Source organism: Ovis aries, chromosome 1 (genome assembly GCF_016772045.2).
Source record: "Ovis aries strain OAR_USU_Benz2616 breed Rambouillet chromosome 1, ARS-UI_Ramb_v3.0, whole genome shotgun sequence".
Taxonomy (NCBI): Eukaryota; Metazoa; Chordata; class Mammalia; order Artiodactyla; family Bovidae; genus Ovis; species Ovis aries.
In genome coordinates, this window is record NC_056054.1 from 110,765,516 (window position 1) to 110,887,411 (window position 121,896).

The 121,896-nt window shown below is 48.3% G+C and overlaps 4 protein-coding genes and 1 pseudogene across 4 annotated transcripts; 3 read left to right on the forward strand and 2 right to left on the reverse strand.

Moving 5' to 3' along the window:
* Positions 1 to 29,251: 29,251 nt before the first annotated feature.
* DUSP23 (dual specificity phosphatase 23) lies at positions 29,252 to 35,439 on the forward strand. Its single transcript, XM_027976885.3, has 3 exons — positions 29,252 to 29,286; positions 29,381 to 29,649; positions 30,255 to 35,439. Exons 2-3 carry the CDS (start codon positions 29,383 to 29,385, stop codon positions 30,438 to 30,440), a joined length of 453 nt encoding a protein of 150 aa, XP_027832686.2. The 5' UTR covers positions 29,252 to 29,286; positions 29,381 to 29,382; the 3' UTR covers positions 30,441 to 35,439.
* A 14,464-nt stretch (positions 35,440 to 49,903) lies between these two features.
* On the forward strand, positions 49,904 to 70,242 carry FCRL6 (Fc receptor like 6). The gene is made up of 10 exons (XM_015092325.4): positions 49,904 to 49,993; positions 56,270 to 56,290; positions 58,419 to 58,685; positions 59,198 to 59,482; positions 59,613 to 59,888; positions 60,277 to 60,402; positions 64,756 to 64,821; positions 65,447 to 65,518; positions 69,790 to 69,821; positions 69,898 to 70,242. Exons 1-10 carry the CDS (start codon positions 49,963 to 49,965, stop codon positions 69,985 to 69,987), a joined length of 1,266 nt encoding a protein of 421 aa, XP_014947811.3. The 5' UTR covers positions 49,904 to 49,962; the 3' UTR covers positions 69,988 to 70,242.
* Positions 70,243 to 80,019: 9,777 nt separating this feature from the next.
* SLAMF8 (SLAM family member 8) lies at positions 80,020 to 89,060 on the forward strand. The gene is made up of 5 exons (XM_004002653.5): positions 80,020 to 80,119; positions 82,612 to 82,938; positions 86,090 to 86,395; positions 86,477 to 86,581; positions 88,339 to 89,060. Exons 1-5 carry the CDS (start codon positions 80,080 to 80,082, stop codon positions 88,401 to 88,403), a joined length of 843 nt encoding a protein of 280 aa, XP_004002702.1. The 5' UTR covers positions 80,020 to 80,079; the 3' UTR covers positions 88,404 to 89,060.
* A 9,678-nt stretch (positions 89,061 to 98,738) lies between these two features.
* VSIG8 (V-set and immunoglobulin domain containing 8) lies at positions 98,739 to 113,440 on the reverse strand. The gene is made up of 7 exons (XM_027976905.3): positions 113,260 to 113,440; positions 109,559 to 109,734; positions 108,830 to 109,031; positions 108,485 to 108,706; positions 107,633 to 107,758; positions 107,108 to 107,306; positions 98,739 to 106,197 (listed from the first exon to the last, which is right to left on the reverse strand). The coding sequence occupies exons 1-7, from the start codon at positions 113,306 to 113,308 to the stop codon at positions 105,915 to 105,917; spliced, it is 1,257 nt and encodes a 418-aa protein (XP_027832706.2). The 5' UTR covers positions 113,309 to 113,440; the 3' UTR covers positions 98,739 to 105,914.
* On the reverse strand, positions 103,772 to 103,925 carry LOC114110865 (U1 spliceosomal RNA; annotated as a pseudogene).
* Positions 113,441 to 121,896: the final 8,456 nt, after the last annotated feature.

The following is a 121,896-nucleotide window of genomic DNA, read 5'->3' on the forward strand; positions in this document are numbered from 1 at the left end:
ACACCTCGACCCAGAGCCAGGACTGCTAACAAATTACCTTGACATGTTGATTGCTTGCCTTATCTCACCCCGAAGGCCTCCAGAGCCCTGCTTCACATCGTCAGAAACACTTCCAATTACTGCACTGGTTTATCAGGGACTGTTTCTTGGTGTTCCTATTCCGCTCCCTATGACCTTGGTTGTCTGAGTGATGGATCCTTTGAGTTGTGGCTTCATCCCTCTTAGAAGGGCCTCTACTTATCTCTGCCTCTGTTCCTTTAGGATGTGTTTTATTGCCACATGGACTTGGCTTATAGCCTCTATTGCATCATCCAGCAGTAACTGTCATTCAAGTAACTCTAGAACGCCCATAGGTGGCCTCTGTACAGAGTTCCAGAAACAGAATGCCAAACATAATACTTTATCAAACTTCTTGAGTTACACAATAGGAGGAAATCTCTACTTGGAATTTCAAAGGACAACAGAGAATTTCAACATAAACCGGGAATAGTGCTCTGTTTTTGATCCAGTCAATGCCAGAGAGGTGACGGGAAAGGACAATTCCATGTGTCATGGAATTGCCAAGCACTGTCTCAAATCCTTCCTGAGCTCAGAATTCCTGGCCCCACCAAACCCTACAGCTCAGAAAGCAGCTACAAGTACGGGGTAAAGTGTGACACTGTGGAAAACTAAGAGCCACACCTAAGATTGCCTGATTTTGGCTAGAAATGTGGTTGCTAACATGCCCTTAAAACTATAATGAACTTTAAGAGATGATGTTGACTCATCAACTTATCTGTCATGGTCAGTTTTAATTTCAGAAATAAGCTTACTGTGAGTTCTTAAGAACAATGGTCTAAAAGAATTGATATTGGCGAGCCCATCCTACCCTTCACTTGCAAAAGCTTCTATATATTTCCAGGAAATTGTGAGAAATTAATCTTGGGTTTGTTTGCCCAAAAAATTACCCAAGGTTATGTATACTTTCAACAACCCTGCAAGACAAAATACCAGAGCTTTGTGGGGATCAGATAGTAAGTTTTGTTTCCCAATCAAGGACCTTGACTTGGGTTAGTTATTTTGGATGGTAAATTGTCCTTTCTTTAATAGTAGCCTATTGAGGTAAATTGGGATTTTACACAGTAAAGTTATTTCAAAAATCTAGGCTCTGTGGGGAAACTGAATTTTGTTCACTTTTAGAATGAGGAAGGAGCAGTAGAAATTATCACCCATGAACTCTATCAAATATTGTGCAACACAGGAACATGTCTGGTCTTTGGAGAGGTGGTCTGACCCCAATTTCAGGACACTGCAGGAATGCAATAGAACTTGAAACACTATCTTACAATTTATAGAGGCATAGCTAACTCAACAACTGGAAAGAAGAACAACTATTGCCCCCTTGATTATAAAAGATTTCTTCGGTTTAAGCATCCTTTGAACCCTTATAACATGTAAAAGCAACTCCATGATCAAAAAGGCCTTGAAATCTATGCCAGGTGCTAAATGATGATGTAAGGCTGTCAACTCCTTCCACAGTCCTTGGGTTGACCTGGCTGCTCAATGGGACTGAATCTCCCTATTGAGTCAGGACTGATGCTGATGAGAATCGTCGGATCCCAGATCCAGGGTGGGAAGCCAGGGAGAAAACCAATCTAAGAATCACAGGTAGGGGCTGGGGACGGGACAAGTTAAAAGGGCTCAAGCCAAATGAACAGTCAGCAATCAGATACATATCCGGAGTCAAGATTAAGTATGAAGGCTAAAAACCAAGCCAGCAGTTAGGAATCAGGAAACCCCCCAGGCACTGGAGTCAGGCAATACAAGTCAAAGGACCAGAAACCAAGTTAAATTTATGACGTTGGACTAAAAAGCATCATCACAATGACCTTGAAGCTGCAGTACTGGCTGTTCTGGGGAAGACTCTTCCAGTTTTGTGAGAGCAATCTAAGATGTGACCATTCTCAGTTGTAGAGATGGAAGCAGAGAGTCCATGTGAAAAGGAATGAAGTCAAATGACAGAAGTATAGTTTTGGAGTCAGACTTAAAGACACTTCGTGACACCTCTGTGCACTGCCTGATGAAGGTCAGAACTTGAAGCCAGTAATTAGCCACCCATGTTGTTTCAGGATTTGGCAGCATACTGGCCAGCAATAGCCATTAGGGGTCGGGGGGTGGGGGTGGGGAATGGGAATTAAGGAATTTCACATTGACACTTTCCCAGCTCCCTGTCAGTTCTATTTTCCCATTTTCTGGCAACCCTCCCTGCTGGTTTTAAGTAACAAGCAATTCCAAGCTCCCCATCTGTGTTCCAAACCCTTCCTTGGATGGATGATACTTAAATTTCTCCATTTCCTCAAAGCTTTCCAAGTTTAAAAAAAATACTCTTTTAAGGTATAGATGATCTTATTTGCAAAACAGAAATAGAGACACAGACATAGAGAATAAATGTAAAGACACCAAAGGGGGAAGGGGAGATGGGATAAATTAGGAGATTGTGATTGGCATATACACACTATTGAAAATATGCATAAAATTGATAACTGCTGGGTAGCTCAGGAAACCCTACTCAGTATTCCGTGATGACCTAAATGGGAAGCAAATCCAAAAAGGAGGGGATATATATGTATATATATGGCTGATTCATTTGTTGTACAGTAGAAACGAATACAACATTGTAAAGCAAATACACTCCAACAAAACTTTATTTAAAAAAAAATACATGGTGAGATTTCACCTCACATTTGTCAGGATGGCTACCATAAAAACAAAAAAGAAGACAGGGCCTGGGATGGGCAAGGAGAAACTGGAATCCTTATACACTGCTGGTAGTAATAAAAGACTGCCTGCCTGCTATGGAAAACAGCATGGTGATTTCTCAGAAAATTAATAAATTTCATTAAAAATGCTCTTTTAAAACAAGATTTGGAAGGCATATCACAGATGCTAAGAGGAAAGCAGGTGTGTCAAAGTACTCCGACTGAAATATAAATGATGAATTTGCTCAGTGCTCCTAAAGGTACGATAATTTGAGAGAAGAATAATTAATACAAAAGAACCTCTAGAGCTCTGTCCCTAGCACTCTAGATGGATAGGGGTTTTAAAAAAAAATCCTGTCTCTCTTCTAAAGAAATTACTTAAGCATATGACTTGAATTACAGTCTTTTTTAAATGTTGGATTTGCTTCACTATTTAAAAAAAAAAATCCTTATTAATCAAGACTTCTAAGAACTGTTTAAAAGCGATAACTAATTCATCTCCCTTATCTCACTTTTTCATCAGATACATCCTAGGAATAAACACAGATAATTTTAATTTTAATGATTTTCCAAAAACGATACTTGACCATATAAAAAAAAAAAAAAGTTCAGACATTTCTGTTTTCCAGGACAAGACAGAAATTCTTATAGAGGCTGCACTGCACAGTGTAAAGAGTATAAACTCAGTATTGCCTCGGCAAATCCCTCCTGAACCCTGGTCTCCATCTCCTCACAGAGATAATAATACATACTTTGCAGAATTGTTGTGGAGATTCAAAATAATGTATGTGAAGGATCTAGCAGAGTACCTGGGATATCACAGGTGTTGCAGAAATAGTAGTGATTGGTAATATTAGCTCACTTATCTAAGAGTGCCCAATTATCTTTCATTGTAAACACATTTCTACCTGGTGAAAAGGAGAGAGCATGTAGCAGGAAGTGCATTTGGGTGTAGTAGCAGAAATTCCAGTAAAATACAGAAAACTAGATAACAATCCCAGCTTTGTCATCAGTTACCCGTGTAAATCTTTGCAAGACATTGAACTTATCTGGGCCTCAGATTCCACATCTGAAAAATGAAGGATTTGAACTCCATCATAGCTGTAGTCACTTCCAGATCTGAGGGGCCTCTGTCTGTAACTGATTACCTTCCCAGGCAGAGAGAAGGCTGGCAAAAACATATCCCTAGATGATCAAATGTTGGTCCAAGGGACCTCTGCATCCACTCTTCCACCTACAGTTCCCAACCTTGCCTCTCATCCTCAGACCTTGCTCAAACACACAAATGGACTTACATTCCAAAGACCAGATATAAACCTTTTCCACTGATACATGTTCACCCCAAGATTTAGGATAATTTGCTTAAATTCTCTGGGCCTCCATTTCCTCTTCTGCAAAAGTAAAAGAGTGATATAAACCTCATTGAGTTTGGGGGAGGATTACATGAGATACTATATATGAAAATGATTTATAGGCTGTATGTGCATGCTAAGTCACTTCAGTTGTGTCCGACTCTTTGCGACCCTATGGACTGTAGCCTGCCAGGCTCCTCTGTCTATGGGATTCTCCAGGTAAGAATAACTGGAGTGGGTTGGTATGCCCTCCTCCAGGGGATCTTCCCAACTCAGGGAAGATCTCTTACGTCTCCTACATTAGCAGATGGGTTCTTTACCACTAGCGCCACCTGGGAAGTCCTATAGGCTGTACAGTTTCATGCAAAGTTAATACAGCAGCTGTGATTGTTGGTGGTTTAGCACCTTTGGGGAAGCATCTCAAGAAGTTGGATTCTTATGAGTCATCCACCTATTCTGGTATCCTGTTGGGGTTTTACAGACCCAGAAGAATGTAACAGAATGGCCTTAAATTTTGCTGTAATCTGATATTGACTTTGGTTTTCCCAATCAACAAAGGAGGTTTGTTTAGACTTTCACTTACAGGCAAGTGGCAGGATCTTGTTTTAATTGTCTGGAAAGTTTTCAACCTATTAGCAATTTCCTACCCATGTGACCTGGGATTTCCCTATTTGCAGGGGCAATTGTGGAATTTCAGGAGAGCCACCTATTACCAATTGTAACAACTGGAAATCTAGAAATAAGAAGCTCTGTCCCTACAGAGTTGCACTCTCTAGCTTTGCTGGGCTTATTTCCATGGAATAACAGGCTCCTATGATCACAGGAGGCTGCAAGAAATGCAAGGCAGTCTAAGAAGAAGGCTGACCACGTTTGGGGGTTCCTCACAAGTGTCCTGAAATGTCCCTGCTTTCAGGGCTGAGCGGTACTGTAGAATCTCTTCCAGTCTTTTCTCTGTGATACCGAAGTCTAAAAGCAATTTGTTGCTAAAAGGTTTTAAGGAGTTTGCCTCAGAACATAGTCCCAAGTGTTAAGCTTTCTAAGCAATCAGCTACGTGGAACTTTAATCAGCATTTGTCTCTCTCCCTGGGTCAATCCGACCCACATGTGCAGGTCACACACCCCTGGACAAGGCTGGTCTCCTAAACAGAAGAGTAAGCAAGCACTCACACAGCATAATTTGAGACGTGTCACAGCCCCCTTCCAAAAATATCTTCCCCACCAAATGCCACAGAGCCTCGAATTCCCAGCATTGACCTCACTGCTGCTTGTCTGCTCCATCATCCGCCCCATCCTCGCTCCAGTGTCTGCACATGTGAATCCCATCTGTCCTTCGAGGACTAGCTCAGAATCACTCATGAAAACTTCCATGACCCTCCACTTGGAAGCAATCTCTCATTCCTCTGAAAGTTTAATTCTACTTTATTTATGATGTACAGTGGACCCTTGAACAACATGAGTTTGAACTGCACGTCCACTTGGACATGAATTTTTTTCAGTAGGAAATACTATAGTACTACATGACTCACGGTTGGTGAAATCCGTGATGGCAGAACCGCAGATAGAAGGAATGATGTACGTGGAGCACCGTGTATAAGGAGCCACGTGTATAAATTGCAAGTGGATTTTTTGACTGTGCAGAATCAGCAACCCCAATCCCCTGTTGTTCAAGGCTCAACTATATATGGCTTTATATTTTTTGGGGGGGGTTGTACTGTATGACTTGAGGGATCTTAGCTCCCCAGTCAGGGGTCAAACCTGTGCCCCCTGCAGTGAAAGTGTGCAGTCCTAACCACTGGACCACCAGGGAAATCTCCAACTGTGTACTCCTTTATGTTTAAAGACATGCATCAGCCCCACTAGGCATAATCTTGAGAGTCAATCCCTCGGCAAGGTCTTACTTATCTTTTACCACCATCCCACCCCCAGTGTAAAGAACAAACCTCTGACCAATGCGTGCCATGTGGGTGAATAGATGGTATGACACAGCTTCAACTGGGGTAAGATTTTGCTGCTCACTAGCTCTGTATCTCTCAGCAGTTACTTTACTTCTCAGGGCCTATTTCCTTCCTGTAAGATAAGGCCATTTGAGAGTCACAAAATTCCAGCATTCTACCAGCCATCATTATCAACCTACTGGATGATCTGTAGCTCTCACACTGGTTCAGCAATGGCCCAACATTACTTTCACTCAGTTTTTGAAGAGGCTGGGTAATTTATATACTGCATTGGGGGTTTTAAAAAGAAAAATTGGTACAGGAAATAATAAGGTAAGGCTAAAGGAAAAATACAATCCTTTTTTGTTACAAAAAGTGGGGCATGAATTCAACTTTGAGCTTCCTAGCAACCAAAGCAAAAAGTAAGAGATTGTAGTTGTTCAAGAAAGTGCAGCTCTCCCTGATACTAAGATCTATGAGAAACTGATGTCATAGACTTTGTCCTCAAAACAGCCCAACTACGAATACACAAGGGAGTTTAATAGAACTGCTTTCCGCTGCATCACTGCCTACAAGACTGTTCCCGTTATCTCACTGAGCAACAACCTTAAAATGATAGTGATCATTTATTACAGTCTCACTGGGGACTGACGAGTCAGCTAAGCAGTTGTCTAAGCTGGGGCTGGAACAGCTGGTCCTCTCCAGATATCTGTAGGTGGTCTCTCCACGTGACTTCAGGATGGCAGTGTGAGAGCAGCCGGAGTCCTTCTGTGGGAGCTCAGGCTGAGACGCAGAGAGCCAGGCAGGCTGTCTGTCATAAACTAGCCTCAGAAGTCACGCAGCATCACTTCCTCCACATTCTATTTGCCAGAAGCAAGTCACTAAAGCGGGCCCACAGTCAAAGGAAGGGTAATTTGTCTCCATACTTTGATGGACAAGTGTCCAAGAATATGAAAACATGTTTGAAAGCCACCTATATAAATGATAAAATAGAAATTTGCAATGCAACAAATGCTATTCTATTGAAAGCAAAAGGACAGTCAGATTTGATCCAGGGATAAAATCTAAGATATCTAGGATAACTGCCCAAGATGTTAGTCTCTAGCCTATGAGGCTATTTAAATTTATTTGCTTATTTTAGTAGGTCACTAAGTTTACTTTGAATTTTTTATTTTTCTCAAAAAAAAAAATATATGAAAGTTGAAATAGAAAGCAAAAGCTGAGGAACAATGCATCGAAGAAGTGCTAAATCATTTCTGAAATCAGTTACCCAAGACATTTGGTGTAATTTTACTCTTGTCAATTTCAGCTGTGATTAGTCAGAAACAAATTGTTTGTAAATGCTGATTGTAGTACTTCCTTCAGAGGATTATTATGAGGATTAGTTGAGATAGAGCAGAGCCTGGCACATAATAAATTATTTTGTTTCCCTCAGTTTTAATTTTTTTTTGTTCCTCTTAGGGTATTTTTTTTAATTGAAAGTGAAAGTGAAGTCGCTCAGTCGTGTCCGACTCTTTGCGACCCCATGGACCATAGCCTACCAGGCTCCTCCGTCCATGGGATTTTCCAGGCAAGAATGCTGGGATGGATTGCTATTTCCTTCTCCAGGGGATCTTCCCTGGCCAAGGAATCGAACCTGGGTCTCCCGCATTGCAGGCAGATGCTTTACCATCTGAGCCACCAGGGAAGCTTGGAAGTATGGTTGATTTTAACTTTTATTTGGCTGTGCCATGTGGCTTGTAGGATCTTAGTTCCCCAACAAGAGATTGAACCTGCACCCTCAGTGGCAGTAATCCAACCACTGGACCACCAGAGAATTCCTGAAGTATAGCTGATTTTAAATTTAAATTAATTGAAATTAAAATTGTGAATGCCTTTCTTCAGTCTCGACAATCATATTTTAAATGTTTAATAGCCACATGCCTCGTGACTATTATATTGTACAACACAATTATAGAGCTTTTCCATAATTGCAGAAAGTTCTATTGGACAGTATTGATTTAGAATAATGAAAGAAATGTGCATTCATTAGGTGTCAATCAGAATTGCTCACCCATCTTACTAAGCTCTTGGTAGGCTCTAGGCAGCAGACATGTCCAAATTTTAACATTTGACAAGAGTATGTGCTGCATGAAATCTGTAATGGTAATAAAGGAGAGTCCCATACACCTTAACAATACACAGGGCAGGAGACTGACTCAAGGAAGTCTCTCTTCCTTTACAGTAAATGAAGCCTCCTAACCAAGACTCAAGGGCTTGCCAAGTGACTCAGTGGTACAGAATCTGCCTGCCAATGCATGAGCCACAGGAACTTGGGTTCGATCCCTGGGTCAGGAAGATCCCATGGAGGAGAAAATGGCAGCCCACTGCAGTATTCTTGCCAGGATAATCCCATGGACAGGGGAGCCTGACTGATTACAGTCGTGGGGTATCAAAGAGTTGGACATGACAGAGTGACTGAACATACACGCACGCAATCAAGACCCAAATAGCCAGCCACCCCAACCTCCGTATGGGGATTTTCAGTGAAGGATCTACCACTGAATTTTAGCAAGACTAAAATTTCCTTCAAGATGGTTTGCAAAAACTGTTTTCTAAAAACAGCTGAAGGAAAGATAAAAATCAAAGTTACAAAGTAAATCCCTTCATTCTTTCAACCAAAATATATTGAACAGGCATGCATGTTACACTTTGTACCTGAAAACATTTTCAAAATAGATTTCACCAATCTCCTGGGCCTCAGCAACAAATATCAATAATGCACCCAAAAAATATCTGCTTTTAAGTAGCATAATTTTCTAGGGAAACCACCAGAGGAAAATGGTTGCGAGATGTCCCCTAAGTAGCTGAAAAAGTTGGCTGGCTATATATAAGCATTAGATATAAGGCAATTAGATTGAACATACTACCTGCCAAAAACGATGATTTGGGATTTAGAGAAGTTGAAATCAAGCCACTCTGTTTTCCAGTAAGACAGAGAGGCCATTTCTGGTTAGCAACAATAAAATTATATCACCAGCATAGAGAATAGTTATTTTTATACTTTTCATAACAGGGGTATATGCAGTTAGATCATGCACAAATTGTTTCAAATCGTTAAGAAACGAATTAGAAAGAAGAACTGGAGGAAGCAGAGGCAGAACACATTCCCATTTTTTGAAGACTGAAATTATTATCTGATCTATTAGACCGTTCTCATGAATGTTTGCTGTGGTCAAAAGCTCAGGTTGAACATAAACATTAGTTATCAGATCTTGCATCCCAGCTGTGTTGAATGTCTTCCATTTGGCCTTCTTCATCTCCCCTCCACACTTCTCCCCCGCTGCTTTGTGCCCCCAGAAGGCTGAACTGTCTGAGCTGCATCAATAAGCTCCCTTTCCCTCTGACTTCTGGAGGAGTTCAGCCAATGGGAGGCACTAGCAGGAAATGAGAGGATGAGAAGATAGAAAGGTTAGACTATCTGTCCCCCATTCCCTCCCTGCCTGGCCACTGGGGGTTGATTCCATTCCCTAAACAAAGGCTTTCTATGTCAGGCAGCCTTCTCTATATAGCTGTACTCTTCGAATTTCAGTAAACCCTCACTTTCTTTGATCATTCAGGCTTGTGAGTTGCAATGTACCCAAGGTACTACAACAACCCTTGTAGATTTTCATTAAACCTTGCCCATACCTTTGTATATAGTTGCTTTCTTAACTTCCCTTCTGTTATTCAGTTTGTATGGACTATCTCTTTACAAGCACTGACTGATATACTAGTCCATTACTAGCTTTTACGCACAAACACCAAATCAAGGTCAGTTATATCTATAAGCAATGTTAAAGCAATTCTTGACAGATTTTCCAACACATAATAGCAAGGTTAGTGATGGAATATTTTACCTAAGCCCAACCTTGTTCCTCATAGGAAATATTAGTCAGGGAAAAAAAAAAGAACTATAATTTATGAAAGACAAAACCAGCACAACATTTATATGCAAAGTCTACCAAAATAATGTCTTTATGACTTGATAGAGCAATAGTGTCCTTTTCTAAAAAGCAGGGGAAGGAAGGCTTCAACCGGGTAAAATTAATGAGAGTAAACCAATTAGCTCCCAATCCGGGCAGAATTTGAGCAGTTCTGATAGTGGTAAGTCTTCAGAAAGCACTTTGTAATCAAAGTACTACACGAGGAAGTAAAACCAGACTCTAATAACTGAAGATGAGACTCGTTCTCCCAAAGATTCGTGTAATTGTTCTTGACTTGAAGGCCTTGCAGCTGCCCTACCTACCACCATGCTGCAGGGAATGAACAAAATCCTCACAGCCAGGCAAACTTGCTTTCAAACCTTTCCAAGTCAAATCGTTTATAAAGTGGAAAACAATATCCCCAATGTAGAGCAGTTGTGAGGGTCAATCATGTTGATGTATGGCAAAACCAATACTGTATTGTAAAGTAATGAACCTCAAATTAAAATAAATAAATGTATATTTTAAAAATAAAAAATAAATAAAATAAAATACCTAGGACAGGGATGTCCCTTGTGGACCAGTGGTTAAGAATCCGATACCTTCCAATGCAGGGGACACAAGTTTGATCCCTGGTGGGGGAACTAGGATCCCACATGCTGTGGGGCAACTAAGCCCACACACCCCAACTAGAGACGCCAGTGCACCACAAGGAAAGATCCTGCATGCCACAGTGAAGATCCTGAGTGCCACAACTAAGACCCAGTGCAGCCAGATAAATAAATGCATACTTTAATTAATAAAATACCTAGCACAGCCTCTGATGCATTAAAAGTTGCTTAACAAATGGAAATTCGAAAACAAAATCAACAAAAGGAAACCAAAGACTTATAACTCAAGACCAGCCTGAAAATCAGCAAGTGGGTCAGGGGGAAAATAAAAGGTTGTTGATAAAGTATCCACTCTCCCCCTCCCAAGTCTCCCATGTGTCGTGAACATTATTTTGAGGAACTTTGTAATGGATGAACTTCCTTCACCAGGGGACTTAAGAATTACTCTAATTCCCTGCCCTGGAAGAGCTTCTACTTTTCTTCCACCATTTTATGTTTTGACAGTAATTAACTTTTTTTTCCCCAGTGCACCATAGGGATCATTTCTTGCTATCACAAACTACCCCGAAGGCCAACAGAGTTCAAGTAAGTACTAGACTGAAGTAGGCAACTCACTGGTAGCCTTGGTGCCCTCCCAACTGGCCAAGAATTCCCCTGGTACCTTGTTTTAGACTTGTCCTAAATGGGGGACTTCCTTAGCAGTCCAGTGGTTAAGACTCTGCATTTCCAATGCAGGGGACATAGCTTTGATCCCTGGTCAGGGAACTAAGATCCTACATGTGGTATGACCAAAAATGATAGGTAGATAGAGAGATAAATAGAAACGTCCTAAAGGTAGTGCCCAGCTGGGTCCTCTTCTACATTTTTTGAGACCATACCATCTGAGTAATTAAACATTGCCTTTGCCTGGGTTGATAACACTGACAGTCCAGAAGTAAGATCATCATTTTCTCACAAAAGAAGTCCTGGGTTGTGTCAGAGACAGCTTACTGACTCTACTTCTGAGTGGAATTCATATTTCAAGAACAATGGTAAGACAAAGAGGTACTTCACCAGAACCTTAAGGAAATGGGACTAAGAACAGGTTATTTTGACAAGTGAGAGAGGAAGAGTGTTCCAAAGACTCAGCTGGTACACAATGTGCTGCTAAAAAAAAAAAAAAAAATCAATGAAAGCACATATAAAAGAACCCTGAGGACAAATCAGCTCAGAAATTCTGCCCTATCCCTGGAGTTGGTTTATAGATCCCTAACCCTGCTATCATGGACCCAGTGTCCCCAGTCTTCCCAATCCTGAAATTGCTGTTCCACTATCCCATGGCCAAGGTCTCAACTATTTATTATATCTCATGACTTTGTGAATGTTAGGGCCATTCTTTATTGGCCTGGGCTCACTCATGAAGCCACATTTAGCTGATGGGTTGGTTGGGTTCAGGGTTCATCTGGGACAGTTTCAGGTGACTGGGTTGATCTCTCCTCATGGTCCTTCATTAGATTTCTTCACAGCATGGTGATCTCAAGACAGCTTCCAAGAAGACAAAGACCAGTGTAAAAGCACTTTCAAGCCTCTATTTGCATCACATGTGATGATGTTCCACTGACCAAAGTAAGTCTTACGGCTGAGTATAAAGTCATTGTGTACACAGGGGCATGGATACCATAGGGCGCAGTTTATTGCGGCCTATTACTATAATGAGGAACCACAGTCTTCCCCTCGGCCCTACTGATTCACATCTCTCTTATTTGAAAAATTGCCTACTCCTCCCAAAACTATCAAGATCTCCTCCAATCATGCATCAAACTATAGGTCCCGGATCTCCTGATCTGGTTCAGGTCTCGATGTGGTTAAGGCTTCCCAGGTACAGTCCCTCATGAAGCTTCTCAGGTGTGGCTTCATATCATTCAGAGACCCATGGACTGAAAAAATAACTTATCTTCTCCACACATACTCAGCGTGCAATTGTGACAATGGAACACCCAATAGGCACTTCCATTCACAAGGGGGAGGACCAGGGAGCCACATAGCAGTCACTGGTCCATTCAGTTCAGTTCAGTCGCTCAGTCATGTCTGACTCTTTGCGACCCCATGGACTGCAGCACACCAGGCCTCCCTGTCCATCACCAACTCCCGGAGTCCACCCAAAACCATGTCCATTGTGTCGGTGATGCCATCCAACCATCTCATCCTCTGTTGTCCCCTTCTCCTTCTGCCCTCAATCTTTCCCAGCACCAGGGTCTTTTCAAATCAGTCAGCTCTTCGCATCAGGTGGCCAAAATATTGGAGTTTCAGCTTCAACATCAGTCCCTCCAATGAACACCCAGGACTAATCTCCTTTAGTATGCACTGGTTGGATGTCCTTGCAGTCCAAAGGACTCTCAAGAGTCTTCTCCAACATCACAATTCAAAAGCATCAATTTTTCAGCACTCAGCTTTCTTCACAGTCCAACTCTCACATCCATACGTGACCACAGGAAAAATCATAGCCTTGACAAGATGGACCTTTGCTGGCAAAGTAATGTCTCTGCTTTTGAATATGTTGTCTAGGTTGGTCATAACTTTCCTTTCAAGGAGCAAGCATCTTTTAATTTCATGGCTGCAATCACCATCCGCAGTGATTTTGGAGCCCAGAAAAATAAAGTCTGACACTGTTTCCACTGTTTCCCCATCTATTTCCCATGAAGTGATGGGACCAGATGCCATGAGCTTCGTTTTCTGAATGTTGAGCTTTAAGCCAACTTTTTCACTCTCCTCTTTCACTTTCATCAAAAGGCTCTTTACTTCTTCTTCACTTTCTGCCATAAGGGTGGTGTCATCTGCATATCTGAGGTTATTGATATTTCTCCTGGCAATCTTGATTCCAGCTTATGCTTCCTCCAGCCCAGCATTTCTCATGATGTACTCTGCATAGAAGTTAAATAAGCAGGGTGACAATATACAGCGTTGATGTACTCTTTTTCCTATTGGAACTAGTCTGTTGTTCCATGTCCAATTCTAACTGTTGCTTCCTGACCTGCATACAGGTTTCTCAAGAAGCAGGTCACGTGGTCTGGTATGCCCATCTCTTTCAGGATTTTCCACAGTTTATTGTGATCCACACAGTCAAAGGCTTTGGCATAGTCAATAAGGCAGAAATAGATGTTTTTCTGGAACTCTCTTGCTTTTTTGATGATCCAGCAGATGTTGGCAATTTGATCTCTGGTTCCTCTGCCTTTTCTAAAATCAGCTTGAACATCTGGTTTATGGTTCACGTATTGCTGAAGCCTGGCTTGGAGAATTTTGAGCATTCCTTTACTAGCGTGTGAGATGAGTGCAATTGTGCAGTAATTTGAGCATTCTTTGGCATTGCCTTTCTTTGGGATTGGAATGAAAACTGACCTTTTCCAGTCCTGTGGCCACTGCTGAGTTTTCCAAATTTGCTGACATATTGAGTGCAACACTTTCACAGCATCATCTTTTAGAATTTGTAATAGCTCAACTGGAATTCCATCATCTCCATTAGCTTTGTTCATAGTGATGCTTCCTAAGGCCCACCTGACTTCACATTCCAGGATGTCCAGTTCTAGGTGAGTGTGAGTGATCACACCTTTGTGATTATCTTGGTTGTGAAGATCTTTTTTGTTCAGTTCTTCCGTATATTCTTGCCACCTCTTCTTAATATCTTCTGCTTCTGTTAGGTCCATACAATTTCTGCCCTTTATTGAGCCCATCTTTGCATGAAATATTCCCTTGGTATCTCTAATTTTCTTGAAGAGATCTCTAGTCTTTCCCATTCTGTTCTTTTCCTCTATTTCTTTGCATTGATCACTGAGGAAGGCTTTCTTATCTCTCCTTGCTATTCTTTGGAACTCTGCATTCAAATGGGTATATCTTCCCTTTTCTCCTTTGCTTTTGGCTTCTCTTCTTTTCACAGCTATTTGTAAGGCCTCCCCAGACAGCCATTTTGCTTTTTTGCATTTCTTTTTCTTGGGGATGGTCTTGCTCCCTGTCTCCTGTACAATGTCATGAACCTCCATCCATAGTTCATCAGGTACTCTATCTATCAGATCTAGTCCCTTAAATCTATTTCTCACTTCCACTGTATAGTCATAAGGGATTTGATTTAGGTCATACCTGAATGGTCTAGTGGTTTTCCCACTTTCTTCAACTTAAGCCTGAATTTGGCAATAAGGAATTCATGATCTGAGCCACAGTCCGCTCCCGGTCTTGTTTTTGCTGACTGTATAGAGCTTCTCCATCTTTGGCTGCAAAGGATATAATCAATACTGATTTCGGTGTTGACCATCTGGTGATGTCCATGTGTAGAGTTTCTCCTGTATTGTTGGAAGAGGGTGTTTGCTATGACCTGGTCCACAGCAATTCTGAAATCCAGGCAGGCAAATGTTGTAGAGCCTCCTACTCTGATTATGGGAAATAGTTTTTTGCTAGAACCTAGTTCTATTCCCTGAAAGCAGTTAGGTCTGCCCTCTGAAATGGTGTTCCTTTTCGATAAGAAATAGCATTGTTTGCAGCTGAGTAATTTTCTCAGCTTCCTTCCTGCACCAGTCTAAACTGGTTCAATTCCTTGAAAAACTTCATGGGCTTACCATGTACAAGGTTACAGTCCATTTCATTACAGAAAATCTATACTACCAATTATTTTTAAGACTTGCCTCTACTTTGGCCAGCATGTCAAGGTCCTATGGGGAAAATGCTCTTAAGATTCTTAGAAGTCCTTTTATCTGTCTAAGAGAGTATGAAAGTGAAAGTGAAATTGCTCAGTCGTGTCAGACTCTTTGCGACACCATGGGGTGTAGCTTATCAGGCTCCCCCGTCCATGGGATTCTCCAGGCAAGAGTACTGGAGTGGGTTGCCATTTCCTTCTCCAGGATATCTTCCCAACCCAGGGATCGAACCCGGATCTCCTGCGTTGCGGGCAGACGCTTTACCATCTGAAACATTTAAAATCTTACTGTGGTCTTCACAAAGTTTTACAGCCACATTCTTGATTGGATCTATATCCTCTGGTCATTTCTTACTTTGAGAATTTTTGGCCAGTTGCAAACACTGGACATGTGAAATTTTGCAACTTTATTTCCCAGCTCAGTGTATCCTGGTGCCCTCTATATGTGCTGTAAATTTGCTTACAATTATAGCAGTTCTTTCTTTAGCTCATCCCTCTCTTCTCATATCCCATTATATATAACATTTTAAAACTTTAATCGACCCCCCTCAACATTATAAATGGAAATCTTAAGCCAAATCCACAACTTCATGAGGTACATTTTCTATCCTCCAAATTATCGGTGGTGACAGTATTATCAGTTGGGTCACTACTATGTACTATGGGTGTCCTTTATCAGCTGCCAGCAGCAGCTTCCTCTCAGGTCTTCCAGATTCCACCAGCATTCTGCTTGCTGTCACCATAACCTCCCACCAGACACTCAGTCCCAAAGCCAATGCTACATAATTTAGGATTTTATTAGAGTAATGTGCAAATTCTGGATATCAATTTTTATATCAGCTTTCCATCTCTGTAACAAATGTATCCAAAATGTAGTAACCTCGTGATTATTATTATTCCATCAGTTAACTGGATTATTCTTCTGCAGGTCATGTCTTTGCTCACTGATGCAACTGAATTCAGCTAACAGGGGTTGCCCATGGGGACTAGAATCAAGCAGCCTCTCCTATCATATAGTATTTAATTCCAGGCTTCTTCACTGCATGGTGATCTCAGGGTTCCAGGAGGACAAGTCTCAATGTGCAAGTACTTAATCAAATCTCTGCTTCCATCACAGTTGTTTATATTCATTTGCCAAAGTAAGTCACGTGGATGAGGCCAATGTCAATGTAACAGGAGAATATATAAGGGTGTGGGTACTGGTAGGTATAAATCACCGGGGTCATGGCTATGATAATTGTCTATAGCAGTAAAATGTAAGTTTTGTGGGGTTTTTTTCTGTATCTTTATTCACGTGTATAGCCCAATATATTTCATTTACCTAGGCATATCTAGTATATATTTGCTTAATTGAATTGAAGAAGCACAGAGTTCTGGAAACAAAAGGATCAAAAACGATAAGACTACTATATCCTTGAAGATCCAAAATACTATAAAACAAAGCCAACCAGTAAAAAACCTTTCTTCCCACCATCTTTCCACATTCTTACGAATCAACTATATTTCTGGCCAAACATGGTCTTTAGAGTATCATGAATTTCATATGAATAATTCATTAATCCTATTTCTGTTATGGCTATAATCAATCTTAGAAATAAATTCCATATGTATATGAAATTTTTTCTGATCCTAAATAACTGTTTGAACATCAGAATAATCATATAATGTACATCATATTTGTATAAGAGGAAGAGAATTGAACAGAATTATTGGTATTTCAAACCCAGTATTTGAATTTTTGCTAAGATCAGACATGAAGCTTGATCTGTCTCTCTCATCTGGGGATATAGGTATATTTAGTTTTTCACTAAAATAAAGAGAATTAGGAATGTGTTTTAACGGCCTCTAAGGTCTTTCCATCAATCATTTTCTCCAGAAGAGGTTGGGATTTTTCATCAACAGTAGCGGGTAATGACGAACACATTTTGAGACTGGTTCTTGATTAATGATTTCTTGCCTTCAAGGACTGATAGACTATAAAATCTGTACTAAAAGACACATTCTTCCCTTGCTACCAATTGTGATTCTAAGACTCCAGACATGTTTGCGCTATTTTTCCCCGCATGAAGCAGAATATCCTATCAAAGTGTAACAAGAGGATTCACTGAGACTTTTTTTTGCATGAGGTAGTTTTCTGTTCAGTTTGTTTGCTTACTTGCTTGTTATACTATTAACCTTCTGCCTAAGTTTCCAGTCCTGGCGCTGCTTCCTAACCCAATCTATGGGGCCACAGAAAGAATTCGTGAGCCTATTCCTTGGGACCAGACGGGGTCACTAAAGAACTCCAAGCTGAGGGCAGAGAGGAAAAGGTATCCCTGTTGGTCTCTGATTGAAAGACCTAGGACCAATTAGTCCTGATAAGTACGTAGAACCTACTGCGATGATGATCCTGAGAGTCAGCGTTTATTGATCTCGCTGTGCCCTGCGTAGTTCAAAGCACTTTAGGTGGTGGTTCAAAGCACTTTACGTGGATTAACTCATTTAATCCTCACAAGCCTATGAGGTAGGTGTTATGATTATCTAGACTTTATAAAGGAGGGTACTGAGGTGTAAAGTAATCTATTCAGGGTTAGATAGCTTTAAGCGGCCAAATCCGATTTGAACCCACCACCAGCACTACTGCTTCAAAGACAATGGCCTCACGCCAAACTCAAAATTCCTTCCTACCTCTATGACCTTAAGATTGTACCTTCAGCACCAAGTCACTTGCATTTATATATGTATGAGGTAGGTTGATCCACTTTTCTGATGATTTACACAAGTTACTAACAGAAGGGCTATTACAGAAGCCTCTGGCAAGTCATATAAGGCCAGTGAATCTTAGACTAGGTTCTTTTATGCTTGACTGTCTGGACACCTACACTCTCCTGGAACTTGAACGGGATTGGTACCCAGACCCTTATCTACTAAAATACTCTCAGCCTCTAATCCTACAGAGACAGAGCTGGAACTCTCATGAGCCGTGCACCCTCCTCAGCCACCAACACTATGTCCTGCCCAACGGGCAGTCGGTTAAAATCTGTTTCCTGAAGATGTCAGGACCTGTGGTAGACATAGAATATATAGACCTGCATACAGGAAGCTTTCAGCCCCCACATCCCTGACTTCCAGTTTGAGAAACAGGATTAATTTGGGGGAAATACAAACCTGGAAGTAATTAGAGGGGGTGTTTTAGAAAAATTCTAACTAAACCACCTTTCTAGTCCCTTCCAATCCCATTCCCATCCTCTTAATTTCTCTCTAAGGAGAGCATTTATTAGTTTGATTTCAAAACACACACTTGTACCTGTAATTACTATATAATGTCTGTTTACTTTTTTAAACGAAAATGAATTTAAATTAATCTTGTTTTGTGAATTTCAAGGCACCCCCTGAGATAAATGAAGACACTCCAGGGTGTCATCAAACCAATGCTGGGAATCCTTGCTCTAAAAAGTAGAGAAACAAGCTCATTAAACCTTCAAGAAGCCAGAGGGGAGAAATGTATATAGATATAAAGATAGAGAGTGCACGTTAGAGAGAGATTTTATATGTGTGTTATTCACTTATATACACATACACACACACACACACACACAAATACCCATCAAAAGTGGTGCAACAAAATGCGGTTATCTTTAGGTGAACTGTTGCACACTTAGCATCAATGCCCCTCAGTATTAAGACCATTCTACCATAGAGGAGATGCTGGGAACAATCTTTCCAAAAGAGAGAAGAGGCCATTCTTTTCCAGAAATAGGCAGATGGGAAAGCAGATAAGAAGTTCAGAACAGCAAACAGGTGAATCTCTTGAGTTTCCCCACATTAGTGCCACAGACTGAGATAACTGGTGGGAATTTTCCAGAATTTCTTGAGCTTTGTAGTGGAGTGGCTTCCCGGCAAGGTCTCTGAGAGCCTCTCACTTAGACGTCACAGGCTAGGATCTCCGGAGACCTTTCCTACATTTTACCCCTCTGACAGGTGTGTAAACCTCTAATTTCTTGTATCACTTCCCTTCATACTTGGAAAACATAGTGTGTCTTCTCTTTGAACACTAATATAAATAGGTAATAATTAATCATTTTTTCTTTTTTTTGTGTATATATATATATATGTTAATGCTTTTTTAGTATTCAACTTTTTGTTTTATATGTTTTCTTGGCCACACTACAAGGTACGTGGGATCTTTGTTCCCCCACCAGGGACTGAACCAGCACTCCCTATATTGGAAGCACAGAGTCTTAACCACTAGACCACCAGGGAAGTCCCTATATGTTAGTGCTTTTAAAATAAAGATATGGCATTTATATACTAAGGGCTTCCCAGGTGGCCCTAGTGGTAAAGAACCCGCCAGCCAATGCAGGAGACCTAAGACACACGGGTTTGATCCTGGGTCAGGAAGATACTCCGGAGGAGGGCATGGCAACCCACTCCAGTATTCTTGCCTGGTGAATCCCATGGACAGAGGAGCCTGGAGGCCTACAGTCCAAAGGGTCACAGAGTCAGACACAACAGAACCAACTTAGCACAGCACAGCACACGGTTATATTATAAGCAATAAATGCTTTCAAATATTTTTGATATGTGATGTAATAAATGTTTTCATAGAGATGCTAAAGAAGATGGATACAAAACATAATTGTAAGGGCACAGGGAAGGCTTCCTAGAGAAAGTGGTGTGGTCCAAACTGAATCTTGAGGGAGGAGAGGAGCTGATGCAGGGTACAGGTAAGAACAGGACAAGTGAAGGAAACAGTGTGTGCAGAGGTACAGAGAGGGCTCTGCTCTGTACCATGTGTTGATGCCAAGAAATGAGGTAAGATGAGGCTAAAGAGAGAAGAAAAGGCCTCATTCCAGAGGGGTTTTTATGCCAGTCTACAAATGTCGGGATTTTTTTTTTTTTTTTGAAGGCAATAGGAGTTACTGAAGAGCTGGGCATGTCAGGGCTGTGTTCTGCAAAGAAGCACCCCAGCTACACAGAGGGAAAGTGTGAACAGGCAGTAATAGTGGAGGCCATGGGGGTGATGGTTCCTAAGGGGATTCCAGAAGGATGGGATGTGGATGGGAGGAAGTTCCACTGGAGGGATGAGGGGATGTTGAGGTGGTCCAGTGGTTTCTTCTCCTCTTCCCCAAATGGCAAGGAGGCTGGGACACTTAAACTGAAGGATGATAAATCAGGCAATTTCAGCCCTGCTTGGAACATACTTTAAAGGCAAAGACGGTAGAAAGTGATGTTTCAAGAATTTCTCCAGAAAGGAAATCAAGGAGCCAAGCCCTTCCTTGGAACAAAAACAGGAAATTCACAATGTACATCTAAGCATATTTTTCTTGGATAGCTCCCTAACCAGTGGAGAAAGCAATAGACTGTTCCAACCAGGGACGCTAAGTGTTTGGAATTGACCTCAGGCATTTACCCAGGCCACTTAGGTCTCTTTGAGGCCTTTCTCCCTGTGCTAAATGTGGGCTCCTCTGCCCACTGCCCAGCTCATCCAAAGACACCTGGAGATGTCAGGAACCACCTCTTATGACCAGGCTGTTTTAGGTGCTACTGATAACTGCCCCGCAGAAGGGAAGACAGAGCTGCAGGATGAAAGGTCTCTCAACAGGGCTTCCTTCTCAGGCAGAGGTGTGCATACAAGCCACCTGGGATCCCGCAGGTCTGGGAGGGGCCTGAGATCCTGCATTTCTCACAAGCTCCCAGGCCATGTGATACTGCTCAGCTGTGCATAACACTTGAAGAAGCACTGGTCTACAGATGGTCAGAGGATGAGCCAGGAGGGTGGGGAGGTGCGTAGTGGGAATGAGACAGTGATAATTCCTGTGCTCCACTGATTCACTGTATCTGTCACATCTGCCCTGGAAAACGGACCCATGTGATCTGAGACTTGAAGGGGAAAAGAGACGAGAAATAAGACCACACTTCAGAAATCTCAAAAGTCTAGTATTGCAACCAGCATATTAAAAATCAGAAAATAAAACAAGTAAATAAGGCATCTGTATTAGTTTTCTATTACTGTACGATCAATTGCCGCAAGCTTAGTGGCTAAAAAAAAATATCCATTTGTTAACTCACAGTTCTGAGATCAGAAGTCCAACTACAGGTTAGCCGGATCCTCCGCTCAGGGTCTCATCAGGCTGAAATGAAGAAGACAGCCAGGCTGTACCTCACAATAGAGGCCCAGGTCCTCTAAGCTCAACCGTTTGGCAGAATTCACTTCCTTGAAGTTGTAGGATGGAAGCCTCTGCTTTCTTAGTAGCTGTCAACTGGGAATCAGCTCCCAGAGCCACCTTGCTAAGTGGCCTCCTTTTGCCATGCTTTGTGACATAATCATGGGAATGCTATCCCCTCATCGAAGTGTATAGGTCATTTGGGGCCATCTTAGAATTCCACTAACCACAGCATTCTATGACCACACTTCACATTAGAAACATTAGAGATATTCCCATCGGTCTCTAAATCATGTTATGATGGCGGTGATGGCAGCAGCAACTTCCATTTGTGAACACCAATTGCGTGCCAGCATTTTGCCAGGTTATAACATGTTTCTACCTTATTTGAACCTATCAATAATCCTTAATAATCTATATCATTACAGACATCTGAAATGGAGACTTAGAAATGTAAAGTAATTTGGACCAGGTCACATAGTTTACTGACCCAGTGATGTTTGATAGCATGAGGATTTCATATGTATTTATTTAGATTCACCCATGTGTGTGTGCGTGTTAGCCTGTCAGTCATGTGACTCTTTGCGACCCCGTGGACTGTAGCTCACCAAGCTTCTCTGCCCATGGGATTTTCCAGGCAAGGATACTGGAGTGGGTTGCCATTTCCTTCTCCAGGGGATCTTCCTGACCCAGGGAACAAACACAGGTTTCCCGCATTCCAGGCAGATTCTTTGCTGTCTGAGCCACCAGGGAAGCCCACATACATATAATATATAATATACATATATAACTTAAAATATATATATGAAATATATATATCTGCATCATTTGCTGTACACCTGAAACATTATAAATCAACTGTATTTCAATGTTTTTAAGAAAAAAGATAATGATTCCATCACTGCTGAAAAGTTTTCTCATTCCCTTTCCAGCTTATTGTCCTTCCCACACAGAGGCAACCATTCTTCTGATTTCTATCACCACAGATTCATTTTGCCAGGCCTTGAACTTCACACCCAGAAGATCATACTTACGTTCTTGTTGTGTCTGACTCCTTTTGCTCAGCTTAATGTTTTTGAGATTCACGCGGTGTACTTTTATCGTGTTACTTGTTACGTTTATCAGTAGTTATTTCCTTTTACTGCTAAATAATATTCTATTTTATGGATATATATCACAGTTTGTTTATGGATGCTTTCCTGTTGGTGAATCTTGGTTTTCCTGACATTTTTTGGTTATTATGAATAAAGCTTCTAAGAATATTCTTCTACAAGTGTTTTAGTGGACAAATGATTTTGTTCTCTTGAGTAATTCTTAGGAACAGAATTACTGGATCATAGGGAGGTGTATATTTAACTTTATAAGCATCTGTCGAAAAGTTTTCCAAAAGAGTTGTACACTTTTACACTCCTATCACCAATGTATGAGAGCTCCAACAGTCCCTTATCTTTGCCATAATATTTGGCATTATCAGTCATTTTAATTTTAGCCACGCTGAAACTCCAATACTTTGGCCACCTGATGTGAAGAGCTGACTCATTGGAAAAGACCCTGATGTTGGGAAAGATTGAGGGCAGGAGAAGGGGACGACAGAGGATGAGATGGTTGGATGGCATCACCGACTCAATGGACATGGGTTTGGGTGGACTCCAGGAGTTGGTGATGGGCAGGGAGGCCTGGCGTGTGCGGTTCATGGGGTTGCAAAGAGTCGAATACGCCTGAGCAACTGAACTGAACTGAACTGAGTGGGTATACTCCTGTGGTTATAATTTGCACTTCTCTGACAACTACTGACATAGGGACCCTTTTCAGGTTAGTACTGGCCTATATAGTCTTTTAAGAAGCATCCAAGTCCCTTGCCCAGTTTTTATTGGGTTAGTTTCTACTTCTTAGTTATAGGGGATTGAGTACTAGTATAGACCAGCTGAGTGACTCAGTGAGCTGTTTCCTCACCTAAAAATAGTGAGGTTAAACCAGAAGATCTCTAAGATTCTTTCTGATTTTTACACTTATGCTATAAAAGTGCAATGCCAAGGTTTTCAGTAATTTCTTCCCTCTGGATCCAAGGGAAAGCAGTTTATAGAGCATTAATCCTAGAAGTAAGATAGTTTACCAAAACTATTCTCATCTCAAAGGTGTCTCTTACTGAGTGCTCCCTCTTCTCTGATTCTGCTCTCACTTGACTGTACTCAACAGCTTTGCAAAAACTAAAGCCCAGTCCCCAATTCCCTCTCTATCTCTAACCCCGCCTAATCATAGCTTCCAGGATAAGACCTCCCCCTAATATCCCAACATGGTCTCAAGTGTACTCCTAGAATGGTCTAAAGGAAAAACAGAATTTTAAGTGCCATGAAGGTGATAGAATTGTCAGAAAGCATATGAAATCAACTAGTAAGTTGTGCGCTATCTGTCACGGTATGTTCTGTAACAGTATACAAATCAAAATACAAAAAAAGACAGAGGGAGGAGTGAGAGAGAAAGAGAGAGAGAGAGAAACAGGGAAAAGCTGTCAGTGCCATCTTGTGGAAAGACCTATATTAAAATGTCCAAGGTAATCTGGCCACACCCCAGATTACATCAGAGCCTGTACACTCAATACCAATGTGCACCCAATAGACAGCAGGATAGCATCACCATTCATTTATAGGCAATGGTGATGGTTGATGGAGAGTCCATCCCAATTGCTTGCTTCCTGGGCCATGGCCCGTTATTAAATAATTTGTATATCATCCATAACTATATGAACACCACATAAAACCCACATACCTCCAATACCATATTTACAAAACTCACACCCAAACTATTCTATTTGGTTCCTGCATACAGTACAGTTCTCCAAATGTAGAAAATTTGCATGGACCTATCACAACAATCCATCCCCCAAACACACACACACACACACACACTTAGACTGCAGTTGCTTAGAGTATAACTTTTTTTTTTGAAAAATAAACTTGATTTTATTTCACTTCTTAAGTTTATCAGCAATTATTTCTCAGGACTTCCTTCATGATCCAGTGGTTAAAATTCTGTGCTTCTACTGCTGGGAGAGGGGGTGGTGGAGAGGGCATGGGTTAGATCCCTGGTCTGGGAACTAAGATCCCATGTGCTATTATGCATGGTAGAAAAGAAAAATTATTTCTCTTCTTTCCTTTTATTTGAATATTCCCATCTGTACTGGTTTCCTATTGCCACGTAAGAAATTATCCCAAAATTTGATGGTTTAAAATATTAAGTATTTATTATCTCAGAGTTTCTATGCATGAGAATTCAAGGGAGGCTTAGCTGGGTGATTCTGGCCCAGGGATCTGTGAGGCTATTGTCAAGATGTTGGGCAGGTAGTCTAAAGTCTTGATGGAGCCAGAAGATCCACTTCCAAAATAGCCAGACCCCTTCCACGAGGTTGATACGAAGCCTCCCGCATGGATCTCTCATGAGACTCCTCACAACACAGCAGCTGGCTTCTCCCACAAAAGAGCAAGTCAAAAACCATACCATCTTTTATGACTTTACCTAAGAAGTCACATAGATGGGTAAAGTTATAAAGGGCTTCCCTAGTGGCTGTGACAGTGACGATCTGCCTGCAATGCAGGAGACGCAGGTTCCATCCCTGGGTGGGGAAGATACCCTCGAGAAAGGAATGACTACCCACTGTAGTATTCTTGCCTGGAGAATTCCACGGAAAGAAGGGACTGGTGGACTACAGTCCATGGGGTCACAAAGAGTCAGTCATGACTGAGCGATTTTCAGTCACTGCAAACTTCCACTTCCACTTAAGTTTGCCTTCTCTCTTCCATTCAGAAGGGAATGTGGAATTCCATCATTTCCACAAAATCCTGTTGATGACACAAACCAGCCCTAACAATGTGGGAAAGGATTGCACAAGACAGGAGATGGTTCCCTACGTGGGGAGCATCTTTAAGGCTGGCTACCACACCATCCCTTCTTAAACTCAGTTTCCACATCATAGGGTCCCACGTCTGAACTGTGTTAAGACAAAAGGAGATCAGAACATTTAAGACACTGGGAGCTCTGGCTGCAGTCTAAGGGCCACAGGAACACAGATCCAAACAATCCTCTGCCTTGGTAAGACACAGGGACCGACTTGGAGGAAGGAATTCTCTGACTCTGGCTTCAGCTCCAGTTGCCGCTGGTATCAGGCCATCGGGGAACTGAGGCTTCGCCATCAAGGAGGACAAGGTCAAAACATTCTTACCAGCTGGGGAAGTGGGAGGTAGACAGCCCTAAAACCACTATATTGGACTTTCAAAGAATGTTATTTCCAGCATTTCACAACAGACAGTGAACAAAACAGAAGGAAGATCCTGTCCTCCTAAGACTGTGCTGGTGCTTCCAACCCAAGCTTACCTTTCCCCTACAGGCTTCTTTTGTGCTTGTTATTTTTACTGCACAATTAACTTTTCAATATACATGATCTGATTGTCTTTGATGAGTAGTTCAATACTTTATTATATGCTATGAGAACAATTACCAAATCTCCCCCCAGTATGTTGTAAATTCTTGAAGTCAGGGAAATTAAGCTTATTATTCAGCCTACCATCAGTGTCAACAGATAATTCTCCAGGAAAATGTCCCCCTCAACACACTCACAAATACACGTGATCAAACACGTGCACACAACAGGAGCAGAGCTCTGCAAAGAGCAAGGTTTATTCATCCCTTTTTACAAAACAGTAACTAGACTTAGCCAGGATCATATTGACATAGTCATTCTCTTCTTAAAAGCACAGACATGTAAAAAGCATATTTCAAGAAGATGCCAAACAGCACCTAAATAGTCCTCAAACTCATCCAATTAAAAAGGCTCACAAACACTCCAGCAGGAAGAAAGATTTCCTTCCGGCCCATCAACAACAAGTTGCCCACCAGTTGTAGCCAATGAAGAATCATCACTGCCCTCCTCATTTTTGTCCTTTCCTCTATAAAAGCAAGCCCCGCTCCTCTGTTCCCTGGACTTGCCTATAGTTTGTCAGAATTTTGTTGTTGCTGCTGTTCAGTCACTAAGTCATGTTCGACCCTTTGCAACCCCATGGACTACAGTCCACCAGGCTTCTCTGTCCGTGGAATTTCCCAGGCAAGGTTGCCATTTCCTTCTCCAGGGGATCATCCCAACTCAGGGATTGAACGCACGTCTCCTGCACCGCAGACAGATTCTTTAATGCTGAGCCACTGGGGAAGCGCTTGCCATAGTCTGCTTGTCTCAAATTGCAAGTCTTTACTATTCCTGAATAAACTCATTTTGCTGGTGAAAAAGAAAAAGACACAAACATCCATTGTCACAAAGTCCTGGAGACTTGCCTACACTCCCAGAAATGTACTTTCACAGTCTGGCATATACATATTTTTTCATTCATTTAACATTTTTGAGCACCGTGTATCAGGCTCTATATTAGATGTATGAAATTCAAAGATGGAATGACACAAACAGATAACCCCAATTCAATAAACTAACTGCTCTACCAGGAGTACATATTTATATAAAATGAGATGGGGATAGAGATTAAATTTTCCTGAAGGTCAGGTAACACTTTACAGAAGAGTAAAAAAAGAAGCTCAGTATTGCCTGGGACTGGGGCCTATGTGTAAGAAGCTGACATTATTTTAGTTGCAAGAATCCTAGCCAAGAAACCACCTTAAAGGAGTTTTTCTTTCAGTGTGAGGCCCTGGGCCCAAGACAGAAAATTAGATAGTATTCTCGACAAGGGGACATAGACCAAGGCAGAAACCCCTTTCACGCAGGGTCTGTTAAAAGCCAGAGGCAGAGCAATAGAAATGGAGGAGAAATTCCTACAAAGGAAGCCCAAAATGGGTTAATGGATGTACTTCGACCCCTGCAGAGACCCCATAGGAATCTCTGTCTCCCCTAGAAATGTCTTCTTTCTGGAAAAGATGGGCTTTGCCCTGGATCTCAAGGAGGCAAGGAATGGGCATAAGGAAGTGGGGAGAGATGTGAAAAATTCTTCCCTAATGAATGAGGGAGCGAAGAAAGGACAGCAAGGAAGAGGAACTAAGAAAAGTTCAATCTGAAAGGAGCAAGTGCCTCTTGTCACTGAGGGAGTGCAATCAGAAATGCTGAGCTAGGGGCTGACTGAAGCTGCTGGCAGGGGAGAAGGGGTAACTGGTGGCCAAGAGGCATAGTAGGAACACACTGGGATGGGCTAGAAAGAGCTGTGTTGAGTTGTGCAGGAAATGGGAGTGCAGATAGGAAGGACTTAATCAGGGCTGTGATTGTTCAGAAGAAAGGGAAAGGGTAGATCTGGACGCTCCTGGAACCTGAGGAGAGTAGGTGGAAGCAATGCTTCAGTTGCCAGGATAAATGGTTAAGTGTGCTTTCCACAGGGTCAGAGCAGGCTTTGATCTTTGGAAGAAGAAAAATTTCTTTTCATTTTGCTGGAACCAAGTGTGTGGGTGAGGGGTAGGTAGGGACAGGAGGGGGCATATGTCTTCATGGTTTCCTGGGCTTGGAATGAGACAGACCTTGGCTCAACCAGCCCAGCTACTTACTAGCTGTGTGTGCTTAGCTAAGTTAACCAACTTCTTTAAGCCTCATGTGCAGAAGGGATATAAAAATACCTTCCCCGTGCGGCTCTTCCAGAAAGCACCTGGCATGGGGCCTGGTACATAGGCAAATTCAATAACGGTTAACTATTTTCATAATTACAATTAGTCTGATTACTAGAAGCACATTGTTCAAATGAGGATATGAAACATTCAGATCACAATTAAGACACTGTGTTCAAATCTACTTCCCCACCTTCTATGAATGACACACAGAAACTCTAGCCTCTCCAGGGAAGGGTGACTCACAGAACCTGGGACTTAGGAAACATGAAGAGAAATTAAGAAATCCTGCAACTGTTTAAAATAAATTAATTAATTAATTAAAATAAAGAAATCGTGCAACTATTTAACCCACTGAGGGGCATGAGGATGGTTATGTAAAGAGGCAGTAACCTTCTGTTTAACTTTAGAATACAATACTGTTTTGTTAAAGATTCCGGAGCCAGAGTGCTAGGCTTCAAATCCCCTGCCACCAGTTATCTCTTGGTCAAGTTCCTGAACCTCTCCAGAGCTTTAGTGTTCTCATCTGTAAAACAGAGTTAATTAGATTACCTACCTCATAAGATTATTGTGGCAATTATATCAGTTAATACATGTAAAGCACTTAGGATAATACCTGACACATAGTAAATGGTCAATTTGTTAATCCTTTTAAGTTGTTGTCTTTGTTGTTGTTGTTGCTATATAATTACTACCCCGGGTAAGATTTCAGGGCACCAGATGGCGGCAACACGGTTGTATGTTTTTAATTTTCCAGCAGCGGAAAAATGAGAAGAGTCCCCTGTACAACAGTGATTCTCCCTTACTGGACAAGTTCTAAAAGTCACTGATAATGACTTGTCAGAGTCAGTGTAGAGAATATTCCTCCCTTAAGGATGATGTAGATTTACCATCTCTTAAACTCCTGGGCATCCACTGCGACGAAAGTTATGACAGGACCAGGCTCTTGGGCAGTAGGGGCAGATAGCAGGTGGTGCAATAACTCCCACCGACCGCCAGGGAGCAGCAGAGCTCGACCCGGGGTTGCTTCATCCACAGAAAACAATTCTGAATTCCTTCTAGGTTTTCCTTCTTAGCTGTTTCTGCGGCCCACCAATCTCCGTGCGCACCGCTGCAGTAATCCCGCCCATTACTGACAACCCAACCAATCAACGAGTGTCCTGCTTGGGGCCAGAGAGCTCCTCGCGGTCCCTCAGAGCCAGGAGTTCGGCATTCTAGCCCCGCCCCCTAGGCGGCTTGGCCAATCCCCCGCGGCGGTGTAGGACGTCGCCCAGGATCTGTCCCAGAGACCACGTGGTCCCAGGAGGCGCCACTGCCTGGTAGGTGGAGGGTTACCCGGCCTGAAGGCGGGTGGGCCGAGGGGAACCGACCGGCCTCACCCCCGGTGACTCGCTGTCCTGCGCCCTCTTTCAGCCATGGGCGTGCAGCCGCCCAACTTCTCGTGGGTGCTGCCCAGCCGGCTGGCGGGGCTGGCGCTGCCCCGGCTCCCCGCCCACTACCAGTTCCTGCTGGATCAAGGTGTACGGCATCTGGTGTCACTGACGGAGCGCGGGCCCCCGCACAGCGACAGCTGCCCCGGCCTCACCCTGCACCGACTGCGCATCCCAGACTTCTGCCCGCCGGGCCCGGAGCAAATCGACCGCTTTGTGAAGATTGTCCAGGAGGCCAACGCCAGGGGAGAGGTCAGCGGGCGGAGTCAGCGCGGGGAGGGAGGGACTTTGGGAGGAGTCAGCGGGGACACTCGGAGTTGCGGACGTCAAGGCCAGGATTAATTTAACTGGGTTCCAGGAGAAAGACTGAAGGAATGGTGAGGCCAGAAGACTATTGTAACCATTACACCAGTACAGAAAGCCGAAGCGGGAAGAGGGAGGAGTAAAAAGAGGGCCCAGCGGGAGAATTGGGTTTGAGGAGAGGCAACAAAGAACCTGCTAACGTGAGTTGAGAAGGAGAAAGGGTGGACAGACTTTCTCTGGAAAGAAAGGGAGAGATGGGGGTTGAAGTCAAGAGCTATTGAGCAGACTCCAGAGCAAGGTTCTGTCCAAATGTAATGGAGCCTCTTTTAAAAAGGTAAACAAGCAGCAGGAGAAATTCGTCTTGATAGTATAATTTAACCCAGTAAGTCCAAAATAGTCTTTCAACATATAAGCAATATAAAATAAATTCTTAACCAGATATTTTCACTCTTCAGTGCCCTACATCTTTAAAACTTGGTTGTATTTCACAAATGAGGGGCTGGAGAGTGTTGGGAGGGTGTCGAGCTCCACCCCACCCAGCTCCCCCTTCGCAGGCGGTGGCAGTGCACTGTGCCCTGGGCTTTGGCCGCACTGGCACCATGCTGGCCTGTTACCTGGTGAAGGAGCGGGGCCTGGCTGCGGGAGACGCCATCGCTGAGATCCGGCGCCTTCGACCCGGCTCCATCGAGACCTATGAGCAAGAGAAGGCGGTCTTCCAGTTCTACCAGCGAACGAAATAAGGGGCCTCCGTACCCTTCTGCCAGGCCCCCGCGGCCCTGATCTGTGCGTTAGCTGGGGCCAGAGACGCGGAAGTGGACTGAGTGCCAAGCTCTCCAGTACCCAGCTGGCCTAAGAGACTGAAGGAGCCCTTCCCTGCAGGCAGGTCCTGGTAGGAGGAGTGGCTGGAGCTGCACTGATGTGGGGGTCCCTCTGCTGCTGCCTTGAATAAATGACTTAAAGAACAGCTCGCATTGCATAGCACTTTACAGAGTGCTCCCACACATCAAATTTTTGAGCTTCTCAGTAGCCCTGTAATAAACAAAAAGCTCCCCGGTAGCTCAGCTGGTAAAGAATCTGCCTGCAATGTGGGAGACCTGGGTTCAATACCTGGTTTGGGAAGATCCTCTCCGGAGGGCGTGGCAACCTACTCCTGTATTCTTGCCTGGAGAATCGCCATGGACAGAAGAGCCTGGGGGCGCTACAGTCCATGGGGTCGCGAAGAGTCAGACACAACTGAGTGAGTAAGCACAGCACAGCACAAAGGAAAAGCAGAAACCATCCCTGTTCTTTGGATGAGGTGGCCAAGGCTCAGAAAGCTCCAAGGTCACACTTCTGGAAAGTAGAAGTGTGGGCCAGGACTATAGCAGGCATTTTCAGCCTTTTAAAGATGCTGAAACTTATGTATCTGCCCTCTGAAAATATTTGATGTGTCTTCTGGGGAACTGGTCGGTGAAGAGGAAACCAATCCCTGGCAACCCAGGGTCTCTGATGCTGGCAGGCCAGGAGGGTACCTGTGGACGCAGCCCTTCAGTCCTGCCCACATGCCCCATGTGTGTCACCTCTTTAGCCCTCTTAAGACAGAGAAGGCGTGGATGCTGTGTTCACAGAGAATCACCATCTCTGCCTCCCTGGGTCTGGGCGCCTCTCCCCAGCCTTAGGCTGCTCGGCTCACCTGTGACCTCCAGCCCATTATGCTGCCCCACAGCTGAGGCTGAGGAGTGCCAGAACCCAGCCTCTCTGGGCAGAGGATATTAGATGATTAAATGAAGACATTCAGGGCTATGAACCTTGGCCATGTTTCTGAGATGTTACCTTCACTTCCCCCATTGAATCCCACCCTGCCAGCACCACCACCACCACACCTGCAGCTTCGAGAGACAGGATGAGTGGGATAAACTAGGCAGGTGAACACTTTTTGCTTTAACTCCGGCCTGAGTTCCCTGTCTTCTCTTCTGGGATGGGCAGACCAGGCTAGATCAGGGATTCATCATGAAATGTGTACTCCATGCCTGTGGACCAGGCTTTGTTAGAAGCTGGGACTCTCCAGCTGTAGAACACATAATTCACAGCCTCCTAGAGGAGGTGGGTTCAACAGTGTCCAACCACAGAGAATAGGTATTATGACAGATACACATTCCATCCAGTGGGACATAGAAGAGGAGAGGGTTCCTCCATAGAGCCCATTCTTTGTAGCCTAGCCACCACTAGCCCCAGGCCACCCACTCCTCACTGCGTCTTCCTTCCACTGCTACCCACTCAACTCTGCCCTCCTCCAACTCTTAGACAAAAGGAATATTCGCCAGTTCAGTTCAGTCGCTCAGTCACGTCTCACTCTTTGCAACCCCATGGACTGCAGCACACCAGGCGTCCCTGTCCATCACCAACTCCCGGAGCTTACTCAGATTCATGTCCATAGAGCTGGTGATCCCATCCAAGCATCTCATCCTCTATCATCCCCTTCTCCTGCCTTCAGTCTTTCCCAGCATCAGGGTCTTTTCTAATGAGCCAGTTCTTCACATCAAGTGGCCAAAATATTGGAGTTTCAACTTCAGCATCAGTCCTTCCAATGAATATTCAGGACTGGTTTCCTTTAGGATTGACTGGTTTGATCTCTTTGCTGTCCAAGGGACTCTCAAGAGTCTTCTCCAACCCACAGTTCAAAAGCATCAATCCAACTCTTAGACAAAAGGAATATTTACCAGAGTCTTGCCAGTCTCACTCCTAAGTGAGAGAAAAGCTGGAAAGTGCCCTAGCCATCCCCCACTCCCCGCTTTTTCCTCTGTGTGTCAAATCTAGGTAATCCGTTTCTTCATTCTGTTCCCTTGGCCCCCACCCAGCTTACTCAGGTGAGGGCATCTCTCAAAGAGAAGAGCGCACAATTCCAAGCATTCGGGCCAAAACAGAGGAGTGAGAAATGGATGACAAGAAATACTGAAGCCCTTACCCTCCCCCCATCAAAGTCTCCTCTTCCCTGCCCTCCCTCAACAGCATGGCCCGTCCTATTTCCTGATGCAAACCAGGGCCTCTTCCAAAGGGGTGTATTGAGTGTGTGTGTGCATGAAGGCGGTGGGGAAGGAATGGTGTGAACAGCCCACTTCCTGGATCTGTTCCCTCCGATTACCAGGATTGGAGGAAAGCAGGGAGGCTTGAAGCTGCACTCCGGAGTTCCAGCCTATGGAGGTCACACAACCACTGTTCATTCTTTCTGCCCCTCCGTTCCTATCTTACCCCATCCCCCCAGATCCTCTGCACTGAAAAAAAGAATCTGCCCTTCCCTTCCTCCCAAGCCTCCTTCAAAGGAGAGAAAATTTTTCTAACCCCATTAAAGCCCTGTGTGCAGCCTCCATCCCCATAATTTAAGCGGGTCTCCTCTGCCTCAAGAGTTCCACAGGGAAATAAACATATAATTATGTGCTTAAGGAAATCAGTTTTTAAATAAGTAAGGGTTGACTTGAGATGAAAAACTCTGCCCTTCTCCTTCTGCCTACCTTGGGAGGTGAGCATGAGTCTCCCTTTGGGCTCATTCCCACCCCCCCAGTTTTTTGCCTTCCCACCACCCCCACTTCTGTGTATGACCACCAATGAGGGACTACAGGTTAGCCGTGACCCTTCCCCATCCTCCCCCACAGTGTGATAACAGGTGAGAGGAACAAGCCACTTCCTTCGATAGAATCTCCATGTCGATCAGAGCAGGCTTGCTCAGCTCCAGCACTGCTGACACCTGGGGCTGGGTAGCTCTTTGCTGTGCTCTGTGAGAAAATTAGCAAGACCCCTGACATTTACCCTGGCTCCCCTGGTGGCTCAGACGGTAAAGCATCTGCCTGCAATATGGGAGACCCAGGTTCGATCCCTGGGTCGGGAAGGTCCTCTGGAGATGGAAATGGCAACCCACTCCAGTACCCTTGCCTGGAAGATCCCACAGACGGAGGAACCTGGTATGCTACAGTCCATGGGGTCACAAAGAGTTGGACACGACTGAGCGACTTTGCTTTCCTTTCCTGACATTTACCTATTAGATGCCAGAAGCATCCCCACCCACCTCCGCTCCACAAAAAATGTGACGACAGAAAGTGTCTTCAGACATTATCAATTGCTCCCTGGGAGGACAGAGTTGGCGCAGTTGAGAGCCACTGCATCAGACCGACGAGCAGCAGGCACAGGCTTTCACTTCCTATGGGAGCAGAGATGGGGACACCCATGGGGGTTTCTCCTGTAGATTTGCACATCTTGATGGGGGAGAGAGGGCCAATCAGACACCACTACACACCATTACTTTTTCAAGCAGTGTTTGGCACCCGGCCCCAGTCCCTCACATCTTCCCAGGCTAGGTTTCCAAGAGGGTGATAGACACTATTAACTTTCTACACTCAGGAGGGCTCTATTCTCAATGAGTTGCTGGTGGGCGTAGCTTTAATGTCGGCTTCCACCCTCATGTTTTTAAAGTTTCGCTCGTATTTATTCTCTGGCAGATGATCTGAGTTCCCTGCTGAATGGAGGCTTTTCTGTGTGGAAAACTTGCCCCCATATCACTTGGGTTCCTCTTCGCCTCTTGGGTTCCTCTTCGCCTCTTGGGTTCCTCTTCGCCTCTTGGGTTCCTCTCCCAGGAAATTGTTCAGATGCAGAACCACCTGGAGCCAGGACAGGAGGAGCCCTTCTCTGAGACCTTTCCTCCCCAGCCTGGTTCTCCCCCCTCTCCTTCACCTGAGCACACCTGGACTGGGCTCTGCTTGCTCTCTGGGCTGCGACTTCCATGACCTCCCACTGCAGAGACGGGCTTACATCCTGTGTACTCACTGCAGCTCCCCTCGCTTCCCCCGGAGCTGTGCTTCGTCATCACCCTTACAGCCATTCATAACATCCTGTAGGACAGCTAAGAAATCTGGTCCTCTCGTGCACCCTCTCCACCTGCCCCTCATGATCCCCTAGATCAGGTTTTCCCAGGGGAGGGATTTGATCCAAAACATAAGCCGTTTCCCAGAATGAACTGCCAGTCTTCACATCAAACCTGCTGTCTGTATCTTGCCATTCTTTCTAAAAAAAGAAACTAATCTGGTCTCACAGGATCACTTTGTCACAAAACAGCATCAGTTACCACTAATGCATTTCATGCTTTGCTGTGACTATGCTTGCTTATATCATCATTTATGAAGCACCTACAATATAGCAGGCATTTTACATTCCACTGTTACTAGTTTATCCTTATAGTCCCTCTGCCAGCCAGGTATTTTCCCCTTTGAACAGATGTAGGAACTGAGATGTAGAGACCACTAACTTGCCCAACATGTCGTACTTGCATTAAAGAAGCTTCGCACACTTGTAGAAAAGGAGCTGGGATCAAACCCAAGTGGTAACTCCAGACTCACGCTCCTTCCACCAGACAGGACACCTGCCAAGACCTCCCTCTGGCCCCAGTCACACAGAGGTCTATCTCCATCAGAACTTGACCTTGGGGGCCATCTTAGCACAGCCTCTTCATCCTCTTTGGAAGCCAAAGAACAACCTTGTATCTGACACCGAAGCCTGAGTTACAGACTGCTGTTTAAAAAGCAGCCAAAGCATCAAAGGCCAAAATAGTAAAGCTGACTCCTTAGAGCACTGCTGTTGCAGCCACTGTTGTCTAACTCAGAGCATGGGGATGTCCTCACCCGGCATGACAGTCTTGAGGCTTATGTGACTGGCATCGAGCCCTCAAAAATGTCTTCTTATGTCTGAGGATTTATTAAAAACCTTAACATCCTTTCTGCTTGTGTTGTTATTTGAGCCCTTGATGCATGCCAGGAGCTGTGAAAATTGCTTTATAGGCTTTATCTCATCCAGTCTTCAAAACAACCCTATGAACAAGGTTTTCTTATAATGACCAATGCAGAGATGGGTAAACTGAGGCCCAGGAGTTTAAGTAACACACCCAAAGTCACATAGCCAGAACAAGGTTCAAACTTGGGTTCGTCTAATATAAACTGCCTTCCCTTTCAGGAACAGAAAGAAGAGACTTTGCTGTGATTACGAATTACATAACAGCATCCTGTGTTCCCCAGAACCGAGGCACTGGGCTCACGGGGCCGTCAGTGGGGCTCTGAGATCACATGGCCCCCCCAACCCATTGCTGCCCCAGGCCTTGGCAGCATGGTTCTGACTTGGGAGTGTTGGGCCGCCAGCACAGTCATCACCTCTAACAGGCTTCTGCCTCAAGCCTCCAGCATCATCAAAAATATAGTCCCTCGTTGATTTAGAAATGCGTTACATAAGCACTTCATCCATTACTTTAACATTTTTCTCTGGCTATTATGGATTCCAGGCATACGGCAGCCTGCTTGTCCAAGCAAGCAGAAATTTAAGAAACACTTTGGTGCACGTCCACGCCTGAAGTTGATGACGTACTTGCAACCTTGATAACTGAGTCCTTTGTGCCAACAAATTGCTTAAATCGCTTCAACCCTTCCCTCACCCTATTTTTTCCCTTTACTTATTCTGTCACCATGGATATGTGATCATGAAACAGATTGGTGATGTCACCTCTTGAGTTTTCATTATGTGGGATTCAGTACAGAAAACAGTTCTGGGATTCCGCCCCCCAAGCTTTTATAATAAACACACCACTGTTTGTTCTTTACCAATATATATTGAGCAGCGACTCTGCTTCAAACCCAAGATCGGCCATATGAGAAATAGTGGGTGCAGCCATCTGGACAGGCGACACTGCTTGTCTCCAATAGGTTTTATGTGCCCTTGGGGCCCCCGACCCCACCCCAAGCAAATTCACTGACTGACATGTTTTCTATAGGTGCATTTGGTGATATCTATGGCTGAATGCAACCTAGGGCTGCAGAACAGAAATAAAGTAACCACACTGGAATCAATCCCACAGGCAGAACCGTGTCATTCTTGACCTTGAGCTTGACCTAGAAGGCTGAAAAATCCAGTCCCTTTCTCCATCTCCTTCCTCCCCTCTATCATTCCCCTCCCCCATAGCCCTTGTTCTCCTGTTCTACCTGTATTTGGGGAAGGGGGGCGGTTCCTGAGATCACTCTCAGGCTTCCTTGGTGTGAAGAACCCACCTGCCAATGCAGGAGATATAAGAGACTCCGGTTTGGTCCCTGGGTGGGGAAGATCCCCTGGAGGAGGGCATGGTAACCCACTCCACTCCTTGCCTGGAGAATCCCATCAACAGAGCAGCCTGGTGGACTACAGTCCATGGGGTCACAAAGAGTCAGACACGACTGAAGCAACTTAGCGCACGCGCACGCAAGACCGCTCTGTTTGATGATTTGCTAGAGGGACTCACAGAAAAGCTGTCACCCTCTCTACTGTGGTTTACTACACTGAAAGGACACAAATCACAGCCTGCAGAGAATACAGGCGCATGGGACAGAGTCCAGGAGAAGCCAGGCGGGGGCTCCAGTGATGCCCTCTGGGGTGGGGGGTGGGGTGGGGGGGGGGTACTGCGTTCTCCCAGCAGCAGTGTGTGACAACACATAAATATTGCCAACCAGGGTGGTTCACCCGGGCCATGGTATCCAGGGTTTTTGTTGGGGGTCATTTGAGTATCATATAGGCAGTATTTGCATAACTGATTAAGCCGCTCAAATTGATATTGAAGGCCCCAAAAGTCCTCAGGGTCTAAAAATAGGCACTCACCATGTCACTTTGTTAGCATAGACTCTCTGGCCCGGCCCAAGGTCTCAGGTGTACAGAGGTACTCTTTCCAGGCAGGATATTCCAAGAGTTCAGAGGTCATTTTACAGGAGCTGATCCAGAGGCAGTCCTGAAGACTTTTGGAATGTATAAGGTTGAGGCAACCCACGCCAGCTGAATTAACCTTTTTCTTCATGTTGCCAGATGCTTTATGCTCTCTGCGTGACAGTCTGGGCACATGCTATTCCCTTTGCCTGAGATGATTCGTTCCCCAGCTCTGCCGAGCTCCCAACTTCTACCCCCACTGTGGGTCTCAGTTTAACACCATTTCCTGGGAAATGGCATCCAACCACCCCCACATACACTCACACATATTCCCAGAGCATCTGTTCTACCTTGTGGCCCTTTGCTTACCTATAATGATTCACTCAGTTGTTCCACTTCTCTCTTTCCTACAAGAGTCTCAGGACCATGCCCAAAACCCATTCAGCGGGATGCCTGGCACCTGGGTGCTCAGTAAGCATGTGGTGAGTGGTTAATTGACATGCCCCCACCCGCCTGGGTATCTGCACACAGATCCAGGAATGGAGAGAATATAATAAATTTAGGGGAATGTATAATCTACTGGGGGATACATGACGGATACACCCCTAAGTGTGCTTGCAAAGATGATTACCTGTAATTAGAAAAGATGCAATGTATAAACACTTAGTGATTAAAGAGATAAGAGGAATGTGTCTGGTAAAATTCACAAAGCTGAACCTTCAATGAGAATGTGGAGGGTGTGGTCAGATGGCGTAGGGGGATATACAAATGTTGGATGTTATTAAAAATTCAGATTTTATGTATCAGGTAATGAGTCCACACATGGGGGCTTAGAGAAAGAGATGGACAAGATGAGTGGGTGACAGAGAGGGAGAGGGAAAGGTGTAGGGTTACTTGGCAGAGATGAGGCAAAACCTCCTCCAGTAGCAGCAAACACATGCTTAGACTAAGACAGTAAAAGTGAAAGGGCAACAGAACCTCCCAGCCAAGGGGTAGGATCATACCTGGTCCACAGGGCGAAATCCCCACGGCTTCTGAGCAGAGGACAGGCCACTAGGTTACACGGTGACAGAATGGCCCCACAACTTGGCAGCGGGACAGTTCTCTGTGATTTCACACCACCAGTGACAGACAAGGTCTCACAGCAGCTGATTTTTAACACTTCTCAGAAGAGAAGAGTTAAGTAAGAACCTTTCCCTGCTTGCTGGAAGTTAATGACTTTAATGCTTTGCAAAAGAAAGAAGAAGGGTTGTTAAGTCAGAGTGCTCACCCTCTGGGTTTGCAGGTTATCATTTTTTAGTGATTCCCAAACGGGAAAGGATCTCAAGTGTGTGTCACCCTACATGCTAGAAAAGTGGGCCTTTCCGATGGCAGCAGGTACTGGCTCCCACACACCCACTGCTCTGGCGGGTCCACTGGAGTCTCATTTCGCATCTTGAGCTATTGACCCGATTCACAGGCCCACGGGAAAGGTGACCCCTGGGGCTGCATTCAGCCCAGCACCTGGCATTTCTCTCCCTGCTGTCCCAAAGCCAAGGGGTGCCCTCTGAGTTCATCCTTCTGCCTCAGTTGCACCCTGCTCTCCAGCCCTCTCTCCCATTACACCCATCAGCTTAACTTTGAACTTGCCTTCTCTTCTCCCAACAGTGGTCAATTTGTCAAATACAGAGGAGCCAAACAGACCAGATGGCACATTCTCCTGTAAGTAAAGGACATGCTGTGTGCCAAGGAGTGGCAGTGCCAGGGACACCAAAGACAGCTCCCACCACAGGAACATGCAGGATCCTCAGACGCATGGAAACTGCTACAAACGCCAGACCACCCTGGGTCCCAGGGCTGTCCTGGCTGGCATGCGCCAGCTGGAAACCCAAACAATAGTAAACCTTGGAGAGTAACATGCCAAGTCCACCTGAAAATCCAGCCTCTTCACTTTTATATGTATATTCTAGGCAAAGTCTGCATGTGGGTCACCTAGAAACATGTATGAGGCTATTCATTTATTCATTCACTCAATGCAAATTTATCAAGTAACTTCCATGTACCAGACACACTTGTAAGGGGCTCAAAAGTAAACATGAACAAAACACAAACATCTTCACCCTCCTGAAGTGTGCATGCCACATTGTTTAAATACCCAAAAGCTGAAAACAATATAAAAAATACATTGCTAGGAGAATAGATAAACACTGAATGAGCTAGATATATCTTAGAAACAATGTGTGCATAGGAAATAAAGCTGCAGGAGTATTAGGTACAGAATACCACTTGTGTATATAAAAAATAAATAATACTATACATTGTTTATGGATACATACATGTTATGCAAATGTATCGTTTGGATACTCGCCAAACTCAGGATCTTAACCTCCTCCGGAAGGCTAAGAGGTGAAAGAATAGGAGGAGAATTCCAAGTGTAACTGGAATGTTTTGTGTCTTAAAAAGGAAACATCTGAAGCAAACATAGAGGTTAACATGTTAGCATTGTATATTCGGATATTAAGCATACAGATGTTTCTTTTAGGAACCTAGGTTCTTGTTTGGTTTTAGTTCAAGACGGAGAAGTTTTTGTTTCGTACTGCTTTCAAATTTTAGAAAAGATCTGGAAGAGGGGAGGATTAAGACCACATCTCCCAGAGACCCAGGGGCTGGAGCTTGCCCTAAACGCGTCCCTGGGATACCGCCTTCAGCAGTGACTGCTGGCCCAGCAGAACGAACTATTAATAGCAGCGAGAAAAGCGGAGTCCCCCAGCTGCGGCGCGGCCGCCACGAATTACAGGGAGCTGCACGGCGCCCCCTGGAGGCCTGACCGAGCTCGGCAGCTCGGTAGTGAGAATAAGGAGCTCGGGAAACGTCCCGGCTGCGGCGGGAGTGGAGACTGTTCAACCTCTTTGAAGAGCAATCCGGCACTACCTAGCAAAGTTGCAGAAATTACTCAGAAATTCCGATTTTCAGGTTTTACCTTAGAGAAACTCTCAAGTATGTGTACAAGGAGATGTGTTCAGATGTTCTTTGCAGCCTTGTATATAATGGCCAAAAATTGAAAATGGCACCATAATTGATCATTAGGAGAATAAATCAAGTTGGACATTTGTATCCAATGAAATACTGTGCCTTCGTAGAAATAACAGCCAGAACCGCCCGTTTCAGTATCGATCCCTCTCAGAAACCATGCTGAAGAACTGGGTGACTTGCAGAATCTTCCCACAATAAAACCCTCCCACAGTATCTGCAAACTAAATATTGTTGATGGATACAAAGGCGTGTACGGAAAGTAAAATTTAAAAAAAAAAGACGGGGGTAGGGGGGATGATAAACACCAAATTCAGAAGTTACTTCTGGGAAAGAAGAGAGACAAGAATTAGGAAGGAGTCCAGGGGCGAGATGTCTTCAGCTAATTCCATACCACTTTATTCCATTAAGAAAGACAAAAATCTGAAGCAAATAAGACAGCATTTTAAATAGAGCTGGGTGGTGAGTACTCAGATGCTTCTTACTTTATCTATAACACTTTCCTTAATTTTATATCATTACACTCTATGGAGGGGGGAAGAAGAGGTGAGGGCAGGGGCAGAGGCTCAGAGGCAAAAGGAGCAGCAGATGAAGGCTGTGAGGAGGAAAGCTCTGAGGTAGTTCACAGACCTGAAGGATGATCCACAGCAAAGGAAGAGAAGCAGCTGGCTTCACATGAGGCTAGCAAGATGGGGCTCCCCCTTCTGGGCTTTACAAAACAGGGTATGTTTCATTCTGGTGCAAGTCAGGGAGTGTTTACAGTGGATCTGTTTATATTCCGTGTTAAGTCAGGTCTTTCTTCTCTGTGAAAAGCATGGGACGGCAAGAGCAGAGGCGTGGAAAAGAAATAAAGAGGCTTTCCCAGTGATGGAGGCAAAAGATATCAGGAACTCCATTATAGGTAGCAGTAAAGATGGAGAGAATGAGGTGGATTTGAGACATATTTTGGAGAGGAACCTATAGAACTAGATAATAGAATAGCAGTAAGAAATGGCTCTGAAGTTTCTGAGTGGTGATGCTTACTGAGATGAGAAAACATGGGGAAGAGGGTGGGAACAGTGGAAGGATAATTTGTTCCCAGCAAGAAGAGGGACAAAGTATTTTCTTTTGGATATGCAAAGTTTGAAATATTTGTGAACCACCCCAGTGGAGGAGGAGAACCAACAGTTGTATATTCAGGGTCAGAGTCCACCAGAGAGGTCGGGTCAGGTCAGGATATGTAAATTTGGGGTTGCCTTACACTATCTAATGCTGTGGGGCCAGGGAAACAGCATAAACAGAGAAGAGATGGGAAGGGAGGGGATCCCAGGACTGAGCTCTGAGGACCCCTACATTCAATGTCAGGAAGAAAAGGGTCCAGTAAACAGACTAAGAAGGATTAGCGAGAGAAGTAGGAGACGGTCAGACGAGGGGGAGGTGATGGACGTCGAGAGTGTTTCAGGACGGAAGCAGCCCGGCTGTTGGAAACGCTGCTGAGGAGCCAGGCTATCAGGGGGCAGGTCTTTGAGGCTGGACACAGAGGAGCCATCGTGAGTGACAGAAGCGGGTCAGTGGTATGGTGGGGGCTGAAGTCAGATCATCCGAGAGTGAGAACTGGGGAGGGGTTGCAGAAGAGGAGATGGGGAGTGTGGGCGACTCCTCTGAGAAACTTGGCAGTAAAGGGAGGAGAAGCATGGCGGGAGGCTGAAAGGGATGAGGAAGGCAGAGGGCAAGGTTCGTTTGGTTTGGGATGGTACTTGTGCACGACCACATGCAGACGAAAGGAACCCAGTGGAGAGAGAAACTGGTGCAGCAGGAGACGGATGAGAGTGAGACCCAAGGTGCACGGTGAATGCAGCTGAGCCGAGACCCGAACTCTGGTCCGTCTGACTCAAACCCCGTGCTCGTTCCCAGATACCTCGTTGCCACTTTTTAGTTTTTATTTGCTCACGGGTGTCCAACTCCAGGGCCCAGTGCACCCAACCCTCTACCACCACCTTCTCTAAATACACACGTCTACCGTCTTCCCATTATTCAGGGAACAGGAGGAGAAAATAAGCAAACTGAAGAAAATGAAATCTGACCTATTTTATGCATTCTGTAGAAATGCGTGAAATAGATTATGTTTGACAATGGTAAACAAAAAAACCTCAAAAAATCCAATGTATTGCTTTAATTGATATGCTTTTCTTCCTTAGTCTCCAGGGAAGAATGTGTCTCCATCCATTTCCAGTTGCGTCTATGAAACCATTCCCTAATTTCTAAGGCTACTTTTGGTGACCACAGGCTTCTAGGCTGCCCTATCTGAAGCACAACTGAAAAAAAACATTAACATACTATTTACGGGGGAAAAAACGCAAGGAAGAATGTGATAAGTATGTGTACAATCAAAAGTAAGGAAACTGAGGTGGGGTGGAGTTGTGATTCAAAGAAACATAGATTAAATGGGAACACCCCCTTCAAAGAACTTGATGATCTCTCATTGCCAGAAGGGAAGGAATAGAGGTGCTGAGTTATTTGGATACTAGGTTAACTCAGAGACAACCAAGCATATTAGGTAGGGAAATCTCAGACTTCCTGGCAGTCTAGTGGTTGAGGAAGTGAGAAAGTGAAAGTCGCTCTGTCATGTCCAACTCTGCAACCCCATGGACTATACAGTCCGTGGAATTCTCCAGGCCAGAATACTGGAGTAGGTAGCCTTTCCCTTCTCCAGGGCATCTTCCCAATCCAGGAACTGAACGGGGGTCTCCTGCATTGCAGGTGGATTCTTTATCAACTGAGCTACCAGGGAATGGTTAAGACTCTGCATTTCCACTGCAGGGGGCAGGTTTGATCCCTGGTTGGGAGAACTAAGATACTACATACCTTGTGGTATGGCCAAAACAAAACAAAGCCCTCAACAACAGAACCAAAACCAAGCAAATAAACAAGACCATGCAAGGTAGGAAAATCTTCCCATAAGACCCACTTATTTAAGAGTAAGAGAACCGAGGGGTGGGGTGAGAGGAGAAGGCCAAAATAGGGTGACGATTCAGCAGCCTCCTGCTGGTTGCTACTGGACGTAAGGAGGACCCACAGGAGGGGGCCTCTGCTGTATCTCAGCCTCCATCCCACACAGATCTGTTGAACCAGGCACTGAATGCCCAGCACAGAAGAAGACAAATGTGGCCTGTAGCCTCTGAGGGCTTGCGGTCCTTTGCGGGGAATGCAGACAAGAGGCGATTACAATGCTCTTAGACATTAGCTTTAGACAGGTGTGCTAAATGCTGAGACATGTATGTACCCTGAAGCTGAGACACGTACGTGCCCCAAAGCCTGGTCAGGAAAGAGCTTCCATGAAGTGAAGTGCAAGAGTTAGTCACTCAGTCCTGTTCAACTCTTTGCGACCCCATGGACTGTAGCCTGCCAGGCTCCTCTGTCCGTGGGATTTCCCAGGCAAGAATACCGGAGTGGGTTGCTATTTCCTTCTCCAGGGGATTATCCCGACCCAGGAATCAAAGATATAAGTGTAGACCTCAATTTCAGGTGGAGAGATGAGTATATAAGATATTGTGTGAGCAAAAGCATAATCCTCTCCACAATATTAGAAATCAATGTCATTATCACCTAGTTAGAGATTTAAAATCTGAGATGAAGCCACCCCTCCCACCCCCGTCTTCCACTTAGTAAGCAGCACAACCAGAATTAGAATCCAACTCTGTGACTCCAGAACTTCTAAAAATTATACTTTGCTGTATCTTGAAGATGTTACTATGCTAGGCCTGGAGACACAAAAATAAATTAGACTTGGCTCTTGGCTTTAGGAAGATCAAAAATTGGAATTCAGTTCAGTTCAGTTCAGTCGCTCAGTCGTGTCCGACTCTTTGCGACCCCATGAATCACAGCACGACAGGCCTCCCTGTCCATCAACAACTCCCAGAGTTCACTCAGACTCACGTCCATCGAGTCAGTGATGCCATCCAGCCATCTCATCCTCGGTCATCCCCTTCTCCTCCTGCCCCCAATCCCTCCCAGCATCAGAGTCTTTTCCAATGAGTCAACTCTTCGCATGAGGTGGCCAAAGTACTGGAGTTTCAGCTTTAGCATCGTTCCCTCCAAAGTAATCCCAAGGCTGATCTCCTTCAGAATGGACTGGTTGGATCTCCTTGCAGTCCAAGGGACTCTCAAGAGTCTTCTCCAACACCACAGTTCAAAAGCATCAATTCTTCGGTGCTCAGCCTTCTTCACAGTCCAACTCTCACATCCATATATGACTACTGGAAAACCATAGCCTTGACTAGACGGACCTTTGTTGGCAAAGTAATGTCTCTGCTTTTGAATATGCTATCTAGGTTGGTCATAACTTTTCTTCCAAGGAGTAAGAAGCATCTTTTAATTTCATGGCTGCAATCACCATCTGCAGTGATTTTGGAGCCCCAAAAAATAAAGTCTGACACTGTTTCCACTGTTTCCCCATCTATTTCCCATGAAGTGATGGGACCAGATGCCATGATCTTCATTTTCTGAATGTTGAGACTTAAGCCAACTTTTCACTCTCCTCTTTCACTTTCATCAAGAGGCTTTTTAGTTCCTCTTCACTTTCTGCCATAGAAAAAGACAATAAAACAAATTGATGAAATAGGATAATGGAGGCATGAAAAAAATGCTTTAAAAAACACAAAGACTATATTGAGTATATGCTTGTCTTTTCCTAAGCTCCTGAAGGCAGGGATGGACAGGGATTGAACAAGACCTAAAAAATAAAAAATAAAGCTTCCTGGATGGGTGGGTAAATAAATGATCTTCGATATTAGTAAAGATGCTCTCCTTAGGGCAGTTGTCTATGTAACCACAAGGGGTCGCTGGCAGGCCTGATACAAAGTTTCCCATTGGCCCGTCCAAGCTCATTCTCCAGGTCTCTAGGAGGAAAGGGAAAGAGGGTGGTGATCAGATGCCTCAGTGTTGTCTGCCCCCTGCAGGCCAGGCCCAGAGTCTCGTTCCCAGTCTAGCTCCTTCTGCACTGGACTCCTGGTCTTTACAGCTCCTGCTCTCTTTCTAAACTAACTCGGTGGGGATGACCCAGAGAGATGTTTTGGGGAGGGAGGTGGGAGGGGGGTTCATGTTTGGGAACGCATGTAAGAATTAAAGATTTTAAAATTTTTAAAATAAAAAAATAAAATAAATAAACTAACTCGGAAACGTCAGGTCCTTCCTTGGGCCTCCAGTCCCAGCTAGGGATGTGAGTCCAGTCCCAGCAGGCTTCATGGCTGAGTACCTCTGCACAAATTACTTCACCTCACTGGGATTTACCAGTACAAGCTAAGGTTGAGAGGAAGGCTCTGGTGGCTCAAGGCTTTCACTCTTCCTTACAACAGTAGCTAATCGTCAAGCACTTACCACTTGCCAGGCATGCCTGCAATATTCAACAAGGCACACTAGCCACTAGCCACATCTAGCTACTTAATTTTTATTGTGGTACTGGAGAAGACTCTTGAGAGTCCTTGAACAAACAAGGAGATCAAACCAGTCTATCTTAAAGGAAATTAACCCTGAATAGTCACTGGAAGGACTGATGCTGAAGCTGAAGCTCCAATACTTTGACCACCTAATGCAAAATGCCAGTTCTTTGGAAAAGATCCTGATGCTGAGAAAGATTGAACGCAGGAGGAGAAGGGGCACAGAGGATGAGGTGGTTGGATGGCATCGGCGACTCAATGAGCATGAGTTCGCCCAAACTCCGGGAATTAGTGAAGGACAGGGAAGCCTCATGAGCTGCAGTCCAGGAGGTTGCAAAAAGTCGGACAGACTTCGCAACAGAACGACAACAAAACTTTAAAACAATGAAAATTTCAGTTCCTCAGTCTCACTAGCCAACCACAAGTAGCTACATGTAGCTGGTAACAGCTGACTGAACAGCCCAGAGGACATCACCACCATTGCAGAGAGGCTGTTAGAAGCATTGTCTAAGCATTTCTCACAGTGTTATCTCATTTACCCTTCCTAACACCCCTATGATGCAGGTGTAATCATTTATCCCACTTTAGAATTAAGGACTCTGCAGTGCAGAAAGGTTAAAAACTTCACCAAGCTCTCAGCAGATTACTATCCAGAGCAAGGATTAAAGCCCAGGTGGGTGGCTCTGGGGCCCACCATGGCATCTACATGCCCAGAGCTGCCCCCTAACCCCAGTTGCCTACCTCACTCTCCTCTTACCTCCTAGGAGTGGGACTGAATCTTCCCATCCCCCAGAAGCCACTGTCCATCACCACTGCTCCCCTGTGAGCTGACCTTGAGGAATGAGGACCCCTGGGCTTCAAGCCCTTGCTGGCTGAGAATCCCCTTTCTGTTATCCTCCCCACCTCCTCTTAGCCCCTCATTTCCCTTAGAGTAATATGGGTTTTGATCCCCACCCCCAACCCATCCCAATCTTGATTCCGTTCAGTCTGGGCCCTGGAAGAATCCTAACCTGGGAGCAACCCCACTTGCCTCTGGTGATCTTCACCCCCAAGAAGCAGTGTGCAGCCAGTTAAGCTCAGAGAGCCAATGTCACTAACACCTTTGAAGGTGCAACAAAACCTCACTCTGCAAGGGTAGGGTGAGAAGTGGGGGAGGCTTCACACGGTCAGGCCGCCTGAACCCAGGGAAAGTAGAGGCAGCCAGGGACCGAGGCTTCATGGCTTCTGCCTGCAAAGCACCTTCAGTGCTTGCAAGCTAGACCATTTGTAGTTGCCCCGTCTCCTCTCTTAGCTGCAGCCCTGCAGAGGTGTCACATTACCCTCTAGACCTGCAGCTGAACAAAGTTAAAGATGACTCAAGTCGAGAGATCTGTTGGAAAGAGAACAAATAGAGAAAAATGCATAAATGTCAACATCTTGAGCTGAGCCAACAAGGTATTCAATTCCTACTTTACTTCCTCACTCCTTTTAACTCCCTCCCAATCAACAGAGACTCAAAAGAACTTCCTGGCAGTGCCAGATTTGTCGCCCCTTTCTGCTGAATCAGAGAATCTTGAGGGGAAAACAGAAAGTTCACCCTTTCCATTCGCACCTTCTGTAGTGCGTATGTGCTAAGTCGCTGCAGTCCTGTCCAACTCTTCGTGACCCTGTGGACTGTAGCCCGCCAGGCTCCTCTGTCCATGTGATTCTCCAGGCAAGAATACTGGCGTGGCTTGCCATGCCCTCCTGCAGGGAATCTTCCCAATCCAGGAACCAAACCCAAATCTCTTACATCTCTTGCATTGGCAAGCATGTTTTTTACCATTGAGCGCCACCTAGGAAGCTCCTTCAGCAGTCAGCACAGCAAATTCTTTTCAGACCATATGAAAATTCTCACCTAAAGTCTTCCAGGAAGAACCCACTGTCAGAAAATTCTTCCTGGCATTTAACCCAGCTCTCCACGCTTCGCCTTAAATTCACGTGTTCAGTTCTCGAAGGACATGGGGGGCAGGGGGACGGCCTCCTTCTGTGCTGAGAGACCAGTGGTTTCCAGTTTTCGTCTGTTACAAGTGACGCCGCTATGGACATTCCTGCACCCGTCTTGGGATGCCCACGTGTGTGCAAATACCTCGGAATGAAAACACTGGGCCCTCGGGATCCGGGCGTCCAGTTGATTAGATCCTGCCGCAGTCTTCCAAAGTGGCTGTACCCATTTATATTCCCTCTGGAGGGGCACATGAGTTCTAGTTGCTCCACACCCTCACCAGCACTTGGTCGTCTATAGTTTTTGCCATTCTTATGGGGGATGCAGTGGAGTCTCATTGCAGGTTAGCTTGCACTTCCACAGTGATTTATGAAGTCAAGTTCCTTATCCTATGTTTACTGAATGCTTGGATATCTGTGTTTGTCAAGTAACTATCCAAAATATTGTCCATTTTTCTAGAGGGTTGTCCGTCTTTTTCATATTGAATTGTAGAAATCCTTGCATTCCAGATACCAGCCCTTTGTCAGACATATGTATTTAAAATATCTTGCCACCCTGTGGCTTGCCTGTTCACTCTTTTAATCATGTCTTTTAATGAACAATTCTTCTCAAAATAATTACCTGACAGTCTTAAAGCCTCAGGTTCAGAACCTCCATCCCTGTTCTACCCCAGCCACATTGATCCCTGATTCTCTGCTGAGCCGACGGCCCTGTGGAATATCTTCAGGATTCCACTTCTCTACCTTATTGCAGAGGCCAGATACATTTCCTCCTGAAGAAGAGGGCACCTTGGAGAACTAGAGGTCACTCAGAGTCCAGGTGGGGCAGTGTGGAGGATCTTGGTGTTTCCATCGCTGCGCTACCTTCCAGCCTAAGTGATGCTGAGGCCAAGCAAATTCTGGCAGTCTCTGGGTCTTTCCTTAGCCATGCCCCAGCCTAATTCCTAGCATGAGCCTTTTCAAACCACCAAGAGAGCGTTCAAAAGTGCTTGCAAGGGAGTGCACTCATCCCTCCTTCAAGAGCACCAAAATCACAACTAGCTGCTGAACAACCACGGACAGGGGGATGCTGGACCCCACCAAAAAGAGATAAAGATGTCCAAAGACAAAGAAGAAGCTGCAGCGAGGCAGTAGGAGGGGCACAACCACAGCAAGATCAAATTCCATACCAGCCTGGTGGGCGACCCACAACTGGAGAACAATGATACCAAAGACATTCTCCCACTGTTGTGAAGGTTCTGAAGCCCACGTCAGGCTTCCCAGCCTGGGGATCTGACAAAGGGACTGGGGATCCCCAGGGAATCTGACCTTGAAGGCCAAAGGCGTTTGATTATAGGACTTCCATGGGACTGGGGGAAACAGAGACTCCAGTCTTGGAGGGCACAGACAAAATCTTGTGTGCACCAAGACCCAGAGGACAGGAGCCGTGACCCCACAGGAGACTGAACCAAAATTACCTGCTCATGTTGGAGGGCCTCCTGTGGAGGCAGGGGTCAGCAGGGTTTCGCCACAGGGCTGGGACACTGGCGGCAATTTACGTTTTCCAATTTCTCCATTTATTCTTTTTTTTTTAATGTCCTTTCTCAAGCCTTTATCAAATGAAGTAGAAAAGCTTTTATATACTTATATGTATATAAGTAATATGTATTATATATATATATTAGAAAACATGAATTTTTGCCTAACACACTAATGACATTTTGATTCTACTTGTTTGACTTAGTATTAATAGAATGCTAGATTTCTAGTTAAAAAATAGATATGCAACAAGTAACAAAGGTTTACGGTAGAGCACAGGGAACTATATGGAAAATAATTTCAAAAACAATATATGTGTATATGTATAACTGAATCACTTTGCTGTACACTTGAAACATCGTAAGTCAATTACACTTCAGTAATATATATATATATTAAGAAAACAGAAAAGTGCTTGCCAGTGGCTTATCTGACTACCTTATGATTTATGGTCAAGAAAATTTTATTTGTGTTACGCTCCTTCTAGCAAAGAAGAAATACCAATTTGAGCTTGTAGTTTCTTCCCCACTTCCTGTATTTAGATTATCAAGCGCTAACACAAAGCACGTCAGAGGGGGTCACCCACCCACCCCTGGGCCTGTGGCCTAGATGCTCTCCCTGCCATCCTCGCCCCTGACTCCAGTCTGTCCTGCGTACCCTCTTCCACGCCAGGCCGGGCCCCATGCTGCTCTGGATGGTTGCGCTCCTCTTCGGTAAGTCACCAAGTGCCAGTAGCCTCTCCTGGGCACCAAAGACTGCATTGTTCCTAAGACGCAAACTTCCTTATTTCACCTTTTCTAGTTTGAGTGGGTTTATGGCTAGAGCTTGAGACTAGTGTGTGCACATGGGTATGCTTGAGAGTGATGGGGATGAGGCCATTTGGGGAGCCCCAGGCTTTCCTATCCCATTTTCCTGGGTCCTTGGAAAGGCAACCATTTGATGTGTCAAAGCTAATTTAGGGAGCCAAAAAAATCACATGCTGAAGTCCAATGACATTTTTCACCCTGTGAAATCAAGTTAAAATATCCATCAGGTCTATCTTGAAAGGAAAATAAAATCACAGAAGGAAAGGAGGCTGCTGGGGTGCAGAGGAAAGATCAGGGAAGTGGACAAAAGGCAGTTCCACACATTTTGCTCAGCAAGCGGAGCTAAATGTGAGGTTTTACAAGGAGGTATATTTCAAGAAGCCTCAGCCTTTTCTTGGAACCAGTCAACAATGACTGGGCTTCTTCCTTGGTCAAGAGCTTTATGCCCTGAATGTCCAAATCCCTCTTCAAAATGACCATTCCTATTCTGCCTACTTCCTCTCTCTGTCAGGGGGAGGTTCTGATTTGGGTCTGACTGGCCCATGGGGACCCATGTTATTGTTATTGTTGCTGTTGTAGAGTCGCTATGTCATGTCCAACTCTTTGCAACCCCGTGCACTGTAGCCCACCAGGCTCCTCTGTCCACGGGATTTCCAAGGCAGCAATACTGGGGTGGGTTGCTATTTCCTTCTCCAGCTGATCATCCTGACCCAGGGATCAAACCTGCATCTCCTGCATCCCTGCACTGGCAGGAAGATTCTTTGCCACTGAGCCACCTGGGAAGTCCACAGGGACCTATATGAAGCTTCAGATCCATTCTCCTGAATCCATAGCTGTCTCCTTGATCCACTGGGGCCGGTCACACATGCCAGGAGGGACTGGTCTCCAGACAGAGGATTGGAGTGGGGACGGGTTACTCGGCTCCCCTAGATTCAGCTCAGTCTCAGCCATTGTCAGATGCTACACTCAAAAGGAAAGAGTCTGGGCACGTAGATCACTTCGCTTCACAGTTTCTGAGTTGACTTGCTTTTTGTTTTAAGCTTGATCCCAGAAGTTTGTTTTCACTGAACCAGAAAAGCAAAATGTGTTAGTCATTCAGTCATGTCTGACTATGCAACCCAGTGGACTGTAGCCCGCTAGGCTCCTCTCTCTGTCCATGAAATTCTCCAGGCAAGAATACTGGAGTGGATAACTATTTCCTTCTTCATGGGATCTTCTTCACCCAGGGATTAAATCCAGAATCTGCATTGCAGGCGGATTCTTTACTGCCTGAGCCACCCGGGAAGCCCTGAAAAGCAAATGCATTCCTAAAAACACCCCCTACCTGGGTAGAGTTTGTGGGAATTTAGCCTCTGAGAAGAAAATACTTGTTCCACTCAGGGCTCTTCCTTCCCCAACATCACCATGTTGCCCTGTGTGCTCTATGAATGGTCATTTGGACAAATGAGAAGGTCAGTGCTCACATTAGGGCAGGGACAGGACAGCCTCGTGCCTGGATACGCTCCAGATGGGAGATTCTTAAGGGCACATCCCTTCCTTGTGAAAGGAATAGAGTCCTTGGACTTGACTAGATAAAAATCTAAGAGCTCCCCGGCGTGTAGCCCAGGATCTGGATGGGGGGAAGCAAAGGAGGAGGAGTGGAAAGTCAGTAACTGGCTGAATAATTGGATGGCATATGGGAAACCCAGGCGGGACTGAGTCACATCTGATGCTCAGGACCCCAGAAAGCCAGCCTGGGGGTCAGACCCCCGTCTGAAGGTGTCGGAACGAAGTTACCGTTAAGGGTAAAGCTGCCATTTCCTCTCTAGTGCTATTTCCTCTCTGATGTGGCCAGAGAGACAGAGGAGAGGGAAAAAAAAATTAAATATACAGTACATGCATTATCTCATATAACCTTCAGAGTCGTTATAGGGGAGGGTTTAATTTTTATCCCTATGAAGCAGTTAGGGAAAGTGAGGTTCAAAAATGTTAAGAAACTTGCCTAGAATTACCCTGCTAACAAGCAAAACAGAGATGGGAACCCAATCCATTTTGTCAAACCCTGTGCTTTCTCTGTTCTGTCTCGCTACCTCTAGTCTGGATGTAGTTGGATTTTAATCAGGTGAAACTAGACATTATACTCATTTAAAGCACCTGGCAGGATGTGGTCACACAGCAAATGGTACCTGTTGTTAGTATTGTCTGTCACAGGTTCTAGAGGCTAGAAGCCCTGAGGCTGAACACGCTGGTCATGGCTGTATTCTGAAGGTGTATCTGGGCTTCCCTTGTGGCCCAGATGGTAAAGAATCTGTCTGCAATGCAGAAGACCTGAGTTCAATCCCTGGGTCAGGAAGATCCCCTGGAGAAGGAAATGGCAACCCACTTCAGTATTCTTGCCTGGAGAACTCTATGGACAGAGGAGCCTGGCAAGCCCCAGTCCATGGGATTGCAAAGAGTCGGACACGACTGAGTGATTAACACACACTAAGATGTATTTAAAATTTAGGCGATGAACCTCGACCTTCCTCTGAGCTGTGCATCGGCCAGCTTCAGTCCTCGTACTGGAACCCACCCCCATACACACACAGCATCCGTGACACACAGCCCTCCCGGTGCGCGGCTGCCACCCCTTGGCAGAGTAGCATGTTGCAATGTGGTAGAGATTTACTGTGATGTCGTTCCTCGTGAGGAGCTGCCCCTCTGATCTAACTAGCTCCACTTCTGCCCTATGAGGGCTTCCCAGGTCGTGCTAGTGGTAAAGACCCTGCCTGCCAATGCACGAGATGTGAGACGGCCAGGGAGACCCCCATGGAGTAACAAGCCTCTCCTTTCTTTCAAGCTTAGCCCATCAGGTATTCGAAGGCCACTGACTATCCCTACTCTGTCTCATCTTTCTCAGATAAACGTCTCCCAATTCCTCTAGTAGGAAATGGTTTCTAGGCCCTGTTCATTGCCCTGGTCTTCTCGGTCCTGCTAAGCTTTGTCAGTGGGTCAGGAGCCGGGCTTTCTCATCCCTCCCAAAGCGGCCCAATGAGTGCAGAGCTCGCTGGGGCTGTGACCTCTGCCATCCAGGACTCCACAGCTTTACAGTAGCTCTTGGTTTCACATCACACTGTCGCCTCATCGTCAGCCTGCACCTGACTGAAGCCCTCGGGTTCTCGTCATAGGAACTGCTGTAAGCAGATGTCATCTACTCTGTTTTTCCCCAGTTGGTGGCCGTTTTGATTATACACAGTGGTTCTGCAATCGCAACCCCGAGGCCTTGCAGTGCCCTGGAGAGCAAGTCGTTGGGATCTGGGGCACAAGCTTATTTGAAGCATCTATGCTCGCTGGAGCCTACCCTCTTGTTATAGGCATCAGACACGTCAGCCTTGTTGTTCATCACTTTGTAGCTGCAAAACTGTTTTCCGGTGGGGAAGGGAAAGGAAGGGGAGGCATCACTACCCAGTGAGGTCTTAGTCACTCTGAGATCAGGCCTTCTTTCTGCTTTCGGCTAATGTAGAAGCCACCTCCCCAGACGGGGGGTCGGTATAATCTATGTAACTGCTCTGTAAGGGAAAAACGACTTATTGTTACCAAAAGGCATGCATGGGGGGACCTGGCTGCTTGCCACTCAAAAGCCAATAAGCAGACCAGGTTGGTGGAAAGGAAAGTGCTTTATTTCAGGAGCCAGCAACTGTGGGAGAGGATGGCGGACGTCTGTCCAAAGGCTGACTCCCCCTCTGACAAGCAGCTGGTGAGAGCTTTTATAGACAGAGTGTGGGGTGGCGGGCGACATGCAGAAACAGCAGTCATCTCTGACAGTCATCTTCAAAGTGGTCATCAGTGGTCTGACTAGCATCACCTTGGTTGTTTTAGGTACAGTTAACCTTCAGTTTTGTGGTCCATTTGTTCCCATTTCTTTGCGGTGAGTTCTTGGAATTGTGGCAGCTCGTCCTGGACTGTCTGGGCATCATGCAGTTAATTCCTCCACCTGGGGTTTTGGTATCTATAAGACAGTTCACAGGATATGGCTCAGAATATTACCTGTAGCCCTTGAGAAGGAACTAAAGGTGCTTGACTGTGCTTAATGACTGCATTATTATTTGGTCCCCTTTGACTGCTTTCCTTTGTTTCAGCATTTCTCACTTCTCTGATTAAGCTGATTCTTTGACTAAGGTTTTCCAGAGGCGAGTGGCAAGCAGAGAGGCCGGTGGGGGGAGGGGCAAGGACCATACGGTCCTGCTCCATTTCATTGCCATTTCCACTATACAGACAGAGCCAGGAATTGGAGGCTCTTGAACTTTAAACAACCTGTGCAAGTTCCCATAGAAAGAGATGGACTCATGAAATCAGTCCACGTCATCTGGTTCCAAAGCCTGTGTGCTTCCCACTACACCAAGATCACAGAAGATGCACTTAGATTGCAGGCAGGGGAAGATGAAGGGATGGACTCGTAATCTTAAACACCCTGAGAACCTGCGGGGGAGCTGACCTGAGCTGAGTAGGTAGAGAATATGTCCCAAATCATGCAGACAGCATGCATGATGGCCTGTGAATGAACATACACGCCAGATCTGCTGAGGGGATCTTCCCCCCACCTCCCAAGACCATTCTTGCATTTCTCAGGATTCTGCACAGCACCCAGCAGAGAGAGGCACAAGTAAATGCCTGAGGACCACCTGGACTGACTGCACTCAGCCCTACATCATTCATTCTTTTGCCTCTTGCCCCAAAGCCCAGAGTCTGCTCCACTGCTTTACATCCAACTCTGCCCCTCAGTTTAGGGTCTCCCATCCCTTAGCCTGATCACACCTGCCTAACCTCATCTGTCATCATTTTGTGGTTTGGGCACTCTTTCCAGGCCACCTGGGCTTCCCTAGTGGTTTGAATGGTAAAGAATCTGCCTGCAATGCAAGAGACCTGAATTTGATCCTTGGGTCGGGAAGATCCCCCAGAGAAGGAAATGGCTACCCACTCCAGTATTCTTGCCTGGAGAATCCCATGGACAGTGGTGCGTGGCAGGCTACCGTCCATGGGGTCACAAAAAGTCAGATGTGACTAAGCAACAAACACTTTCACTTTCCTGTTCACTTACTGTCCTCGAGCATTCATTCATCTAGAAGCATTAGTGCAACACATACAGGACGCAACACGGTGTGGTGTGCTGGCCTGTTGATAGTTCTCTCATGTATCCAAGCTGCCTGTCCATGCCCCACAATCGTTTAGTGACTACTCCTCCAGGGAAACCTCACCTCGTTCCTATGATCACATCTGTACAATCTATTCTTACCTCCTTCCTATCATCACTTCCATATACTCTATTCCCCAGAGCTCTGTGGGCAGATGGGCCACAAGAATCCGGTCCTGCTTTGCTGAGTTCTTCTGTACGTGTAAACAGGCCCTTCAGGCCCAATAGTGTAAGAATCTAGTCCTGTGTCTTCTACTTTTTGTTCCCTGCCCTGCACAAGTGGGGGAAGCATTTGTGCATCTATTTAGCACATGCTTATTGAACACAGACCGTGGTCCAGGCACGGGCCCAAGGTGTAGGTGATACCTAACTAGACAGGCAGAGGAGCTGCTCTCATGGGGCTTAAGTTTTAGACAGAGGGAGGGAGACAGGTGATTACAAGTAGGCAATTTAATGGTAAGGTCATTTTAAATGATGATAAGTGCTCTGATGGCAACACAATAGGGTATTATGATAGTCGTGCTAAGTTGCTTCGATCATGCCCAACTCTTTGCAACCATATGGACTATAGCCTGCCAGGCTCCTCTGTCCATGGGATTCTCCGGGCAAGAACACTGGAGTTGCCATTTCCTCCTCTAGGGGATCGTCCCAACTCAGGGATTGAACCTGTGTCTCTTGCCTCTCCTGCATTGGCAGGCAGGTTCTTTACCATGAGCACCACCTGGGAAGCCCAGCAAGACCTGTCTAAGGGGGTAATATGTGAACTGAGATTGGGCAAAGAATTCCAGGCAGTAGGTCCACCATAAAAGTTGAGTGGCTGAGTGGCTGTTTGGTTAGATAGCTGGGTGGCTGTTTGGCTAGATAGCTGGGTGGCTGGGTGCTGAGTGGCTGGGTGGCTTAGATAGTTATGTGCTTAGGGGGCTGGGTGGTTGACTGGTTGAATGAATGTTAGCATCTATTTTTAAGGTGACAGGCCCTCTCCTTGTCAGAAAGTTCTTTCTGCTACTTAATCTATCACTTTTTTTCTCTTGCAGTTCCCTGTGTTGGGAAAGTTGGTGAGTCTTGTCCGTGTCTCTTTCATCTCCAAGGGTGTCTCTGGGCCAAAACTTAATAGATGGGTAAAATCAGAGCCACTGGGTCAATCCTAAAGGAAATCAACCCTGAATATCCATTGGAAGGACTGATGCTGAAGCTGAAGCTCCAATACTTTGGCCACCTGATGCAAAGAGCCGACTCATTGGTAAAGACCCTGATGCTGGGAAAGATTGAGAGCAAGAAGAAAAGGGGATGACAGAAAATGAGATGGTTGGATGGCATCAGAAGCCTGGGAGTAACGATGAGTAATAGACAGGAAGGCCTAAGAAGAGCCCCAGCACATCCTGTCTTCACCTGGTCCACCTGGATCCCCAGGACTCTTCGCCTCACAGAACTAATGATGCTCACAGTGTAGCTGAATGACGGACCTTGCTTCCTTGGCTGCTCTTTCTAGTATCACTACGTATTGCTAGAAATGACTTGGATGTGAGTTTGAGCAGACTCCAGGAGATAGCGAAGGACAGGGAAGCCTGGCACACTGCAGGTCTATGCAGTTGCAAAGAATCAGACACGACTGAGAGACGGAACAACAGCGACAGCACTGGGTCCCCCAGCAGCATCTTCAGAGCAGCTCCAGCCTGGATCTCTTCCTCAGGAGTCTTCCCCAATGCCTAGGAAGAGGAGAAACCCAGGACCTCACTGTCTCAGGCTGAGGATAGTTACAGGGTGACTTCAAGTTCCAGAAGAATGACTCTAGGCCTCCACCCGGCCCCCTTATAAGTCCAACGGCCCCCACTTCCTCCTCTCAGTGTGGCTCTGGAGCTCCTGCCATCCCCACTCATCAACATCTGGATTCGCGTCCACCCCGCTAATGCTCAAGGAAGCAGGCATCTTTGTCTGTGGGTCAGCCTTCTTTCTCCCTTGGCTAACTTTGCCCTCCTGCTCATCCTGTCCCACTGACCTCCATGGAGCTTCTGTCAAGTGGGTGAAAACTCTGACCTATGAAGTCTTGACCTCTGGGGGCATGTTCTGTGATGCCCGAGGAAGAATCCAAACCAATATTTAGTGGTGGTAGAAAGAGCAGCCAAGGAAGCAAGGCCCATTATTCAGCTACGCTGTGAGCATCATTAGTTCTTGGGTGAGAATAAGAGTCCGAGGGATCCAGGAGAACCAGACGAAGGTAGGATGTGCTGTGGCTCTTTCGGGGGCTCCCAATCTGATTACGCATCATTACTGTCAGGCTTCTGAGGTTGTCTGGGACCAGCGGTACCTGGTTTGCCAAAGACGTATGTCCCGGGGCCAGGCCAGTCTGGGATTGCCCTGCAGATGATGCCGGGTCCCCAGGAGCTCTTCTCTTGTCCACATCAGGGCATAAAAGGCATTTTAGAAATGAGGACAGAGGTGGCAGATCCCACATTGTGACTGTGGTGGAAATGAACCTTGCTGCTGGGAGTGCTGATGGAGGCTGGGCCTGGGGAAGCCCGATGAAGGAAGTCGGGGGGAGCGAGCCCAGGCCATGGCACGTCCAACACGCACCCCTTCAGCTCCTCTCTGGTGGGGAGGGGTGCACATACCATCCGAAGTGGATGCTGCAGAAAGAGCTGTGCTGGGGTCACCAGGAGAGAAGAAACCAAACTAGGAGAATGGGGATCCAATCAAGAGAACAAAGAACAATGGATGGAAGGAACGCAATTTGCCTCAAGCTTGCCAAGGTGGCAGAGGAAAGGGCATTGCAAAAGCAAACAAGGAGGGGGACGTCCCTGATGGTCCAGTGGTTAACGCTCTGAGCTTCCACTGCAGAGGGCAAGGGTTCCATCCCTGGTCATGTCGGCGGGGTGGAGCGGGAGGATGGAGAGAAGAAGGGTAGGCGGGAAGGAGGCCAGAGAGAAGGCACAGAGAGAGAAAAGAAGGGAGAGGAGGGAGAAGGAAAAGAGAAGGGCAGAGGAAACAGGGAGGAAGGGGTGCAGGAAAGCAGAGGGCCGGCCCCGGCCTGGCATGACGGCCCAGGACAGTGGCAGCTGCGAGGGTGCCATCCAGGAGCCTCCATCCCAGGATTGGGGTGGGGGGGTGGGATTAGGCTCGGGAAGAGGAAGGAAATGGACTGGGAGACCCACAGCTCCAGGGTGACCCTGTTCCTGCATCTTACAGTCTGGCTGAGTCCCCAAGCCCAGCCATACCTCGTGTTTGAGGGGGATATACTGATTCTGCAATGCCGGGGAAGGAAGAATGCAGCGCTGTCCCAGGTGAAATTCTACAGAGATGAAAAACTCCTCCATTTCTCTAAGGACAACCAGCCTCTCTTCCTGGGGACAGCAACAGCTAACAGCAGTGGCCGGTATAACTGCACTGGGAGGGTGAAATATGCCAGAAACACGGACTCATGGGATTCAGGCACTGCCATGGTTCAAGTCCAAGGTGAGTCACCACTTGGGGGGTGGGATGGTTACAGTGCTGCTCAGGGGCCTGGTCTTAGAGGACAGCAGGGCTTGGGGCTGCACCCCTCTCTCTGGCTGCCCCTGCTGCTGGGTCAGTCGTCAGGGCCCTGAGATGCCCAAGATGCTGTCTACATACCCTCCCCCTCCATAGGACATGCCTGGAGTCAGGGAGGCGGAAGATGCCCTGGGCGGGCAGGGCGGGAAGAGCCCAGAAGCAACCCTGATGCTTATCGCCCCCTTGAGACCCTGAGCGAGACTCTTCCCCTCTAGGGACTAGATGACCGCTAAGGCCCATCTGGGTCTGGCTTTCTGGGACCCCAGAGGGGCTTGGGAGCATGGGCATTGTTTCAGGGTTTTGGGGTGGGATGAGCGGTCAGGTGCTGGGAGACGGTATTCCCCGTGGGGCCTGGAGTGGGCCGAAGCTCAGACCTCAGCCTCGCCGGGACACACTGTCCAGACTCCCATCGTGAGCCCCCTGCTGTCTCTCCCCAGAGTGGTTCCTGCCTCCCGTGCTGACAGCCCTCCCCTCTCACGAGCTCTGCAAGGGGAGCCCTGTGACCCTGAGATGCCAGACAAAGCTGCACAGTCAGAAGTCAGCCTGGCGGCTGCTCTTTTCCTTCCACAAGGAGGGCCGCACCCTGCAGAACAGGAGCCGCCACCCAGAACTCCACATCCCAGCAGCCAAAGAGGGAGACGCCGGGCTTTACTGGTGCAAGGCCTCCCCTAAGGGTGGCCAGGTCCAGAAACGGAGCCCTCAGCTGGAGCTCAGGGTGTGGGGTAAGTGGGGGAGGGGAGATGCTGCTTAGACGCCTGGGCTGTGGGCAGTGGGGGCCCTGATTGTGTGGGGAGGGGTCCCTAAGGGAGGACCCTGAGTAGTCCACTGACCTCCCAACTGCATGCTCCCTAGCTCCTGTGTCCCGTCCCCTGCTCACCCTGAGACCCACCAGCCTAGTTGTGGGGGAAGAGGTGGAGCTCCTCTGTGAGGTCCAGAGGGGCTCCCCTCCAATCCTGTACTCATTCCACCTCAATGGGGACATCCTGCGGAACCACGTGGCTCCCCATGGGGGACCCGCCTCCTGCCTCTTCCGGGTGATGTCAGAGCAGCATGCTGGGAACTACTCCTGTGAAGCCGGGAACCGTGTCTCCAGAGAGACAAGTGAGCCTGTGACACTCTCTGTGGATGGTAGGTCTTGTCCCCCAGCCGGGCTCTGAGCTACCTAGACCTCACTGCTCTGTGTTCCTCCTGCTGTGCCCGGCTCACTGCTGGGTACAGAGCAGGCGCTGCATGACTGACTGAGCATGGACCCTGCTGGGAACATCTCCACTGACCCTGGTGGGGAAATAGTGAAGCCCACGGAGAGGGAGGGGACACCACGGGGGGCCACATGGTCAGCCATGGGATGCCCATCCACGGTGACATCCTTTGGTCCTTCCCTCATTCCCATTGGCCAGGCTTCTTCAGGCCAGGCGTCTCCCACTAATGCCAGCCACTCTGACGCTCCTGTGCGTGTCTGTGGTGCATTTGTGAATTTCATCCTCAATGTTCACGGTCACCTCTACTCACTCCCCAGATCCTCAGGTCTTATCTGGCCCCACCAGTAGCAACTGGCTGGTTCCTTGGCTGCCTGCAAGCCTGCTTGCCATGACGGTCATTGCTGCTGCACTTCTGGGGTATTTCAGACCCTGGAGGAAAAACGGTTAGTAACTCTTTTGGGCCTTCTTAGTTACTGAATCCCTATGCCAGGCACAGTCCAGCCATTGGAAAGCGAGTCTGATGGGACCAATTGCTTACTTCTGGGTACTGGGGGGGAGAGGGACTTTTCTTCACACGTCACACAAAGAGGCCCCTGGAGGGACAGTTACAACTTTCAGAACTCACACACACCCAGGAGTGTGTTGGTGCAGTCACACAAACACACTGCTGCACACTCAGGCATGAATAAGGCACAAACAGAGGAATTCTTACAAGCCAAACGAGATGTAGACCAGTGTCCTTCACATTTGAGAGACAGTCTGTGGCTGTGAATACGACAAACCCAAGGCCTCCAACTCTCTCCTTGAAGTCAGGGGAGCTCTGGTCCACTTAGTAAGGGAGAAAGAGCACAGGAGAACTCCAGTGCACATGTGTGCTCACGCACGCACACTTCTGTGCTATACTGGGCTCTGGGTGAGTGTCCACGCATGTCAGCTCAACAGGAAGGAAGTGTGGTGGAGAGGACTGGGAGTGGCCTGGTCCCAGCACTGCTATTTACCTATTCGGTGACCTTGGGCCAGTCCCCTCGAAGGTGCACTAAATGCCTCCCTCTAGGGAGGTTGTAAGGGCTGAGATAATGAGGTCATATCTATCGCATACCTAATGTATTAGCCTGGCATTGAGTGGGAGCTCAGCACGTTCTCATTCTAGTTTGAGCACATCACCTGGCGGGTTCCTAGGATGCCTTTGCTCCTGCTATATCCATTCTCCAGTTCCTCTGATCAGAGTCTTTGAAAATAAAAAGTTTAGTTAAGTCTCAGATGAGATGTGAAACTATTCCATAAGATATTGTCTACCACATGCCCGCCTCCAGCTTACATTTCAACAAGCCTCGTTTCTCTTAACAGCATTTAAAGACTGAAATGTGTACTCTTGAAATAAATCCATCACGTGTTTTTGCGGAACAACTACAACAACAAAAATCAGATGAGAGTAAGGCTATCGGCAGAGGATTCTATAGGGAAAAAGAGGCTGCCCTGATAGCTCAGTTGGCAAGCAATGCAGGAGACCCTGGTTCGATTCCTGGGTCAGGAAGATCCCCTGGAGAAGGGATAGACTACCCACCCCAGTATTCTAGGGCTTCCCTAGTGGCTCAGGTGGTAAAGAATCCACCTGCAATGCAGGAGAGCTGGGTTTGATCCCTGGGTTGGGAAGATCCCCTGGAGAAGGGAAAGGCTACCCACACCAGTATTCTGGTCTGGAGAATTCCACGGACAGTATAGTCCATGAGGTCGCAAACAGTGGAACACGACTGAGCAACTTTCCCTTTCTGTAGGGAAAAACAAGTGAAAATAATTAGATAAATGGGATTTCTAGGTAATCTATGGGTTTTGAAACTCAAGACTCTTCTCCTCTTCCTGTCTAGGTCATGATAATTAAGCATGAATGTTGGCTTTCAAAGCAATCGCCTTGGGTGGCTCCAAGTTATTCCAATTTTAACATTTGTTCGCCTGAAGGCATGTTGAAGGGAATGGTTCCCAGCGCCAAAGCTATTTGGTCCCAGTTTATTCCTAGGGCACCTACAGTGTTTCAAATCAACCTATTTCTTCCTCCCCCAGGGACATTTTTATTTTCCACTTGCCAAGGGCAAAAGTAATTGGTGTCATAGACCTTCAGCTAGATTTGCTTATTCAAGTATGAGGCCCCCTCTGTTAAGGAATTTGTGATGAGTTTTCTGGGAGTTAAGCTAGCCTGCTTTTTGAGGAAGACCACCCCATCCTACAGTTCCAAGTATTCCTCCCTGTACACAGCCAGGGTACCTGAAAGTATCTCTCCCCATCCCCAGCCCCACCACCTCGCCAGGCACCCCAGTTGGAGCTCAAGTCAGCCTCCAGCTTCCTGTCCCCTTCTTAATTTAGCAGCCTCTGTCCATCTAACTTCTCATCTCTGCTTTCCTTTAGTCTTGAGTCTAGAATCCATGCAGTCAGGCCAGGGTTGCTTTAAGGTACCAGGAGTCTTCCCTGGTAGCCTAGCTGGTAAACAATCCACCTGCAGTGCAGGAGACTCTGGTTTGATTCCTGGGTCAGGAACATCCCTGAAGCAGGGGTAGGCTACCCACTCCAGTATTCATGGGCTTCCCTGGTGGCTCAGACGATAAAGAATCTGTCTGCAATGTGGGAGGCCTGGGTTGGAGACCTTTGATTCCTGGGTTGGGAAGATGCCCTGGAGGAGGTATGGCAACTCACTCCCGTACTCTTGCCTGGAGAAGCCCAATGGACAGGGGAGCCTGGCAGGCCACAGTCCACGGGGTTGCAAAGAGTTGGGCACCGAGCAACTAAGGACAGCGCAGTTGGAGAGAGACGGAGGCAGGCCCAGCGTTAGATGGGGAGGCAGCAGGAGTAGGGACCATGAACTGATGGACTGAGTTCTACTCTCCCTGCACCTGCATAAAACCTCCTTCCCTGGCCTGGCCTCAGTAACAGGGCTGTTCCCACCCACTCACCTTTGGGTCAAAGCATTCAGGGCAAAGCAACACATCACAGTCTTCCCCCTCCCAGCCCCAAACAAGATGGTGGAGGAGCAGTCACTGGTGAAAGATCTTCAAGAATAAGATGCCTTTCACATGGGACAAAGGGACATCCCTCTTCATGTGGAGACTGCCTCCCCACTCATTCCCACCCCGCCACCCCACCCCCACTGTCAGCTTGTGAGCACCTGGACTCCAGTTCAAAAGAAACTTGTCTCTCATGAAAATAAGACTCCCGGCGGAGGTCTCACCGTTTCAGAATCTCAGGGGCACAAATCCTTCTTTAGAATGTCACTCAGAAAATCAGCTTCAGGCCAAATTCCGCAGTTACCCAAGAAACACTGTCCAACAACTCTTCTCTCCATGTTCAACTTTCCAAGACCCTTAATTATTTCCAAACAGCATATCCATTCCTCAAGAAATGAAAACATCCCACAGACTGTATCTCTGAAGGCAATCTTCAAAGCGTTCTGACCAGTGGTGGAATCTAGGATGTGGTCATGCAGGAGGTCTGTTTCGAAGTAGCACCTACATAAGTGTACAAGTTCTGGCTGATTTTTCAAGTGTTCATTTTGCTTCCTGTTGTCACGCCTCCCATAAAACACAGTTCCATCAAAATCACGGAGCTCTTTGGGAATGAAGACTCAGAATCACAGCCTTGACGGATGAGCATCAGGGAATGTTTAATAACCAGGGGCCTCTCTGAGTCTCCACAAATGCTCTCTTCGTTTTACAGAAGGAGCCACGTTCAAAGGTGCTACCTGATGACTCTGAAGCTTTCTTGCTATAAGAGCTAATGAATATTTCTTGGACACCGGGCATGAACAAGGTGTTCTCAAATACACCTGCGACCCAATTCCCATCCCAGGACATAATTTTTAAAGTTCTGGAAACATCTGCTATCACAGAGGCGGCAGGCTAATGGAGAAAACGCATACACAGTGGATTAAGATTCTGTCTCCACCAGCTTTCTGTGTGACCTTGAAGAAATCATCTCTCCCAACCAGTCACCTCATTTTAAAAAATGGAAATCATAGGATTAACCTTTGCAAACTGGTTGTGAAAAATGTCAGACAGCCAAGAATTAGGAAGGGGGGCCTTTTTGACATCCAGCTCTGTGCTGGCCCCTGGGTGAGGGGCTTTGCGATTAAGTAGATGTTGCATTTGAATTCCCTGGTCCTGCTGCGTTTTTGGCACGTGGAGTGTTGTCAAACTTATTAGCTTTCCTCCTCCTGAAAAGCAACCTGACTTGTGGATCTGCACTGTTTCAACGCAAGGGTGTAACCCATCTTTTCTGACCCTGCCTCCTCCAGTTTGTGGTTCCTATGGAGCCATCCTATCCATTAGGGTATTTTTTTTTTTTTTTCCGAAAGAAACATCCCATAAAAATTAACCATGTCCAGACCTGTTGATTAACAATCATCAGCAAACCAGTCTCAGACCTCCAGCAACCCACTGTTGTGTTGGTCACTCAGTCGCGTCTGTTTCTTTGCTACCGTATGGACTGTAGCCCGCCAGGCTCCTCTGTCCTTGGGATTCTCCAGGCAAGAATACCGGAGTAGGTTGCTGCGCCCTCCTCCAGGGGAATTTTTCCCACCTGGAATCAAACCCGGGTCCTCTGCATTGCAGGCAGATTCTTTACCATCTGAGCCACTAGGGAAGACCAGCAACCTCCACTGACATTTTTTTCAATTTAATTTTTAAATATTTTATACAATTTTTAAAGGTAATTTTATACAATTTGTAAAGGTAAACTGACTGTCTTACTGCACCCTCTGCCTAGTCTGCTCTCTGAGGACACTCAGTGAATCATGCCTTTTCATCTCCTAGGGCCTCTTCCAGCCCAGAATTTACCCTCAGCCCCAGTTGAAGAGCAGCACCAACTGTATGTCAATGGTAAGGATTTGCATCAGGACTAGCGTCTGTCCATAAAGGCAAAGAAGTGCCTCACCAGGGGGAGTCAGGAGAAAGAAGGCCTCATGAGCCTGAGTCTTGGGAATCAGTCATTTGGGGAAGAAAGCAGGAGGCTTCCAGGGAGAACTTGAGGAGCAAGGGCATGGAGCTGGTGGTGGGAGAGGGAAGCAGGAAGGGATCCCAGCCCCCAGGGGGGAGGTTTAGACCAACGGTTACCAGATTATGTCCCATGGGCCAAATCTGGTCCACCAAGTATTTTTGCAAGGAACATTGTGTATGTATTGTGTATGGTTGCTTTCACATCACAGAGCTGGGGTTTGCAAAAACTAAAATATTTACTATCTTTTTTTACAAAAAAAAAAAAACCAACCTCTAAGTGCCAACCTCTAGTTTGAACAATATCAGGGCTGGGGAAACTGCTAGAACCTGTATCAGGGGGCACAGTCCTCCTGCCAAGATGGATATCTCACATTAATAACCACTTCCCACTACCAGTTATCAGCATAACAGCCCCTGACTGGCTTCCTTCCATAAGTGTCCTCAGAACACTTAGGTCTCGAGGTGGGAGAGCAGGTGGTTCCTAGTTAAGCTTCATTCCTTCTTTCAGTTCATCGCCAGAATGAAAACAGTGAAGGAGTTATCTACTCTGAGATTCATACAATCCCAAGGGAGCATGAAGGTAAGTGATCTCCAGCCAACCTTGACATCTTTGTTCATGTAAAGGGGTAGTTTGAGGCCTAGGGTGAGATATCACGACCACCATCATCACCCTGACCACCATCATCATAAATACTGGAACTTTCATCACCACCACCTTCCTTCACGACTTCACGACCACTATCACCACAAACACAGGTATGTCAAAAGTTCAGTTCAGTTCAGTTGCTCAGTTGTGTCTGACTCTTTGCAACCCCATGGACTGCAACACACCAGGCTGCCCTGTCCATCACCAACTCCTGGAGTTTGTTCAAACTCATGTCCATCGAGTCACTGATGCCATCTCATCCTCTGTTGTCCCTTTCTCCTCCTGCCTTCAATCTTTCCCAGCATCAGGGTCTTTGCAAAGGAGTCAGTTCTTCGCATCAGATGGCAAAGTATTGGAGCTTCAGCTTCAGCTTCAGCATCAGTCCTTCCAATGAATATTCAGGACTGATTTCCTTTAGGATGGACTGGTTGAATCTCCTTGCAGTCCAAGGGACTCTCAAGAGTCTTCTCCAACATCACAGTTCAAAAGCTTCACTTCTTCGGTGCTCAGCTTTCTTTATGGTCCAACTCTCACATCCATACACGACTACTGAAAAAACCATAGCTTTGACTAGACAGACCTTTGTTGGCAAAGTAATGTCTCCACTTTTTAACATAATATCTCGGTTTCCCATAGCTTTTCTTCCAAGGAGCAAGCATCATTTAATTTCATGGCTGCAGTCACCATCTGCAGTGATTTTGGAACCCAAGAAATAAAGTCTGTCACTGTTTCCATTGTTTCCCCATCTATTTCCCATGAAGTGATGGGACCAGATGCCATGTTCTTAGTTCTTTGAATGTCGAGTTTTAAGCCAGCTTTTTCACTCTCCTCTTTCACTTTCATCAAGAGATTCTTTAGTTCTTCTTTGCTTTCTGCCATAATAGTGGTGTCATCCACATATATGAGGTTATTGATATTTCTCCCAGCAATCTTCATTCCAGCTTAAGCTTCATCCAGCCTGGCATTTCACATAATGTACTCTGCATATAAGTTAAAAGCAAGGTGACAATATACAGCCTTGACATACTCCTTTCCCAATTTGGAAGCAGTCCATTGTTCCATGTCCAGTTCTAACTGTTGCTTCTTGACCTGCATACAGATTTCTCAGGAGGCAGGTCAGGTGGTCTGGTATTCCCATCTCTTGAAGAATTTTCCACAGTTTGTTGTGATCCACAGTCAAAGGCTTTGGCATAGTCAATAAAGCAGAAATAGATATTTTTCTGGAACTCTCTTGCTTTTTCAAGGATCCAACAGATGTTGTCAATTTGATCTCTGTGTCCTCTGCCTTTTCTAAATCCAGCTTGAACATCTGGAAGTTCTCGGTTCATGAACTGTTGAAGCATTTTGAGCATTACTTTGCTAGCATGTGAGATGAGTGCAATTGTGCAGTAATTTGGACATTCTTTGGCATTGTCTTTCTTTAGGATTAGAATAAAAACTGCCTTTTCCAGTCCTGTGTCCAAATTTGCTGAGTTTTCCAAATTTGCTGGCACATTGAGTGTAGCACTTTCACAGCATCATCTTTTAGGACCTGAAATAGCTCAGCTGGATTTCATCACCTTCACTAACTTTGTTCATAGTGATGTTTCCTAAGGCCCACTTGACTTCCAACTCCAGAATGTCTGGCTCTAGATGAGTGGTCACACCGTTGTGGTTATGTGGGTCATTAAGATCTTTTTATATAGTTCTTCTGTGTATTCTTGCCACCTCTTCTTAATATCTTCTGCTTCTGTTAGGTCCATACCATTTCTGTCCTTTATTGTGCCCATCTTTGCATGAAATATTCCCTTGGTATCTCTAATTTTCTTGAGGAGATCTCTAGTCTTTCCCATTCTATTGTTTTCCTCTATTTCTTTGCACTGATCACCGAGGAAGGCTTTCTTATCTCTCCTTGCTATTCTTTGGAACTCTGTATTCAAATGAGTATATCTTGCCTTTTCTCCTTTGCCTTTAGCTTCTCTTCTTTTCTCAGCTCTTTGTAAGGCCTCCTCAGACCACCTTTTTGCATTTGTTTTTCTTGGGCATCGTCTTGATCACTGCCTCCTGTACAATGTCACGAACCTCTGTCCATAGTTCTTCAGGCACTCTATCAGGTCTCACCATCATAAACATCATCTCCACCACACCTTCAGTGTGACCATCCCAACTAGGGAGGTGGTTTTTGTTTGTTTGGTTGGTTGCCCTTTTCTGAGCATTGTGGAGGAACAAAGGAAAAAGAATGATAGTTTGTCTCTGCCCCCAAGTATAAGTCTAAACAGGACAGTCCCAGCTCTAAGATGGAGCCAAGAACCCCAGCCATGGATACGACAGTGAGGATGGCAGAATGGGGAAGGCTAGTCCTCTCTCAAACAGGCAGCATGGAATTGTGGGAAAAGCGTGGGTTTCTGCGTCAGTCAGAATTGAGTTCAGAACTTGACTCTGTGTTCTGTGTGACTGTGAGAAAGTTACGTAAGCTCTCTGAGCCTAATCTGTGAAGTGAAGTGAATTCGCTCAGTTGTGTCCGATTCTTTGCGACCCCATGGACTGTAGCCTACAGGGCTCCTCTGTCCATGGGATTTTCCAGGCAAGAGTACTGGAGTGGGTTGCATTTTCTTCTCCAGGGGAACTGCCCGACCCAGGGTCGAACCCGGGTCTCCCACACTGTAGGCAGACGCTTTACCATCTGAGCCACTATAAGGTGTAGATAATGCCTGCATATGTGCGTTCTAAGTCGCTTCAGTCATGCCCAGCTCTTTGAGATCCTATGAACTGAAGCCCACTAGAGTCCTCTGTCCATGGAATTCTCCAGGCAAGAATGCTGGAGTGGGTTGTCATGCCCTCCTGCAGGAGATCTTCCCCACCCAGAGATCAATCCTGAGTCTCCTGCGGCTCCTGCTTTGCAGGCAGATTCTTTACTGCTGCACTACCAGGGAAGCCCAGATAATGGCTACTTTGTAAAATTATTATGAATGACTAGGAATAGAACCTGGGTTGTAGAAACCACAGAGATTGTCTGGTATGCAATAGGTGTTCAAAAACAGGGAGCTTTCTTTTACGTCTCACCTGTACAGAGACTTGAGTTCCTGGTCTATAAAATGGGTCTGAATCAGCCTAGGGCCTCTGCTCCCCCACCACCACATTTCCCCCACATTAGGGAAAGTGGACAGCCAAGGAGTCTCTTGGACACAGGGCTCTTCCCTCAAGACCTGACCAGTTGTGCCCATAACATGGCCAAGCAGATGGGAAGCTCACGTGGGCACAGTTCCTTCCTGTGAAGAGTCACAATGAGGACTTAAACATAAGAGAAAAAAAGAAGTCAACCTCAGACTATATGGTTTTCATGAGCAAAATAAGGGAAATGAGGAAATGGGATCCTTTAATCCTTGCAGACAACAAAGATGAAGGCAGGGGTGGGGGTGGAGGTAGTCTGTTTCCAACTCAAGCTCTGAACAGGCTTTACCTGACGGTGAGCACAGGGGTCTGAAACCCAAAGGAAAGAGAGCCCTTATGTTCCAAGATGCTGGAATTTTTGTCAGTGGGATAATGCTTCACATTCTCTAAGATTCAATGTTCTTATTCTTGCCTGGAGAACCCTATGGGCAGAGGAGCCTGGAAGGACATGGTCCATAGGGTCGCAAAGAGTCAGATACGACTGAACCGATTCAGCACAGACTATTTCTTATGGAAGTGACTGTGGAGAGTTAATCACCTCGCTGAGCCTCGGAATCAATACCCCCTGCTAGACAGGACTGATGTGAGATTAGATAGGTAGCATTAGACCTCTGCTTGTTATATACTAGATAGACTAGATATATAATTCTCACACCTAAAAGGTTGCCCCATGCAGAACAGGTGTCTAATGGAGGAGTTATTCTCTAGAATACTTCTAAGTGTCTATTCTCTAGATACTTCTAAGTATCTTGGAGACCTTCGTCTCCCCTGCTTCTCACTGGAATCCTACGAGGCAGCCACTGTCATCACCACCTCCCTCTCCTGGTTGAAGCAGCTGAGGCTCAGAGGCCAAGTCAGCGGCCTCAGGTTGCACAGCTGGGGTCTCCTGACTCCACCTGCTTTCGGATTGAGGGCGAGAGGCCCTGAGAAGTAACAGGGGAGCAGGCCAGACCCTGCCAGCCCGTGTTCTCTAGAGGAAGGTGCCAGCGAGGAGGTGGGAAGGGGACACCCTGTGAGCCCAGCGCCCTAACCTGAATGCTGCTCTTCCCCCACAGCCAGGCCTGCCCAGCCAGCCCAGCAGGAAAAGGTGAGATGGGACTCCTGCTCTTTTCTCCTCCTCTGTGTGACATCGGCTCCCTTACCCTGACCCCACTCTCCCACAGGACATTTCTGTCATCTATGCTGAGGTGAAACACCCACAGCTCAGCAAGGATCCAGACAAGGGGCTGAATAGAAGAAGCACGACCCGCTGAGCTCCTACTAGTGACTACAAGGAGGCCCTCTGCTAGCAACGGCATCCCCCACCCCAACACACACACCTCCGCAGCCCCCAGTGCTCGCCAGGAGGCCAGGGAACCCCAGCCTCTTCTGTGGCTTCCAGTCCCCCAACCTAGCAGCAAGTATCCCCATTTGAGGAGCACATGAGAAATCTCCTGTTATCCCTTAGTGTTCAAAAAGATACATGGTTGTAGATCTGTTTGTTAATAAAGGTGTATCAATTCATTTCATATTGTCCATCAGTAGCCATCATTTGGGCTGCCTGATTATTTGGTCTGATTTACTCAAGGAGACTGGACTCCGTGTGAACCAGCCTGGTAATGAGAGTTCGGGAGGGTGAGGAAGAGGAAGGACCAGGGGAGGGAAAAGGAGGGGAGTCTCAGTGCAGTCCACAACCAGAGTGTTCAATGAAGGTTGCTGTTGTTCAGTCGCTAAGTCACGTCCAACTCTTTCTGACCCCATGAACTGCAGCATGCCAGGCCTCCCTGCCCCTCACTATCTCCTGGAGTTTGCCCAAGTTCATGTCCATTGAGTTGGTGTCAATGAACACAGTGAATGTGTTAGTTACTCAGTCGTATCCAACATGCAACCCCATGAACTGTAGCCCACCAGGCTCCTCTGTCCATGGAATTCTCCAGGCAAGAATACTGGAGTGGATTGCCATTTCCTTCTCCAGAGGATCTTCCTGACCCAGGGATGGAACCCAGGTCTCCTGCATTGCAGGCAAGTTCTTTATTATCTGAGCCACAAAGGAAGCAGGGTCAATGAAGGTTAATTATTAATATATATTTGCTCTGTGGGCCCCTGCACTGGAATCACAGAGAGTGGGGTCCAAGTTACCAGAACTGGCACCTTTCTCTCCTAGTAAGAAATTAATGTTCAGAGAACTGGCCCCTCAGAGTTGCAAACTTCTATCATTTCCCCTCGAGTTTATTAGAAATGCAGACGCCCAGACCTGCTGAATCAGAACCTGCATTTCAATAAGATCTCTAGGCGGACAATTTGCATGTACATGAAAGTTTTAAAAGCCTTGTCTACCTCCAAAATACATCCTTCATGGAAGTAAATCAGTCCGCTTGCCTTTGAGAGCTTAATTGCTTGCAGTTGTCCTTTGGGAGAAGACAGTGGTAGGGCAACCCAGGCTAGCCCTTGTTTTTCGCCTCTCTACTCCCTGTTCTCCCTTGCCTCCTCCCATCCCAGCCCTTCCTCTTTCTGGTTCTCTGTGTCCTTCATCGCCCGTCCAGTGCACAGCCAGAATACACCAGGGTCCCCTCCCCTTTGCCCCTTGGTTCTGCCAGGATCACTGGGAGGCACACACCGTCCAGAAGCGCAGGGCCTTCACTGGTCCATCAGGAAGTAACCCTCCCCTGACCCTAATTCTTCACCTGTCCCTCGGTAAATGAGCCACCCCCTTCTAAAAAGTCAAAACATAGGTAAGACAGCTCATGAAGGGAACAGCGATGATGGGGACAGGAAGGAGCCAGCCCTCCAGTCGTCCCCACAGACCACCTCCTTCCTGAGCTTTCATACCTCCCTGCCCCCTGCCCCACAACCGCTCCTGGTCCACGAACTGGGGTCTGTCTGTGAACTGAATTTACCAGTCTAGGTAAGATAATAGAACAATTGAAAACAAGAATTTAGGAACTTTTATCGCAATCTATAGAGTAATTTTATGTTTTTTTAATATAATCATTTAAACTAGGGCTTGTGTTTTGTACCTCTCTTTCAATGTTTTTTTAGTAATTCATTTTTATGGTATCGTACAAAAGTATAGCTCCACAGTGGATTGGGAGTAATAAAGAAAAATGGGTCCTTCAACTCAGGTACATGAGGAGTTGTATCTCTATCTCCTTCTCTGTCTCTCTGTCTCTGTCTCTGTCTCTGTCTCTGTCTCTGTCTGTCTCTCTCTCTCTCTCACACACACACACACACACACACACACACACACACACACACACACTGCTGACCTGGTGTGTCTCAGACACTTTGCTGTCTCCTCAGACCCTTAATTTGTAAAACAATGAGCTGGAATTTTCCAAAATGAACAATTACTAAAAGAAGTTAAGGAAAAGAGAATTCCCAAAAGGACGTAGAGAAAATAGAGCTTTTAGAGGAAACCCACACTCTTCAGCCCAGACTCTCTCTGGTTTGCCTACTATCAGCACGTGAGTGCATGCATGCCAAGTCGCTTCAGCCGTCTCCGACTCTGCGTGACCCAGAATGGACTGCAGCCCACCAGGCTCCTCTGTCCCTGGGATTCTCCAGGCAAGAATACTGGAGTGGGTCGCCACGCGCTCCTCCAGGGGACCTTCCCGACCCAGGGATCGAAACCCAGTGTATGTCTCCTCATTGGCAAGCGGGCTCTTTACCACTAGTGACACCTGAAGCCCTAATGTCAATACATCCAGCGCCAAATCCCATCTCCAGTTCTCCGAGCAGGTACCTGCTTCTGTTCCCAGAGGATGCTGGTGGGCAGGGCTGGAAGGAGCAGTGCCCAGGAGGCCCAGACCCTGCTGCAGTGCTGCTCCCCACTGGAAGGCCCGCAGCAGCCTCCATGCTTGATGAAGGCTCTGAAATAGGAAACGTTCTTTTTCTTTCCAAGTCAGAGCTAAATGCAAACACTTACCCAGCCGGGGTGAGTTAGCTGTGCCTCATCTAGGGACCTGGGCTCTATGGGGTCATATCATTTATGGGCAAGAGAACTTAGCTGGCATAAGGACAGAGAGGCAGTCTGGAGGTGCCCCTTAATGTGGAGAGGAAGAGGACAACCAGGAGCCTCAGGGCTGCTCCCTAGTGGCCCTCTTGGGTAGGCGGGGACTTGCCCAGCAGCCTACACTGGGATCTGACCCATTCATTGGACAGCTTTGTTGTTAGGTCTCAGTAAACACCCCTCCCTTGTTTGCATGTTTTGTGTTCGTTCATGCCATCTAGGTACGAACAATAAGAACTGAGCACGGCCCTTCCCTGAACCAGGCAGACTGCACATGCTGGAATTTCTTTCAATTCCAGGTTATTTTAAATTTGGCTAGGAAATAGACCCCCTACCTTTTTATTTAAATAAGCACCCACTAAACAGTTCTGTGTCCTTCATCTTTGTCTCAACTGTGGTGACAGTAAGTACAGACAAGGGGCACAGCATGGGAAAGACCCAGGCTTCCCCATATTGTATCTCTGCCGACACGGCCGAAGAAGTTGTACCTGGCCGAGCTGGAGCATCAGCAAGGCTGCTCCTTCAGCACGCACCACTCTGTGAACGAAGAGCCTCTGCTGTACTTGTTTCTGGAATTCTCTCCCACGTGAGGCGCTGATCAATAGCGACGGTTTCTTCCATGGTCAGGAGCATGATCGCTGTCATCATCAGCCTGTGTGGCTGACCTCACAGGGCCTTCTCATGCTGCGCTGATCCCCGATAAACATTTGCTCAGTACCTTAGTGTGCACACCATGGGAACCCTGCAAATACTGTGTAAGCGAGTGAGTGAAGAAATGAGTTTCCGTCTTCCCCTTCTCTACTTACACGTAGCTCAGTCACAGCTTGCTTTCTTTTCTGGGCCATCTTCCACCCTCTGGGAAAGTGTGTCTTTGTCTGAGAAGCAGGCCCTGCCTGCTGAAGCCTCAGACCCTCCCACCCCTCCCCTCCTGAGTGCTGCTTCTTAGGCTCCCTCTTTCTCCCCTCTCCTCGGTCATCCCACTTCCAGCTGTGAGCACCAGGCCCCATTCTACCAACTCCCAGCAAGGCCAGGATGAGGCTGATGTAGGAGAAGTGCCCTGGGCACAAATACTGAAGCAGAAGCCAGCCTTGGGCCGGGCAGACACTAGAGTGTCCTCTCAGGGGAAGGAAGATGTGTCCACTTCACATGCGCACACACCACCTCAGACAGTCTCCCCGACAGGCAGCGCCACTGACCAAGCTGGCCGCCAAGGGAGGGGTGCACAGGCCACGCCCCTTCCCCGGGGCAGCCTTTGGGGCTGCCAGGGCATCAGCTGGCAGACGGTGCAGGCAGCTGGTCCACTCTATGGGAAGCGTATAGATGAAGGTAGACACAGGGCTCATGGGGATTCTGCCTGCCCTCAGCCCCATCCTGCTTAGAAGCGGTGCCCACCCAAATCCAGGGCTCTGGGACAACCTAGAGGGATGGAGTGGGGAGGGAAGAGGTTCAGGAGGCGGCGGACACATGTATACCGATGGTGGATTCATGTTGATGTACAGCAAAAACAATCACAATATTCTAAAGTAATTATCCTCCAATTAAAATAAATGATTTAAAAAAAAAAAAAAGCAGTGCCCAGAGCCCCATCCACCCCCAGGAACACTCTGCTTTCTTCCTTGTATTCCAAAAGCCTCTAAAGGCCCCCCACTCCTTCCTGCCTGGTGCTCTTCCTCGGCCAGCTCCCTTCTCTTCTCAAACATTCTACTTTTTCCCCCCTATTGCACTTGTCTCGAGGTGCAGGGAGGCGGGGAGGGAGCGAGGCCATTCTGCCCTAAGGCCAGTCCAAGAAGAAGAACAAGTTTGAGTAGGCAGGGACAGGGCATCGCTTCGGCCACCCTTTACACTGCATCCAGTTCCACCCCACCCTGAATCTGCACCACCACCCAACCTGAAATCTGCTCTCAGGGCTGAGGTTTGCGGGCTCAGATGAGCCCCAATTAACACCGGCTCCCCCCACCCCCACAGTGCACACCTGCTCCCCCCAGCCCCCCACCCCCAGCCCACAGTGAAGGCGAACGCAGACCACTCCACCTGGCAGATGGGGCTACCCTGCCTGCCCGGGCCTGGGCAGAGGTAGACTCGGTCTCAGCCACTCGAGTTTCCCTGAAAGGCCCCAGGGAGGCTGAGTGCAGCCCAGGCTGCCAGCTGCTCTCTTAATTAAGAAATGTGGGGAGTGGCCCCTTTGAACTCAGCAGTTAATTTGCGCTATGCACTCCCCCTGTGGCTGGGTAATTAATGTGGTCTGAACCAGTGATTAGCAGTGGGGGGAGAAACTGCCGCCAGGACTTAACCCTTCCTGTGCCTTCAGCAGTCGGTTTTTCTCCAGTTGTCTCAGGGCTGCTAGAAGTTCTTTGAGGCGAGGTGCGTGCGATATTTTCAGGTCCTCACACAATCTCCTCCTCCCCACTTTCTCAGCCCCCCCTGAAATTCCCCTCAAGCAAAAGGGCTGGTGCACTGGAGACAGCAACTCATGTCCTGCTGGGATGGACCACACTGACCACCCCTTCTGCCAAGAGGGAGTGTGACTGCCCACTGTCTCCCCCAAGGGAACTCAGCATCTGTATTTCCAGCATTCACATGCTGGCCAGACTCCTGCACCCCAGGCCCACCCCAAGCCTGGCCTTGACACTTCAGAATCATTCAACCCACTTCAGCACCTGTTTGGAGGGCACCACTTGGTAGAAAGCCTGTCCTTGGTGATATACAGGGTGCAGACATGAAGGGAGCCTGATCCCCACTCTCAAGAGCTCACAGTCTGGGAGAAGAGAGTTAGAGCAGGGCTGCTCGAACCTCAACACTCCACTACCTGCGCTTGCCCAGCTCTCCTCCTTCCCTCTCTCTGGCCGTGTAGTGACAATGGTTAATTTTTTTGAGTGCAGACTATCAGCTGAAATTGAATTGCAAAATGTGAGAGCTGAGAGCCTCCGTTTCATTTGGAGACTCACTGAGAACTAGAGCCCAGGAGACAGCCTCTCCGGTCACTCTGAGAAGCTGCTCCGAAGAGGTTAGGGGAGGTCAGCATATATGTGGTTTGGGAGAAGGGGTACGTGCAATCCAGCACACACCTTGGTAGAAGGTTGCTGCTAGGTATGAGGCACAGGCATCTTAGTTAATGATTTTATTGCTTTTCTAAGTATGGGAAGACGCAAGAAACAGGGTTCATAAAATTTTCTTTCAATATATCTGAGGGCCTGTTCTGCCTGTTTTCCCAGAGCACAGACGGCCTCATCCTGATTGTCACCCTGAATTCCTTTCAGGGTAACAACTGCAGTAGCCAACGACTTGATTCTTGTAGTATTGGATGGTGGGCAACATTTTTCATTTCACATGACTATGCGCCAGAACCCATTCTAAGTGGTTTCACCCTGGGGGCACCATGAAGATGTAGATACTGTTATTAATCTCTATTTCATGAATGAAGATGCTAAACACAGAGCAGTCACTTTGCTCATTTCACAACCAAGATCTGAACCCACAAAACCCGATCCCAGAGCCTGAGTTATGTCCTATCCTCACCCTCGTCGTTTATATCCTAAGGCGCCCCTCAGTCTCCACCCCAGCTCCACAGGGGCCTCCCAGCCTCCCGCCCACCCTGCTGGCTCCTATCCATGCACCCTCTGGCTGCCATAGCGTGCTTTGCACACAGCTGGCTTTGCTCTGGCCACTCTGATTGTAATTATTGGGTTACATGTCCACCTTCTCATCTAAACTGCAGATTCCTTGAAGGCAGGGAATCTGTGCCTTTCATGTCTGTGTCCCCAGCACCTGGCACGTAAGTAGATGCTCACTGAACATCTGACACATGGATGAGGAAATTGGCAGTGGAGTCGCATAGCTGATCCCCTCCTTTGACCTCTCCGCCTATAGGCAGGTTAGGGTTAGTTCCATCATGACTCTAGCTCTGCCCCTTTCTCCCTAGAGGGTTCCTGTCTGCTTCAGTCAGGATGATCACAACAGCTGCTACCCAGGCCACTCTGCCTCTTTTTTCTCCCCCGATCAGCCCTGAGGTAGCAGAATGGTACAGTGAAAGTGTGCTGGGCCCATAACCCAAGGCTTAATGGATTGAAACCATCCTCTGCTTCAGTGTGCCTTTGCGCTTCCCTGGTGGCTTAGCGGTAAAGAATCCTCCGGCCAGTGCAGGAGATGCGGGTTCCATCCCTGGGTTGGGAAGATCCCCTGGGAAAGGAAATGGCAACCCACTCCAGTACTCTTGCATGGGAAATCCCACAGACAGAGGAGCTTGGAAGGCTACAGACCATGTAGTCACATAGAGTCAGACACAACTCAGCAACTAAAGAACAATAGTAATCAGCCCTGCACGCTGTCCTCCCACTAGCAAGCTAGCCAAAAATGGGTAACAAACAGCCCCCCTCCTTCCAAGCAGTGCTTCTCAGAGCTCCCTCCATACACCAGCTCAGAACCACCTGAATGCAGTGACTGTTAAAATGACAGGCTCCTGGGACCCAGCCCAGCCCCACTGAACAGAATTCCCGAGAACCCAAGGTTTCAGCAAGGATGAGAACTGCTGGTCTCCAGAGTAAAAACCTAAACTTAACCCCATACTCAAAGCCTCCATAATCTGACCCCCAACCTCCCTTTCCATTTTACCCACAGCAGCCTTAGAGGGTTCCCCCTTCTGGTCCTTCATTGTCCCTGGAGCCTACTTGGGACCTCCCCGCCGTCAAGCCTTACACCCTGCTCTCCCCTCATGCTCAGAGCACCCCCCACCCAACCTCTGGCCCACCCTGTTTTCTCAGCATATCCAAAGTAGATCCATGACCAAGACGCAGCTCAAATTCTTCCTTTTAAGGGAGCAGCCCCTGCCCACCAGGGGCTTCTACGGAGGCTTAGATGGTAAAGAAATTGCTCAAAATGTGGGAGGCCAAGGTTCAAACCCTAGGTCAGGAAGATCTCCTGGAGAAAGAAATGACAACCCAGCCCAGTATTCCGGCCTGAAGAATCCCATGAACAGAGGAGCCTGGTGGGCTGCAGTCCACGGGATCACGTGGGGTAGACTATCTGTCCTGCTCTTTTGCCCAGACCAGTTATGACCAACCTAGACAGCATATTGAAAAGCAGAGACATTATTTTGCCAACAAAGGTCCGTCTAGTCAAGGCTATGGTTTTTTCAGTAGTCATGTATGGTTGTGAGAGTTGGACTGTGAAGAAAGCTGAGCGCTGAAGAATTGATGCCTTTGAACTGTGGTGTTGGAGAAGACTCTTGAGAGTCCCTTGGACTGCAAGGAGATCCAACCAGTCCATTCTGAAGGAGATCAGCCCTGGGATTTCTTTGGAAGGAATGATGCTAAAGCTCAAACTCCAGTACTTTGGCGACCTCATGTGAAGAGTTGACTCACTGGAAAAGACTCTGATGTTGGGAGGGATTGAGGGCAGGAGGAGAAGGGGACGACAGAGGATGAGATGGCTGGATGGCATCACGGACTCAATGGACGTGAGTCTGAGTGAACTCCGGGAGTTGGTGATGGACAGGGAGGCCTGGCGTGCTGCGATTCATGGGGTCGCAAAGAGTCTGACACGACTGAGTGACTGAACTGAACTGATGCCTGTCCGTGGTGGGTCTTCCCTTCCGGCTGCTGCTGCTGCTGCTAAGTCGCTTCAGTCAGGTCCGACTCTGTGCGACCCCATAGACGGCAGCCCACCAGGCTTCCCCGTCCCTGGGGTTCTCCAGGTAAGAACACTGAAGTGGGTTGCCATTTCCTTCTCCAATGCATGAAAGTGGAAAGTGAAAATTGAAAGTGAAGTCGCTCAGTCACGTCGGACTCTTAGCGACCCCATGGACTGCAGCCTACCCAGCTCCTCCGTCCATGGGATTTTCCAGGCAAGAGTACTGGAGTGGGGTGCCGTTGCCTTCTCCGCTTCCCTTCCTAGGCATATGCTATCCCTACCATTTGGTGGTCAGTACCTGGAGGGCTGGAAGCCTATCCCAGAATCCTCTGCTCATCCGCCAGCACAGCTACCTCCTTATTGGTGCAGAGCAGAGCGTCCAATTTGACTGACAGGTCAGAAGCTAGGCAGGACTAGCTACCACAAGCCACACTCAGGAAGCTCAGGGATCTTCCTTCTTGCAAAACCTTCCTTGAGTCAAGAAACCAAGTAACCTTCAGAAGTGAAAAGATAAAGGTAGTGAGGATGGGGTGACTGGCAGAATGGACCATGCTCCAAAGGCTGAAGCTCAGCTCACAGCTCTGCTTCTCTGTGACCCCGGAAAGATGCTATTCATTAAGCATCCATTAAGGTCTGGGCTCATAGTCCCTGATAAGCAGTGGCACGGTGGTAAAGAAACCACCTACTAATGCAGGAGACTCAGAGACACAGGTTCGCTCCTGGGTCTGGAAGATCCCCTGGAGAAGGAAATGGCAACTCACTCCAGTACTGTTGCCTGGAAAATCCCATGGACAGAGGAGCCTGGCAGCCTACAGTTCATTGGATCACAAAGAATAGGACACCACTTAGCAACTAAACAACAAAGCATTCGTGACTTGCCCAGCACCAAGGGGAACCCAGACTTGGATATGAGACCTTGGCAATAAACAGTCTATGGAGATGAGAAAACTGTTACAGGACAATGTGTTACGAGTGATAATAGAAGAACAGGCATGCCCTGAGCACACAGAAGGGAAGGTTCCTCACACTGCCTGTGGTCAGGAAGCCCTGAATGGGAGTCTGGTCAGCTGCATAGCCCACATAACCACAGAAAGTCTAGGAGGATGTATGGAACAGCTTGCCTGGTGGAGGATCGAGCACATGAAAGTGTGGAATTAGCATTTCTGAGAAGAGGCAGCACTGCTTGGCGTGGTTGGAGAGCGGAAGGGCATGGGACGCCAGGCTAGAGAAACAAGCTGGAGTTGGACTTAGGAGAGCTTTGTATCCTAAGCCAACAGTTTAGTTGCCCTTGATCCTGAGGGCAGCTGGAGGCCATGGAGGAATTTTAAGCAGAGGAGAAGTGACAATAAGAATTGCAGTTTAGAGGGCTTTCCGTGGCTTCCACAGGAAAGGAGGGGCAGCCAGGCAGTGTGGGATGCGGGGCTGCCCAGCGAGAGTCAGTGAGGAGGATATCGGCTTGTGCGGGGGCACTTGCCGCCTGCCTTAGCTAACCATAGGCATTTGAAAGAGGCTGACTTACAAGAACTGGCTCCTGAAAGAGCCCAGCCAAGTCTGAGGCCAACTTCCACTTTCCTCTGGATATTTTCACTTTTGGGGCATCTTGTTCTGAGTCAAGATTCCTCCTTCTGAACATGGGACTTTCCAGAAGGACCACAGCTCCTTCCGTGCATCCACTTGGCCTGGGATGTTCTGGATTTGGGTCGTCGAGGGAGTCTGTCTGCCTCTCTGAAGTATGGCCGTGTGGTCTCCTTGGAGTCTGCTTCTCTGGGAAGGTAAGTGGGGCAGGCCCACCCTCAGAGCACTGAAGGCCCCTCCCCATTCCAAGGGAGAACCCAGGAGCTGAGGAAGGGTAGGGTAGATGGAAGCAAGTTCTCGGGGAGCCTTGAAAGCCAGGCAGGGGCAAAGAGACACAGGATCTTGGGAAGAAGGGTGGAAGTACAAGGAGCCTCTGTGTCCATGAGACATGAGCTGTTTTGTGGTCCAGGAAAGTTAAAACTGAAGCTGGTAGGACCATTGGTTTTGTTAGATATGGTGGTGAGAACGTGAGGGTCTGGCAGCATGCAAATTCTAAATACGGTCTGGGGGGAGCAGGGGAGAGTGGGGCTCTTGCAGTCTAAGAATGTCTTTCCAGCTGCCTGTGGGAAAACTGAGCCCCCACCCCAAGGTCTGTGGAAGTGGACACCGAGGAGAGTAAGAGGCAAAAGCAAGTTAATACAGTGCACGCAGATTCCGGGTGGCCGATAACAGTGCGATGTCAGAAGAGACCTCAGGTCTCCTCAGCACTGGGTGACACCGCTTGCATCCTGTCTGATGCCTGACACCCCCCGCCCCTGATTGGTCAACAAGTGGTCAATGTGACAAAAGCCAGCAGTGCTAGGCCAGGGGATGAGAGTCGTGGGGTGCAGCAAAGACGCAGACTCTTCTGTTTGCATCAGAGACTCACAAGGCCTTTGAGACGACTTTGTCTGGGTTTCCCACCTGAGTTCCTGGCTCCAAAAATCTGCAAGCGTCAACATTTCTAAGCATGTCAAGGAAGTCCTGCCCCAGAGAGGAAATCTGTTAGGTTTGAAAATCTTTCAAATCCTTGGACATGGGAAGCCAAAATAATTTTTCTGAGTGGTGAAAGTGCCACTGACTGAATGTACCCCCTTGTTTTCTGGATGGGATATCAGAAGGGAGGAGAGTGCCCCAGAAGATTGCTCAGTTCATTCATGGCAGAGCTAGAGTAGGATAGAACAGGAGTCTTGATTGGCATCCAATGCTGTGCTCTCTGGATGTGGCATCTACAATGTGCATTAACTCTGGAGCCATCCCCGGTTCAGACTGAGGTGCCTGGGACTGGCAGGGCAGTGAGATGGACTGGGGACTGGAGTTACAGTGGCTGGCTGAGTGGTCATCCAGAATACGTCTTCCTAACCAGCCTCCCAACACTTGGGTGTGTTCCCTATCTGCACTTTTTCTGCTCTGCACCCCTGCCCACGCCACTGAGTCAGGCGCAAGGGAAGTCCTTGCCAATTTCATCATGCGGTAAGTAAACTTGCTGGCTTCTCCTGCAATCTCTTCCTAAACAGCAGTGGTCACGGAGAGCCCAAAGATCAGAAGAGGAACTCAGGGTCTCGTGGGACTCATAAACAAGCGGTAACATAGAGGGATAAGAGAATTGTAGAGGTGGCCCCAGGCTGTGGTGAGAACACAGAGAGTTTGTAAACAGCAAAGAGGAATAGAGGAGGTTGGGGAGGTGGGAATGCTTCAAGGATGAGCAGAAGTTAGCCAGCAAAGGAGTCAGAGTGGGAATTCAAACAGAGGTGTCACCCACACAGGTCGAACACAGTATGTTCCCAATGAAACAGCCTCTTGCCATCTCACCTCCATTCTATTTCTCCTTCTTTTCTGGATCATGGAGAATGGTACCAAATGGGTCCCAAGGACCTGGGAGCCATTTTTGATTCCTCACTCCCTCACTCCCAGATCTAATTTGTTACCAGATCCCACTGACTACACACCTTAATCCCACGTCGTTCCTCCCACTTCTGCCCATCCCCACTGCTCCCTTCCATGGTTTCCATCACGCTCCTTGGGATTAGTAGCCAAAGCCTCAGCCTTAGCCCACGTCCTCTGCATCCTCCATTCCTCGTCCTCAACTCCTGCATCCTTGCTGGAGTTGTCTTTCTAACCATAGATCTAATCACGTCACTCGCTTACTTAAAGCCTATCCGAGGCTCCCCATCACTCTAAGGATAAAGCCCAAACTCCAAAGTTGCTTTCAGGGCCCTGCAGGACCTGGCTCCTGCAGACTCTGCAGTGCAATGTCTTACTCCCCCTGCAGAGAGCTACTTTCAGTTCCCTTGATGCACTGAGCTCTCTCACCCTCCGGGCCTTTGTGCGGCTCCTCAGCCTCTAACACTGCCCAGTCCCCACTGCAGGCTGCCCTCTGCTTGGCCTGGCCGATTCCCATTCCTCTTTCAAGTCTCAGCTTAACCTTCGCTTCTCTGAGCTCCTCAAGGCCAGGCCAGTTCACCCTATCACCCTACCCATGTTCTCCCAGGGCACCCCTTTTTGCCATTGTGGCAGATTGCTTTCTTATGAGTCAGAGCCCCATGAGCACAGGGACCGAATTCCTTCCTCACTGTTTTATTCCCAGGCCCGGGCACAGTGCCCCCTCAGCTTGGGTGAGAGAAGGGCCCTCTGCTCCATAGCAGCTCAGCCGAGTGCAGAGAGAGAGAAGGTTTGGCACAGGCAGAGTGACGGAGCTCTGTCCTTTCAGCACTGCTTCCCATGGTCATCGCCAGTGCCCAAGTGCAGGGCCAGGTGGGCGGCTCGGCGCTGCTGGTGGCAGATCACCCTCCCGGTTTCCAAGTCCGAGAGGCCATCTGGAGATCCCTCTGGCCTTCAGAGGAGCTCCTGGCCACGTTCTTCCGGGGCTCCCCAGAGACGCTATACCGCTCCCGCTTCCTGGGCCGAGCCCAGCTGCACAGCAACCTCAGCCTGGAACTGCGGCCACTGGAGTCTGGAGACAGCGGCAACTTCTCCGTGCTGCTGGTGGACAAGCAAGGTCGGGCCCGGACCCAGACCCTGCAGCTCAAAGTGTACGGTGAGTGTGCCTGACGCAGGCTCTCTGCCCCACGCCTTCCCATCAAACTCCGGGAAGGCATCTTGAGTCCTGGGAACTGGGGAGAGCAGAGTTCTAGAAACCTCTGGCTTCTGACCTCATGGCTGATTCAGGGAACAGTTGCTCCCCCACACCCAGAGGTAAGAAAACTCCTGGGGCTCTCCCACTTGAGTTTCTGGCTGGGGCAGCCAGACTCTGCCACCGGACAGCCCTGCTCAGAACTCTAGCTCTATCTTCTTATCTCAGTGGCCTTAGACACAATACTTAGCTGCCTGACACTGATCTTTCTCACTTGTAAAACGAGTAGAGTAATATTACCATGTAAATGCCAATAAAGGTAAAATCAGTTGAGAAAGCATCTAGGATAGAGGCTAGCCTGTGCGTGTGTGCTAAGCTCTCAGTCTTGTCCAGATCTTTGCGATCCCATGGGCTGTAGCCCAGCAGACTCTGTCCATGGGCTTCACCAGGCAAGAATACAGGAATGGGTTGCCATGCTCTCCTCCAGGGGCTCTTCCCAACCCAGGGATTGAACCCGCGTCTCCTACATCTCCTGCATTGGCAAGTGGGTTCTTAAGCCAAAAGTCATCAGTTCTAAGATAAAAGGTGATAAGATGTGCCATTATTTTATGCACCACAGAAAAGAAATGTAAATATTACAGTGAAACTATGACACAACATTTTAAATTAAAATTTAAATTTTAATTAAAGTATAGAATTATTTCATATTACTTTATAGAACTCTTTTAGCATTATTGAGAGATTTTAAATTTATGTCATTCGTGGGTTCTCTTTATTATGTATTGTAGTAAAATAAACCATCCCCAAAATTTACGGGCTAAAAACAACAACTCTTTGTTTCTCATGACTCTGAGTTGGCAGGGCTCAGCTGAGGAACTCCTCTCCTCTACCTGGGGTGGAAGGGCCATTCATAAAGTTGCTTTCAGTCCCTCAGCTGGTTTGACTGAATTCACTGGGAGCTGGATGAGTCTTTCTTTCCAGCAACTTTACCTTCACCTATATCACAGCCACTATCATCAGAGCAACCACTGCCACGACAACCACATTCAACAGCCCACCATTGCCTGCACCAACAACATGTCTCCACCTCTACCCCCCTCTGGATCACCCACCATCACCATCCCATGATCACTGCCTCCACCTCCACCCCCTCTCCATCACCCCACCATCACTGCCTCCCCCTCCACCCCCTCTCCATCAGCCCACCATCACCCCCACCATCACTGCCTCCCCCTCCACCCCCCTCTCCATCACCCCACCATCACTGCCTCCACCTCCAACCCCCCTCTAACCCCCCACAATCACCTGAACCGCCGTCACTATCTTTGCCTCCACCTCTACCACTGCCACCATATTTTTGCTGGTTTAGATAAAATGCCCTTTGAGCTCCTATTCATCTACCTAGCGGCTTCGAAAAGATGTGTCAGTGACCCCTATTTTAGTAAAACCTCAGAAATTTGGATAGAAACAGGGAAAAGATAAGGTCCCAGTGGAAGAATGGAGAGCAGAAGCGAGAGCCGGGCAAAAGGAAACACTGAGGGAGAGAGAGGAGGTGGTAAATTGGAAAAGAGAGAGACCCGCCCGTGCCCAGGGGGAGATAACTGGGTCATCTCTCGGTGAGCCCCTTGGGCTGCTAGCGTGTGACTAAACGGATGCACACTGCCCTGACCCAGGTTGCACTGTATGGCAAGCCAAGTGCCAGCTGAAATTCAACACCCCCCTCTCACCTGTTACCCCTGAGCCAAGGCCCTTGCGCAGTGAACAGCCTTCACAACCATACAGGCAGCCAGGGAGCCTCGCCCTTGTTCTGAGTCTCCGCTGCCGCACATGTGAAATAAGGACGTGGAACGTGATAATACAGGCAGCACCCACACCACTAAGCTCTAAAATGCCTTGTTCGCAGCATCTGAATTACAGATTTTAAGGAAATTGCTGTTTTATTGCTTCCAAATACATAGCGTGATTAGAACTAATTGCACAAAGCTGCCAAGCAGCCGTCCTTAGGAGCTCTGCTTTGACAATGGATGAGAATGATTTGAATTAGCAGATCAGTTACCAGAAATGTCAATGGGTGTTTCTACTGTGCCTGATCGTGTTTGGATGCAGCCTGTCCTCTTAAGTAGTGTAAATATCCCCCCCTGTAATCTTTGTTTATACTATTAGTGCACCCAGCAAATCTTTTCTTTTTTCATATCACAAATCCCACCAGATTGAGCTGGCATTAATGAGGTTTTACTCTGCTTGACTCTGGAATGTTGTCAGAGACAGCCCTCCCGTTGTCTCCAGAATGGTCTCCTGCTGGCATTCCCTGCCGTGAGACTCACGATCTACTCATCAACCAATATAGCAAAAGGGAGCCATGGTCTGGACACCAGGACACCAATCTGGCCAGTGGCCCGGGTAGCTGAGCACCTTGGGAGTGAGGGGTATGGAAATTGCAAGGCAGAGCTCCCACCCACTTGTCTGCTCCTTCACAGAACTTTGCATTCTTGTAAGAATTTTCTTAGTTATCCATAATCACTCATTAGTATGTCTTCCTCACCAGACTCCAAAAGCTCCGAAAGCCCAGGAATGTGCTTGTCTTTGTGTCTACCTTAATAAGCTCTTATTGTCTCCCTGACTGACGTACCATGTATCAGGGAACACTGTGATACACAGAGGGATACGCAGAGTGTTTGGAGGGCTCGGAGCTGCACCTGGAATGTCAGGGAAGGCTTCACGATCAGAGCAGTAAGCAGTGTGTCCACACTGGGCCTGGAAGGATGGTTAGGAGTTCTCTAGAAGGATGAGAAACAAAAGGCATATGTGTACAGGTAAGCCGTATGGAAGATATGGAAGGGCATGACACACTAACAGGAAATTAATCAAGATGGGTGAGGAGGGGGTCAGCAGGAAGTATAGCTAGAAAGGTTGACATCAACTATTTGATGAAGGATGTTAAATACCAGACTTAGGAATTCAGCTTCTGTCCTGTGGGCAGTAGGAGAAAGACAAGGTTTTGGAGAGGCTTAGTCAGAGGCTTAGTCTAGCCCTGCATGGATCCCAGAGCTGGAGCTATGGGATCCGCGCGTACAGCATCCCTTTAACCCATGTCGGCTCTGCTGTTCTTGCCCAGATGCAGTGCCCAGGCCCGTGGTCAAAGTGTTCATCGCTGTATCAGGGGATGCTCAGCCCCCCAAGACCTGCCAAGTGTTCCTGTCCTGCTGGGCTCCCAACATCAGCGACATAACCTATAGCTGGCGACGGGAGGGAACTGTGGACCTTGGTATGGAGCCAGCTGGCCTCTTCACAGATGGACAGGTGCTGAGTGTGTCCCTGGGACCAGGAGACAAAGGCGTGGCCTATTCCTGCATTGTCTCCAACCCCGTCAGCTGGGACCTGGCCACAGTCACCCCCTGGGAGAGCTGCCATCGTCAGGCAGGTATGCCGAGGGCTGGGAAGCAGTGGTTGAGGGGTGGTGACGCTTCTGGTCCCCCTGTGACCGTGTCTCCTCCATGTCCAGCTCCAGGGAGGGCCTCCTACAAAGACGTGCTGCTGGTGGTGGTGCCCGTCTTGCTGCTCCTGATCCTGGCTGGTCTGTCTGCCTGGCACTGGGGCCCCTGGTCAGGTAGGAGTCCTGTGGGGGCTGGGGATGGGCCGAGGAGGCAGGTCTGCGGAGGAGGAGGGCAGAGTTCGTACCTCCTCTTAGGCTTCATGTGTTCTGCCCTCCTTACCTCTCCCACATCATCTCTTGGCCCTCTCCATCGAATATTCTGGTCTTCCTTCAGACTGAATTATTTGAAATTCCTTTAGCAGTTTTCAAATGTGCTACTCTCCCAAGTACCTCTGTAGGCCTTTGCACATTCTACTCTCTCTGTCTGGAAAATATTTTCCATGATTTCCCGCCCAACTTGCTGTCTTCATTTGGCTGTCAGCTCCACCATCCTCAAGGCATGCCACCTCCAGGAAGCCTTCTGGAACTTCTCTTGCACACCCAGCCTGGGTCTGTGCCCCGCCTTGACCCTCCAATGCTCACCCCAGTCCCAGCACCTACTGCCCTCACTCTCTGTGAAGTTCTCAGCCCTCGAAAAACAAACTCTGGGTCACTCCAGGCACCTAGCAAGGGTTCCTGGAACATAGCTGGTATCAATAAAGCTGTGTTGGGCGTAAGTCTAGATGAAACCCAACCCCTTCTTGTCAACCATTCTAGGAAGTGCTCCTTGATAGAAGCACCTCTCTGGGCGGGAGCTCACAGGGCTTCCTTTCCCAGGAGAAGAGAGAAGGAGGTGCTCTGGGTTCTGAGGTCTACAGCCAGTCCTGGAATGTGTTACCCCTGAAAGAACTGTCCTTGCTGACCTGGGCCTCCTGGACATGTCCATCCTAGGCTGTCTGGGCTGGTCCCAGGATGGAGAGAGTGGGCCAGCAAAGAGAAGGAGGCATAAGACCTTGTTACAGTGGATTTGTTCCCAAAGGCAAGAGCCTTGGCCCAGCGGCTGAGCATGCAGCTGGGCCGCCAAGCTGGCTCCAGCATATTCTTTCCACTAGCAAAGGAGGGAGGAGGGGACAGCTGAGGTCACACTCCATTCAGGGGCCCTGTCTCCGCCTGAGAGCATCTGGCCTGGCCCTTTGGCCCAAAGAGTCCCCAAGATTCATAGTAAGATGGTAGAAGCCAGGAAAGAGCAGCTTTTTGTTTTAACAGTTTTATTGGACTATAATTCACATATCATATAATTCATACATTTAAAGAGTAAAACTCAATGGCTTTTATTACAGTCACAGATTTGTGCATCCATCACCACACTCAATCTGAGAACATTCTCATTACTCCAAAAAGAAATTCCCAAGCCCCTTAGCCATCACTCCCTAACCCCCCTTTCCCTTCCAGCCCCAGGCAACCACTAATTTCCTTTCTGTCTCTAGACTGTCTATTCTGGACATTTTATGTAAATGGAATCATAAACTGTATGGTCTTCTGTGACTGATTTCTTTCACTTAATCTGATGGTTTTGAGGCTCAGAAAAGAGCAGCGTTGTCCACTGAGACGGGGCAGAAAGAATTTGGCAGTCTGGGGAAGTGGAAAGGCTCGATTCAGGGCATCTGGAAGCCAGTCCTGGCTTTTGTCATGTGGCTTCTGCCAGCCATTTAACTGGGTCTGTCCCAGCTCTAAGTTTCTATACCTTCTACAACTAAATGTGTGCCACAGTTGCAGAGGAAGACTAGACGTTAGGAAGAACTTCCTCCTTGAAGCATCTCCTTTTCCAGGGTCTTAGAAAACCCGGAGAGATATCCCTTTGCCCGAGATGGTCTTGGACCAGGACAGTTAGGATGCAGGGGCCTTGGGTACAAACACTGGAGGAGTTACTTTCTTTCTGATCTCCTTGCCAGGGAAAAAGAAAAAGGATGTCTGTGCTAATGAAGTGGATCAAGAGACAGAGAGCCCCCTCGTGTAGGGTCTGCCATGAGCAATGCCTGGATTGTGAGGAACCCCACTGCCCAGCCACATGACGATCTGGGATGTAGCTGGTGCCTGGAAATCACCCTGGACCTTGGACCTCCCATGAGACTCCTGTACCACCTCCCAGGAGTGGCCTGGGCAGTTGGCACAACCTTCCACACCCTCCCCCTTCTCTCTCTACTGGTACATATTCTGGCTCTACTCTGGGCAACATGGGCCTAGCAGGACATCTCTTCAAGAACACCAGAAGTTCTCCAGGATCCATAGATTGATTATCCATAGCACTCGCTGCCCCTCCGCTGTTCATGAAGTATTGTTATGGATTTGTTCCCTTTAAATGTGGAAATCCTAAACCCCACCCCCAATATTTCAGAATATGACTGTGTTTAGAGATAGGGCCTTTAAAAAGATAATTAAGGTTAAACGAGGTCATTGAGATGACCCTAAGCTGGTATGACTGGTGTCCTTACAAGAAGAGGGAGAGACACCCGGGAAGCATGCACACACAGGAGAAAACCATGAAAAGACAGAGAGAAGGAAGCCCGCCAAAAGCCAAGGAGAGAGGCTTCCGGAGAAACCAAACCTGCTAACACCTCAGTCTTGGACTTCCAATCTCCAAGAATGAGAAAATAAATTTCTGTTTAGTCACCCATTCTGTGGTGTCTTGTTTTGGCAGCCCTAGAAGACTAACACAACTATTAACCAGCCAGCATCAAAGGATTTCCTCCAACCTGGGTCCCAGCCTCTAAAAGACATTAGAAAATCACCCACTTCCAGGCCCAATTCCAGCCCCTGTTATCTGAGACCCTGATGGTTCCCCCAAGCCAAGGAATTATCATAAGAAAAGGTCTAGAACCTGATGAAGAGAAATGGGGGTCAAAGGGTTTCTCTTTCTGGCCTTGAAGGACTTGCAGGTCATCCAAATTCATGGTCCTCGTAGGTAATTTACAGTTCTAGATGATCAAAGAATGGTTGACATCTCTTGCTTGGGATGGGTGACATTTTGCAGGTAACATAGTTTTAATTGACATCTTCACCCTCAATATTGACTATCATGCCTCTTGCAGGAGCTGGGGTGGGGAGGGGGGTTGGGATTCTCTCCTCACTGTCTAGCACAGTAATCAGAAAAAGAGAGATTAAATTTGCCCCAGCCATGGGACTTCCCTGGCAGATTAGTGGTTAGGGCTCCACGCTTCCACTGCAGGAGGCACGGGTTCAATCCCTGGTTGGGGAACTGGGATCTCATTGGCTGTGCACAGTCAAAAAATAAAAAATTGCCCAGCCAACAGGAAATTCTTGCACAAATTTAAAAAAAGCAGCTCAGCTCAGAATGAGTGTCTCTGTCTGGCACTGAGAGAGGGAGGATCCAGGAAAAGCTAAGCAGAAGGGAAACTATGGAGGGAAAGTGTGCTGAGGCATCCTAGTATCTGCCATGTTCATCTTCAGCTGCAAGCGCAGACGATCCACCCAAGTTCAAGGGACTCACCACTCAATGGAAAGATGTTCAAGGTCACTTCAAAAGGAACTCATGTGAGATGGAAGGGATTATTGCACCCATCTCTGCAAAACACAGCCTGCCACTGAGCAGTTCTATCCAGAAAAGCTCTGGAGTACTGTCACTGGAAAAAAAAGAATTGAAGAGCTAAACTTACACTTGTTGTTGTTCAGTCACCAAGTCAGTTCCAACGCTTTGATACCCTATGGACTGCAGCTCACCAGGCTTCTCTGTCCCTCACCATCTCCCGGAGTTTGCCCAAGTTCATGTCCAGTTAATTGGTAATACTATCCAACCATCTCATCCTCTGTCACCCTCTTCTCCTTCAGCCTTCAATCTTTCCTAGCATCAGGTCTTTTCCAGTTCGCATCAGGTGGCCAAAGCATTGAAGCTTCAGCTTCAGCGTCAGTCCTTCCGAACAGTATTCAGGGTTGAGTTTTTTTAAGATTGACTGGTTTGCTCTCTTTGCTTTCCAAGGGATACTCAAGAGTCTTCTGCAGCAGCACAGTTTGAAAGCATTAGTTCTTCAGTGCTCAGCCTTCTTTATAGTCCAACTCTCACAACTGTACATGACACTTAGGAATTAGTAAATGGTAAGGTTCAGAGTTACTTCCTCCCAGGTGTAATAGGACTTTTTTCTGGGACCTCACGCAAGTCTTGATGATAGAGGAAGGAAGCATTGAAGAAACAGGAATAGATTTTGAAGCATTTTTCCAGGAATGCTTTATCCCTCCTCTCAGATGTCAGCTCTGTGCAAAGAGCTTCCCTCTTCTCCCCAGTTCCCGGGCAGTCACATCACCTTGGACAAAATGGTCAGCTCCGCTGGCCTCTAGAGTCACATGGCCACTCCTCCACTTGACTGGTCCTGGAATTTCCCTGTCTGTTGGCTCTGCTCAGAGGTCCTCTGCTGCTCAACAGCTTCACCTAGACCTCGTGCTTCTTCTGCATCCACTTCTCTCTCATCACCTTCTCCCAAGTTCACTTGAACGCTGCACATGACCATGACAGCTAATATTGCTCCCACAGCCTCCCAGGGCATTCCCGTTGCCCGGTCAATGAGTCATGCAAAACTGGCTTTGGTTTCTAAACCTGATGTGAAAGAGAAAGCCCAAGGTCTAGCAATGAGCCACGGTGGTTGTATGGGGGAAACACACACACACACCACTCGCCTTCTCTCTTGCCTTCATCTCTGGGGCCTCACCTCAGATCAGAGCGGCTCTGGATGAGGTGGAACTCACAGTTCTCCCTTCACACAGTAACCCCTGGTGACTTCATGTAGATGGTGGTTTTGTAGTGTGGTGCACCAGAGCCTTTGAACAAATCCACGCTGCTCAAATCAACGGACGTTCCCATCCCCAGTGACTCACTTGCCCACTGGTGGACTAATTAACCAGCTACTGAAAACCTCAAAGAGCTTCTGTGAGAAGAGTGTTTGTGTTGATAAGCACTGGGATTGACGTCACATAAGAACAAATATTGAGGGCACAGCATGTGCTGGGTATACTTCAAGGCCCTGGGGAATCAGTAGTGAATGAAGCAATGTCTTTCCTTCATGGAGTTTATATTCTAGATAATATAAGCAAGCACATGAGTCTGAGTGAACTCCGGGAGTTGGTGATAGACAGGGAGGCCTGGCGTGCTGCGATTCATGGGGTCACAAACAGTCAGACACGACTGAGTGACTGAACTGAACTGAACTGAACTGAAGCACATGTCACATGTGGATAGGCTTTGCTAAGAAAGCTAAGACAGATGGCAGAGTAGATGACTAGAAAGTGGTGTGTTGGGGAGAAGGGGACCTCAGAGAACACATGGGGTGATGTACGAACAGAAGTCCAAATGCAGTGGAGTAAGCCACGAAGTGGCTGGGTGAGGAACATTCCAGAAAGCAGAAGATACAAAGGCCCTGACGTGGGATCATGATTGGGGTTTATGATGAGCAGAGCAGAGGCCAGGGCAACTGGGTCAAAACAAAGCCGGTGGGGAAGGAAAGGGGAGGGCCCTAGTGATGGTGCAGGGCCACAGCACGTGGGATTTTGTGGTCTTCAGAACATCCTGTCCCTGGGGTTAGGGAAGCCAGAGGGCCCTCTTCTGTTTGAGGGTCAGAGTCCTCCCATAATGATTTTGGCGTCATCATCTCTAGTAGGCTCATGGACAAAGCAGAATCCTCTCCAAATCTGCATTTGTTTTTCCTTGTTTTCCTTGTATTTCCTGTGAGCAAGAACCTTCGCACCTGTCCTTCTGCGTAAATACAAGAGCCACTAAGGCAAGGGAGTCGTGTGCCACAGAGCCAGAGAGAATGAGAGTGGGGAGCAGAATAGCAAGAGAGAAGGGCCAGAGACGCATGTTCTCAGCAGCGGAGACATGAGCGCCCAATGCCTCATTTAAAGAACAACCAAAAAAAAAAAAAAAAACATTGGGAAGGAAGGAGAAAGGGGCAAGATAAAGGTAGAGAATTAAGAAGTACAAACTACTGTGTATAAAATAAATAAGCTACAAGGATATACTGTACAGCACAGGAAAGTATAGCCATTTTTTTAGAATAACTTTAAATGGAGTATAACCTATAAAATATTGAATTGCAGTCTTGTACACTTGAAATATATAATATTACAAATATATATTATATATTATCTATAACATATATATAATATTATAAATATATATAACATAATATTATAAATATTATAACATATAATATTATAAATATAATGTATGATATTATAAATCAACTATTCTTCAATTTTAAAAATTGATCAAGTAAAACCAACCACTGCAAACATTAATGACATCTCCGGCAAATCTTTCTTCTGTGTTTATCAAGAAGTAGCACATGTTCAGTTCATCAGCACTTGGCTACTTACTGGTCTTTGGGGGAAGCACCATCTCGGGTCAGATATGAGTCCACGGCCCCCTCCATCTGTCCTGCAGACAGCTTGAAGGAGGGCCTCCAAAACCTGTAGCCCTAGATTCAGGAAGTTTTAGTGGACTGTGCACTGGTCAGCCTGGGTCGCATTGGCCAGGAGGCTGAGCACATGGGTAATGAGTGGGGATACCCCACTGCACCACTAGCCCAGGTCTGGTTCTGGGAGCCACACCTCCAGGGAGACACTGGAAAACTCATGTCCACAGGAGAATAACCAGAACGGTGAAAAGTCTGGAAACCTCATCATATCAGACATGATTAAAGAAACTGGTCGTGTTTAGCAGGAACAGAAAACTCAGAAGGCCAGCGTCTGCAGAGCTCTCACAGAAGCCTGGTTGTGTAAGTGAACACACGAAACATGTCTCTGCGAGGCAGACACTGACTCATATGAATAATAGGATCTCAAACCTGGAAGGAAACCTTGTGGTTACTCAGTTCAAGTTTTTCATTTCTCAGGTGGAAAACCAAGACCCAAAGAGACTGTTACTCCCTAGAGTCACATAACTAGTAGGTGGCAGAGTCAGAGCTAGCTTCACTTCATCTCAATCAGCCGAGCCCCTCACCTGCACCATACTCCCAGGGAAGAACTTAATAACCAGTGGAGAAGTCCGCACATGAAATGGTCTGTTCCAATGAACATGCTTAAGCAGAAACCACCTCAGAGTAATATCATAGACCAGAGACTTTTCAGACGAGGTGGGAAGTTGCATTAGATTGGGAATGACAAATACGTGGTACATGTATCCAGACTTCTGCCTTCCGTGACCATGTCAAATCCAGACAATTAATTATGACACACTCTTCCCATTGAGTCTTTATGCAACACTCATGAAACTCTGACCAATCAGTTGAAGCTGGAAGCCAAGATGCCATTCCTGCCCTAGACAAACCATAGGATCCTCCCAACAACATTAAGTTCCTCTCAGTCTTAAGAATGAATTCTAAGTTAATGAATGAGTAAACAGTAGGGAAAATGCATGATGAAAGGATTCCACCAAGGTGTCAAAAACAAGCCATACTTCCTATGAAGAATATTTACTCTAGCTTGCCTGCTTCTGCCATTTTGCTAAGTATGTGCTCAGGAAATGCGTCAGAACTGAAAAAAAGGAGAGATGGGTCAAAAGTAACAATGCTATTGGCAGGAAAGCACAAAACAACAGGATATCAGCCAAATAAGTGAATGCGATACATACAGCATTTAAAAATCACACTCTTCAAAATATTTAAGAATAATGGGATGCTATCTTCAGATGCAAGCAGCAGAAACCAACTCTGGTTCTAACTAAGGCAGCAAAAAGAATTTACCAAGATCAGGACAACAGCAGATTCAGTGTCTGGTGAGAGCCAGACTTCCTGGGTCACAGACAGCTGTCTTCTCGCTGTGCCCTCACATGGCAGAAGGGGTGAGGAATCTCTGGAGTCTCTTTTCAGGGGCACTAATTCTATTCCTGAATGGTCAACCCACTTCAGTACTTTTGCCTGGAAAATTCCATGGACAGAGGAGCCTAGTGGGCTACAGTCCATGGTGTCCCAAAGAGTCGAACATGACTAATCACACACGCACAGTTCTATTCCTGAGGGTTCCATCCTCAGGACCTAATCACCTCCCAAAGTTCTCACCTCCAAATACCATCACACTAGGGATTAGATTTCAGCATACGAATTTGGGGGAATATAAACGTTCAGTCTGTAGCACTCAGAGAACTAAAGAAAATCCTGACCAACCTGGCCTTGGAAAGGATGAAGCCAGGAGGCCTTGGAGAGTGCAGGCCTCAGGACCACCTCCTTAGGAGCTACCATGGAATAAATATGTCCTGTTTTCTGTTCCTATGTTACTCACTGAAGATGAAAACTGCCAACAAAAGAGTGAGCTGGCCTTAGTTCTGGGGCAACGGGCCAGTTCTTCCAAGTTCTGGTATGAAACCCCCATAGTCAAAGATTTCTAGCCTTCCAGGCCATTTTGAAGGTATAGATAGGTGTCAAAGGAAGAAGCTAGGACATGTCTTATGTAACTATTTGTTAGCCTTATTTATTATTATAAAAGTTAACAGTGGGCCTGAATATGGGGACCCCTCTCACTGGACTTTTTTAAAATTTATTTATTTACTTATTTATTTGCTGTGCCGGGTCTTAGTTGCAGATGGCAGGCTCTAGTTCCCTGACCAGGGATAGAACTCAGGCCTCCTGCATTGGGAGCTCAGAGTCTTAGCCACTGGACCACAATCATTTTTTTCTGTCGTGATTCCCATCCAGCTCCTGAACCGACACCCTCCGCCTGCTGCCCCATGATGAAGAGCAAGCCCCAGCTCACACTGCAGCACAGCATCGAACTGTTCTGGAATCATGTGGGGGAACAACAGCCCCTCATTTCGTGCAAGACTGAGCCACGTGTCTCCAGCTCATCACTAAGCACCTCTCTCATCAGCAGCTACCATGCCAGAGATGCTGGGAATACAGCTGTGAGTAGGACAGAGAGAGAGTTCTGCATCCAGGAAGCTTGCCATCTAATTGAGAGAGAGAGACATGAAACAAACACACACAAATACTTAATTAAAACTGTGCTGAGCTCTAGAGAGGAAAAGACCTGGACCCTGCGAGCAAGAATAATGAAGGAGAAGAACAGAGCTGGTAAGCGGCAACCCCAGGGCCCAGTCTGAAGAGGGACATTCCCTCTGAGACCGGCATGGACAGTACTTAGCGATGCAAAGTAGGGAGGTCCTCCACGCAGAGGATGAGAGAGCCAGAAGCCCTTCTAGAAAGACCTTGGCATATACGAACGTCTGAAGGATGGAGGGTAATGAGCAAGGGGGACTCTGGGAGAAGACAGCAGAGGTCAGAGCACGCAGGGTCTGGTAGGACATGGTAATATTTAAAATTTTATTTTTTAAGTTAAAGGAGGCCACTGAAGAGTTTTAAGAAGGGAAATGACATAATCAGACTTACTTTAATCAGACTTAAACATTTTTAAAAGCTCCCTCTGGGGGCCTTGTGAAGAATGGATTGCAGGGATGGGGGCGGGGAGTGGTTTGGGGGGAGGAGGGTGAATGCAGGAAGATGAAGTTAGTGAAGGGATCCTGGCAAGATGCGGTGACAGCTTAGAACTGAGGTGCACAAGCGCAGGGGCTTGGGTGGAGAAGTGGATGGACTAGAGAAATACCTAGGAGCTAGAACAGACAAAGTGTGTGAAAAGCATTCATAGCTCAGTCATGTCTGACTCTGTGAGACCCCATGGACTGTAGCTCACCAGGCTCCACTGTCCATGGGATCTCCCAGGCAAGAATACTGGAGTGGGTAGCCATTCCCTTCTCCAGGGAATCTTCCTGACCCAGGGATTGAACCTGGGTTCCCCACATTGCGGGCAGATTCTTTTCTGTGTGAGCCACCACAAGATTTTGGGATATGTGAGGGGTACTTGGGCAGGAGGTTGGACCTGAGGAACAAGGCAGATAGAGGTGCCACTTACCCAAACTGGGAATACAAAAAGAAGGGCAAGTTTTAGGGGGAAGTTAATTGTCCCTTAATTATCAGAGAATAGGACTTTAAAAAGAACAAGACATTTGGAGGCTAAACAATGTATTGTGTGAAATCATGTGAAAATAGAATGCTCAAATGTAGGTAATTTCAAACAATGCAACCTTATAATTTAAATGTAAATCGATTTAAGGAAGAGAAGCCATTGATCCCTCTTCCCCGGCTCCACTCCCTCTCAGGACAGCTGTTTCATGCCTATAACTAATAGATTTCTCCATTCAGATCCAGAATTACATTCTAGACCCCAACACAAACCTGAGGTTGTAGGGACGGTAAGACATCTCAGGCAGACAGGGCCTCCCACAGCACGCTCGGCACAAACTGCTCCGGCTGGTCCTGTCCTGGTTTGTTTCTCCGCCACCTAGCCTGAGTCCTGCCTACTCACTCCAGAAAGCCCTGAAACATTCAAGACTCGAAGTTGATAATGATGAGGGGCCACCCTGGACCCCAACACTCTCTGAATGCAACCCACCCCACAGCATTCAGAGTCCCACCTAGATTGTCCAGGGGGAGCCCCACTGAGGTCTCAGGGGAGCCCTTCCAAGCAGAGCCAGTGTCCTGGTCAGAGAAGAGCAGCTCATCACTCACTCCAGGAGTCACTGCCAGACACCATGATTGTCCTGCAGAGATCAGTCTCACCAACCAGCTCAGGGCATCCTTTTGTGGGGGCGGTAGAGGGCAAGGCAGGGCAGGGCACAGGAAAGGGGACTTGGAGAGGAACCCCCTCAGATCAGGCTGGCTGGGGAAAGGAGAGCTTCCCGGGATGGAGACCAGTGCCTGCCAGCAGGGGGCTCTTGGCCCCAGAGTTGGAGTAAGGTCAAAGCAGAGACCATCTTTGGGTACCTAGTGCTCTGAACCTGGAATGATTCTGATCTTTCCGAAGGACCAGTGGGTACCTCGGCAAAGGGAGGACAAGGCTAAGAGTCGGGGACAGCATGAATCAGGGCCTTGGGCTGGGAGAGGAGGGTTCTAGTGATCTGCTGTGCACCATCCCTTGAAGCTGTGGCCATCTGGCCATCACTGACCACAGTAAAAATCCTTCCCCCGACACACAGTCTCCTATGAGACTGTCCGAGCACCCAGTTGGAGGGACACACAAACATCTCATCACCAAGTTGCCTCTTTTTCTCGGGGACAAACGTGGCTTTAATGCTGCCGTCAGAGCACAGCCTCATTCCTAGAGAACTGAGTCAGCCAAGTCCTTTATGCTAAAGCTAAGAAGAATGTCAGGGAAGTCTGGGGAAGATGGAGAGGAAGCTGGAGTATTGGACAGATGAGGCTTCATGGTCATTTTCAGCAGACGTAAGTGCTGTGATTCATGGGGTCGCAAAGAGTCGGACATGACTGAGCGACTGAACTGAACTGAACTGAAGGGCCCTCAGTCTGGAGCACGGAGAAGGATACACCCCTTACCGGGGAGCATACCAGCTGACACACACACCCCACCTCCCCTGTCCCCCAGCCCCACCCTGGGAGTCCTTAAGACGGAGATGACTCAGCAGTTAGCAGCCCCAGCCCACACCCTCCATTCTAGACAGGCCCAGCCTTTGCCTGTCCCTGAATCCGACAAGCTCGTGCACTTTGATCATTTTTGCAGGATCTTCCCCTACCTCCCAGACTAGAATATATCCCTTTATCCACCTTGTTCTCCAGCTGAAGTTTTGAAGTCCAGCCCTAGGCACTCCTTCTCTAAGAAACCTTCCTTCAAGGGATCTCAGAGCATCACTTCTCCCAGTTTTGTGTGAAACTGAATCAGTAATCATGTGCCTCACTCTTCAGTTTTTCCAAATGGATTAATGATCTCCCTAGGGAGGCTGGGAGATGCTGGAAGCGTCAGGTTTAATGCCCTGGTCCTACCAGCGACACACAGTAAGTTGTAATGCACTAAGTGGCTAATGCAGAAGCTGGGGACATACAGGTGGACAAAAGGGACCATGCTTCAGACATCCCCTCAGCCAGGAAGCCAAAAGCGCCCAGTTGGAAGATTCTATATCACCCTGGCTTCTCCATTGAGAATAAGTGCACGTGAAAAAGGGGGAAAGCAAGGGGATGCATGGAGTCACTATTGCTGTAACCCAGGCAAGAGATGACGGCAGCTGGGAGCCGGCAGATAACAGTGGTGGACAAGAGGCTGGTCAGAGGTCAGATCCACTCTGAAGGGAGACAGTTCCTAACAGATTGGATGTGTTGGGAGACAGGTGAGTGTAAGAAAGGTTTTAAGGAAAGACATAGAGGCTATCAACTGCAGTGGGCAAGATGCTGGGGGAAGTGGATCAGGGGCAGGGTTTGGGGCATGCTGAGTTTGAGATGTCTGTTACATATCTAAGTAGGTAGGAGAGCGTGCAGTGTGGGAGACAGGTCTGGCCTGAGTGGATAAATTTGGGTTTTGTAGGCATATCAATTTTATTTATATATTTGGGGTATACTATTATTTATTAACATTGTTTTTCAAGCAATGACTTTAAGTATACACTGGCCATACGTTCAGATTTGATACAAAGATAAATGGACAGGCAGTTCTCAAGGTACAATGTATTCAACGATCACAGACAATCTGCTGCTCTGCTGCACACTCAGAAGCAGCAGGATAGGGACAAGCTGTGTAATTGAAGGAAAGACCCCAGCCATTCGAGACTCAACAGAGGTCACTGGGCATATCCCATTTCAGATGGGTGGATAGATAGAAAGGTAGCGGCCAACTGGGAGATGATTCCCACCCTCCTTCGTCACTTTCTCTAACTGAGTGATGCATTCCTAGAAAGGCTAATGAGTACTGAAAGGAAGGAATCTTCTTTCCCCACAGGAACAATGTTATCATTGCAGATCAGGCTCCTGCCCAAGAACCTGTTGCTCAATTTTTTAATGGCAGTAATCTATTTCCACAAGTCCTTACTAAACTGAGCGAGAAGCCTGCACACTGTACAGGAAAGAGCTTCCTAACGAGCCTGTTAGTCCAAGGAACAGTTCAGCAGAGCCATGCCTGATGTCTACTCGCCCTGGTCCAGAGATCTCCCAGGTCCTGCCTGACTCTGCTTATTGGCTTTCAGGCCCTTTTAGGGAGGACAGTTTTCACATGCACTTCAGAGAAGGATCTGGGGGGATATTCATGGCTTTCTCCATCATGTGCCCCTGAAATCATTGGGGGCATTGGCTACTGTCACCCCAAGTTGGGGGAGGAGTTGATTGTCTGGCTGATTGTCATCCATCACACTAAGTTCAGGGAAGGTCAGCTCATGGAGAGGTTCTGAACTCTTGAAAGGAGTAGATGTTGAGAAAAGAGGTGACACAGCCCTGCACTCGGCGGAAGCCTCATCTGATGGATGTGCGAGGGTGACAGGACATTCCCAGGACAGGGCAGAGATAGCAAAGTCAACACCACTTCCCTTTATGTGGGAGACTGCCCTCATAGAACAGGACATAGCTAGGGCGCCTTTCTGAAGAACTGATGCAGGATGAGAAAGAGGATGTGAGAGGAGGAGAGGGTTACAGGCAAGGAAAACAGCCTCTACCAAGGGACTGAGTCCAGGCGGGGGTTGGGAGCTGAATCCGAGCATTGAGCATTGCGAGGGGAGCCACTTGCAAGTTCAGGAAAGTCACAGCAGGGAGGGCAGGCGCCCCATGGCTGCAAGTGGTATCCAGGCAAAAGGTGGGCGCAGGGGGGCAGGGTGCCCTGACCAGGAGGTGTCTATGAGGCCTGACAGGCAGCAAGTGGGGCCTGTAGTGCATGGAAGGGACTCGGTTTCAAGATGGAGCTGATTCTCCCAAAAATGTTGAAGACAATCTCCGTGCCCTCTGCTAGGAGGGTCCCTCCTCAGCTTTGGGAGAGCTGGGTGAATACTCTGCGGGAGGGGCCATCAGGTCAGTCCTCCAAGGGGCGCCACAGTCGGCACTGGGCCCAGGGAGGCAGTCGATGTGGCCTGATTTCCAGCAGCTGCGAGCAGGCAGATGTGAAAGGTCACAGAGGGCACACCCTGGTCCTGAGAGGCAGCACTGGTAATTCTGGCAGCTCATCCTCAGGCCTGGCTCGGGCCCTGCTGAGCTTGTGTTTCAGGCGCTTCCTGTTATTAGTAGTATCACTATTACTCAGGAGGATTGCTGTAAATATTAATATATGCACATGAGTTCCAGGATTCAGAGGCGAGGCCTGATTCTCCTCCTGCTTTACTACTTACTGGTCCCTGGGCTGCTCACCTAATGCCCTAGATGCTGAGCATCTCCAGATTCAATCCCAAGGCTTCATTCTCCTCACTCTTTACCCCTCCCTGTGGACCTCCCACTACCTCAGCCTCCAACCTCAACCTCGTGCGGTTAAATCGCTGCCTCCAGGTCTGCCCTCCTCTGAAATCACATATTGAGGACTAGGGGCTTGGGATCAACCATTTGCAGAGCCCCTACTATGTTGTGTCTGACTCTTTGCAACCCCATGGACTAAACAGTCCATGGAATTCTCCAGGCCAGAAGACTGGAGTGGGTAGCCTTTCCCTTCTCCAGGGGAGCTTCCCAACCCAGGGACTGAACTCAGGTCTCCTGCATTGTGGGGAGACTCTTTACCAGCTGAGCCACAAGGGAAGCCCAAGAACACTGGAGTAGGTAGCCTATCTTTATCCAGTGGATCTTCCCAACCCAGGAATCAAACCAGGGTCTCCTGCATTGCAGACAGATTTTTTTACCAACTGAGCTATGAGGGAAGCCCCTACTATGTACCAGGTTCTGTTAAAACCATATCACACAAAATAGCCTCTTACTATTCCATTTTACAGATGAAGAAACTGAGGCTTTGGGAACTTATTAATAATGAGGAACCCAGGTCTGTCCGACTCCAAAACTCCGGCTTTTTCTTATGTTGTTGTTCAGCTGCTTAGTTGTGTCCAACTCTTTGCGACCCCACAGACTACAGCACGTCAGGCTTCACCAGCTTCTGGGGTTTGCTCAAACTCATGTCCATTGAGTCAATGATGCCATTCAACCATCTTATCCTCTGTTGTTCTCTTCTCCTCCTGCCCTTTATCTTTCCCAACATCAGCTCTTTGCATCAGGTAGCCAAGGTATTGGAGTTTCAACTTCAGCATCAGTCCTTCCAATGAATATTTAGGGTAGATTTCCTTCAAACAAGGATTGACTTGTTTGATCTCCCTGCTGTCCAAGGGACTCTCAAGACATGACTAAACCACAAATATTTACTACAAGTTTTCTTCCTCCTTCCTTTCTTTCTTTTCTCCCCAAGCTAGCCAATATGGGTCCACCATCACCTCAAACTCAGTTGCTACAAAAATAAGCTTGACAATTTCACCTTCACCCTCCTCTGCTAAGTGTCCTGCCTTTGTCAAGGGCTTTGGTCTCCTCCCTACGTGTTCCATCCTCTGTCCTTCTAAAATACATCTGGAATAAAATAAGTAAAATAAAATAAATCCAGGAAGGCTGCTGAGGGCAATGGCCACGGGTGGCAGATGGGTGGCGGAAGGCTGTTTTGTCCGCTCCCTGGTGGCAGGCAGTGACCTAGCCCATGTTCTTCTAGATCCTCCAAAACCACCACCATCTCCTCACCTGCACAGTTCGATGTCTCTCAACGCTCTTTGCCTTTCAGCGTGTTCTTCTAATATAACTGCAAGGAACTGAATGGATCCATTTTGTTTCCACACAGCAGGAATAAATGAAATGAGTCTTCCAGGTGGACTGGATGGACGAGGAGCATGAACCCCAGAGCCTCACCCAAGGCTCCCTTGGGAAGCAGAGGGGGCAGGACTAAACCTCCAAAAGAATTCTGCCTAAACTGTGATTGAGTAATTAGCTCTCCAAACCCCTTTGTTTCCAGCAAAGCAAGGGAAACAATTAATCCCTCCATAGAGTCACACAGTGTGACTGGGCCTGGAGTATTTGAAATGTAATGGGGCAGCAAGCATAGTTATTCTACCAGAAGCACAGAAGAAAAACCACTGGGGTTTCACACAGTTACGTTTTGGGAACTTAAGAGAGGATGAGTAGAGAATGACTCCCTAAAACCTGAATAAGAGGATCAGAGAGGGAACTGAGCCAGGAAGGACTCAGGATGTCCATGAATAGATTTCTCAGGGTTGGACGTTCTAGGAGAGCCATTCACGGAAGATGTGTGGATGGGAAGTTATGTTGTTGATGGTTACCAAGGACATATAAACTGTCTGAATACTTTTTTATTGACTAGAGAAACTAGAATTCAGTTTTGGCAAGGCTGGGATGCCAAAAGGCAGAACTAGGAAGTGGGTGCCCTGTGTGTCTCTGGGGAAAAAGAGAAGACTTGAGACTGCAGTTAAGATTCCCTCGCTTGAAGCAACGTTTGTGCACACAGCCTTCTGCCTGCTTGCAGATATGGTCTGCCCAAGTTTGGCGAGTCAGTTGTTAAATGTAACCATTATGAAAAATAAAAGTAGAAAAATTTACAATTAAATAAATTCTACTGAGACACAAGAGATAAGTATTCAAAATTAATCCTATCCCAATTAGCCTGCTACAATTCATGACTGTCTTAATTCTTGAGGTTATTTACTTCTGCAGAGATGGTGTGATAGGGCACACTTCTCCTGACTCCACGGCAAGGACATCACATCGGCAGCCTGAAGTCAGCCACGGTGGGAGAGTTTACATCAGGGCAATAGCAAATGATACACATTAGGGCCTTTTGGCCCCCTACACACTCAACTTCGCTCCCAAAACCACTCGTAAACATTTACTACCATAAATGTTCTCCAATACTGACAAGCAGGAAAAATGAAAAAGCCCAAGGTGTCCCTGAAGCAAAGCCTTCAGAGCAGAAACTCCCATCCTTTCTCACCCAGAAGTGACGAGTGCAGTGATCATTTATTTAGGGATTTAGGAACTTCCTGGGCTTCCCTGTTGAGTCACCCTGCCGAAAGTTGTTTCCAAAGTCTCTAAAATCTCTTACTGCTTCTTAATGAGCTTTTCTTGCCAGCACCTTGATGTTCTCACCCTTCAAAGGAAGGCTAAGTCTGAGCATGGCTCCCTGTTTCCTGGAATGGGGAAGATGATGTCATTCAACACAACCTGCACAGCTGGCTGCCTCTGTACCTCCCTTCCTTGCAGGGAGCTGAGCTGGAGGGTCTAAGACTGGGAGAGCCCTCCCCAGGTCACCCTTCAATCTCCAGCCTTAGGGCAAACATGTGCTAGGCCCAGCATCCTGCTGAAGTTCTCTCTATGAACAAATCATCCTACAGGAGCTGTTAAATGTCTCCAAATAAATGAGGGAGGGATGGTTCCTGCAGTTCTCTGCTCCCCTTACTTAGTCCCCTTACTCCCTCCCCTTACTCCCTCCCCATCCATCCTCAAGAATCCCCACCTCCACCCCCCAACCCCCAGTCTAAGACATCTCTCCCTGGCTCCCTCTGTTCCACAATCGTCTCTCCTTTCTTTTGTTTTTCTTCAGGAGAAACTGTGAATGCAGTCCCCCCACTAGCACAAATTATGCCATCGAGTTTCCCACATTTGAGTAAATCACAGGGGCATCCAAAGTGCAATGGGTGAGCCTTGCCCTGGGAAAACCACCTTTGTGATCACGGCGTCGCCCCTGCCATCATCTCTCCTTTCTCTCCCCAAACTCTATCAAGGCAGAACCAGAGATGCCATTACCCTTTTGCAAGTACCCAAGCCAACAAGAAGGGTTTCCTAGTTACGTACAACCAAGCAAGGTTTCAGAGCTTCCTCTATCAACAAACTCTGAGGTCCATCCATTCCCCACAGTTCACATGGCCACAGGGTAAAGCAGAAAGACTTCAGGAGCCCTGCTTCTCCTTAAGAGAAAAAGAGGCCAAAAAAAAAAAAAAAAGAAAAGGAAGCGCTATGCTCTCAGAGGCAGGTGGCTGGGCAGAAGCAGGTAGAGCAGAGTGACCATTCTCCTCAGAAGACCCTCAACCCCTAAACCAGGCACAGGTCCAGTCGTGTGCCTGTTGCAATCATCCAGTGTGGAGTACAGCCACTTGGTCCATTAGAGGCAGCTGAACTGAGAATGTGATGCTTAGGGCTCACTAAGAGTAGCACTTGGACCAAGGGATAAAAACAACGTGAGGACCCAATTTGAGTTCAACAGGAGAAAGATATCTCTGACAGGCAGAGGCCAAACGGACTGATTTGGGAGGTGCCACTGCAGGTATTCAAGAAGAGGTTGAAATATCTTTTGTCAGGAATGTAGAAGCAGGAATTCAAATGTCAGGGAAAAAGCATGATGCCTAAGAGTCAAACATGCCTGTTATTACCTGTGACCTTGGTTAAGATACTTAATACCTCTGAGCCTCAGTTGCTTCATCTATATAATGGGATACTGCACCTCACAGGATTAAATAAGACGAAATATCAGAAAGCACCTGGCAGTCAGAGAGTGCCGGATAAATGTCAATCCCCGTTCCATTAAAAAGGGGGCGGCTGCTGCTGCTGCTGCTAAATCGCTTCAGTCGTGTCCGACTCTGTGCAACCCCATACACAGCAGCCTTCCCCGTCCCTGGGATTCTCCAGGCAAGAACACTGGAGTGGTTTGCCATTTCCTTCTCCAATGCATGAAAGTGAAAAGTGAAAGTGAAGTCGCTCAGTCGTGCCTGACTCTTAGCGACCCCATGGACTGCAGCCTACCAGGCTCCTTCATCCATGGGATTTTCCAGGCAAGAGTACTGGAGTGGGTTGCCATTGCCTTCTCCGAAAAAGGGGGCTAGGTTAGATGAATTTAGTCTTTCTACTGAAACCCTTCCTAGTGTTGAAAAGGATGGCATACATCTGGGAGAGATCAGGAAGTCGGGATTTGGTAGGTGAGAGGAGAAGGAAGAAAGATGCTGAGAATGGTCAGGGAATATTCAGAGAGGTCATGCCTGCCGGTTCCTTGTTTTCTCTTTTGATTCCTGGAATAAAAGAGAAAAGCAGGATTCTGGATTGAAAATCAAGCCTGAGCAGTCTCCGTTTCTCCATCTGCCTAGGGAAAGGGTAGGATTAGACAGCCCCTTCCAGCTCTGACTGCTCCCGATCAAGGAGCGTATGGGGCACACGTCGAGGAAATGATACTGGACAACAGGAAGCAACGACCCCTCCCCTACCCCTGAGCATAGCCCACCACCCTGATCCCGCGCCCAAACCTCCGTGGAACCACAGCCACCTCAGTCTCGAATCTTACATTTTCTTTATTGTGCTAACACTGCTGCCTCAGAGCTCAGCTCTCACAGTCCGCAATTCAGTCCAGGTCCCCACCCACCCAGCCCCCGGGGCCCTCTGCCTTGGCTGGGGAAACGGGCCACCGGCTTCGTGCGCTCTCGGACACTTCCTCCTCTCTCCCTCTCCACGGGCCTGCAGGCTCCGAGGATGAGGAGAGGGCCCAAATGGCCTTTCTCTGCCTTCTCCCGCCCTCTCCCACGTTTAGAGGAGGCGGCTCAGCCGCTCGACTCAGTTCCCGAGGGAAACGTCCTCAGCCCTCGGCCGCCGCGCGGCCGGGAGCAGCCGAGGTCGGCGCCGGCCGGAGCGCGTCCCCCGCTGCGAGCAGAGAGCCCCGCGCCCCGCTCCCAGCCGGGGCGCAGCCCAGCGCCGCGCGCTCACACCAGCAGCCCGTCCTTGCTCTGCCGCGGCCCCTCGGCGGCGCCGCTGGCGGGCTCGGCGCTCTTGACCTGGACGTAGACCGGGGACGGGCCCGCTTCGCAGGCGGCGGCCGCGGGGGCGGGGCGGGGCGCCAGGGCCACGTCCTCCGGGCCGCCGCAGGGCGCAGGCGCGTACTTGCGGCGCAGGGAGTGGCTGACGTTCTGCGTCGGGTGCCCCAGGAGGTGGGTGACGCGGCTGCCGCGCCCGCTGGCCTTGCACCCGGGCGCCACGGCGTCCTCTCTGTGGAAAACAACAGGCGGGCGGGTGAGCGGGCTCCTCCGCGGCGCGGCGTGGGCACGGCCTGGGCAGAGCCGGGGGCTCTTGGCGGTCTCTCGTCTCCCGCGCCTCCCTCCGCCTCGCCTCGCCGCTCAGCCTCAGCCTCGACCTACTCTCCCCTCTGCCCCTTCCTGGGCCCGCGGCTCCGCAGCGTTCCCGGAGCCACCGTCCCCGTCCTCCTCCGGACGGGGCTTGTCCACACATGGCCGGGCCGCCCACGGCAGGGCAGGCCGCCGCATGTAGGCGCCCTCCTGTCCCCTTCTGATGTTTTCGCAGAACCACCAGCTCTGATAGAAAGGGAACCTTGGAGATCCAGAAGGAGCTGCTTTCCCTGACCTTCTTTCCTTCCTTAACCCTGACCTTGCCCTCTCTCTTCCTCTTTTCTCATCTCTCCTCTCTTAATCTTCATCTTTTTCTCCATCCCCAGGGCATTGCAATCATTAGCACTCCTAGTCTTGTTCTATTTTTATTTCTAGTTTGTTTCTAATATAAGTTATTAGCACTATTCTTAATATTAATGAACTCTTCTTAAATAGGCATGTCCAAGAATTCTCACCGGCGCGATACAAGGGAAAAGTGAAAAAATAAATACAGGCCCTGCCCTCCAGGAGCTTACAGTCTAGACAAGACAGAGAGGTGCAAAGACGAGAGGGAGGTGGAGGGCAGGGGAGCAGAAGTGGAGACTGGCAGGGGAAGGAAAGACAAAAGCCATGCGATGAGTGGCCAGTTGACATGCTGCGGTCCCAGCACTCCGTGGCGATGGCAGGCAGGGTGGGGGTGGGGGTCCCAGCCGGCCGGTGGCAGGCAGGGGTGAGAGGGAGCAGCGCGCCGGTCCCCTGCCGCGCAGCAGCATGCAGCATGCATCAGGTTTTACCTGATCTCATTAGACAAGTCGCCGCAGGCCCCTCCGCCGACCCCGCGGCCGACCCCGCCGCCGTAGCCGAAGGTACCGCGGGAGCCGCCGGCGCCCCCGCAGCAGCAGCAGACGAGCCCCCAGATGCCCACCAAGAGGCAGCCCAGTGCGAGCAAAGAGCCCAGCACTGCGCCGATGATGATTCCTATGCGCCGAGTGTCTGGGGAGAGAAGTAGAGACTAGTCAGGCTTTCTGCAGCCTGGCAGGTGCTTGGCTAACCCGGAGTGGCAAGCACAGGGCTTCTGTGTGAAAAAGGATGGGTGATCCAGGGGGTCCCAGGGTCCTTGGACACACAGTGAGGAATATATGGGGAGAGGCAGGTTAACTCCTCATATTTGCATGTTTCTCCCAGGGCTTCCTGGCTGACCTTGGCAGAGCTATATGCATTGATGAGACCCATAAGGCTGAGCCTGCTGAGACTCCAAAATACAGCCCAGCTTCCTCCCATCCAACCCTCCCAGCCAACGAGCCATTGCCTGCACCCACCTGAGACCTTCACCTCCACCACACACACGCTGTAGCCCACGTGGTTGGCCACTGTGCACTGATACAGCCCATCATCCTTGTAGGAAATGTCCTTCAACACTAGGTCACCGTTGTTCAGGCCTGAAACTGAAGGAGCATCAGAGGGCAATGGTGAGGCCAAGGGGCTTGGTGTTTGAGAGCTTCACCCCAGCCTAGACCACTGCAGGATGGCCCAGGTAAGGAGGGTGTATGTACACACAAAAGTCCACCCCACTGTGTCCAGGTGAGTCACCTTCCCCTGCTGAAAGAGAGGCAAGGAAGGCCCCTTTCCCAGCAACAGGAAAGAGACCATGATTTCACTCTCTGACCTTAGGGAAATATGCCCCCTCCCTGAGCCTCGGTCTCCTCATTTGTACAGTGAGGACCGGGTTAGACCAGAGGAATTCTAAGGTTCCTTCCAGCTCTGATCATCTTTGATTGTGAGTACCAGTCAGCATCTCTCTGTGCCAGCAGCTTTACACACCTCATCCTGTTTAATTCTCACACACCCTTGGAGGATGGCCCTTACCATTCCCTTTTCATGTACCGTAGAATGAAACCACGGCACAGAGAGGTCAAGCCACTTGCCTGAGCCTTGCTGCCAGTTGTGGTCCAGCCAGAATGCAAACCCAGCTCTATCTGAAACCATCCTCTTTCTGAATTAGTCATACTGCTTTCGACTGACTCTCCCCTTTTGCCTTCTCTTCTTCCCTCTATAGCAGCTTCTGGAACAGGCTCAGAGGAGGAGTCTCCCACAGTTGATGCCGCTGATGAGCTAGGGAAGCCCCAGCAGGACCCAGCATCCCCATCTTCCCCTTTCCCAAGGCCCCTCACCTTGACTGATGGAGCTGTGGAAGGACTCCTGGTAGGAGAGCTCAGAGTGGAAGCTGTGCTGAGAATGGTAGGACCCAGCACGGTAGGGGTGAGTATGCCCGCTGATCTTGGCCCACTTGTAGGTGAGAGGTGGGCTGCCCCCATTGGCAAAGCACTTCAGTACCACATCATTGCCGTGTGTAAAGTGGCCCTCAGACCAACACAAGGGCACCGCAGGCCGCGCTACAGGGAAGAGGGTAGTTGTGAGCCAGGGCCCAGCCGAGAGGCAGAGCCAGGCTCAGGGTGGCCAAGGCACCCTTGATTCTGAAGTCTGGGGAAGGGGATCCCAGAGGAGTCTACTCATACCTTGGACAGTGATGATGACCTTCCGGGTGGCTACAGTGGTCTTCTTCACCCGGCACTCATAGGTGGCTGTGTCGGAGACTTGCAGGTTCGAGAGGGTAATGGAGGCATCGTACTGGCTGGGGTCTGAGGCTGCAAAGCGGACCCTCTGCTGCAGATGGGGGAGGTTGCCATGGTTGATCCTCTTGTCCTGGTAACTAAGGAACTGTGAAGAGAAGGAAACAGAGATGGTGAGACAGGCAGAGCCAAGGATTGGCTGTCTGGGGCAATTCACTGAACTTCCCTGAGACTCAGCTTTCTTGGATGAAAAACGGAAATGATAATGCCTGATCCACTGACTTTTAACAGAATGGGTGAGATCATATGAAGTCAGGCACTCTCTGCCTAATAGCTACCTCTCAGGGGCATGTGAGGATTAAATGGGATGAGATTCATAAAGCCACAGGCACACAGAGAAGCTGGATGGTACTCAATCAAAGACTATCTGAGCTGGAAGTATAAGGTCGGGCCAGGACAGTGTCTATCTTCCTTTTGGAGTGGGGTGGGAGGAGGTGGCCTGACTGACTGGCTTGATTGGAAATTACACAGCTCCTCCCCATTGCCCCATTCTCTGAGAAGCCTTGGGGAAAGTTCAAGGGCTGGGTTTTCTTATTTACCCTGCAGTGTGCTAGCTGCCCAACAAGTAAATACTACGAAGTGTGGAGTAAGGAGAATCACGTACCCAGCACTTACCACATTCTCCCGATGTGAGGGGTCTGAGTTGACTTGCTTCCACTCAATGTCCAGCCCATTAGGACCGTAGTCCTCAGGGTCCAGGATGTAGGGGCAGCCCAGCCTCACATTGTCACCTTCTGCCAGGTACAGGATCTCCTGGCCATCCCCGTTGATCCGTACAGCAGACAGCAGCGCTAGGATACAGGCAGGGCAGATGGGATAAGGGGTGCTGGACCAGGGCTTGGGTGATCAGCTTCAGCTCCCTTCTCTCCAGCATTCCTCATCAGTGGCAGCCCGGGCCTCAGTGCGGTTTCCTCAGGGAGTAGGGCCTGCTCTCAGAGTGTGCATGATTTGAACAATGCATATCTGTGCTGACTTGTGTTAGCATGTCTGTATTCTATAACTGTGTAGAATTGCAACTATACTATTTCTATATTGTATATATATAGTTGTTAAGAATGCTTGTATATGGGACTTCTCTGGTGGTCCAGTGGTTAAGAATTCGCCCTCCAATGCAGGGGATGTGAGTGTGATACCTGGTCAAGGAACTAAGATCCTACACGCTGTGAGGCAGCTAAGCCCATGCACCACAGCTGTTGAGCCAACACGCTCTAGAGCCTGTGCGCCACAACTCGAGAAAGCCCATATTCTGCAGTGAAGACCCAGCACCGTCAAAATAAAAATAATAAAATTTTAAAATAAAATATGAATGCTTGTGTGTATGCATGATTATCTATGCGTGTGTGGATATGTCCACATATGGACACTGTGTGTTTATGGGTGTTTGTGGCTGCTTATGTGTACTGTAGGGAGATTTATGCACATGGCTAGGTAGAGTGTCTGCTTCTATATTTACATGACAGTACCTGTGGGTGTGAGCGCGTGTGTGCCTGTGTGTGCACATCGAGTTGTTAAATGCTCTGATGGAAGCGACTAGCTGGTTAAAAGCCACATCTGTCTGGACCAAGTGAAGTGGTCGTATCCAGAGGCAGGAGGATGGACACCATGACCTCTGGAGTCCCCTTCCGGCCCAAGGAGCAGAAGAATGGGTAGTCTCTGTGTGTCTGTGTATGACAGTGCATGTCTGCAGCTGTGTGCCCGTGTGACAGTGTGTGCCTGGCTGTGTAAGTGCTCTGAGTGATAGTGTGTGCCTGTGTGCAGCTGTGACCAGGAGCTTGGCTGCATCCGTGTGTGACAGTGAATGACGGTGCTGAGACCATGGCTGCAGTCGTCTGTAGTATAGGACGGGTGAGCCTTGCATGAAGGCATGTTGCGTGCTCTGCGTCCTGCCCCCTGTGTGATCCTGTGGCTCAGGTACAGCCACCGTCACATGCTGGCTCCACTTGGGGCCCCTCCCGCTGCCACTAGCCCTAGCCTCACTGAGTCAGCCCCGGGTGAGGAGCCAGGATCTGGAAGCTCAGGACTGCTCTCTCCCTCCCTCCCCTGAAGCCCCAGGCAAGTGCTAGCCCCAACTGGTTGGACCTACAGAGGAACGCGAAGTTGGGTGGGGGGGGCGGTGCCCAAAGGGCCCCAACCCTGGCTGAGGGGGCAGCATGCCACCTCCCAGTCTCCAGCACCCCCTTGCCCCCGGCCCCTTGCCCAGCCTGGCTCACTCTGCAAGAATCAGCGAGTCCTTTGGCATCTCAGCCCCTGGTCTCAGTTGCCCATCCTGCTTTTGCTTCTCTGGCTCTCTCCCGGGACCACCTGCACACTTAGAGAGCGTCTCACACACACAGGATTATACATTGTCACAGCCAGAGACATCAACACATAGACACACTCTTACACACCTTCAAAATGCGGATACCTACCTATGAAGTCCCACCTTCCTATACACAGAGACACTGTCAGATCCACACAGCCACACAGACACACAGACACACACAAACACAGGTACATATTAATCCGGAAGATACACCCACTGCATACACTGGCAATCCCCCATGTGCATTCATTCAAGACTAAGCTACAGAAGCTTAGCCTGGTTCTTAGAGAGCCAGCAGGTGCCCTTTCAACAGCCGCAGCACCACAGGCATCACTGAACCTGCCCCTCAGGATCCCAACTGGGCCATCAGCCATGCCCTGAACCCGCCCCCCAACCCTGCTCAAGCCTCCAGGGTAACCCAGAGCAGGCAGACTAGCTGCTGGGGCTCTAACGGGACTTGATGATGCCTTCTCTAGCCCCAGGCCATGCAAACACCACCCCACTCCTGAGATAAGGATCCTAACACCATCTGCCAGGTCCTGGGCTGGCGCGAGGCAAGCCGGCAAGCCAGAGATGAGCCAGAGCTCAGTGGAGTGCAGAGGCTCCACCCTGGGGAAGGACTGCCTGTCGAAAGCAACCAACAAGAGAATGCTCTCCACACCCTGGGAGCCAGCTGGGCAGGAGGGTAAGTATTCTGGGCAGGGGGCTTGGGAGGGAGGGATGGACTGAAAGAGAGTGTTTCCACCCTGCACTAGGCAGAGTGTCTGCCTTTGTTCCAGGCCAGGGAGCCTCACCCTAGCCTTTCAGTCTCCCTAAATCTCTCTCAACCTCTTCCCAGCCTTTCTGCACCCTCTTACTCTCCTGGGGAAGTCATTCCTGGCATCTCACCTTCACTCCTCTTGCTGTGGTCCTAAGGAAGTACCTCCAGGGAGTGTGAGAGGAGAGAGAAGCTGGGGGGATGGAAGAAGACCAGAGTGGAAGAGCGAGAGTTGGGTGCAGAGACTTGGAGAAGGGGCAGGGAAATCACAACAGGCTTGCCAAGGAAGAGGACAGATGTCTCAATAGCCGTGTCTACTCTCAGCTTGTAAGTCCTTTGTGAATTTGTAAGCTGCTTCCAGAGCCATGAACCCTCCTTCTGCAGATAAGGGAGGAGAAAGGAAGGGAGGGGAGAAACGGCAGCCCCCACAAAAGGTACACACGACACACAGAGATGTGCCAGGTCCCCACAGCACAGCTTCCACAGTAAGCTCAGCCAGGCCAGCTCCCACCAGACAGAGAAGGGGTTGCAGGCTTGCTGCCAGAAAGGCAGTCACTCACAGGCTCCCCCCTCCCTGAGCTCCTCCCCTGTGCCCCCTCAGCCTGCACCCTGACCCCCGAGAGCATCTCAGCCATGTCTACCAATGCCCACACAGATGGGGGCAGGCGGCCTCGATGTCCAGTCCGGAGCCCTGCCCTCCAGGTGTGTCCCAGGGAGGGGGCTCTGGGAGTCACCTTCCCTGCCCTCCCCAGGCTCACCCTGGACAGGCTGGGTGCTACCCTGGAGCTCTCACAGTGCAGGGGCCCAGTCCTGCTGGAAGCAGCCCATTCTTTCTCCACCAGCCCAAGGCTCTGCCCTCTTCAGGCAAGTGGGCTGGGTGGGAGGCCCTCCCACTGAGACCAATAGAAAAGGGATCTTTCCAGGCTCCTCCTCAGCCCCCACCCCCAGTTCCCATAGTAACTCCTAGTGAGCCCTATGCTCCCATTCACAGCATGTCCAAACGTGTGTGAGCCCCACAGGTTCATGGGCACAGTGAAGAGCCATCCAAGAACACATGCCCCAAACCTTCAAGTGCAGGACTTTCCTGGGGAGAGGTCCCCTTGGCAACATCCAAACCCCAGCCCAGCAGGGCGAGGGTGGGCAGCACCCTGCCAGGGAATCCGAGCCCACCTTCCAGGCTCCTCTGTGAGCCCCTCATTGCCTTTCTCCTGTGCATCCGGCTTCAGGTGGGCATCCCGCCCCTGCCCAGCCCCATACCTGGGCTCAGGCACGCGAGCAGAAGGTGGAGTGCTCCTCGGACTCCCATATCTCTAGGTTTAGTGCTTCCTCCGCCGGGGCTGGGATCCCTGGGGCCGGTGGCTGGGGGCCGGCGGCTGTGGGTGTGTGGGGACAGGTGAAGGGAAGGGGAGCGGAGGGCCCAGGAAGGTGCAGCAAGTGCTCTGCTGGGGAGCAGCCGGAGTTATTTCTACAGGAGGGAGGGGGCCTGGTCCCCGCCTTGGGGAGGAGTCCCAGGAGCCCTAATTAGCAGGGTGACAAAGAGTGGCCTACCCAGGCATCACCCAGCCCTTCCCCAAGCTCTTCCCTATCCTGAGAGAGGCGCAGGACGGCCAGCGGGACTTGTAATTAGGCACCTGTTAAACTTCCACTTCCTCCTGGCCCCATCCTCAGGGTGACAACAGTCGCCCAATTTTACAGCGTCCACGGAGCACCCCTCACCACTCATTTGTTGCCTCTTCCCTCAGGGGAATGGAGAAGAAGGGGAAGCCAGACTGGGGATGGAGGGGTGACCAGGAGCTAAAGGCTGGCGCTGACCCCAGGGCACTGTGTCTGACACGCAGGATCCCAAATCCCATGCCCTCCTCGTTTCCCTGACCCTGCAGACCCCCTCCCACCCAGGTCAAGACCTATGGGAAAGGGCACCAGGGAAGGGGACGCTGGGACTGGAGGGAAGGCCCCAGATGAAAGGGACCCAGGACTTCAAAGGGCGTCAGGCCTCCTGAGCTGAAAGGAGGAGGGGAGGGGTCTGTGGGGAAGCAGGCCTTTCCCCTGGCTGCCCGCTCTGGAGCGCTGCCCCGCGCCTATACCTGAGACAGGGTCACCCCCAGGTGCAGGGGATCCTGCAGAACCGGGTGTGTTACAGGGGATCCAGCCCCCCACCTCCCACACACAACTAAAACCAGTTCAGTGAGGCCTACAAGGAGAGGGCCCAGTGGGTGCAGGGGGAGTGAGGGGAGTGGACGGGCGGGTGAGAGGCTGCTGGGGAAATGAGCGCCAGGACGGCAGGGGAAGGGGCGTGCCGTTGAACATGTACAGCCCTCACCAGAGTGTTTGCTGAGTGGCACCAAGCCCCTCTTGACACCTTCCTTTAGGGACAGAAGGGCTCCCTTGCTTCTGTGCACAGGAAGACTAAGGACCCTCCTGATGTGGACGGTCATCCGGGTGACTAAGCGCCCGCCATTCCAGGCAGGTTGGAGCTGGGATGAGAAGTCCTGCTGGGCAGGGGGAGAAAATGGAGGGCCAGCTCTTGCTCGTTGATCCAGGGGGTGGGGAGTCCCAGAACAGGCCTTGGGCCTCTCCTAGACTCCAGGACTGCCCCATACACAGTGGTAGGGGCCCAGCGATGAGTGGCTTTTTTCAACAATTCAACCCTCTCCAAAGGCTTAGAGGTCCTGCCCCATCAATGACAGGGGCACAGGAAGGGGATGGGGAAGAGTCTTGGAGAGAGTCACAGGGCTCAGGACGCTGCCAGGGCCCACCCCTCTGGGAAAAATAAGATAGAACAATAAGGAAGCACAAGGAGTCCACGCTGGACTCTCTGCATTCCAGCCCCCCAGCTGCACTCCCAACAATAACAGGGTGCTCCGGGGCCCGCGAGTTCTATACTGTAAATGTCCTTATTTCCTTATTCACTGTAAGGATTATGGGATTGGCCTGCACACTCTGGAGAGCACAGATCATTATTCCCACTTTACAGATGGGGAAACAGAGGTCTGGAAGAACACAAAGACTCAGTCTAGGTGATGCTGCTACGGCCTGACTAAGTGGAGAACAAGCAGGCATCCTGACTCTCAGTCCAGAGTGGACCAAGAAAAGGGCATAGCAATCCTGTGGGTTACTAGACCCACTCATGGGGAAAGGCAATGATAGGTGGAGGGGTGAACAGGTGGGGCCAGGAAGAGGGGGTCTGAAAAGAGAGGAGTAAGATTGTGGTTCCTTTAAACTGAAATGTAGGGCTGGATTCCGAATTTTAGCTACTGTTAGACTTGGAGAGAAGGCTGGAGCTGAGATTAAGATTGAGGTTAGGTGGAATGAGGAATGAGGCTGAGGTCAGATTTGAGGTTGGGATGAGAGTTAACGTTGGGATTAAGGATAGAACTACAGCTAGAATTGAGGCTAGGCTTCATGGCTGGGATTCGTGTTTTGATAAGGAACAGGGTTTTAGTGTCATCTACAGCGTTGCCTGGGAATGCAGTCGAAGGCAGGCTTCAGATTGATTTAGGATTGGATTTAGAGCTGGGTTAGACTTGAGTTTGGGATTTGAGTTAGAATAGGCATGGGAAATCGATGGGGAAACAGTGGCAGACTTTATTTTGGGGGGCTCCAAAATCACTGCAGATGGTGACGGCAGCCATGAAATTAAAAGACGCTTACTCCTTGGAAGGAAAGTTATGACCAACCTAGATGGCATATTCAAAAGCAGAGACCTTACTTTGCCAACAAAGGTCTGTCTAGTCAAGGCTATGGTTTTTCCTGTGGTCATGTATGGATGTGAGAGTTGGACTGTGAAGAAAGCTGAGTGCCGAAGAATTGATGCTTTTGAATTGTGGTGTTGGAGAAGACTCTTGAGAGTCCCTTGGTCTGCAAGGAGATCCAACCAGTCCATTCTGAAGGAGATCAGCCCTGGGATTTCTTTGGAAGGAATGATGCTAAAGCTGAAACTCGAGTACTTTGGCCACCTCATGGGAAGAGCTGACTCATTGGAAAAGACTCTGATGCTGGGAGGGACTGGGGGCAGGAGGAGAAGGGGACGACCGAGGATGAGATGGCTGGATGGCATCACAGACTCTATGGATGTGAGTCTGAGTGAACTCCGGGAGTTGGTGAGGACAGGGAGGCCTGGCATGGTGAAATTCATGGGGTCGCAAAGAGTCAGACACGACTAAGCGACTGAACTGAACTGAACTGAACTGAGGTTGTGGTTAGAGTTAAAACTTCGGTTAAAGTTACATGGACAGAGGATTCATGGGGATCAAAAATGAGGATGTATTTATGATATAGAAAGACCTCAGCCTTCATTCATTCAGTATGACTTTGGCTGGAATTTCCATTCCTTTCTTCTGTGATAATACCAGTGGCACATGTCCAATGGGGTTTCCAAATTTGGGAAAGAGTTCTAAATACATGCACGCCTATCTGAAAGATATAAAGCAACTGAATCACATAAGAAGTACAACCTCTTAAATTCTGCTCCATGACCTAAGCTCACCATCTGGTCAAGCTCCCAGAAGGGCGTTTGGGGAGGGGATGCAGGAAGTTATATCGGTGAGTGGGGCTCTGACACCAAATGGAACTCGACAATGGGGTCCATCAGGGGCAGTTTTACTTGGGTGAGGTGGTTCCTGGTTTTGAAGTCGAGGAGATTGGCACTAGGGGAGACCAAGGGCCTAGATGCTCCTGAGAGAACAGCCACTTTTGAGGTCTCCGTGCAGGGGCTCCTCAAAGTCTCAAAAGGCAGGACACATTGTTGTTCCCCTTTGACCCACTGAGGGCTAATTGCCACCTCCTTGCAATCTGGGGCCCATAAAAGAAGCTGTTGGCATTTCTGCCTTGCGCCTGAGCCCTGCAGGGGTTTGAGAGGGTAGTATTGGAGTGATGGCATTGGGGTATCTGCTCAATTTTCAAAGCACAAGTCCAGCCCATGGCCCTTCCCTCTGGGATCAGCCCACAGCCCCCCTTTCTCTGTGACTGTCATCGTGGGGGAGGAGGCCCCCTCCCCCAGTTTTTCCCTCCCTTTTCCCCACCAGTCTCCACTCCAAACATCCCATTGCCCCACCCACTTCCTTTTCAGGTCCTATAAATGTCTGGGCAGATCCAGGAAAGTATTGGGATTCCCTGTGTGCCCCCATAGAGAGAGAGAGAGAGAGAGAGAGTGGGAGAGGCAGAGGTTAGTAAAGGGGCAGGGAAACACAGATGCCATCCAGGTGGCCCACCCAGAAGCTGAGAGAGGGACAGGAGGCAGAGGATCCAGGCTACAGTCTGGAACAGAGTGCACCAATTTCCAAAAGGGCCCCTTGTTTTTCTTTGAGAAATCCATAGCTCCCTAGAGGAGAATGGCCCCTCTATCGTGCACGCACGCACACACACAAACCCCGCCAAACTGGGTTGTATTTGCTTCTCTTCTAAAGCAGAAACAGACACTCAAAGACAGAAACTTGGAAAGGCGTGAACAGGAGTACAGAGGCAGAGAGAAGAGGCAGACAAGGACCCAGAGAGGCCCAGAGGCTGCTTCTGAGAGGAGGGGCAGCCCAACCCTAGAACACCGTGGGGAGCGACAGGCTCCCCCCATCTGCCTGGACCTATCCCCAACCCCTCCCCCAGGCCTCCTAGGCTCAGCTTCAAGCTCCCCATCTCCCCTCCAGGGCCCAGGCTCACCCCTGTGACATCCAGGGAACAAACAGCAACCCTTGGAGGGCTGAGCAGAGAAAACCTCCGAGGAAAGGCTCTGGTGGCAGGAGAGCCATGGGACAGACAGTCTCACTCTCAGAGAGGGCAAACAGAGGCACCTGGCACACAGCACAGAGAAGCATGGGAACCCCAGCTCTCAGTGACGGTTTGGTGTCGGAGATCCGCCAGGTGAGGTCCTGCTTGGACAAGAAGAATGGAGGTGCCTAGGGGTGGTAGAGGTGCTATGATGGGAGCATGTCGAGTTCAGACAGGGAAGAGTTACAGTTTAGAAAAGGCTTCCCAGGTGGCTCAGCGGTAAAGACTCCACCTGCCAATGCAGGAGATGCCAGAGATGCACATTCAGTCGCTGGGTCGGGAAGATCCCCTGGAGGAGAAATGGCAACCCACTCCAGTATTCTTGCCTGGAGAATCCCGTGAACAGAGGAGCCTGGTGGGCTACAGTCCATGGGGTCACAAAGAGTTGGACACAACTGAGCGATTGAGAACACAGAGAGAAGGATAAGATCCATGAGTGAGGTTCAGTTTCAGAAACAAGATTAGGGTTTAGGGACTGAGGCCCCGGTCAAGGCTAGAGGGCAAGAGTTTCTGAGATGTGAGACCCAGGGTCTCCTTACGTCTCAGCTCAGGCTTCCCAAGGCTCAGTGATTCCTGCTCATCCACTTCAGAAGAACGGGGACCCTAGGAGGGAGCCTGGATACACCCAGATTTCTGCCAGCAGGAGACATCCTGGAGCTGACCTACAGTCAGAAGAGCAGACAGCCCCGAAATTGTGCCCATCGCTGAAAGGAGTGGTCTAACCTACTTTATCAGCAGAATGTCTTAGCAAAGTGAGGCTGCTTAAACACTATAAACTGAATTGTTATCAAGGGAACAGTGGAGGAAAGAAGAATTCACTTTGAAAGACTATGTGAATCCCTGATGACAAACCTGAAGAATTAAGAGTCCTTAAGGATAAAAGGGAACTCACCTCAATGAGACCATTTCTTGCAGAACCTTCATCCAGTCAACAAACCAGCCGGGCCTAGGGTCTAGGCCCTGGGGAAGCAACGGTTAACACAATTCTGTCTTCTGGAGCGCTCAGTCTGGAGGGGGAGACAGACAAGGGAAGGGGCACCAGCTCCTATCACAGGCTGATGACCTCCCATCATATGTGGCAAGACCCCCTGGCGTGGCAGAAATGACCTTTAAACACTGATCTGAAGGATAACTAAGGATGTACTTGGTTTGTCTGAGAGTGGAAAGAGGTGGCCGGCAGAGTATTTCAGTCCTTGAAAAATAAACCAGAGCCCTGGCAGACACAGCAGAGGAGAGAGTGAAGTTAGAAAAGACAGCTGATGGTATTTTTGGACTGAGGAGGCACAATCCTTGAGAACTGAACCTCTGGGGACCTTCTACCCTATCTGCCCAAGTGCCCCCTGGGGTCAGAGCTAGACCCCGGGATAAACCAGGCAATGAAGACAGATCATCCTGGACCATGTATGTTTGCATGCGGGGAGAGAGAGACCTTGTGATAATTACCCTACATGTCCAACAGGACTTTGATCTTCGGTATCAGTATTTATACTGGTTTTAGAAAAGGCAGAGGAACCAAAGATCAAATTGCCAACATCCGCTGGATCATGGAAAAGCAAGAGAGTTCCAGAAAACATCTATTTCTGCTTTATTGACTATGCCAAAGCCTTTGACTGTGTGGATCACAATCAACTGTGGAAAATTCTGAAAGAGATGGGAATACCAGACCACCTGACCTGTCTCTTGAGAAATCTGTATGCAGGTCAGGAAGCAACATGAACTGGACATGGAACAACAGACTGGTTCCAAATAGGGAAAGGAGTATGTCAAGGCTGTATATTGTAACCCTGCTTATTCAACTTATATGCAGAGTACATCATGAGAAATGCTGGGCTGGAAGAAACACAAGCTGGAATCAAGATTGCCAGGAGAAATATCAATAACCTCAGATATGCAGATGACACCACCCTTATGGCAGAAAGTGAAGAAGAACTAAAAAGCCTCTTGATAAAAGTGAAAGAGGAGAGTGAAAAAGTTGGCTTAAAGCTCAACATTCAGAAAACAAAGATCATGGCATCTGGTCCCATCACTTCATGGGAAATAGATGGGGAAACAGTGGAAACAGTGGCAGACTTCATTTTGGGGGGCTCCAAAATCACTGCAGATGGTGACTGCAGCCATGAAATTAAAAGACGCTTACTCCTTGGAAGAAAAGTTATGACCAACCTAGACAATATATTCAAAAGCAGAGACATTGAACTGTGAAGAATTGATGCTTTTGAACTGTGGTGTTGGAGAAGACTCTTGAGAGTCCCCTGGACTGCAAGGAGATCCAACCAGTCCATTCTGAAGGAGATCAGCCCTGGGATTTCTTTGGAAGGAATGATGCTAAAGCTGAAACTCCAGTACTTTGGCCACGTCATGTGAAGAGTTGACTCATTGGAAAAGACTCTGATGCTGGGAGGGATTGGGAGCAGGAGGAGAAGGGGATGACAGAGGATGAGATGGCTGAATGGCATCACGGACTCGATGGACGTGAGTCTGAGTGAACGCCGGGAGTTGGTGATGAACAGGGAGGCCTGGCATGGTGAGATTCATGGGGTCGCAAAGAGTTGGACACGACTGAACGACTGAACTAAACTGAAAATATAATTTTACTTTATAGAAGTAAAATTTGCCTTGGGTTCTGCCACCTGGATTCCCCAACACATGTCCCCAGAGGGAGCTGTGCTTCCCCTTGCCCACTGCTCCTGAGTGGTTTCCAGTCTTGCCTTATTTTCCTGGAATTTGCCAGGGAAGCTGTGGGGAGCCTTCAGATAGCAGAGCAAAGCTGGGTGTGTGTCTGCTGCTAGGCCTTGCCCACTAAGCCCTTCCGACCAGCCCGCACTCTGCCCTCCCTGTTTGTTTCCTGTTGCCTGGACACTGGGAAAGCAGAAGGTGGTGCCAGAGGGGGTGGGGCTCGGAGGCAACAGAGCTTGGCCAGGGCTGCCTGGGACGGTGAGAGTGTGAACTGTCAGGAGAGCGACATGCCCAGCCCAAGGGATAAGTGGAAGATTTCCCAGTTTCCCCCACTTCCTCCCCCCAACATGCTTCTCTCTCCCCTTACCAAATGCTCAGAAGAACACTGTGTTCCTGAACTGCACACGCTTCCCCCAGGGTGTCAGGCTGCACAGTAGCTGGGGTAGGAGATATCTGGAGGGGCGTCATGACGAAAACGTGAACTTGTTTTATGCGGTCCCAAGAAGCAGAACTAGGACCCTGGAGAATGGTCAGGAAGACATGCAGTGACTCCATGTTAAGAACTTTCTGAGCATTGGGGCTGATCTAAGACAGTTTAGGTCTTGCTTTATGAGGTAATGAGCAGCCCATCTCTTAGGGTGTGCAAGCTCAGATGGTCCAACCATTTGATTAGTTTACAAAGAAGTTTCCAGGGTAAAAGAGTCTTGGATGTCGTTTCCAGCCTTGACCTTCTATGATTTGGCGCTCACTCCCACTAGCTCCTGGGACAAAGCAGTCTTTCCCAGGATCTGTACAAAAAAGCTCATGAGCTCTGGGCAGTTTCTCCAACTCCCCACTCCCACTCAGCCCCTTGACTCCTCTTTCCAGGGACCCTATTCCTATCACAGTCTCAAAGTCATCCAAGCGCAGGGAGGTGATGGCTCCCCTGCTCCCAAGAGGATGTGGAGAATGTGGGAAGAAATGCAGGACTGGGAGCTTGGGAGCCTGGAGGCTGAGGACAGTGGGAAGGTCTAAGCTATTTAAAGCCAGTCAAATCAAGAATCACTTAGTCTTTTCTGGGACTCTAGATTTCTGTGATGTTGGAAATGAATTTCTCCCAGGTAACCGTGGTGTGATTTGCCAGGATCTCTCTCAGAGGGTGGGAGAGGGAGGGAAAGGGGGGCAGGCCACCTTGGCAGCAGCCTAGAATGTGAGAGAGACGTCTGGTCTGGAGTGAGCCACCCCTCCCCACAGTCCTCTCCCAGGCGCCTAGGTCCCCAGAAGCAGCAGTGTGGGGGGACGAGTGAGGAACCAGAGAGAGGCACTCCGTGGACTCTACACCCAGACTTCTTGTCTGAGACTCCAGCGTCTCCCCTCCACTGTCACCTCAACAACTGCCACCCTTCCTCACCCCAAAAACCCTGACTGGCTTTGAAATATCCTGAGCGCCTTTCATCTGAGCTTAGTCAAAATACTTTT

Bases quoted from the DNA above. Each gene is read 5' to 3' on its own strand.
- DUSP23 (XM_027976885.3), top strand. From the start codon at position 29,383: ATGGGCGTGCAGCCGCCCAACTTCTCGTGGGTGCTGCCCAGCCGGCTG. The intron at 29,650-30,254 runs GTCAGCGGGCGG...CCCCCTTCGCAG, and splicing joins AGGCCAACGCCAGGGGAGAG to GCGGTGGCAGTGCACTGTGC.
- SLAMF8 (XM_004002653.5), top strand. From the start codon at position 80,080: ATGGCCGTGTGGTCTCCTTGGAGTCTGCTTCTCTGGGAAG. The intron at 80,120-82,611 runs GTAAGTGGGGCA...CTGTCCTTTCAG, and splicing joins GAGTCTGCTTCTCTGGGAAG to CACTGCTTCCCATGGTCATC. The intron at 86,582-88,338 runs GTAGGAGTCCTG...TCTCCTTGCCAG, and splicing joins GCACTGGGGCCCCTGGTCAG to GGAAAAAGAAAAAGGATGTC.
- VSIG8 (XM_027976905.3), bottom strand. From the start codon at position 113,308: ATGGGAGTCCGAGGAGCACTCCACCTTCTGCTCGCGTGCCTGAGCCCA. The intron at 109,735-113,259 runs GTATGGGGCTGG...CCTGTATCCTAG, and splicing joins GCTCGCGTGCCTGAGCCCAG to CGCTGCTGTCTGCTGTACGG. The intron at 108,707-108,829 runs GTATGAGTAGAC...TCTTCCCTGTAG, and splicing joins GGTCATCATCACTGTCCAAG to CGCGGCCTGCGGTGCCCTTG.
- FCRL6 (XM_015092325.4), top strand. From the start codon at position 49,963: ATGCTGCTCTGGATGGTTGCGCTCCTCTTCG. The intron at 49,994-56,269 runs GTAAGTCACCAA...TTTCTCTTGCAG, and splicing joins GATGGTTGCGCTCCTCTTCG to TTCCCTGTGTTGGGAAAGTT. The intron at 58,686-59,197 runs GTGAGTCACCAC...GTCTCTCCCCAG, and splicing joins TGCCATGGTTCAAGTCCAAG to AGTGGTTCCTGCCTCCCGTG.